Source organism: Anser anser (genome assembly GCF_964211835.1).
Source record: "Anser anser genome assembly, chromosome: 2".
NCBI lineage: Eukaryota > Metazoa > Chordata > Aves > Anseriformes > Anatidae > Anser > Anser anser.
This window is the reverse complement of record NC_139721.1, coordinates 12,122,934-12,249,599: the sequence shown is the minus strand read 5'-3', so window position 1 is coordinate 12,249,599 and position 126,666 is coordinate 12,122,934. Positions and strand designations below refer to the sequence as shown.

The following is a 126,666-nucleotide window of genomic DNA, read 5'->3' as shown; positions in this document are numbered from 1 at the left end:
TCTACAATTGCTTATTTGCTGTTTTTTTCCCCCTGCAGAGGACATAGGGAAAAACTTTTTCACCATTAAGACAGTCAGACAGTGGAGCAGGTTGCCCAGAGGTGTTGTGTGGCTTCCAGCTGTGGAGGTTTTCAGAAAAGACTGGGTGGAGCCCTGAGCAACTTGATCTGAGCTCACGGCCCACAGCACTCCTGGAGTCCTGTTCAACCTCAACCTGTGCTCCTGGTTAGAAATCCAGGAAGCAATCTTACATGCTTGGTTTTAAGCAGGACAGAGTTGAACACCACACAAAATTCAAGCTGTGTGTTGGGAGATGGCTGGCCCAGGGGAGCATCCAGCCAGTTTTACAGCAGGTAAGTAACGCAGCACAACACAGCTTTGTAAAGCTGCCTGGATCATTGGTACTCCACTGCCAGCATGAGAGTGGTTTTATCGACGTGGCCGTAGTGCGAACAGGTGGCCCTGCGGCGCTACCCGAGCTGGTGGCAAGGAAACTTGATGGCAACACCAAGACTGGGGCTGGAGCCCAGGGCAGCAGCAAGGTGCTGAGGCCAGAGACCTTGGAGGACAACAGGGTAGAGCTGGTGGTGACTTCAGTGTGTCTTCTGAATTGCACCACTTGAGACCAGCGGTTTCTTTGTTTGCCTCATCTCAGCCTGTTTGCTATTTTGTTCGTAAAAGCTATGAGTTCAGTTCTATGGTTTTGACAGGACTTAAACTTATTTTTCCTGGGCTGCAGCTTTTGTTTGTTTTTCTCCTGTAGACCAAGCCTGGCACGGTTTCTGCTATGCCCACTTGCCTCTTGATGCTCTGTTTCCTGTGGGTTTTTGTGCTGCAGCGTCAGCTCTTTGCCTGCTGCCGGCCTGTGCGTTCCTCTGGGTTGCTTTGCGCTGCACTTGTCACATGCGTGTAACATCTGGCTTTGAATCTCTGCTTACGTCTCTATTGTTATTAAAAATCTGTGTTTTTTTGTTTTACGTTTTCTTTCCTAAAGCCTTTGTCAAGCTTAAGACTTTCTTTCACCGCAGTTACTGCATAAAACTCCGTATCGGGAGGGGGGAGCCTCCGTTGCTCTGTTTCCCATCGCAGTACCCATGGGCGTTCAGCCTAGTCATGCGTCTGCATTGCCCATCTTGACAACTCTTCGTGTCCCTGGGCTGCCTGGCCCTTGGCATCCAACTGCACGGAGCTCGGTTCCAGGTTCTCCTGGGATGATGCAGCAAGGTGCTCTTCTGTTGTTTCTTCAGCTTGTGTGCTGCTCCTGAAGCTACAGGAAGCTCCCGGCTCCTGCAAGGGGAGTGATTTAGAAACAACAGGAAGAAGGAAATCAGTTGCCTGCAATATAACAGTCTCTGTGACGAGCAGGGGGCTGGAAGTTTCTTCTGCAGCAATGTATATGCGAGCCTGCAGCACGCATGGTGAGCAGGTAAACCACAAGGTTTAAGTAGTTTTGGCCCAGTGTTGTTGACTGAAAAGAGTCGTAATAGAAGGAATATATTCAGCCTAGGAACAGAAATAGAGGTGAGATGAAGCCAATGATGAGAAAAGGGAAGGAACAAGTTGAGAAGAAACACTGAGAGAAGGGGAAGAGTATGGGTACTGACATGCTGTGTCCTAGAGCTCACTTGTACAGTACAGAGAACTGGAAATGGGCTTCTTAAATACCCACCATAATGTGCCATTCCTGCCCCAAAAATCTGGGGAAGAAGTTAGGCACTGAAACGAGAGGTGCCTAGGGTGTGAGCAGTCTGGGAAACCAGCAGGAGGAGAACTGTAAAGGCACCCCCATGGCTTATCTTCCAGCTCTTTGAACTCCTCCAGCCATCACCGTGCGTTAACTGGATTGCTTTTACACCCAAGGTATAAAAACAAAGCACGTGTCAAAAAGGAGTGATAGGGTGTTCCTCCAATTGCTTCTAAAATTAAATGAAGTAGCTGTAAATACTCTGAAATCATACGTGTGTTTGCCTGGACCTTACAGTGGGAACACTACAGTAGGACTCAGCAGGTTGAAGTTTCTACACACGTCCTGTAGGTGCCAGCACTTCTCCTTGTGTTGTCTTGACTTCGAGAGACAGGATTAAACAATAGTTTTTTTTTTTTTTAATTAAAAGTATTCCTATATTCTTAAGGTGGCTGTTCTTGGCTGGAGAACGTTTCTGACCTGAGGCAGTTTTATGTAGTTGTCAGGCAGAGCTCTGCCTGCCGGATCAAGACATTCCAGAAAACAGACTTGGTTAAAATGTTACTTGCAGAATATCGTGTAGCTGGTTATAAAACTGGCTAAATAGTAGGACTAAGCCTTTGTCAAATATTGATTTGATGAGTGACACTCGTCACGCAACCTGATGCACTGTTCCCATTAACTGTGCTGTATACCAGAGTGGACCTTAGTTTAAGCCTTAGCTTAACCTTGCATTGCCATGGCAGTCTCCGAGCTTTGCTCAGCTTCATGGCATTGCGTGCAGGCCCAGCTCAGTTCCTGGGAAAGTGCAGCTCCTGAACCACCACAAAATACAGCCTGGTTTTTAAATACTGCTCTTTTTTAAGTTTACCTTAGTTTATCAGTTTTTGGTCTTTTGAAATAGAGCCAGGAACGTCTGAGAAAAGGATGGGGTACAGGACTTTGTTAGTCCTCACCTGCAGCTGATTGACATTCACGTTTATTTGATGCTGTAACCCCAAAAGGGCAGGCTTACCTACGTGGCTCCGTGCTGAGAACCTGTGTGGGACACAGGTGTCTGAGCAGCCCGGACAACCCGAGTCTGAGAGACCTTAAAAACAAGAGGAACGTGGCTTTAGCCCCGCTCTGTTTACGTGCTATTTTTGATAATAGTGATTGGGAGGGTGAAATAGTGAATTTCATAGAATCATTAAGGCTGGAAAAGCCCTCCAAGATCCAAGAGGTCCAACCACCCCCCTACCACCAATGTCACCCACTGAACCATGTCCCCAAGCACCACGTCCAACCTCTCCTTGAACACCCCCAGGGACGGTGACGATTTGAAGTGTGTTTGTAATGTACAGGCAGAAAATCGATGTGGAGCATCCCCTCGGACCTGGTATTCCCTCAGATGCCCGTAGGCACTTCAAGGGGCACGTCTGACAGGGCTAGCGTGGCCATTTCATTCAGAAATAGTTTGGGGATTTGCTTTTGGAAGAAAAGCTGTTGAAGCTCAGTTTTGTAGCATTCCTTGCGCTTCTTCCTCTGCATTGATCCTGACTAGCTATTTGTCTAAGCCGTCCCTGTAATTCCAACCTTGTGAATTACTAAGGAGAGCTCTTCCCCTTAGCAGTTACCGGTAAGGCAGTCCAACACAGTATTAGCTGAACTTCTATAGGGATTTTTATAAAAATATCCGTTTCTTTAGCTGAAAAGTCTGATAACGTTGGTGAATGTTCTTCTTTGGTCCAGTATTTCTTGCTTTCTTCCTAGAGAGCTGAGTTTACAGCTGTGGCCTGAGGGGACTGAACAGATGTCGGTGATGAACCTGAAGGTTTATGCACAGTGACAGGCAGATGATAACGTTTCAGAAGGTGGGGGGGAGATACTGTTTTCATTTCCACTCGTCAGAGCAGATACATGTCAAATCCATTATTAAGCAGAGGGCAGGATCTAAAATTGTGGTGCCCTGTGGGTTTGTCTTCAGGCTAGCTGTACAGGGGGTGCAGATGCTGGGGGGAATGAGTGAAGCAAGATGAAATAAAATATATATTTATATATACATAAAAATTAGCGTCCCATTTAGAAGACTTGTTTCCAGTCCTTGCTTGAGTTGGACAGAACAACTGCTTCACTTATCAAGGGAAAAATCTGGATACTGCCTTCTCGTGACACAGGACAAATTGTTATTTTTATCATAAACTGATTTTTAAGTCCCTGCCAATGGCACCACTGTCCTGCTGCTACTGGAAAAATACGGCTTGCTGCCTGACAGGGTTTTAACAGGATGCAAACAGCAGGCAGGGCTTCCCCAGACCAACAGAGAGCAGTCTTGCATCAAAATATGAGAGACTGATCTGTTGTAGGGAAATGTGTCTGCTCCTCACAGGCTAGGAGTGAGAGCAGTAACCCAGAAACTCTTGTTTTTAGGAAAAGGTACTTTTTTTTTTTTTTAAAGCAAGAGGCCCTTTCCCCTCCTGTTCCTGGCTGAATCGCATCTGCAGAGAGTGGAGGGGCTTGTTGGGAAGGCGTTGAGTTCCTGGCTTGCCTTGTCACTTTTACTTGGCCTTTGCAAGTGCTAAGGGCAGAAGTGGCTTCTCCCTGTGCTTGGTGCAGTGCCTGGTCCCCATCGCTGCCTTTGCACTTGAAAGGGTCCCCAAAAGCAGTGTCAACCCCATGTCCAACCCCTTTGGACTATCCCACGTGAGCAAAATGAGGCTGGGTTCCTCTCAGCGTGGCGGTTTCAGCTGGCTCATTGCACACCCCAGCTGGGGGCACACTGAGACAGGTTGGCCCACGTCGTTTGAGGACTGGTGTTTCCCTGGGTGCTGGGTTACGGGTTCTTCTGGGCTGTCTTGGTGCCAGGATGTGGTCAGGTAATATTTTGTGGGAGGAGAGAAGAGGAGAAAGGAAGAAATCATTCTTGGTGTTTAGGTCTTATTAGATCCTACTAAAAAGACCTTAAGAGTTTTTGATGCTCTCCACATATTTACATTTCCTCGGGTAGAGAAGAGTTCAGGTGGATTTCTTAAAATACGTAAGGATCGGTTTAGTTCGATTAAACACTGTGTTTTCTTAACTGAAGAAAGTTACCATGATGAAATAATCTGCCTTTCTGGGATCGGTTATTCTGTGCTGACCGCTGTGCCGGAGAGGTGAGGTTCGAAGGAAGGGGCCTGACAGAGGAAGAACAGTAAAAATAGGTAGGACCATGCAGCTGGCTACCACTCACAGGAATGCTATTGCTATGTGTATCGGCTCCTGGCTGTGCTGCAGTGCTGGACGAGAAGGGGTGGAGATGAAACCTGTCCCAACCGCTCCTGAGCATCCCAGGGTCCTCCGAGCAGAGGTGGCCTCAGGAAGGTCTGGGGTTGGAAAGGACGTCTAGGCCAGCAGGTATTCAACCAGCAGATGAGCAGAGAGGACTCTGACAGAGCAGTGCTGTCTTTGAGAAGAAACCACATTGCTTGGAGGCATGCACCAGCAACTGCACCTTTTAACTCGTGTTTAACTGTTATGCCACCAAAATAAAATCTCTCTGGTTATAACCACTACAAAGTTTAATTTTTCGGTTGCAGGGAATTGGAGGGCATCTCTGGAAGAAGGTAATTCCTCATCAAAGCTGAGTCATTCTTCTGGAACAGGGTTGTTCTTCATATGGGATTAGGTGCTCACAGGGGGATTTACAGTGGCATACCTGAGCTGCCCACCGCTCTGCTGGGACATCACCTGCCCGTTCTTCTGTCCTCACATGGTCTCATGGTATTCCTCTGCCTGAAGTATGCTCTGTCCTAAACTATGGCCCCAAGGTCCAAAATTAAAAGATAATTTAATAGCACGCTTCAAACTGCCTATCAAATCTTACACCTGAAGTTAAAATGACAGAAAATCTCTAAATGCATCTCGAATGAATTCATTCATTATCTCAAATTAAAATGAATTCAAATGAAATTTTGAAATGCTTCGGAGAAATCATTTGAGCTTAACTGTCAAATAACAAGTCTTGTTTTGTGTGCATGTGTTTTTGTGTTTAAATCATCATGTACATCTGGTGAAGACTAGCCATCCTCCGGCATCAGGCTTAGCTTGAAAAAAAGACTTCGCAGAACTGGGCTCCTACCTCCAAACAAGTCTTGGCTTTTGGGGATAAGTTTATTGACAGATTGGATGCAGCTGGCTCTCTCTGCCTGCCATTCCCTGCTCCTCAGCAGATTTCTGCCCTGGGAATCTTTGCTGGGCTTGCTGGCTGCATAAACCTGCTCTGCAGTGACCCATTTCTGTGCAGGGGCTGGTACAGCTCATTTCAAACTGCCTTAATGTATTATTAAGAAGAAGTTTTCTGCTCCTGAGTAATGCTTATAACTGCTAAATGCATCTCCTGGGTAAAATCACATCTGTGTCTGAAGCAGGGGCCAGATGAGTCTTGCTGGTGGTGACTTTGGGGCTGACGAAGCCACGGGTGGTGGCAGCAGGTTGGGATATGCAGGGGCCACGCAGGGGAAGAGGGATGGGGGCAGACCCAGCCACTGCTGCAGGCTGCTTAGTGATGCTCCTCTGCTGCCCGCCTCTGAGCTGCCTATCGTGTTTGTGCTCCTTTCTTTTTAAAAAATGTTTGAATCACAGAATCATTAAGGTTGGAAGAGCCCTCCAAGATCACCTGGTCCAACCATCCCCCTACCACCAATGTCACCCACTAAACCATGTCCCTAAGCCCCACGTCCAGCCTTTCCTTGAACACCCCCAGGGACGGTGACTCCACCACCTCCCTGGGCAACCCGTCCCAGTGCCTGACTGCTCTTTCTGAGAAGAAATGTCTCCTCATTTCCAACCTGAACCTCCCCTGGCACAACTTGAGGCCATTCCCTCTGGTCCTATCACTGGTTCCCTGTGAGAAGAGGCCGACCCCCAGCTCCCCACAGCTTCCTTTCAGGTGGTTGCAGAGAGCAATGAGGTCTCCTGGAGATGGCCTGTGATGCTGAAGTGTCCCCGGAGGTCACTTCCCACGTGGGAGTGTTACACAGAGGGTTTTTGCTTTTTCTAGCAGCTGCCATGAGGTGGTTTGCTGTTTCCATGTCTCAGGCACCCAATGTACGTGCAGCTGTGGGCTGAAAAGGTTCAGAACTGCTCGGTTGGAAGGGACCTACAAAGGTTTCACAGAAATCCTACCAGAAATTGTGAATCTTCTTGAGCAGGGTGTGTGTATGTGTGCATATGTGTGGGTATGTGTAAGTAATATATATATATTTTTAAATGCCTGCTGTGGGGATAGATGCCTCTTGTCTCCTGCGGTGGTCCTGTGGCCAGGCCTTGGTTCATCTCCCGCCTCAAAGGCCAGTGCTTTTCTGACTTACCGGGGGGTTTATTGAGCAGTTACAGCCTCAGCCCGTTTTACACCAACAAAACCGTCCATGTTTGCAGTTGGGGAGTGTGGTGTCAGTTTCTTGTGGCCCTGATGTGAATGATTAATACTGGCCTTTTGTGCAGGGAATGAATTTAATTCATTTGCTGGCTTACCACTTCGCAAAACAACAGACGACACGGTCCTGGGCAAACTGCTGTAGCTGTCCCTGCTTGATCAGGGGCTGGACCAGACTTCAGCAGTCTCTACCACCTTCAGCCATCCTGTGATTCTGTGAAAAGCATCGTCCCTGGAGCAGTTTGCTTTTCCACGTAGTGCCAGCAGCAGGGGAGGACAGGCTGTGCCCCACACCTTAGGAGCAACCAGAGGAAATGATCAAATGTCCTAGCAGCAGATCGGGTTGAAAATGCCATCCCCAAAACGTACAGTGAATTTGTTTAACTCGGTCTTTCTGGGGAAACTCTGCCAGGGTGTAAACAGCCTGGGACAGCTCGTCTGGGTGTGGATCCCTGTGTCCCAGAGACCTGGCAGCTTCCTCTCAGCAGGGAGCAGGCCCTGGTCTTCCTGGGGGCCCTCATGTCTGTTGTTAGGGATTGAACCGTGAACAGCCGAGAGACACCACCTGGTGCAAGGGGGACATGGAGACCCCTTTTCAGACCCCCTTGTGTCCCACTGTGTTCACAGGTGAAGAAACAATAGGTTGAATTGGGCGCAGGATCTCCATCGGTGATGTTGGCCCAGCTGCTGGCTCCCGGGCCCGCTTTGGCACGGACGGGGCCTGCGTGGCCAGGAGGGCCGAGCTCCCTTCAGCCAGGGTGAAGCTGTGAGAAAGCTGCTGGCTTCAAACAGCCTGGCCTCAGCTCTTTGATGTCTCCTGCAGGTTCAGCTTCTGTGCCAGCCTTCGGTGGCTCAGCAAAGTCCCCGAGGACCCTGACGTATTTAATAAACCCATCTCACACTCTTGAATCTTGCAGCAGGGAAGGCCACCTACAGGTCTGTACCCAGCCCTCATCTAGATGCTGAACTTTCTTTTGGTAATGAATGTGATCACCAGGATACCAGGAGGCTTTTTTTTTTTCTCTCCTCTAAACAAATAAAAATTCTCATGTAATGATGAATCCATCTTGCTAATTACAGCTCTGGGGAAAGGTTTGCCCTGTCTGCCAACAGCTCATTCAGATTGCTGAGGCACAGATCAGATTTTTTTCTGCTGCAGATCTGTGTTTAATCCCAGGAGCAGTTCTAGGCTTTGTTATTATAATAGCACAGGCATTCTCAGTTAATTCATATGTTTGTCTCCATGTGTGTCACTTATGGGCCTGGGACTTCAGTGCTCAGAAGCTTGGGCTGCATGAGGCTACTTATGGATAGATGATGGGGGGAGCAGTCTCACTTTTTTGGAGAGGAAAGAATTATTGAACATGAAAATAAAAATAAAGTTGAAAATGAATGAAGTTCTGGGGTTTGGGACATCCTATTAATACCTAAAATAGAGTTCCTATCTCTGAAAATTACTGAATCATACTCTGTATTAAGTCATTTTGCTGCAGGCTCATCTTTGCTCTAACTAGGACAGAAGAGAATGACTGCGACTGCATTATGCCATTTTATTTTTCTAAGTAAAAATAGCAAAGTTGTCATCTACCTATAAGTAGTACAGATACCCCCTTAAAAAATACTTTGCCCCTGCAGGATGCCTTATAATAGGATCAGAAAGGTCTTGCAGCTATCACCGTGATGTGTGCAGGATACCTGCAGAATACAGCACTGATGCTCTAGAGGTGATGGAGACGTCCTCCACTCCATTTCCTCCTTCTCTGGGTTGCTGCCAGGGCTTGCAAGTCAGAGCTCCTGCCAGGGCTCAAGTCAGCAGAAGGTCAAATGCAAGCGAACGTGAGGGAAACGTCTCAGGAGATGCCCCAGCTTTGTGCTGTCTTTACTGGGCTCTGTCTAAAAGGCGCAGAGCCCTGAAGGGATGAATTTGCCATAGATTTACAAGCTTGACTGAACTTACAATTTTAATTGCCTAGAAAGTTGTTTTGCATCCTGCATAGCAGAGACAGCCCTGCCCTTGCTGTGAAGAGTGCTGCAGAGCATTGCCCACTGCTGATGAAACCCAGGGGTCTAACATCAGTTTGTATGAAGCTGGTAGGGATGTGTGCATGCATAATGTCATATACGTGTTCCTTTCTTCCATGCCCCCTTTCCCTGCGCTGTAATAGGTACCCTGTCAAATGTCCCTGGAGGAGATGCTCTGACTAACGAGTTCTGAGTGTGTGAAATGCAAAAAACCATCCAACCCCATAACCCTGTAGTCTAAAAGTGTCAGAGACCCTCCCTGGGGGACTTACATCATCCAATTCTTTCAGGAGCTTTAAGAGACAGATCTTAAATATATAAATTCATAGAGGAAAAAAAAATCTTATTTGTCCAATCACTAAGCTGATTAAAACTTCTATCCTGAGATACCGAAGAGCAAAGAACAACCCAGAGGTGTTAATGAATAGCTTGGAGTTAATTAAAATGATGGCATCACTGAACACAGGTCACCCCTTCCAGATACGAAGCTGTCTGCCTGTGGTTCTATGTAAATGTTGTGAATAAAACGCTGCCGGTCTGATTTCTGTTTGGTTTAGGGTCTTTCTCCTCTATCAAAGATCATTTTGATAAACGAGAGCTTGAGGCTGAAGGAGAGGAACCGTGCTGCTGGGTACGGCAATATGGACGCCTGTGCCCCAGAATCCTTCTGCACAGCAGAGCCCTGAGTGCCTTCAATTGCAGATATCAAAGTTACAGCCCCTGGTGCGGTCTGCTCTTGGCTTTACCGATGGTGTAATCCAAACAACTTGTGCAAACGCAAGCAGAAGATCCAGTATCGGGCATGCTGTGAACACTACGGGGGCCGTGCTTCTCCAGTGCAGCAATGAGTGAGTACAGAGGTAGCAGTAATATTCTCAGAGATGTGTGTTTTGTGGTTGTCTAAGACTTGCACGCGGTGATGTCTCTGGATCAGGTTGTAGATTTTACCCTCATCCATGCTGTAGCTGTAGTGGTAAAGAAGGGCTGACATGTGACGTTCCTTAAAGACAGAGATGAGGTGGCTGAATTTCAGGAGGATGAGGGAAGAAATGGGTGGAAAGATGCAAAGAAATTGGTGTGACGTTCTTAAAATGGCATGTAAGGGAGATGGCATTGGAGCTTTTGTATGGATTTGCCTTGAAAGTACTCAGGAAGGCAGGAAGGAGGTTATCAAAGCGGAGCTGATGTTCTCTAGGCTGGACAGCAGTGGGGTTGCTCAAAGCATGAGGCTCTGTGGGTCTGAAACACTCTCCTGAACATGGGACAAAAGATGCCAGAGAGATTCATGGACAATATTTTGCCACGGTGATTTTATGTTTTCTCATAGTCTCCACAGACTTTGGCTGAGAACCATGGCCTTTTGTTGTCATTTTTAATATTTGCTTTTTTACTGTCAATATTTAACTTCCCAGTGTGATTTTGTAAACTGGCCACCCTAGACTCAAGTTGACATTTTCATCAGACCATTCTGATGGCAAACTAATGGGCACTAAAACCCCAAACAAATATATAATACATAGTCATATTGTACCAATTTATGTCTTTAAAGCCTGTTAAAACAATGTAAGCAGAGGGGTTTAGCATGGTTTGAATGTTGCCTTTACAGACACGAACATTAACCGACATTGTGTGTTAGCAGCTTCTGGATGGCATTGCACTTTTGAGACTGGGAAGGGTAATGCAGAAAGGATTGGAGGGTTTAGTATTCGCCTGCAGAAAGAGTGATATTTAAGTGACTGTCTTCCCCATGGTTTTTAATCCCCATCTAACACCTGCTGTCTGCGAAGCTTTTGTTTTGACGCTGTAGTTGTTCTCTACAAACTATTCAAGAGCTTTATAGGGTGCTGGTATTTCTGTAAGTGGATTGTAGTTATCTGCTTTGAAGAGGTGGAAAAGTCTCTGAATTAAACTCTGGAGAGGCTGTTGCTGGTTTTACGTATCATTTAAGCATGACACTCGCTTTTTCCAGGAAGAGATCCATATCAGATGAAAATTTTAAGAGCCAAGCAGTTTTTGTATTTTTGCTTTTTCTTAATTAGGCACAAAATTTCTCAACTCAATTTGTTTTGTTGCAGTTGCAAATCATACCATCAGCTTTCTTATGTGATCGGAGCAGGTATTTCTACATTTTAGCACTGGATATGTTTGGGAACCTGAGCTACTGCCGCCGATCTGTTGGCAATAGTGATAATATTATATTTCCTTCCCCTGTGTACTGAGGTGAGGATGACAGTTTTCAGCACGGAGAGTTTCTGATGTATATTGACCTACCTGAATGTCACATCTTGAGTGGTGGTATGGGAAAGAAGAGCCAGGAAGACAGCACTGTTACACCATGTTGACAGCTTGGGCTGAGCTAGCAACAGCGAGCACACACATACAGGGACGTCAGCCCTGGGAATTGGTAATTAAAATGTCCCCATGCAGGACCACCTGTCCGACATCAAGTATCTCCTATCGACCATTGTCAGGGCCTGAGAGGAAAGCACACAGCCCTGGTTGTGTCCAGAGTTTCAGGGCTTCCTAACAAGGCTAACGTTGAAAATAAATTGGTGTGGTTTTGGTGTGATGGACCTGCAGAACCAAGTCAAGGAGAAGGTAGATACATGATGGTCTTCAGTGTGGGCTCCTACGAGGACTAAGAACATGGGGTCACTAACTGGTGACAGGCAGGAGAGCAGGCAAGAACATCAAAATGGGTCTAAATCTGGAGAATCACGGTGCCAATCCCAGCTGCTGTCTTTTTTGAATGTGAGGACCGCATTGCAGGTGCAGGCACTGGGAGATTATTGTCTTCATCCGCATGCAATGAATGTGGTGCTGTGTTTCTCCCGAAATTTCAGAAAGAGCTTCTCCTATAATTTTCCCTGTAGTTTTCAGAAGGAGATTCAAAAATCCATCTTTAACCATTGCATATGGAGCATCTGGACGATGACATTGAATGGGGGGAAGTAAGTCCAGGCTGACGCTTGGTGCTGGCACTGGCCCACTGCAGGCAGGACTGATCCTGCACCTCTGTAAGAGGCAATATTCACTATTTTCTGCTCTTCCCACTGAGGTGCCATGCAGCATTTCTTGATTTTTCACTTTGGGCTTGATGCAAACCTGCACCTGGCACGAGCCTGGGCTACTCTCTGCATTCGGGCAAAGCCAAGGAGTTCTCCGGAGTTTTTTTTGTGTGGTTTTAGTATTTTTTATAGTTTATTGGCCAAGACACGTGCATGGCCTCTCCCTAGTTTTACATTAAATGCCCTTTAGATGTTTTTAGTGTCCTTGCTTTGGAAAGAAGCTCTGGGTGATGCAGCACTGTGTAAGTGTATTCTGTAGCCTGGCTTTAATTGTGTTTTCTTCCTCCCTGACGTTTTGCTATGGGAGTTATGGCTGAAAAGGTGTTACAAGGGAAATACAGTCTAGACAATTTGTGCCTATCAAATATTTCATTTCAGGATGTCACAAGCCCTTCTTCTGAAATAAAAATCACTTAAAGGTCTTCCTTTGATCGTATTTGATTTATTCCAGAGTAGGTTGAATTTCACTCCCACAGCCTGCCACTTCAAATTCTGAAGACTAAAATGTTTTATACATCTGCACGACTGGTTACAAAGGAAGACATTTGGCTTTCATGCCATGCTCCTCTTGCTGTGCATGTACCTCTCGCAGGTATGCTCCACAGGCTGTGCTTCTGTCAGTTCTTCCTTAGGATGAACGTAGACAGGAATTAAAAATGAATTGTCTGTGTTCTACTGCTCAGATTTATCTAAAGATTTCACTCTCACTTGTTTAAGTTTGCAAACCAATCTGCAGTCCTGTGCAAGGAGCGAGATGGCAAAAAGATTCATGCCTGCACCAAACCCTTAATTTGCTTTTTTCCCACTCACTTCAAAGAGTGTACAGCTAAGTGGCATTTTCTAGAGAAATGGAGTTAATCTATTTCACATAAAACAAAATGAAACAGAAAATTGTTGAGTCAGTTTCATCTACAAAAGGGGAAAAATGCTCACACTAATATCAAAGTGCTTATTTACACAGGCATGTTATAGGTTATGATCATCCCTGTAAGAATCATCATAATGTTTTTTAAAAATTCAGGTTGCAGTGTCATCCTGTTTCCTTCCTGATGCAAATAATAAATTTAATAAATTTAAAGCTGGAGCTGAGGCACTTTGTTTGAATGATATTTTTTGGATAAATAGTTTATATGTTGAAAAAATGCAAATGAAATAGCTGCTTTTTTTTATTTTAATTGCTGAATTGACTATTTGCTGATTTCATCTGAACAGTGTTTCCATTGTTGAAGCACTTTGCCTTTAAAGCTGGAAAGTAAAAAATAATTTTAAAACTTAGGACAAAATAAGTGTTTGTTTCAGTCCCAGCCTAACCGAGGTTATGTTCTTCACTTCACCAGCAGAGCTGAGCTGATCCTCTCCTCTCCATCAGTGACAGAAGACATGAGATGGCTGCGCGTCCCCAGGGGCTGTGGCACCCGATGCCTTCAATGCTGGCTGCTGCTCCGGGGTGAGTCCTGCCAGGTCTGGAGGCATGAGTGCATGTTCCCACGTGTACCTACAGAAGCTGTTTTCACGATCTCTCAAGAGAAGGGGAACTGCATTAAATTGGTGGGGCAAGCTTCCTCTTCTCCTAACTCTTTTTGTTCAAATGCCACCACGGAAACGTCCTTGTGGAAGGGCAGGGACAGCTGGCTGGGGCTGCTGCCATCCCCTGACACCCCCGTGGTGCCCACGCCAGGATCTGCTGGTGGCAGCTGGTCGGGGATGCAAAGGGCTGAAGTGAGACGGTAACAAGCTATGTCAATAGGCTTTTCTGCAAGAGAGATGTAAAAATCAAAAAGGTTTTAACTCTGGGTAATCCCTCAATTTTCTTGTCTCGCTGAATAGCAGTGCAGTGGCTGTGTGTCATCTGGCTGATCCCTGGAACAACGATGCTTCTGAATAAGATGTAAAGACAGAATCACAAACCGGTTGAGGTTGGCACGGCCCTCTGGGGTCCATCTGGTCCAACCCTCCTGTTAAAGCAGGGACACCCAGAGCAGGGTGCCCAGGGTCACATCCAGGTGGCTTTTGAAGATCTCCAAGAAGGGAGAATCTGCAACCGCCCTGGGCAACTTGTGCCAGTGCTCTGTCACCCCCACAGTACAGAAGTGCTTCTGGTGTTCAGATAGGACCTCCTGTGTTCCAGTGTGTGCCCGTTGCCTCTTGTCCTGGTACTGGGCACTACTGAAAAGAGCCGGGCTCCATCCTCATTGCATCCTACTGAGACCTGAATGAAAGTAGAAGGACAGAAGCGAAGGGCTTCCCTAATTACAGCAGTCTGTACCAGCCTCTTGGGACTGACTTGTTCATCAGCCTCACCTTTATATCAGTTTTAGACATGGCATCATGGTTGTCAAATAATTCTTTTTATTTTAGAGGGAAAGAATGGAGATCCCATCACACTTAAATGAATGAATGTTTATTCCCAAATTGTACTGACTGCAATACTGCTGAAATGTGGCAAAGCCAGGGAGATACCTGCAATAGTATGTCCGCCAGAGCAAACCAGGCAATGCAATATGTAACAGTAACAGAGGCCAAAAGGTCTTTTCCAATGCACCAGATCGATTCCTAATATAACCTGCAAATTTTTGTGGTTTCAAACACAGTACTGGGCTCACTGCTAACAGTTTCAACTGTGTGGGCATGGTATAGTTAGAAATGGCTACTTTGCAGAGAGCAAGCATATACATATATATATAAAGACATATCAGATGCACCATGGCCTTTCTTTCTGACAAGCCTTTGGTTAAACAGTTGTTGTGAATGTGCCCTGCTCACATGCTGCTGACACTAAGGATTTGGTGTAGTGAGGAAGAGGACAAAGCAGTTTGATGTTTCCAAAGACTGGAGAAAAAAATTCACGTACCTGTCCCCGAGTGCTGGTTGTAGGAGGCTTTTATCTCACTGCCAGCCAAAATGAGAATTTTACCCCTGCTGTGTACTTGAACCACGGTAAAACAACAGAACTGTTGTTAAACTTGGTGCTGCAGTCATTGCAGTGCGGTGAGACAGATGCATAAATACAAAGGGCAGCTTCAGCAGCACTAATCTGAATTTACAGGGACACTGCAGACCTGATTTATTCAGGCAACTGCTTGCAAAATTGAAGGCTGAATTTATCTCCATGTCATAAATCCACTGGCGTTTTTAAAAACACGGGGCAGCAGGGAACACTGGCCTCCATCCTGCCATGCCACCTCTGCTCTGACGAGGAGATGACTATTGTTTTTTCTGGTTTTGGAGGCAGAGAGGCGGCAGGCAGTCTGGGTAGGCAATGGTTCAAGGTTTCCCAAGCTATGGATTTTACTTCACCAGAAGGCCCTGGGGATAAATTAAACTAACACAGGTTAGATAAGTGTTCAAGAACACTCTTAGTATTAGGTAAGATGCCTTCAAGAACCAGCTCAAGAGGGAATGAAGTACAGTGGGAATGCTCTGGCATCCTGGGAATTGCCATCAGAAAAAAATAAAGATGGTTGGATCTTTCTTTTAGGCAAATTGGTTTTGGAAGTTGTCTGACCTGGCATTTCCCACATTTTGTAGAAATACCTTAGCAGATGTTGAGTGTCAAGACTTTATCACGGCTTCAATTTCTGTACAGGTGCTTTAAGAGAAATGCCTAGGGTTTTTGGAAATAAATTTCACTGCGGATTCTTAACTGGCTTTATCCAGCTTCTGATATGCAGATCTTTGGCTCCTGACGATGCACGTTACGGTTTAGGACAGCGTGTTGTTTGCAGCATGTGGTCAGAGCTCTGGGCATGGTTCTGATGCTGCAGCTGAGGTTTCCGTGGCCGCGGTGGAGCTGGATCTGTATGATTTGAGGTGGGGGTCCTGCCGCTGATATCGGGGCTGAGCACAGCCCAGCCACTCTCTGCTGGTAAAAGTCCCTTTCCTCTACTTGGAAAGGAAAGCAATTAAACAACAAAGGATTTTTGTTATCCTTTGCAAAAAAAGCAGCAAGCTTTCTTCCCTCACATTCTATGCTGTGTTTGTGTGGAAACATAGTGACAGTTAAATGAGCTTTGTTAAATCTTTCATCAAACACGCTAGCTGTGAAGAAGGCAGAGGAGGTAAAAGGCAGTCTAGTGTTTTCCCTGCAGACTTTCTCGCAGAGGCTGCTACCAGTTCTGAGGTCTGCAAATCTGCGGTTCCTACGTGCAGTTGCTCATTTTTGCAGACAATTTCCTGTAAGTGGCTGTTTTGAGAGAGAAATTGCATAGATCCCGAATTTCTATTCTATCTGAAGTCATTTTTCTCCCATTCCCAAGTGAGAGAAAAATTGGGTGTAAATGTGACTGTTTCTAAATCCACTCTTTTTTCATGAAGGATCAGCTAATTATTTTAGAAGGATCTGTACAGAGAAGGGAAGATGCAGGCTGGGGGGGTCAGCTGCAAAGTTCTTAGATCATCCCGGCTCCTGGGTACAGGATGTCTGATAAGCTACTCCTGGATATGAAACCCGGTCTGAGAACAATCCAGGTCTGTATTTGACAGAGATTTTGGAAAAAGTGAAGGCTCTGTGTGCTCAAATGCGGAGGTAATGCAAGTTATATCACAGGTGACTCAGCTGCATTTCCAATTTCAATGATTATTGCAGAGCTGCTTTGGCTTCAGTCTTGCACTCATTAAGTTTTAGCATGCCTCAACTTTGTGTTAGTATCTTTTTTTTTTTCTTTTGAACTGATATCTAAGTTCAAACTGAAAAAAAAAACCATATGGCTACACAATACCTTTCACAAAACAAATATGAATGTCTTAAAAATTAAGATAAATGTGAATTTAAATCTATAACTGACTCAAAACTTCAGTCCCTCTCTCTTTTCCTCTTCCATGTTTATATTCTTAAGTGCCTATTTTATCTGGCTTCCAAGTCTCTAACGCAGTGGATTTTTGCTGCTTAAAAGGAATCAATTGCTTTGCAAGCCAACAAATGGGCTTCCAGGTAAGGGAGAAAAATATTTGGCCCCCGTGCCCCACTCCCCTGTGCTGCTGCCCCGTGGAGATGGGTTGTGTCTGCGTCAGTGCTGGTGCATTCAGTAACTTGACATCTCCACTTTGGCTCCTGGTAGTTCAGAAGAGCAAATATTATTGCTAACTTCATTTTGTGCAGAGCAACCGACATGAAGCAGCAAAGCTTTTGCGCGCCTTCTTGGTTAGTAAGGGCTATAATTCGTGCAGCTTGTGTTTGGTGTGGAATGACAAGTTAATGGAAGTGAATTTCCTCCCATTTACAAATCAAACCCTCCGAATAAACAATGAGTCAAATCACAGGAGGCTTGAAATGTTTCCTCTCTCCTGTGCTCTCTCCTTTCCTGGATGGTGGGTGCTTCGTGGCAGCAGCTACATTTCCCCATCTCTCTCTGATAATCCAGACAGTGCTCAGTAGGCTGCTGGCTTTGACATCTAGAAGAGTATTATAAAAGGAGCATAGAAATGGCTTGTATAAAAAAAAAAATCACCTCCTTTTCTTTCCCCCCTGCCTTACATGGTTACATGCATGGTTACTGCATTTTTCAGCAGGGACAAGATGCTGCTGCAGAGAGTGCAGGGACCCGTGTCGGGTCACAGCTACAGACCCAAGCCCAGGGACCCAGGGACTCCGGTTATTTTACAGTTCTCTCTATTAAGGGTGAGAGTATTGGGGTCAGATTCGTTTGGGTTTGGTACTCCTTTGGTTTTGGGTACTGCAAAGCAGAGGGCACTCTGCCCCACACACCTGCAGTCCATGGATCACGGCCCAGGCTGACTGTTCCCTTTCTGGCATCTCTGAGGGCTTTAGCTGTGACTGGTTGTGGGAAAGAGCTGGTGGTTTTGGTGTTTCTGCTTCATATTGTTCTGTTTCATGATTCAGTATGCACTTGTGGGGTGCCCCGTATAGGCTGCTTAGTGAAACGCACCCTTAATTTGCTTAGGTTTTTAAGCTTTTTGAGACAGGAGCTCTCTCTTCTACACAGGGCTGAATGAGTACTGAGATTGTGGGACCCAAATTTTGTGTGTGCTCCTTAAGTAGCAATCATTCTTCCTAAAACAGACGCTCACAAGCACCCAGCAGTTAATCAGGCCATTCAGAGAGATGTATAATATTTGTGTGACATGGTGCCAAGAGGTACACACCACGGCAAGACTGATGGCACCCACAGAGATGACCCAGCCAGGTCAGTGCACCAGCTCTGCCGTCTCCTCCCTGCCCTGACATGGGAAGCGAGCTCCAAGAGCCAAAGGAACCACAGCCCTGGCCTCACGTGCTCTGGAGCTGCACCTGAAACCATGACCGTGCAAATAAACCTTTGCCAGTGGCACAAGGAACATTCTCATGGCTGTGGCACTGAAATAATGAGGGACTTCCTCAAATTTAGCTGCGTGTTTGTTGTTGACTTAAGCTGGTCTGAACACACGATGAACAGAGGTGTTGACACACCAGCCTGCTTGGCAGAAGCTCCGTGTCATAGTTTGATTTTAGATTTGTACCCGGCCTGCCATTTGACACTTGCTGTTAAATCTCCACCACATAATGAACTCAGTGGGCTGCCAATCGAAGGGAAGTCAAGAACTGAAAAACAGCCATTGCAAGGGGAAAAACTGAGTACTGCTGGCAGAATAAAGGTGGGAGTTTGCATTATATCTCCATCCTCTTCTCCATACTATGCCTGAATCAAATCCATCTCTTAGGAATGATTTGGGCAATATGTGGGAACATTAAAAACCACAAACCACCCAGAGGTAGAGTGCAGATAAGACCCTGGAGTTATCCCCCGATTTCTCAGCCTGTAGGTGCTTTTGTTCCACAAGTAGATAGGTTTCTCTTCAGCCAAAGCATGACTGAGAGCATCTCATGGAGCAGAGAGCTGCTCACGGGGGTGCCTTTGCCTCACAAGAAAGTCAAATGAGGGGCAGGGAAGTGGGACCTGGCAAGGCTTTATCACCTCTACAGGGAGTTATGTTACGGGCTCTGAATTACAGTGTTTAGAGGACTAGGCATTTTAGGGACTGCAATACCTATGTTAGAAGCTGAAGACAGACTGTCTGGATCTGGCCATCATTGTATTTTGGTTTCTGGTTTGCAGTGATATTAGGGCAGCAAGAAGAGAGATTGCTGCCTATTACTCACTCCTGTAGCCCCTTGCTTATGGCCTGCATGCAGCTTTGAAGCAGAGCCGTATGAAGACATCACCATTCTGGTCTCATTCTGGTTTGAGACATCAAGGAAGAAAATTAAATAAGGAGATGATACAAAAACTGCTTTGCAAATTATCCCACAGGTATTATGAAGGAGAAGCCCTGCAGATAAAATACACTGAGTAATTTCAAATCCATTAGCAGTGGGTGTGCATAGAAGTCCCTTGTCTGTTATGGAAATGTGTGGGCATCTGTCCATAAATTGATAAAATACTGAGAGAAATGCTAACGAAGCTGAGACTGGAACAGCAACGAGAAGCTGTGCAAGGCTTTGATGCTAAATACTCTCTGCAACTACACAGAAACAAAGACGAGGCTGGGAAAATCAGAATTAACAGCAATCCAATTTAATAAGAAGTGGTTGTTTCACGGGTGCTTATGGAAGGAATTAATCTGTTAGATGTGGAACTCAGGAGAAAGAAGGAAAATCATTATGTATTACTGGGGCCTCGGTCTGACTCACACCAAAATCAAAAGCATTTAACGGTGTAACTGTCTTTCCCTTATCAAGCCTATACCGTGGGATAGGGGCTGAACACATGAAGAAGCATGTTGTGTTATAGATGCAATAATTACCTGGTTGTGCAAAAGATGAGAAGGTAGAAAAATAATTCTGTGGGCAATGTTAACTTTAAAGTAACTTATTTCTAGAAAAGTGGGTTTAGGAGCATCAGAAGAGGGCAATGGGATGAATTTTGGAAAGGAGAATGAAAAAATTACTGCGGGTAATGCTGTTTGAGGTTTTAAAGCACAAAGCACTCCCTCATTCATACGACCAGGCAGCTGAGGCTTGGAAGCTTGCCTAGAGATGGGATTGTATTATGGGCACTGCTGAGAAAATTCTGTATAAATATGTTTCTGTTGAGGTTAAAAAAAGGCAAAATAGGCGGCTGCTGACATATGAACATAAAAATGTCTCCCACAGGATTTCAGGTTCAATTTTAATAAATAAACTTGTTGTAGATTAAATAAACCAACAGAGCATATCTATATGGGATTCCAAGAAGTGCAGTTGCTAAAAATTTTCTTTCCCTTTTCTAATACAACACAGCCAAGGAAGAAAGCAAACTGACTTTGTCATGCTTTTAGCTATAGTTGTGTAGACACGAGAGTTTGAATGGTTATACAGAATTTTATCACAGAAAGAAAACAAAACATCTATGGCTGAGCTGCGTGGGAAGCTATAAGGATGCAAATGAGAAGAAGAAATTTATTTGATTCAAACAGGAGGAATCTGGCTGCGTAAAATCCAGTCTTGTTGTACTGTGAGAAAGGGATGCATGTGAAGCAGGGACATCTCATTGTATAATTTCAAAACATTGAAGTACTCAGTAGCAGCAGTGGGCTCCAGATAAAAGCTTTTGCAAGCTACATTTGATTTTGTTCAGTAAAACAGGTGAAGGCTATGGTTGCAGTTTTGCAGGCAGATAAGGTGATCACACTGCAGGGCGATCGGTCTGGTGCATACTCACATGATGTCCTTCTCAACTGATGGTAAAATCAAACATTGTAGAGCTCTCGGGTAGTACCAGATAATATGGTATGGGGAGACTGCATTTTTAGCCAGGCTACTGGGGTCAGTTTTAAGCTTGGCAATAAAATGTGAACAGGAAGCTTGATGGAATTACGTGAACAGGAGCTACGCCTTCATGGTGTTAGCTATTAGATACATTTCTTATGCCAGTAAGTGTAATATGGGATCACAAGACCAGGAAATACCATAGGGTCTTTCATTCCCCTCTCTCTGATGGGGCATGGCCACAAATGTTACACCCAAACCTGCCTGGAGAGCTCAGGGTGTTCCTCTGGTAGGTGTCTACCCCTGCATCTGCTCTCTAGAAGGGTGTCAAGCCAAACTCGTAAAATGCTTTGTTATCTCCTGTTGACGAAGATGCTCCAGGTGACTAATTCACATGTGGACATTTAGTCCGAAGCAATCTGGAGTCAGGAGAGATGAACTGTCAGCCACACTGGGTGGATCGTGACCTAGCAACTTGTTTGAGGTACAAAGCAACTGCCCTCTCAGTAGAAAGAGGAGAGAAAACAGCCAAAGAGAGACAGGAATTTTCACTGCAAGCTCAAGTTCCTCCTCTTATGTGAGCGTTGGGTGGCATGTGGCTGTCTTCATTTTGCACTTTTTTGTTAGGTTTGTGGGTAGGAGGGGAAATGGATTGTGTTAAGATGGTGGTAAGCCGGTGAGATAAGTGAAGGGAAATGAAAGAGAGCCTTTGTTTCTGCAAAAACGACATTCTGGAGACTAATACCATGTGTACTTTCATGAGAATTACTAATGTTCCTGTTGTAAAATACCATGTGTACTTTCATCAGAATTACTAATGTTCCTGTTGTAAAAGCAGTCATGTAAGAGAAAAATCCGGTGCTGTAGGAGTTAGGGTATGGCCTACAGAGATAACAGATCTTCATCTTGTTTGTTTCTTGGTGCTTAAGCACAGCAAGTGAGGGGGAAAAACAACAAGCCAGAGCACTGAAGGCAGTCATGTCAGCAAGTCAGAAATGTGCCCTGAGCAGCATCATGACTGCATAGCACCCTTGTCTGCGGGTGTTCAGCACCCAGGTCTGCAAGGTGCTGAGCGCCCATGGTCCTGCTGTGTGCCATAGATGTTTCTGAGAAGGAGAAGGGGTTGTACCAATGTGCTCCAACGTGGTGCTCAGGGCTTCCTGTGGTGAGATAGGTGCTGCTGTGAGTGCTGGGGAGTGGGGCCATAGAGGGGGGGCAGGACCATGGTGGTCTCTCAGACCATGGTCTTCCACTCCAGATACAACTCAGAAACTGCAATCATGCGGTAGATACCTGAGCCTCTCTTTGCTGTGCATTTGGAAATGTAGGAGACATCTTCCCTTGTGGTAAGGCAGTGCTGGTGCTAATGAAAGGGCGTCCCTCTCCTAAAGCCCTTTATGCTGCTGAAAGACTTCTCTGAGAAGTCTGAACTGCTGGAGAATCCAAAGATAATAATCTGATAATCATACATTTAAAAAACTTTGCTTTAAAAGCCTCTGCTGGTTTGCTGCTGGAAGCACAAAACCTTCCCCTCTCAGAAGCCAATAGTGAAGCAAGAAGGGTTCAGAGAGGGTGACTCTGATGATCTGAAGGGTGGGAAATAGCTAGGATCAACAGAGCTTTGTCACTTTCTGAAGACAAAAAAGAGATAAGGGAGGGCATGGTAGAGGTCTATAAAACCTGGAGTGTTCATGTTCACTGCATTTTCTGAAGCAGGGACTCCAGGCCGCCAAATTTCGCTGAAGAGCAGTGTCAAAACAAATAAAAAATATTTGGTTTGTGACACCAGGTTTAGGCAAGCTGTTGAGCAGGTAGCAATGGGGAGCTGTAGTTATTAGAGGTGCTGGGGTGTAGTTCTATGGTTTTCTTTCTCTCCCCTCCCAATTCAGCTCTACAAACCAAGAAAAAACAGCTCCTGGGTTTCTTGCACTCCTCCCCCTGCTCTCTTTTGCCATAGTTGCTGCTGTCTCTGCTTTTCTTCCTTCCAGGTAGCTTTCTCTGGAAGGCTTGGACCTCCAGGAAGCCTCATGCCTGAATGACTTCTGGTCCAGACGTTTCCTGGACAGGGTGGCACTGACCGTGGCGGGGCAGAGACAGAGGCCACAGCCTCCCCGGTGTGCTCCAGACCCCACACCAGCTTTAATTAGGCAATGTAAGATGCTATCTGTGTGCCTCAGGGGATTCCAGTTCAGAAAGCAGAGAGAAAAGGGCCATCAAACTTTTATGGCAGGTTGTAGTTAATTTACATAAGAACTCTTCTTTCATTTCAGTGCATGGAAAATGTTTTTACAGTAGCTGTACGTGAAATCTATTCCAATCCTTTTGCATCAATAACCCCGTTTTCAGGATTGAATTTATGCATGAAAACCCAGTGACTTTCTCCAAGAAGTGTGAACTGCTGGAGAAGCCAAAGATAATAATCTGTTAATCATAAATCTAAAGAGCGTTGCTTTAAAAACTACTGCATTTAAGAATCTCGTCCTCTGTGCTCTGAAATGGAGTAGTTTTAGCTTGAGTCTGTTCTGGTATATCAACAGTATGCGATCCTTTGCTAAGCAGTGACAGCTGAACTAGTTCATCTGTTTAACACTGTAGTTATGTATCTTATGCAAAGAGAAACAGTGAGCAGGTGTTTCCTCTTCATCTTTGCCGTCCCGCTAAAGATTTACAAGCTTTTAATGAGTCTCACCCACTTGTCTTTGCCAAGGATCAGTGTCCTAATTTTTGTAGCCATTACTTGTCTGGAAACTGTTCCAAGTCCTTGGTCACCTCAGTCACCCTCCTACGTACCCTGCCATTTTCTACCGCCTTCTTCTGGGAGGACTGTACAGAATATTAAACTGCACAGAATATTAAAAACAGGTCTATAGAGGGGCATATTACTTCTTGTCACATAACACACAAATGGTGGATGCTTGGTCCACAAAAGAAGCTCTAACGCATGACCACAGCATAAATAAAATGCCCTCATGATAAAATCCCCAAGTGGATTTTCACTATAAGCCACTCTTTTTGTCATTCTTTCCCCTTTCCTTCTGGACTGTATGAAAAACTCTGCCAGCTTTGTGTCTGCCTGTGGGGGTCCCTCACTCTCTGTTTTCTCATTTCTGTCCACCAACGTGCTTTTCCCAGACCCTTGCAAGCGTGATGACACTGTTCAAACTAATTGAGATAACAATGTAATGAAAACTAGCCACACCTTTTGGCTACTCTCATCTACACTCTCTAATCTCCTTTCAGTCAGGGGCTGAGAAAATATTAGTGGGTAAACACTGGTGAGTCACAGCTATTTCTAGAAGCCACCTGCCCAGGAACCAGGAAAGTGCTCGGCTCACGTAACCCTCAGCCAGGAGCTCTCCCATATCAGCATTGTATCACTGGGGATGTGTTGCCCCACACGAACCTGCTTTTGCCTTTTTCCTCCATTATAGAAACACAACACCATTTTTCATGTTCGGAGAGACTATTCATGTGGTTTTGGTTTATTAGTGTCAATTAATACCAAATCCCACTGTTGATTTCCAATAGAGTCAATCATTATCACCTTGGAAAGCCTTATCAGCTCTGGTGAGGCCGTACCTTGAGTACTGTGTTCAGTTTTGGGCCCCTCAGTACCAGAAGGACATCGAGGCCCTGGAGCGTGCCCAGAGCAGGGCTACGAAGCTGGTGAAGGGCCTGGAGCACAAGTCCTGTGAGGAGCGGCTGAGGGAGCTGGGGGTGTTTGGTCTGGAGAAGAGGAGGCTCAGGGCAGACCTCATTGCTCTCTGCAACTGCCTGAAAGGAAGGTGTGGGGAGCTGGGGGTCGGCCTCTTCTCACAGGGAACCGGTGATAGGACCAGAGGGAATGGCCTCAAGTTGTGCCAGGGGAGGTTCAGGTTGGAAATGAGGAGACATTTCTTCTCAGAACGAGCAGTCGGGCATTGGGACGGGTTGCCCAGGGAGGTGGTGGCATCACCGTCCCTGGGGGTGTTCAAGGAAAGGTTGGACGTGGTGCTTGGGGACATGGTTTAGTGGGTGACATTGGTGGTAGGGGGATGGTTGGACCAGATGATCTTGAAGGTCTTTTCCAACCTTAATGATTCTGTGATTCTATGATTCTATGATTTATGTATAAAAATATCTTGCCATTTCTGTATTAACCCTAAGATACTGTCAGAGAGCCTGACATTGACACACGTTTCTTCATCCTTTCCTGCTTGCAGACAGCACACCAGCACTGCAGCCACCCCTTTTCAGCCCACAGTCAGTATGGTGCAGCCTCCCGTGCCCTTGGGGCTTTCAGGTGGATCAGCCAGGCCTCGCTGAGCTCCTGGCCAACCTCCCCCAGGGCACTGCAATGTCTCTCATTGCATTTTCATTTTTTTCACTTCTGAACTTAAGCAACCCAAATCAAATTGCTGTCACAGGAACTCTGAGCATGCATCTCTGCACAGAGATTAATGTGGCTGAATTTGCCCGCTTTAAAATTTAATTCAGATTAGCTCCCCTGGGCTCCTCTGTGCAGTAATGCCTTCAGTGGACTCCCACAGAGCTGGAGACTGGCCTCTTCCAGGGAATTAGAGAAATAAAAACACCTAAGGTGAACTTAATGTCACTTAATCTCATAAAGCCCCTTCCTTGTCCATGGAGAGCAGTGAAGCACAGCTCCGCAGGCCTCCTTTGGCCTGGTACATTAGGAAGTGCCCTGGTGTGGTGAACTGAGGGCAGCTGGACCCTGCTGGATGGCAGGCACCATGTGAGGTGATTCTCCCTCCTTAAGATGGATCAGTGTCCTAAATGTGAAAGAAACTGCATCAGCTCTGCAAAGTAATGATCCGTGGCGGTTATAATACCCCCTGAGCTAACTGAACTCCAGATAAAAAGCAGAGTGAGAGAGCTCAGGGTTGTGAGAGGCAAACTCCCTTGAATGTGAGAGCTGGACTGACTGAACTTCACCCAGAACAGCTTGGAATGACTTTCCAAAAGATTGACTTTCTGTCCTCTGTTTTATTTGAATCAATTTTCAGAACTCAGCCCTGAAGCACGGCCTACTGAAAGCTAGTGGGTCACTCTCAGTTCCCCTAATCTTCTGCGTGATGTGCAAGATGGAGCCGCATAGACACTGGTACCCAGTGCCATTCGAGATGCCAGGGATCTCAGCCACCCACAGGGGCTGGCATGCGTAGCACAGGATCCATGGGGCAGGCACACATTTCTGGAGCAGTGAAGGGAGATCACCTGTGAGGTCCTGAAGTACCACAGATGGCATTCATTGCCCCTGCTGAGGCAGTTGAATTGCTTCCTTTGCACCCTTATTTATGAAACAGGCTCCTCTTCTTTCTCCAGTTGCTGTCTTACTGAGCACAACCTAGACATACCTAGAACCCTTTCTCAGCTACTTTGTCAGGATAAATCTATCTTTGGGTGAAGGAAGGAAGAAATAGCAATCCTGGCACCTTCATGATTGGAGTTAAAATGAATAGTTAAAGCAGGCTTTTCACAAGCATCCAAGCCAACCTGATGGTTCCATCTTTCCTATTGCTCCCCACTGTGTGATGGCTCTCCCTCCTTTCCTCCTGCCTCCAGACTCCCTCATTCATCCTACAAACCAGTTCCAAATTGCCCATTTGTTTCTGGTGGTTTAGTGAGTTAAAGTGGCTCAGAGCAGCGTTGCTATAGTTGGCATAACGTAAGCAGGAGAGACGTGGCTGGGAGCAGAAGAGGGGATTGGTAAAGGCACTGGTGCCTCTGTCCTTTTTCAGCAGCAGTGAGCTGTTAAATTGGCTCAGATTGCACTGTGAAACCCCACCAGTGAAAAATGTCTAGACTAGATGGTATGAACGTGTCCCTTTGTGTTTTCCTTAGCATATACAACAAGTGGCCAAGTGCTAAAACAGTTATGCAACCTAAAACACAATAATAAAACATTCTAACAAATGTTGATGCTCTTTATTGTGTCCTTCCGACACAGCCTGTTTTTAGCCAAGCTGGAGAGCAGTTTCTGTTTGAAAAGATCCAAATTAACCTTCGTGATGTAAGGCACTGTTCTCACCAGGAGATCAGGCTTTTCTTTTCTTTCCCATTTGCTCCTCAACATGACTCTTCGGCAGCACTTGAACATGTGTTGCAAAGCTACTGAACTGAGTAGCAAAATGACTGCATAGGCAAAGCACTGCACAGTGAGCCAAGTCTCTTCTTTTTGTGCTAATTGTCTTAATTGTCTCTGTTTATACTCTTGTATAAATGGCATTTTTTAATACATGATATAGGTTTACCTTTGCAGAACTTTGCAGCACAGTGAAGCGTGTATCTATGTCTGATGTGAAAGAGAAAAGGATCAGCTAGTTACCACCCTCTGCATTTGGTCAGCATGTTCAGTTGGCCTCATTAGGTTGACCAAGATATTGCTAGAAATATGGCTATGCTTTGTCCCAAAGTTTACATCTGTATTGCTCCAGAGACTAATGGAAGTGCTGTATTTGCTGTGTTGCTATGATAGAGCATCATTGCGTGATAGAGCATCATTTGCTGTATGAATCATCTGAAAGTTTTATATTATGCTTGCAAATGCCCTAGGGAAACAAGGAACTGTTCCCATACTGCAGATGGGTTAAGCTGTAGTTCAGAGAGAATATATGACTTGTGTGGACACAATAACAGCAGTGTCACTACAGGGAGCAGATTTCATCCTCAACCCATGCTACGAATCCTGATACACCTGCCTACACCATTACCAGTATCAGAATATAGGATCATAAATAGGATCACGGGAGAACTGAGGTAGGGAGGGACCTCAGGTGGTCTGTAGCTCAACCTCCTGCTCAGAGCAGGGTCAGCCATGAACTCAGAACAGGTTGCTCGGGGCTTTGTCCAACCAGGTTTTGAAAAGATGCAAGAACAGAGACTGTGCAACCTCACTGAGCAGATTGTGCTAATGTTTGACCGTCCTCATCATGAAATTTGTTTTCTTTATATACAGGACATACAGGGGGTATCAGAGATATTCAGTATCTCTGAACCCCTGAGGGGACTGATCTCCTGAACCTGTGCCTATCTGCTCCACCAGCCTCTAACATCTTGGCTAAACTTCCATTGATTTTGTTGGGATCTTTGTACCCTGTGGAGAGCGGTCTGGATTGGTGAGTCTGGTGAGGGTCTGTGATTGTGGATGAGGAGCAGAAATTGTAGCAGTGCAGCAAATACCTGAACTGAATGAAACCCTGCAAATGGAAATGCATCCCCCATTTTGGCATAGTAGCACCTCAAAACATCAGGCTATTGTGTTTCTGGAGCTGTTTTATGAACCAAAATGCAGTCTGGGCCATGAGCTGGTCTTGCCTGACCATGGTGGCAAGGAGAACCCACTCACAGCAGGAGAAGGAAAAAACATGCCTGTAAAGAAGCTCCGTGAGCCAAAATTCCTGAGTTTTGAGAGGCTTCACTAAACAGTTAACTACATTGCATACTCCAGTGCTTTGGGAAACCTTATCTAGAATAAGAAAAGAGTCATGAATACAATTAAGTGTTTAAACAGCCTCTCCCTAGTGTGGTGGATATCTTGGTGAGTTAATCATAAACACAGGCAGAATCCCTATGGCAGCCAACGGAAGAAGAGAGGTATGTCTTGCAGGTGCTGGATGAGTTGCTGAAGGCCAGCTTGACACTAAAGCATAAGAGATGGAGGATAAAAAGGGAAGGTAATGTCTCTTCTATTTTTTTCCGTTATTTTTGACAGTGAAAATGCAAGACATCCTACAGGGAGATAAAAAAAAAAAGATGTTTAGAAATAACTAAAGACTCAGAATTTTAACATTCAGCTGCTTGTGTGAGGGTTTTATTTATGTCAGGAAGTTTTGTATTGGTACAGGTTTACGCTTTAAAAGTCTTTAAAGAAATAACATTAACTCCACTGAACTGCAAATGGGAGGAGATGAATGTCTCTGGCAAGCATATTTTATTGTGCCTTTGTTTTTTAAAATTATTGTTTAGTTTAGTTTAGTTTTGTTTCCTGTCCACTGTTTTTCAGAAGTGCAATATCTTTGGGATTGCCCTGGCTCACAGTTGGTGTGTATCAGCCCAGCAGTGCCAGTTAGAGAACAGAAATCACTTAGACTGCTCTGGTTTGGGACTTATTCAATGGGATAATTATATTTCTATTGAATAAAGGCAAAATTTCAACAGGATATTTTCAAAATTTTTCAATAAGATAATATATCCTATTGAATAAGGGCAAAATTTGACACTTTAATCTTTTAGTGCTTAGGTCAGCTGCTAGAAATAGCCTTGGATTCCTGAAATTAATCCAATTTATGAGCTGAGGATTTGCCCTAAATTGTGAAGTGCTTGTTTGTCATAAGCAAAGGATAATGGCTTTTTGCTGAAAGAAAAGAGAGAAATATATCAGTGTCTGTGCCTGTGAGTGTGTAAGTGTGCATATATCCAAGTTTATTTGCATCTTTCTGTATTTCTCTTCACAATTAGCTGATTTACATAGGATGGCCTGTTATTGGAGTATTTTCTTGTTTCTACCTTCTTTTGCAGTATTTCTGAATACGATACTAGCAATCAAATTCTGCCGTGGCTGTAGCAGACCAAACCCAGAACTTCTTCATGGATTTTGTAGAGTCACTAGGGGCTCAGAGATGTGGAACTGAGATCAAAGCTTGGCCAATGTGCTTAGATGATTTGCTTGAGAACCTACCATAAATTAAATTATATAAATAGCAAATGAAAGTTAGAGATTAAATAAATTTAGCCTAGTGACAAAATCTATTTTGTGCCTTCCTTAAACTTTGGGACAACTGTACAAGGTTTTGTGTGTGAAGAGAAATTTATGTTTTATTTCCCTATTTTGCCTCCTTCCTTGAAACAGCCAAAAAAATTACCGAAATAGCTCAGATTACATTTAGATCAACTTTCCTATTCCTACTGTTGAAAAAGATTTTTTTTTCCTGCTGAGAGAGTTACATGGTCCTGGAGCCTGAGTCATTTACTGCTCTGTGGGTCTGATCCTGCAGACAACAGAAATCTTTTCCACCAGTTGCTTGGGGTGTTGGATCTGCACCAGAGTTCCCAGGTTCAGGGATTTAATAATTGACTCTAAACAGCTTATTAACTTTTTTTTTTTCTTTTTTCTTTTCATGGGTACAATATATAATTACAGTGTTGTAGCTATTTTATTTTTTTTTAAAGAAACCACGGTCGCAACAGTGAAAAGCATTGTAAATAAGCAGTGCTAATGCACTTGGACATTTGAATAGTTCACAGGAAAATGTGAAATTGCATAGTGACGTGAATCCAATCCAAAAATATCAATACCAATTTCTAGCTTGCTGCAAGACAGTGGGCCCTGTGCTTAGGTCGCTCTGTCTGACATCAAGAGATGTTTACTTTGAGGATGCTGAAGTACCTGGTATTTTACTCTGCTCATGGTCTTGCTTTCTTATGCACTGCTATTGTAACTACTGAAGTGAAAGCAGTTTCTGTGGGAAGTAGGTAAAGTGGATAATAGCTGGCTTTCTACGTAGTGATATCGCAGATGCAGTTCTGGTATCGCTCTAGAGCAATAAGTAATTGTTTCAGGGTTTGCACTGGCATACCAGACAGCAGAATGTGATCCAGTAAGAATAAAAAAACCCAGAACTTCAGCTACCTGTGATGGCGTAAATGACTGATTTTTATTTGTTTATTCTTTTAATTGAACAATTATTACAAAGAGGACTCCAAATCTTCCAAATCCTTTTACAATGGAAAACAAAGCACAGTCATTCCCAGCTGGGTGTATCTCTTTGCCACGCCATAGTCAGACTGCTGTGCGGCTGCTGGCATGCAGCTGCGTTGTGTACTGCACTGGAAATGAAATTAAGAGGGCAGTTTTGGACTGAGGCAGGCATCGGGAGTTTTTCAGAGAACCCACACCAAACAGAGCAAGCAAGAAGCTGCACCTCCCTTGGCAAGTTCTGCATGGCTGCAAGAAGCATCTGACTATGCGGACACCCACCAGGCTGGGTTTCTCTGTAAGCACTCAGGGAATTGCCATCCCTCTGAGCTATGGCTTGTCATCTGCACTGCTGCTGAGGCAAAGGGAGGGGAGAGTCCCCTAGCAATGCAGTCATGCTGTGCACACGTAAGGGAAGTTTTGCTGAATCTGTTCTCACGCAGTTTTTCCCATTGTTCCCTTCTGTTATATTTTGTGCTATTTCCGTGGATGTTTACTCCTGCCTGAAACTCTCTATTAAAAGCCCATCAAATTAAAACGTTCAATAGATAGCAGGACTGTAGACATCTCCATTCCTGCAAAAACTTTCCTACTTACAGGGCACGACACAGCCCTTTTTACCCTCCAAGGCTGCCCATAATGACCATCAGGATTTCAAAGAAGGGCCACCAGGTGGCATTTGAGGACCAAAGCACTGGTGGCACAGGCAGGCCTTGTAATGTCACTTTCTCCTCTGTCAGGACAGGGTGATGGATAATCTCACGCTGGGTGGGGAGATTTGTCCTCTGTCTCTAACAAGGTTTGATGTAGTTTGTTGTTGCCGTTATACACTGTTGCTTAGGCTGTGCTTGCCACACAGGGGTGGTATTCACAGGGACAAATGTAGATGTCTCAAGTGTCTAGACTCCCTTTCCAGTTGATGAGGAGAAATGGATTCTTCTGGTGCCTGATGCATTTGGAAACATTTCTGACATCTGCTTGGTGCTGATTGGGGTGACTTCTTCTGGCTTGACTCGCTGGGATGTGGCAACCTACCTGTAGAAGTCAGGTGAGATCAATCTGTCATTGGTGTCTAGATATGTGGCAACAGATCACACTCAGATAAACCCCATGCTATGACTTTATGGGGCCTTCACAACTTTGTCTTCTCTGCTTTGTGATGAAATTGTTGGCCATGTGGCTGAGCTGCATCTACCTGGTGTAAGTGAGCAGGCTGTCAGAGGGGCTGTGCTGGCTGACACCAGCTGAACATCTGGCCTAATTTCTTTCTCAGTAGTAATCCATATTTCCTAAGTTATTTTCATATGAAAGTCACCTGGAAGTCTTGTTTCCTGGGGCGAATTGGGTATTTGTTTGTTTGCTTGATTTTTTTTTTGTTTTGTTTTCTAAGCTGCGCCTTTGCAAATGTCAACACAAAAGCCAGGTGTAGTTTTCTTCTAAGGTCTTGACTCTTGCTGCTTTCAGAGAAGATGAGGTGGGTTTTCTGGGCATCTTGCTAGAATTTCTGAAACATATAATACCCAGTTACAATGAGTATCTTTAACATTTGGTGTTTCTGGTTGTTCAGGCTGGAGCCATGCAAAAAGCCTGCAAATAAGCTATCCTTTTATCCAATCTGCATGTGCAGCCTGAGGCTGATGCACACGCTCTGCCTGATCGGCTGTAACTCCGGGCTTGCACACTCTTAGAAAACAGGAGGTAATTTGATTGAATTTAGCCTGCAATGACAGACATTTACGTTAAGTGAAATTACTTGGTGTTTCCTGCAGTTAATGGTCTGTTCTCATACAAAGCAACTCAGTTGTGTCTGATCCCTGTCCTCATGGACTGTGTGTCTCTTCCAAGCCGTAGCTCAAGGCTTTGGCTAGCATGAAAATGATGGCTTTCTAATTTTAGCCAACACCATCAGAAATGCTGCCCTCATAGAAGTGAGTTGAAAAAGGCACAGCTCTTAAAATAGACTCCAAATATGAAAAACCATGAGTCTTTCTTTGGTGTATTCCTGAGGAAAACAAAGGGGTCAAAAATTCTGCTGTGCACTTTGGTTTCCTCGAGGACAGAGATGTTGGAGGACGGTCTCACCACCAAGATCAAATGGCTGTGTTGTCTCTCTGCATCTCATACTGCTCCAGCTGACGTTCATTCTGACTGGGGATTTGTTGGTGGCACAGAATTCGAGGAGATAACAAAGAGACTTGCTATAATGAACTGATTGTGACAAAAATCATAGAATCACAGAATCACAGAATCATTAAGGCTGGGGAAGCCCTCCAAGATCACCTGCTCCAACCATCCCCCTACCACCAATGCCACCCACTGAACCGTGTCCCCAAGCCCCACGTCCAACCTTTTCTTGAACACCCCCGTGGACGGTGACTCCACCACCTCCCTGGGCAACCCGTCCCAGTGCCCGACTGCTCTTTCTGAGAAGAAATGTCTCCTCATTTCCAACCTGAACCTCCCCTGGCACAACTTGAGGCCATTCCCTCTGGTCCTATCACCAGTTCCCTGTGAGAAGAGGCCGACCCCCAGCTCCCCACACCTTCCTTTCAGGTAGTTGTAGGGAGCAATAAGGTCTCCCCTGAGCCTCCTCTTCTCCAGACTAAACAACCCCAGTTCCCTCAGCCGCCCCTCACAGAACGTGTGCTCCAGACGCCAGCATGGGTTCTTGAAAAGCAAGTCCTGCCTGACCAACCTCATCTCCTTCTGTGATCGGGTGACCCGCCTGGTGGGTGAGGGAAAGCCTGTTGATTTAGTTTACTGAGAGTTCAGCAAGGCCTTTGACACGGTCTCCCACAGTATTCTCCTGGAGAAGCTGGCAGCCCATGGCTTGGACACGTACACTCTCTGCTGAGTTAAAAACTGGCTGGACGGCTGGGCCCAGAGAGTGGTGGTGAACGGAGTGAAATCCAGCTGGTGACCGGTCACCAGTGGTGTCCCCAGTGGTTGGTGTTGGGGCCCATCTTCTTTGATACCTTTATTGATAACTTGGATGAGGGAATTGAGTGCATCCTCAGTAAGTTTGCAGATGACACCAAGCTGGGGGGAAGTGTCGATCTGCCGGAGGGTAGGAAGGCCCTGCAGAGGGACCTGGACAGGTTGGGTCAATGGGCAGAGGCCAACGGGATGAGGTTCAACACGGCTAAGTGCCGGGTCCTGCACTTTGGCCACAACAACCCCATGCAATGCTACAGGCTTGGGGCAGAGTGGCTGGAAAGCTGTGCAGAGGAAAAGGATTTGTGGGTGTTGGTTGACGCTTGCCTTGTGAGTGGTCAACCAGTGATGTATTGTTTCCTTCCGTGAGTAACATCAATAGGAGATTACTTATTTCTCTGTGTGCTTATACAGAAGGGAGTGTATTAGTCATTCCTCCAACAATCTTTCTTCATATAAGCCATACCTTACATCATGTTTGTTTGCTTTTCTTCTTTATTAAATAATTCCAGTAAAATATTAGTGAAATCTGAAGCACAGGGGCTACAGACCCAATCCTTTGCAAAGGGCTTCACTCCAGATCTTTTCAAGACAGGCACCTCGCCGGACTACACGGACAGCTATTTGTGACCAGCCATTTCCACCTCGGATACTACCAATGCTAGTGGCAACTGCTGGAGCTTGGCTGCTTCCAAACATCTAGAGAAATACCCCAGGAACCAAAAGGGCTCCATTCAACCAAATGTGCTCCCTTGTTGGCAAAGGGCGACTCGCATGCCATAACAGCAAGCTCCTTTGAGTTGCACCTTGTGAAGGCATGGTGCTTTCAGGGATGTTGATGGGAAGCACATACAGAGATATAAAAGCGTTTCTTTGAGGCACTAGTCCTCTAGAGATTTTATACAGCCTTTCTTTGAACAGCTTCCCTCCAACTCCAGTGAAATAAAAGATTAATACTGATGAATGATGTTATGTCGTTGGCTATGGTAAAAGTGGAGAGAGGAGATATTTGTCTGAGAAACCTTCAGGTTCTCTTATCTGCAAGATACAGTTGGCTTTGGATGAAAGGGTATTTTTTTTGAAAGTCCAGTTTCTTCTTGAACACTTTCTGTTTATAAGCTTGGATTTTCTGGCAGCAAATGGAAACTGAATTGCTGCAATACAAACGGAGACTGACTTTCTGGATTAAAGGGGTTTGAGAGCATCAGCATGAAGGACACGTACTTGTGGCTGACCATTGCCACCTCCCAGAAGGCCACCTGGGGCTGGGTGGCAGCTGTCCCATGTCCCCTTTGGAATTTCCCATGGATTTGGGTTTGGCAAAAACAAATAACTGCTCAAGGTGATGTTAGTTCTCTTTCTCTCTTGATTAGTTCAGGCCTAGATGAGGAAGGAGTTTTTTCAGTCTGTTATGTACAAACTACCCAGAGTCGAACTCAAATCACCCTGCGATGATTGTTATCTGAACCTGGACAGAATTACTGTGCCAGCCATTTCATAAAGAGCTCAGTTTAAACTTGGTATCTGTAGAATGGCTGAAGGCAGCAGCTGCTCTCCGACTTTCAAAAGATACAAATCTGTTAGGAAGATAACCCCCTAAAATCATACTGAAGATTAAAACAGTGCAAAATAAGAGGTTATTCTGGCATAACTGTTAAGCTCTAGCATTTCACAGCCCCACTGAACCAGAAATAAATGAATTCGTAGTGCTTTAAGAGAAGTGGGATATTTGTTCCACTTCAAGAAATGTCAGAAACACCTGCTACTAGCCTCTTATCTAGGAACATCTATTTTGTTATTATTCAGACTAGGACTGAAGTAGGCACCATAAATAGGTTTATGATGGAAAAACATATTTAAAAAGGAAAGAGATTCGGTGTCGGTGATGTAGGATTGCAGGGACATAGGAAATCAGGGAGTGTTGTGAGCATATTGGCAGTGCAAAAATTACAATGTCATACACATGCAGGTGCAATTGCAGAATTACGTGCTCCAGAATTGGCAGTTGCTTTTGGTGAAACTCTGGGAGGGTAACCTGCATCCCTAATCCTCCCTGCATGTGCCCAACACAGGGTCCTTCCATGTGCCCAACAGGTCTTTTGATGTTGGATCTTTATACGTGTTGTGGACTTGGTAAGGTGAACTACAACTTTCCTGCAGCTGAGAAAGAATGAAAACTAAAACAAAAACCCAACCTGACACAAAAAAAACAGGCTGTCTGCCAGACAGGCTGACTTCTGAGCTGCTTTGTGCTCAGACACGTTTTTGTTTGAAACCTTCTCAGCCTCCTGAACGGTGTTTAAATTTCATGCCTACTTGGTAGAGAATCTCTTCATGTATGTAGTGAGTTCAGATGCTGAGCACTTCCCACAGCAAACATTCTGGTTTTGTCCCTATGCCAGAAAGGATCTGTTTGGGATTAAGTCTTTGCTGCTGAACAGCTAATGATTGTGCTCCAGTGCTAACAATGTGCTGATGAAACAGAAGCATTTTTGCAAATGTCATTGCTTAACTGGCATTCCCAGGATATTTTGCAACATCACTGGAGAGGGACGAACCAGCCAGCAGTTTGTGGGTTGCAGTTTTGGGCAGTGAGTCCTAACAGCTGGATGCAGGGCCCTGTGCTGAGCAGAAGGCAGAGCTCATGGCTCTGCCTTTGGGACCGACAGCATTTGGTACAAAATAGGCCAGCCCTAAGGATGTTTTGTATCCATGTCCCAGGCAGCCTTCAACAACTGGGACCATGTGTGTGGGGAAAGGAGGGAGAGGAGTTAAATAGCCGTGGCTTAGTCCTCACCTTGTCAAGAGACTGATTTCTACCATGGGACAGACTCCACAGCCATGCCCAAAGCTTACATCTTACTGTGCACTAAGTCCTCCCAGATGGGACTTATTATTCATTTTCCCTTCTAGCTCCACAGTAATTTGCTGACAAATCTTGCCAACAGTCTTTGGAAAGTTGAAGATTAAATACATTTGGAGTACTGTAAAATAACAAGTCCCTAGGGGAGAGGTAGGATGTGCAGCTGAGCTGCAGAACACAAGCTTGAATGCTGAGACCCAGCACTGTCTGTGAGAAACAGCTTGATAAGGGATGTTTGTATTGCCTGGCCTCACGTGAGCAAAGGCTTGATTAGTTCCTGTCCAGGACTGAGACCCAGGCATGGTTTTACGTCCACAGGGTGCTAAGTGAGGTACCAGCGCTAATTATGGGCTGCTTATAGACCCCTCCAGGCTAACCTGGCATAAAACTGCTCTGCGCTTTGCCAGCTGAAGGAGTTTCTTGCAGCGCAGCCCCAAGCCTGTCACCGATGCTTCCTTACTTTTATAGAGACAGGAAATTTTTATGGCATGACAAAAGTGGAACAAATGGCATTAGCAGGGGTCTGAGTTATGCAGTTAGACCAAAACGTAGGAGCAGCTTTTGTACAGACAGGTAGGTGGGAGGGGAAAAAAGGTTGCAGGGACATAGAATCACATGCCAGCTGCTGCTCCCCTGCTCACTTTAACAAGGCTTTTGTTTTATTGTTCAAACCTGAAATCTTTTCCTTTACATCAAAGCCCCCATCAGTTCAATATTCAGTAAGAAATGCACTCACTGGGGGTAACCCAACAACATTGCCCCACACCAGCCAGGACTTGCAGTGGTCAGCAGGCTCTGGCTCTCCAAACCCGGCCACCCGCACTGCAACACCAAAGCTGCCCCAAAGCTCCTGCTCTGGTCCTGTATAGATGCTTCCGCATCTGTACTTCTCTTGGCCAGTGATCAGCTCTGCAGCATCACTTACAAAAGGCAAATTCTGCTTTTTATACTAGGCACCATCAGACCACTTTACTTACTTTCAGCTGGACCATGAGCTAGATGCTTCTGCCTAGATTTCAGCACATGGATTCCTCCATCGAAAATTGCAGTAATCTCAGCTTTGGGGCCAACCAGTCACTGAGATAACACGCCTGGTTAATACCTGCTGAGGAGATGGCCTATTTAAGCTTCTCATTTTTTTCTAACAAAGTATCACTTTCTCTCAAATAACGTTGTTCCAATACTTAGAGGACTCCCCAGAAGCAGATGATTTATGATTCAGGCACAACAGGCGTCAAACCCTGTTCTTAGCTCCTTGCATCTGGCAGCTATGTGCCCAGTTTGGGACCTCTTGGCTCAGTCCAGGTCCCACAGAGCAAGAGGCACCGAGTCCCCCAGAGTTTCAAAGACAATTGAGAACAATGTTCCGTACCCATTAGAGCAACCCAAACCAAAACATATTAATGGCTAAGTGCCTCCAGCAGTTGTGAGGAACCACTTTGTTCAGTGGGGTCTTTCTCTGGATGCACCAGCCCTTGCTATAAACCCTGTGGTTCAGATCACCCCACTTCTCAAGCAACATGGAAGCCTCCTGATGCTCTTCCCATGGGACAAGTAAATTTTTTACATCCATTAGCTGAACGGAGCACCCAAAGCTGCATAACTTAATGCATGTAGCAGGAGTGAGGCTGGAAATAGTCTGCACGTCTTGACTTTCTTCACTTCCACTTCACTTCCACTGGAGGCCTGGCTTAGCCCAGGACTGCACGGCTTGTTTATGAGAAGAGAGGCTGAGACGCTTTTAAAAACATACTGACTATTGAAAACCTGCCCTTATATAAGCTTTCTATTTACACTTCTAAATTTCCTGTGGCTTGGTGCTGGGCACAGCCCCCACCTCGATTTGTCAGGCAGCTCAGATAAACACCTCCTTTGTAAGTAAAAGCGAGTTTTCTGTTCAGCCTTAGATTCAGAAAACAATAAAAAAAAACCCAGCATTTTCTACAGCTTGCTGTGGTGGCAGTCATGACGTGGAACAGATCAGGGTTTTGTGGCAGGAGTGTTTGGTGAAGGCAAGGTGCCTTTGGGGCTGTTTTCTACCACTTCCCTGTGCTAACACCAGGGCTAGATCCAGGCCCCTTTATTTGGTACCAGTTCCAGTGTGACGATGCCAACCTCTGCTGAAGAAAACTCCAGGTTTGGCTATCATCTGCCTGAAGGCTGTTATCCCTTCACTGGACATAGTGCTTCTCAGGGAACATTTACTCTGTGACACAGCAATAGCTAGATTTATTCTGGTGACATTTTTCACTGCTCTTGATCGGATGGCAGGCAGGGGCTAGGAACCTACTGAGCTGGAAGAAAGGCAAATGGTGAGGGGAGAGGAATTATCAGTACAGTGGTCATGCAGGAAGGAAACATCATGTAGAGTGATTTAAATAATTCAGCATTTACCTTCTGGATAGCAGCTATCACTCTTTTAATCATCAATAATAAAAGAAAAGGATAGTTCCTAGGGTAGGCCTCCCAGTTGCACTATGTGCTCTGCAAATATAGGTTGATTCCAACATGTGTGCATGTACGGAGTCTGCTTCTGCCCTACTTGTTGCACGGTAGCTCTGGAAATGTAAAATTTGGGAAACGTGAGCAGGAGTTGCAGCTGGAATCATAATGATGTGGTCCTTCCTGGCAGGGAGAACAGGAGGTAACACCCTCGCAGCCTTTCCTTGATATTGCTGTGCTTAGATATCAAGCAGCCAGTGGTCCTCCCGCCCTGTGCCAGCTTGTGCTTGATGCGCAGGTAGGGCTTCACAGCCCAAAAGGGGGGCTGCTGCGGTCAAGGTTGGACGGGGCTCTGGGCAACGTGGTCTAGTGGAAGGTGTCCCTGCCCAGGGCGGGGGGGTTGGAAGTAGATGATCTTTAAGGTCCCTTCCAACTCAAAAAAATAATGATAATAATAATAATAATAAAAAAGGGCAGGTTAGTGAAACCATCCTATTGATAATAGATCATTTCTAAATTCAGCCCTCCAAGGGAAATGCAGTTGGAAGCTACGCAATGAAAAGTCTGTCTGGACTAGAGGAGCTACCAAATATTGTTGTACCCTTCATTAGTGCAGTTGATGGTTTATTTTTCTATTTATTTATTTATTTGTTTGTTTGTTTATTTTCAGAAAAAAATTATTAAGTCTCTTTAGATTTAGAATTAGGGACAGCTAAAGCAACAGTGGCCACCCAGGACATAGACACGCCATCACCCAAACTTAAGACATATGCTGCTGGTGATTTTTGTTATGCTTATTCTTGATGGTGGCTTGTTTGTGGTATAAACAGAAAGAATATGGGAGAAAGTGAGAAAATGAACTGATGAAAAATACCCTGATAAAAAGACAGAATAAGAACTTTAGCCTAAATGTAAACTTCAGAAGGAAGAATGAAAAAAAAAAAATCATTTTCTGCTCCACTGAGGAAAAAAGGATTTTGCGTGTGCTTTTTAGAGATAGAGGATTGTATGAGATATCTGATTTAATTAGCATTTCTCCTCCTAGCAGAGCTTTGCCCATCTGCTCAAGTCAAACGAGTGTGACTGGGGCTGGCACTGTAGGGCAGGGCAGCTTCCTGGCTGCAACCTTGTGCCCCATTGAAGCAAACAGAGCAGGTAGCAGGCCTGCAGAGGCAGCCATCTCCCAGAAGTCATCCAAGAGAAACAAAAGAATACAGAAATCTGAATCTGGCCAATCACTTGGGTTAAACTGCACAAAGCTCTGTCATTTCTCTGCTGCACTTCTCACTCCAGTAAAACTGCTGGTGCTTGACATGCTACGGGTGCTTCATCATAGCAGGAAACTTAAGTATGTATCTTGGGAAGAACGAATTTGCCCCAAAATTCAAATACGTAGTTTCAAAGATGTCCTTGGAGAGAATTTCAGCCTCATGCCTGTAGTCCTTCACCTCTATGGGTCAGCTCCCTCTTATTTGCATCAGGAAAGGTTAAGAACAGTGTGAAAAAGGTCTTATGGGAAGTGCAGAACAAAAGAGGTCCTGTGCATCCGTAACCTGTTCTCAGCGAGGACTGGAGGATGTCCAAGAGGAAATGTCAAGAAGTAGCTGTATATACAAGACAGGAGGCACGAGTTGTGAATAATTTGCAAGCTTAGTGGCTAAAAATGGCATGCTGTATTAACTGGGATGATGGGAGGAGAAGAAGGGGGAGACACAACCCAGAGCCCTGGGCTGCAATAGAGAAGAGAGTCAGGCAATCTATGGGTGGAAATAGAAAGAAAGTAGAGAAAATGAAACAAAATTCTAACTTAATAATAACTGAGCACAAGTACACAAATACTTAAAATAGGTGAAATGTCCCAGAGAGGGGTTGCTCACTCTGGAAGCCAACCCCCTCTAAGACGTCTCTTGGTGGTGTGAAGATCTTGGTGTCCTTCTGGCTCGGTGCTGTTGGAGGAGAGCAGCGTGTGGCTCCTGCAGATCTCCCCAGAGCAAGAGGAGTTAATGTTGGCACAGGGAGAAGTCTGTTCCGGTTCAGTGTTTACCAACTGGACTAACCAGGCACCAGGTTTGCTACCTGCTGCCTGCATATGGAAATACGAGCTTGGAGAGCCTGCTCGCAATGTAAAAGGCAGCGACTGGAAGGAAAACAGCAGGATGGAGCCCTCGGCAGTGGCACCTCAGGCCCACAGGTATGGCTGATGCCCTCAGGGAACTCTTCCGAGGGTTGATTTAAATTCAGCTGGTCATATTTGAAGACTTCTTCCTGAAGGAAAATACACAAATCCTCTACTGCATGTTTACTTGCTCATGGCAGGAGTGATTATTACTGCTTCTGTTTATCTCTTCCGTGCTGCCTTGTGCTTTCTGCAGTCACTTCTACCTGCATGAAGTCAAGGTAAGATATTCTTAGGCTGGATGGTGATGGCTCAAGCTCCCTGTGAGAGGGGAAATGACTCTAAGTGGTGCAGGAACAAGAGAAATAACCCCCCTGGGTGTATTACCTGCATTCTTTATTTTGTGGGTGTGTGATTGTGTTTAGTAGGTCTGTTAGCCAGTTTTTGTGCATTGACATAAGAACAGCTACAGAATATGACTCTTAATTTGCATATGTTCAAGATGTGGTTTCATTGCCGTTGTGACTCACCATGTACAAGAATGCTGGACATGTCAGTCGCAAGTCATTGCTCTCCTGCAGAAGGGGAAGGGTTGGGAAGAACAAGGGCTTTGTGTGCCTGGTAAATGGCCGGCATTTGCAGAGGGCCTGTGCTGCGGTGCTGCCATCTCTGAAGCCTCCTCAAAGTTTTGGAGTTTAAATCGTGGTGACGTTGTGTTCACAGTTCAAAAGTTTGAATTATACTTGTCCAGAGTGTGCTTGAATATACCTGGTATTTCCCCTGCTGGAACATCTTTCAGTCATTCTGTGTATAGCGGCATCTAGGTAAATACTTTTTAATTAAAGCACCAAGAACGTGGGAGCAACTGGATCAGATTGTAAGGTCTCCTTTGCTCCAGTTTCTGTTTCCCAAGAGGGGCTGAGGGTGAATACTTGGGAAATGAGTCTGGGAAACAGGTATGAGCCAGTAACCTGCCCTCAGCAGTTCATGCAGTTTGAGCTGGATGGGCATTAGACCCCCCACCAGCAAACTCCATAAATGTGTGTGAAACTTCTTAAATTCTTTGGTCTCTACAGCATTCGTTGCAACGAGTTGTATGATTTATGTGTCTTGCCGAGGAACACTTTTGCTCATTTGTTTTTAAACTTGTCACCTGATTGAGTGGTTTGAGGACTGAGAAACTCCTTTGCTCATTTCCTCCATGTCATCCCCTATTTTACAGCTCTCTTTGAAACACCCCTTCAGCCGCAGTACAGTAGATCCACGGACCTGATCAAGAGCACGGTAGTCACACGAGGCAGCACTAATTGGGGATAAACTCACGTTGCTGTTCAAATGTGCTCCAAGAATGGATTAGTTTTTCACTATCAGGCTTTCTGCCCGATTAGGCATAATTCTGGCAAAAGCTCGTACGCCGTGCTTTGATCATTTTGACAGAAGTGCTGTAATGAACCTATTCATGATTCAAATCCAGCGTGACTTCTGGTGTTTATGATTCCGTGTGGGTTCGCCAGTGCTTTAGAGGCAAAATGACACCTGACGGCTTGTTCCTAATGCCTGTCCTGATGACACCCAGCGTGGTGTTGGCTTTTCTGCCTGATGCTGGACACTGAGCTGTGGCTTCCAGAGACTCCAGGACCACCTCCGTGAAGTCGACTGCCAGTTCTGTGTTCAGTGCCACACAGGATTATTTTTTACCTTGGTGCACTACCTTAAAAACACAGCCTACCATCTCTTTTCCCAGCTGAACAGACTCTTCCAGGAGTTGTTGCCACCCTCTGATCACACTTAGCAGTGTTTTCTGCCCACTGCTGAGTTTTGTATCCCTTTTGAGAGGCGACATTTGGAGCAGCAAGCAGTAGCCAAAATACAATTATTTAGTGGTATATGTTGTTTTATCATATTTTTAATCTAATTTCCTACAGTTCCTAATGACCAATTTCACTTTTTGACTGCTGCAGTGCACTAAACCAAAGTTTTATATGGATTTATGGACATATAAAACAGCAGAACATAAACGACACATAAAGACAGCAGAATTTCCTTCCTGAATAGTAACAGCTAATGTAGAGCCTATTATTGTTTAGTTAAGAGTTAGTGTATAAATAACACAGACCGTGGTATTGTCGCCTTGCAATTTTGTTTCTGAATTGCTAATGATATATTATTAGTTCAGACAAGACATATAATGCCATAGTGTCACATCAATGTGAATCAGACATTTCAGAACTGATACCAGTATGTGTGCCACAGCTGATTCTTAAATAGCAGCGGGTCATGCAGGATTGTGTATCCACCTTCATGAAGCTGAAGTTTTTCATTTGCAAATCCTTGGACCTGTCAAGTGGGAAGTCGGGACGAATGGAAACAAGTTAAGACAGCTAGGGCGCTGGGCTGTGAAAGAGCAACAGCAGAAATAATGGATTTTGGGATAAAGGGAGTCTCATTACTGAATCAGGATAAAGTATCTGACAGTATGTTGTATGAAGCAATCCTGCACTGGCAAAAGAGATAAGGGAAGATATTTCCTGTTTGTTCATTTAATTTAACTTCTCTGTAATCCTGAGAAAAGAAGGCATGAAATGAATACACCATTAACTGTTCATTAAGGTGTTTCTTTCTGTTTGACCGAGTATATAAACGTTATTTTATTCATCCCTTTGTGACAATTAAATGCAATGCAATTAATTTCTTCCCATAAACTTCATTTATTATCAGAAATTAGATACTAGCTTAATAGAAGTTGTTGTTGATTTAACTAATTATGCTTGCATTATAGTTTTAGACTGATTAGCTTCTTATTCTGAGGCCCCATCGTTGTGTTGTAATTATGTTTTATTCTTTGAAATGAATGGTTTAAATGATGAGATAATGTACTTTTCCTATCAATTTCCTTGACTAGTACATATTGTGGAAGTGATAAAATGGGCCAAGAGCCTCTTATATTTTGACATTTATAAAGGAAAAAGAAAATATATGACCTAGAGAATTATTTGAGGAAAATAGAAGCTACTTGTGTGGAGATGAATATTCCCCTAATGTGATACTGTTTGATCTACTGCAAACTTATTTGGAAAACTAAGTTTTGTTGAAAGACACAGAGTTTTAAGGAGATACAAAAAAAATAAATAAAAACAAACAAACAAACAAAAAAAGAAAACTACCTAACAATATGCAACATGCAAATAACAAAATGCAAAGATGCAGACCTACCTAAGAAGCTTTATATTAATATGTGAGAAGGCTAGAGGTGTTTTTTTCCTCTTTCTTCAGTTTCTAACACTTTCCCAGTCCACGCAGTTACTGTATCCACAGCTCTGAAGTCCTTAGGCACTGGAGCTGGCTCAGATCTGAGCTGCATGAACCTTTGATCATTTCTGAACTAAATAATTTTGATGATGCCAAAAAATTGTGCTGAGGCTGCTGCTTCCAAGGAGGAAGGGGCTCTGGGGAGGAAGCAAGGCAGCTGTCCCACTCAGGATTTTCTGCTGCCAGAAGTGTGCTGGCAGCTCATTCACCCTGTCCCTGTGGGGACTTCTGGATGGTCTCTGGGGACGTAACAGATAAAATTGGGTTTGTTTCTGTGCCTGCCCTCTGTGTCTCCAAGGATCCCCTGTTGTCATTTCCTTGTTTCTGTTCCTCTGTGCCCACCAGGAGCACAGTTCATGTATCAGCATGACAGAAAGCCATCCCAGGGCTCAGGGCTGTGTATATTGGTCTTGACAAGCATCTGTCTGATGCAGTTTAAGTCCAGGACTGGGTTTTGCCTGGACAGCAGGTAGAAAGCTGCACAGAGAGGGAGGCCTTTTGGAAGGGACAGAAGGTTCCTCCTTAAGCTATGCACCCCTGCATTTAGACAGCTCAGGCTGGTTGTTCTCCTGACTATAATGGAGGAAAAAAGTGATTTCTTCAATCCTATACCAAATGTCTTGAGCGAGTTAGGTAACCTGCACCCTAGAAATGCCCGTTTGTTTCTGCTTGTGACAAAACCACCTAAGATGTCGGAGGCCAACACCAGATTTTGGTGAGATGAGTGCCTCCCCTGCTGCCGGGGATGAAGTCTGTTGCCCATGTCCTGATGTGAAGACTGAATGCATGACATGTGACCATTCGTGCAGAAAGAAGGTATTGTCCCCAAATGTTAACTCTCTACGAGCATGGACTTGTGGAAGTCTTTTGACTGAGAGGAAACTAAGCTTAAACTTAATGTTGAAAAACCCCAAGGAGATTCAGTGTGTACTAAGGTCACTTGTACTCTCATGCTGACAAGTCTGAAGTGCTTTCTTGTCAGCTTGCCCTTAAATTAGCCTGCAAATTGCAATTATTGGATATCTGAGGGAACATTATGCAGTGTAAGATGTCATCATGAAGCCTCTGTGATGACAGGACAGCTTAAATGAAAAAGAAAGGGCATCAAAGGATGTTTTGGAAAATTGACAAGTTGGAAATCTGGAAGCTGTCCGGGATAAATCTTGATGAGAGGAGAGTACAGTTAGTAAGTCTTTTTCAGGAAGGATGGTAATGAATTCAGAGACCTGTGGCACTGATAACTGGAAATGAAGCCTTGTGCTTATAGATTTCTGGTGCAATTCCAACACAGTCCAAGTATAACCAAATGTTGCTGTGTGGTTGGTATCCCGCTCTTATTCACTACTTCTGGGAAACCTCAATGGATCACAGTCAAATTAGGACTCACATCGTCACCGTACACATGCAGAAGAAAAAAGGTTGTCCTTACTCCAGACTTTTTACAGTTCTCATGCAGACAGAGCTGACAGATTTGGTTCTGTTTGTGTTTGGCAATTCTCATGATAAACTGAGATGGCCGATTGCTAATTCCTTCTAATCAAAGCAATTGCAATGGGAAACCTCTAAGGCAAGGATGTCCATGGTCTGCAGGGGATTTTTTCTCTACCTCCTCTTCGGATGTGAATTTGTTTCAGTGTCTCTTAAATGATCTTGTTGGCTCCAGAAAGGAACAAAATCCTCGTCTGTCTTAGTGAATCATCACAGAATCATTAAGGTTGGAAAAGACCTCGAAGATCATCTGGTCCAACCATCCATCATGTAGTATATGGGGACTGAATCTCCACCGAAGTTCATGAATACTACTACCAGCCTCACCACAGGTCAAAGATAGATGAAAGACTTTTCCTACACCTCAATCCGCATTCCAAATACCTCCTGATCTGCCAGATTCTTGCAGTGCCATACCTGTTCAACATACCTGGCAACATAATGGTGAAACTGCATGGAAGCCTGGAACTTTCCCTTCTTGGCAATATTTTCCTGTGAACGTTTCCACAATCTTGGGGAGAGGGGAAGGAGTAATTTTCCATTTTTCAGCAGCAGATTAGATTTGTGGCTTGAAGTTGAGTTAAACGGCATTACTTTTTGTGGAAATTTGAGGAGAGCTAACTTTTTTTTTCTTTCCAGAAGAACAAATCATCTAAAGAGAGTAATCACAGAATATATTTAAGGAGCCTAAATGGTTTTGTTAAACAGCATGGATGCAACCCATGTGCACAAGCTTTGGAGCTTGTACACTATCACTGGATGATGAACAATTTGTATATTAAAATGATGGAGTCTCTTTATTTTGAGGGATTTATACCTTCAATTTCTTTACAGTTTCATTTATTTGGCTTAGACCTTTACAGAGGGGATTCTCTGGCAAATGCCATGTGTAATGAATGCTACCCTGCCATCTTGGGAAATGGCCCTGTGCTCTCCTCCTTCCCCATAGCTGAGCCCTGCAAAGGCCTTGTGCTGGCTGCCTCTCTGATATTTTTGAAGGATGTTTCTCTGCATGGCCCCAGTTGCTTTTGGACAAGGTAACCAGTGGGGCCACACTGGGACTGAAATCTTTTTTGCTTCAAAGACAAATCTTTCCATTTTCCAATTTCCATCTTTTCTCAAGCTTGGCTCCTTCTGTTGCTCTTTGAGACTAAGGGACATGGTGTAGCAGTAGGTGAGGTTTGCAGTTGGACTTGATGATCTTGAAGGTCTTTTCCAACCTAAATGATTCTATGATTCCATAATCATACTGTCTTTAGTCTGTCTTGGTGTTACATAAAAATAAAAATCATAGATGTCCCAGTTTCCACATCAGGCTTTATTAATGGACATTGCCTACAGTTGCCCTCTAACTTCTGCTTTCCTTGGGTCATTAAAACAAAACAAAACAAAACAACTTTCTAAATGTATTCCTGTGGTGTTTTTACTCGGGTGGGCGGCCAAGCTCCACCACAACCGCTCTCTCACTCCCCCTCCTGAAAGAGGAATGGGGAGAAAATACGATGAAAGGGGCTCAAGGGTTGAGATAAGGACGAGGAGATCGCGCAGTAATTATTGTGACGGGCAAAACAGACTCAGCATAGGGAGATAGTAAGATTTATTGCCTATTACTAACAAGCTAGAGAAACGAGAAACAAAGGAAAAAAATCAAGAGCACCTTCCCCCCCATCCACCCTTTTCCACCTCCTTCCCCCGAGCGGTGCAGGGGAGCGGAGGATTGGGGGTTATGCTCAGTCTATAGCACTTCTTCACCGCTGCTCCTTCTCGGTCACTCTTGTCCCCTGTGCTGTGGGGTCCCTCCCACGGGATGCAGTCCTTGCTGAACTGATTCGGTGTGGGCTGCCCACAGGCAGCAGCTCTTCAAGAACTGCTCCAGATATGGGTCCGTACCACGGGGTCCATCCCTCAGGAGCGAACTGCTCCAACCTGGATCCCCCACGGGCGGCAGCTCCTGCCAGACCCCCTGCTCCTGCGTGGGCTCCTCTCCACGGGCTGCAGCTCCGGCCCGGAATCTGCTCCGGCAGGGGTCTTCCACAGGCCGCAGCCTCCGTCGGTGCAGGTCCACCTGCTCCACCGTGGTCTCCTCCACGGGCTGCAGTGCGGAACCCTGCTCCACCGTGGTACTCCACGGGCTGCAGGGGGACAGCCTGCTTCACCATGGTCCTCACCACAGGCCGCAGGGGACTTCTGCTCCGGCGCCTGGAGCACCTCTCCCCCTCCTTCTTCACTGACCTTGGCGCCTGCAAGGCTGTTCCTCACTCCTCTCGCTCTCCCAGCTGCTGTGTGTGGCGTAGCATTTTTTTTTTTCCCCTGTCTTAAATATGTTCTCACAGAGGCGCAAAACAACATCACTTATTGGCTCGGCTCTGGTCAGCAGTGGGGCCGTTATCTAACATGGGGCAGCTTCTAGATCCTTCTCACAGAAGCCAGCCCTCTGGCCCCCTGCTACCAAAACCTTGCCACGTAAACCCACTGCAATTCCACCAATACTGGTTGGGTTTTGGCATTGTTTGGGACATGGAAGTCGTGAATTTTTTGTGATTGGGCTCAGAATTGCTGATGTTCCTCTTGGGCCCGGCCAGTAAGCTTAACATGCTTGCTCTGAATATGAATTTTAAATATCAGCTTCCCTTTCTGGTTTGCAGTAACTTTTCCTTCATAAGTAAATGCACCTTGAGTTTGCAGCTGATTTCAGGTGTTTGAGCATTGATTGCTATTAGGTTTACTCAGTGGATGCATGCTTGATTGGCTAGCTGGACTGTGCACTTTCCCAGAAAACTTATTTTTATTGCTACACCAATACAGGCGAACAATTTCTCTGATGACAACGGGGAAAAATGTGCTGACTATTTACCACTGCATGCTTGTGGCCAACGGAAATCCTGAAAAAATATTGCCATTATCCTAAATGTTTTGTGTTTTCACTTTCCCCACCTGTATTTTTTGTTACTGGAGTTACTAGCACAACATTCTCAAGCACTACAGATTGTTTCCCCCTCTGAAATGCGAGGTATATTTGTTTCCTTGGAAAAACCATAGTATTAAATCCTGCCCACAGAGACCTCCTCTTGAATTAATGCTACCAACAATTGGGAAAATGATAGAGAGCAGTACCCTAATACAAGGGAAGTTCTAGGTGGGTTGAAATCCACCACTGCTCACAAATTTGTGTGGGTTTCAGTGAATGTCTCAGCTTTAAAAATAAGTTGTAAAGAAGTCTGTTTTCAAAATATAAAAGTATGTAATTTCAACATTTCAAAATGAAATGTTTCGGCTATGCTGATGTACGTTTTTGTGACATTTCAAATTGAAGAGGACCAAATTGCCTGCAAACAGAACCATTTATTTCACTGCTGTGTATACAGAATGTGAAATTTGAACTATGCTGACAACAATCAGGCGATATCTGCAACAATGTGAATTTTTCACCATGAAGTAAAGCAAAATGAATCCTGAGCAACGCCTTTGGATTTCTGAGTATAAGTCAGGGTGGTCTGGTTAATTCAAAATAAGTCCATGAGTTTTTATCTAATGAAAATATTTTCCAAAATAGTTTCTCTACTATTTTTTTCTCCATTTTTTTCTTTTTTTTTTTTTTGTCTTAGTTCAGGCATTCAAAGCCAAGAGACCATTAATGCCCACCCTTGTTCCAAGTGCTGCCCAGTTTATCATTAAGGAGGAACTTCTGTGTATGTCTCCTATGTTATTGTAACTGTTTACCAAACCTACTTTGGCAGCAAGAGATGACACATGCAGACTTTAAGGATCATTATTAACCACTGGTTCAATCCGTCAGAAACCTGGAAAAATTAAACTACACACTCCAGTGCTCAGTGATTCGATTTCCACTCCCCAGTCTCCTCTCAAATAATGAATCATGCAGCTTAAATCACACTTTGTTAAAGGAAGAAGAGATAAGAAAACTATGAATATAAACAAAAACCAGCCAGTCCTTTCCCAAAGTACAGCTGTGCTAAATTTCCCCACTTTAATCTCTCAGGGATGCAACTGCAGGACAGCAGCTGCTCCCCAACCTCTGTTCAAAATCTCGAGCTGAAAGGGGAAATCTGAGTGCAGCCTTAATGGAAAAATGGTGTTTCTCTTCCTTGTTGCTGAGAAGAGATGCTATGCTGAGCCCTCCTCAGGGACAGCGGGGAGAAGTCCCATCTTCCACCCCATGGCTTTTCCTTGCAGGGCATCAACTCGTGCCTTGGTTCTGGGACATGGAGGAGCAGAGTTTGGAGCAGCAGGTCATGTCTGAACTGAAGACTGATAAATTTATTACTCTTGTAGTCATACTTTTGTTCTGCACTTGTGAAATGTCAGAACAGCATCAGTGTCCTATTCCAGGATTGCTGCTGCTGGACCCCATCAGAGGGCAAAGAAAGGTTTGGTGGGATGCTGGCTGGCAGCCAAGAAGGAGGGACTCATGGCTCTTCTCTTGCCTTCTTTGGATGGGCTATGGAAAGAAAAAGACTCTCCGTTGAGGGCAAAATACTGTATGACTTTTATAGAGATGTTTCCTTTTCCCCCTCTCTGTAAAACCAACTCTACAAAATACAACTGCTCTTTCTCTCTACTCACAAAAGAGCTGAAGGACCAATGGGAGATTAAAATAGGAAAAGGCAAAACAGCACAAAGCTCTGAATAGCCAGTCTGGCTCTGTGCTGTCACTGGGAGAGATGTTTTAGCTTATCTCAGCATTGAACTGCCTGCTGCTGCAGGGCATTTTGCCATTGGTTTCTCAGGAAGCAGGACTGTGTAGGTCCCCGATGAGTGTCTTGTCATGTCTTATACGTGATGGCAGCCAGCCCAGGGCCATGCCGGACCTCACCCCATGAACACTTGCTGCTCCTGAATGACGGTGGTAGGCTCCTGGCAAGGGGCTGTGGCTAAAACAGAATGAATGCAAGAAGTAAGAAAGCCTTACTGGGGCCACAGAGTGACTTTAACCAGGCATGGTCTGAGAAATGATGTGCCTAAAACCCCACTGAGCTCTAGTAGGCTTAGTTTTAAACCAGATTAATCCCCTAGTTCAGAATAAGAAGGAGTGGGAGCAGAAAAGCCACATGCAGTGGTAGCTGGGGTAGATGCTGGTCTGAAGCACCCCTGCAACACAGCTTGGGGAGAAACTCTTGTCCAGCTCTGCTTGTGGCTTTGCTGCTGGAAGGGAGTGAGAACTAAATAAATAAATGGCAAGAGCTGTTGTGGCGGATGTGCCGCCAGCACAGTGCACATCCTTACCAATAACGTTTAAACAAATGCTTTTATGTTTACCTTATTCACTGCAAAACTGCTTTTGACCTGGAACCTATAATTTGTCAGAAGTTTTTATCTCTGGTCTCATCACAGGCATAAGAATTATGTGTGGAGAAATCAGTAGAACTGGAAACTTGGATTTCCTTTTTTAACTCTTCCTGCTGTCTTGGTTTGAAATGAAGCTCTGGCTCTGCTCTCGTCATGTTTGTCTGTACACTGCCAAATTTTAAAAATAAACAAAATTAGATGAAGTAAGAATCCAGATCATTTCCCTGTATTCTTTCAATAGAAGGGAAATCATAATATAATGATCTCACATGGAAATCAGATCTCTCTCTCAACAGGTCTTTAAACCAGAGTCCAGCACAGAGAAGGGCTGGAAGCTATTACAATGATTGCTTTTCCTTAATTTTTCAGAAAGGGGCTGTTTGCTGGCATGAAGCTGAAGAAGAAGAAAAAAGGCGAGAAAGGGTTGACTATTGCAAACAAAGATGCACTAGGTAAGGCCCTGTAAATAAATACTGCAACTAACGAGAGCAAGTTGGGGATTATACTATACCTAATTTCATGTGAACTCATTTGAATTGTGTCTTAATATTGATAAAATGGGCAGTAAACTCTTTATAGCTCTTAAGTAAACAGAGAGATTATTCTTTTTATATTAACTGTTCTGTTAAATCCACCTTCAGATCCTGCAAGTTCAGACTGCTGTATCTGATAGAGTAAAACAAAAATGTTAGCCTGATTCTTTCCATAGACAGATGGCATGTTTTTAAAAGTTTTTTTTTAAATTTATTATTATTTTTATATTTATAGTCTAGAGATAGATACATCATTGTATGATTCTTTCAGAAGATATGCTTGTTCTAAAAACTGCAGAACATAACTTTAGTAGTCTGTTATGGCTGGATAGGCTGGCTAAATAAAGCTGGGAGCTTTATCTAGTAACAGTTCTCCTCTTAAATGTATGGCAGAGTGTTTTTTTTTAATTTTAACAGATGTAGGTACATCTGTAAGACATGCAGAGTCTTTTATTTCTTACCCCCTAACACTCTGTTGGTTCTCAAGCTAAGGAGGCATTCTCTAGAACACCGTACCACTGCCATTTTCCTCCTATCCCCACAGACCTCCCATTCACCTTCACCAAAACTCATATTTCAGCCACAACAAATTGTTTGCTTTTTTGTGCTTTTTTGCAGTCTCATGCTTGAAATTTAATGGGATCTTTAAAACATGGACTCCTAAGGGTTTAGTGCAGCCTGTGAATTACACTGCTGCAATAAACCAGCCATGTGTATCTTGACTCACTGCTGGGTAGAAACAGGAATACTTATTTTGTGTCATAAACGCTGTTTAGCTAAAGGGCACTACCTTAAACAAAAAGATTTTCCTCTGGTCCTTACAGCAAGGGATCTTGGCTTTTAGAGAAAGAGAAAACCAAACACTATTGAGCTTCTTAGTAATTACAGTTATGTTTGAGTTTATTTATCTTATTTATCTTTATTTATCTTATGCTTTATAAATATTCCATGCTCTACAAGAAATACTACGCTATAATTTGCTTCTGTTTTCCATGTAAGCATTCAGTTCTCTGTAACTGATTTTTCAAATACTGCCTTTGAGTCTTTGCATGGATTAGAGTCCTTATGCTGCATCTTATGCTTGCAGCTGCTGACTCCGTCGAGGGTGGTGAGGCCTTGCAGAGAGATCTGGACAAGTCAGAGAGCAGGGCAATCACCAACAATATGAAGTTTAACAAGAGCAAGTGTCAGATTCTGCACCTGGGAAGGGGCAAACCTGGCTGTATGTACAGACTGGGGGACGAGATGCTGGAGAGCAGCCCCACAGAGAGGGATCTGGGGGTTTTGGTCAACAGCAAGCTGAATATGAGCCAGCAGTGTGCCCTGGCAGCCAGGAGGGCCAACCGTACCCTGGAGTGCATCAAGCACGGCATTGCTGGTCGGTCGAGGGAAGTGATTGTCCTGCACTACTCTGCGCTGTGCGGCCTCACCTCGAGCACTGTGTGCAGTTTGGGGCACTACAGTATAAGAAAGTCATAAAGCTGTTAGAGAAAGTCCAAAGTGGGGATACAAGGATGGTGAAAGGCCTAGAGGGAAAGACTTAAAAGGAGCGGCAGAGGTCCCTTGGTTTGTTCAGCCCAGAGCAGAGCAGGCTGAGGGGAGGCCTCATGGCGGCCTGCAGCTCCCTCACGAGGGGAGCGGAGGGGCAGGCGCTGAGCTCTGCTCTCTGGGGACAGCGACAGGACCCGAGGGAACGGCATGGAGCTGGGACAGTGAAGGTGTTAGGAAAAGGTTCTTCACCCAGAGGGTGCTTGGGCACTGGGACAGGCTCCCCAGGGCAGTGGTCGCGGCACTGAGCTGCTGGAGTTCAATAAGCGTTTGGACAATGCTCTCAGACACATGGTCCTATTTATTTATTTACTTATTTATTGGGTGGTCCTTTGGGGACCCAGGATTTGGATTCAATGATCCTTGTGGATCCCTTCCAACGTGGATATTCTATGATTCTGTGATCTTCACACATTTCATTAATGCCTTCTTGCTGAGGGGTCTGAACTCGTAAAGATACAGAAATTACCTGCTCTGTCTTGGTTGACTGGGGATTTGGATTTAGGAGACCCAAAGGAAGTGTGCAGTGAGGAAGTTTGGTCACTCTTTGAACCATTTGATGGATCCACATGAGGGAATAATTCCTGATGATCAGTTATGTGCAGCATACACATGGTTATTGAGTAAAAAAGGATATTGATTCAGATATTAAAATGTCAGGAGAATGGATCTGTAAAACAAAAGAGGCATTGCAAAGAGTTTACATCACAACAGAAACAACATGTAAAAACCTTGTAAAGGGTGGTCTAGGCAGGACGTCACAGTGGCACAAGCCTGTTCCCAGCTGAGGAGAGGAAAGTTTTATCTGTTTTAGCTTACATAGCAAACAGTACAGAGTACTACAAGCCCATAATCAAACAGCATGCTCTAGAGTAAATAGGATATGGGGGTTGTCATGGGAGCTTAGTGCTACAGGTGCAAAACTGTTAATAGACACCTTTCCCTCAAGGGGTGCAAAGCAAACCATGTCTACACAGAGGCAATTCCCCCTCCCTGTGTTCTGGGGACATCAGACAAGAGCCAGAGGGGCAGACAGAGAGCATGTATGTTATATGAGACTTACAGTGGAGGAACCTTCATTAAAAAGTATGTCAGCTCGAACACAGAGCTGCACTAACAGGGCAGTAGGGCACCCAGGCTGGAGCTGGCTCATGCAGTTATGCTTTGCAGCAATAGCAAAAGTCCCATCTGTCTGTACCTGTCTGGTGGTTTGCTTGGAGTAGGGGCTTGTGGAATCCAGCTGCCAAAGCTGCATTCAAACCTGATGAGTGCTAAAATTAGAAATCCAAGTAAGATTTACTGTATGGTGGATGGTCCTTTGCTACCATCAGCAGTTTCTAAGTACTCCTCGAGGAACTATACCGTTGCAGAGAGACAGGGAAGCACTATTAAAACCCTTTGTCTAGTTTTGTAGTTGGAACACAGTGCCATAGAGCACTTGCAAAAAATACACTTGAATGTATTTTCTTTCATTTGATGTAGAGCTGTCTCCATAAAGTCATGTAAGCCACTGAGTGTTGCTGAGCAACTCATCAATAGTTTTGTGGGTGCCACTTGGCAGCTTCTAGACCAGAAATAGCTCAAGTCCAGAGTCAATGAACATTTCGTGCTTATATGTATGTATCAGAATCAATTGCAGGCAACCAATTTCTAAACTTTCACCCAAAACACAGAAGTCCCTTCCCAAGGCAGGTGTTGAACATAAACACACTCAACAAGGGGCAGAAATGCTGGTAGTGCTTCCCTTGGACTAGGAGGACAAAGCAGAGCAGTGTGGGAAGGGCTTCTCTGTCCAAATGTAGATGTGTACCTCTGAGCTACTGGCTGAGACTCTCTTTGGTGAGGAACTAAAATAGACACTACTGGAAGCAATTTGTCTCATCTGAGCATAGCTGTCTACAAGAGATCCCATGAATCGTGTTCTTCAACTCTCTTTTTCTGTTCTTGATCTCCAGTTCATCATCTCTGCATTGTGGAAGTGATTTGAAATTTTGAGAAATGATTTCAAATTTAGGCTCCACTTCAGTCACTTGGAAGGAACCGGAGGGTGCCACACTATTAAAACAAACCATGAATGGCAGACTCGCTCCTGCAAATACATGCAAAAAACTCACAGTCTGTCCCACCATCTTTCTAGCAGATGAGAGATAAGGCAATCAGATGCCACTGGCGCATATGTGCCTGAATGCACATGGGGTGAAGAGAGGGGCATTTACATGCAGTATATGGTTTTGCACAGAAGGGGAGCTGCTGCTCATCCGTGCTGCTCCATACAAGTCCTAATTGTGATCTTTAATTATGATACATAAATAAACAAAATAGTCAGCTCATGTTGATGAATTCATTGCTGCTAACTGCTCCAAGTTATCTTTTTCTCACAAATATCAGAGGCATAAAGATTTCTTATTTGTTTTACTCACCAGGTGATCATGATGGAAGTGAGAATCTTCACTATGACACTCTTGGAAGACAAGAAGAGGAAGAGGAAGACCTGATGAACAGCAATGCATTGTCCAGTGTTTTTGCATCCTTAAGCCCAAAGAGGAAAAGGTTGTCCTTGGCATATCTTATCTAACATCCCCCAAAATACTTTTTCCATCCTTCTTGGGAATGGCATTGCCATACAGCAATACACCTGCTGACAGAAAATCCATCTGCTGACAGCAGTGATCCCTTCACTCCTTCCACATGACAGAGTGGGATGTACTTCTTGGCAAAATATTATCAGCTCAAGACAGATTGTCACCAGGTGCTATCCAGTGCAGAGAGAGATTGAAATTGGTGCCGAGAGGGCCTGAACTCTGCTGCTAATGAAAATGAGCCAAAGGGGACAGCAACTTCTATAACCAAGTGTTTGTGTAGTTGTTTTTTCATATGGGGGAGGAACGGAGTCAGGTTTGACAGCATCAATGGGTGAAATCATTCCCATGCATGGCAGGTAGCTGCTCTGGGTTGTGCAGATGCAAAGCATTTCCCTATTGGCAAATACATGACAGACAGAGACATGCCATACATATCCAGGTATGAAATTCTATAGTACCCAAGGAATGATTACACTGAATTCTGCCATGTATGAAAACCTGTCATCCTCTTCACGCTTCATGAGAAGCAATAGGAAAAGGTAAAAGAATAACTGGGCACCATTCTGCATGGGAGGTGGAATTGCTCAGGTACAAACTGTGGCACTTACCAAATTGCCAGTTACAAAGCTGAGCAACTGTCCTTGAGTGTGCTCTGAGCTCCTGAGAGATACAAGCAGACCAGTGCTTGTAGCCAAATTCCAACAGAAGAGGAGGGAGGTATTTTGCTTTCTGTGTGCATGGGCTTTGCCCAAGGAGAGCTACCGTGGTTCACCTCGCTACGCAGCCCTCATCTGATCACAGGTCTGAGCCCTTGGGCTACTCCTGTCTACCACGCATGTCCCTCTGATGGTGTTTGAGTGACTGCTGGGGAAAGCAAGCCTAACAGCTCGTGACAAAGCCACCTGCCACAAACAATGCTAGCTTAGTGACAGTCTTTCCAAAACATGTCCAAGTAGTAGTGCTTGCCTAGAGATGCCTAATGAACTATTTTGTGATTGACACAGGGCAAAGCTGGTGCCCAGGATTCATGAAGAGGAGATGAAATCCCAGAACTACCAGGTGAGCAGGGGGTGACAGCCCTTATGTGCCTGTGAAATCCCAGGGTGGGCTGGAGGTGAGCCTGGGAGAGTACATGGTGTCCTTGCACCCTGCAGATTGCCATCACCATCATCGAGGCCAGGCAGCTGGTGGGTGAGAACATTGACCCGGTGGTGATCATCGAGATTGGTGATGAGAAGAAGCAAACAACAGTGAAGGAAGGCACAAATGCCCCCTTCTACAATGAGGTTGGTGCTCTCTCCTGGGGAAGGCACTTTCTTCAGTTGTTCTGGGTGTTCTTCACTGGCTGGTAGCTTGAACAGGGATGGGCAAAGTTGGTAGCATCTGCCTGTTTGTGTAGGGATGTCTGCCCAGGAGCTGTTTGAGTTTCAAGCTTGGAAAAGCACTGGCAGTGGCTCTCTTGAGTTTGGCTCTCTTTGCTCTTTCTCTTCTGAAGCTCTGTCCATCCTGATCTCCCTATCACATCCTGCCTCACCCCACTACTGCTGCCTCATCATTTTTCCATATGATCCATTTGGGAGATTTGTCTAAACTACCCCATCCTCCCTTGTCTACCATTTCCCTGCTTTAACCCTTCCTTGATGTATGTTTTTCCCAGCTGGTGACAAATCACATGAAAACAACTCCCAGAACAAATACTCCTTTGGGTTTCCTCATGCTTCTTGTCCCTTTTGACAATAACCTCTGATGCAGAGTGCCATGGGCCGTGCTATGCAGCCATGCAAGGAGAGAGGGCCAACTGGAGAGAGGGCAAATCGGTCTGGGTTACAGAAATGGTGATCCAGGGAGCAGAGGAAGGGCTTTGCTGTGCCCACCACCACCTTCCCACACCCCCAGATTCTCACGATTCTCACCAGGACACATTGCTGACAGTGCTGCTACCATCACAAGGATGATTCTGATCTGCTGTCCTTTTTTTTTCCACAGTACTTTGTGTTTGATTTCGTTGGACCACAGGTGTTTCTGTTCGACAAAATAATCAACATCTCTGTAAGTACCTAGGAAAGCCCAGTACAGTAAGTAAAGGTCATTGTTGTTTATGTCATTTTGGCTCTAAATGTTTCTTTCTTCTTAGTGGAATTAAAAGGAGAAATTATTTTAGGTACCAAGAGTGCTATGAAGGCAGCATGAAGAGTAGGAAGGAGGAAGGAGAGGGAGAGGAAAAGGAAGAAAGGCAGCTGACAATGATTTGAAGGAATGTAAAGCTCGATGTAATGGAAGATTAGGTGTGTATTTTCAGGGACACATGTTGCTGTCTTGGCAGTCTGTGAGGTAGAAGGAGAAATTTCACCTTAGTTAACAGTTGTCAGCATTGTCTTTGTCGTTTTAGTTTTCAAGCTTCACCTTGTATCAAATGGCTAATGAAACTTCTGGCTTATCTCAGTTCCTCAGATACAGCTGTTTTTAACTAAGATATCCAGGTACCTTATCCTCAGCAGCAGCTCTTGGGCTGTCCACAGCTCAAATACATGAAATTTGTACTTCTGCAGGGTATCTGCACACCTGACCTTCATGTATCCATGAGTACAGAGTTTACTACAGGCTGACACTGGCTCATTTTCTGAATGGGAATAGAAACTGTCTCACTGTTATGACTTACATCACAATGTATGGCCCCCATACGTTCCTCTGAGATGGTTAGTATCAGGATAACACTGACAGATCAACTTCTGTGAACTATTAGGGGTGTGTAGTTATTTTTCTCCAAGGTATGACCAGTCTTTTGGACCTGGAATTCTTTAGATAATGCTTCCATACATCCAGTGGAGGAGGGGAAATTGCCAGCTTTCTGAGGGTGTTGGGGTGTGTGGGAGAATGTGCCAGCATTTACTGGTATCAATCTGCTTAGTTTTGTCAGCCTCAGAAAACATTTTGATTTATACCTGCTGAAGGTGCAAGACCAAGAAATTAAAGAAGGCCTTTTAGATAAAAATGACATTTTAAAAGAAAACACTAACCTAGTGCAATGCTCCTGTATGCTGCTGAAAACAGAAAATCACTACCTTGCAATACAATTTTGGAGAAGGCAACGTATCAGAGGAATAGAAATAAATAAGAGAGGAAACACACTTTGGGAGAGGAGGAAACCCTGGGGTATGGAAATCTTCCCAGCACTTGCTTAGCATGAAACTCACCTGAGGAAAAGCAAAGATTGGCAGCCTCCATTATTAGCAATCACTCATGCACTGAATTCATTTAATCTGTGAAAATGAACTCATCTGCATCTGGAAGCTCAAGGAAATCAAAAAAGATTAGTGCTATTGCGCATCAGTTCAGCAGTTATTCTAGCTGCATTAAAACTCTACATTTGAGAAGAAAATGAGATTAGCTGGTTCTTAGCACCTGCTAAGGAATAGATATTTTTCTTAGTTAATATCTCCCAGTGCATTCCAGCAACCTTGTAGTAGATGCCTCTTCCACGCTAAGCCTATATCTTCAGTAGTGAAATGCTCCCTACGTGAACACTGCTCATTCTTGTCCGCACTCAGAAAATCCAAAGAAAAACATTCAGTCATCTATAGAGTCAATCAAGTTTGGAAAGCCACAAACCCTTAATGAGGTACCATGTAGATTAGGCACAATGCTCCCTCTCAGAGAAGATGAAGGCGTTCACTATAAACTTCATGTTTACCTTATTTGCTGCATTAGAAAAATATGCTTGAAAAAGTACTGGGAAAGATGCAGAGCACTTAATAGAAGCAGTGAGGTATTTCCTCAGCAGTTAGAAGTGCCATGTGTTCTACAAGGAGTGGAAACCCTCATTGTTTCAGTAGGAATAGAAGGCATTTCCAAGGACATCACAGTTCACGCAGCAAATCTCCTAAAGCTTAGAGTAGTGAGGGTTACACATCTAACACTGTCTGAACATCTTGTCATGCCCTGGAGAGAAAATAAAAGAGCATTGAGACAAGACCATAGGAATTTACCACATACCCTCCTCTTGTTTCTGCATCATAAAAGAACTTTTTTTTTTTTGGCCACAGAAAGCCTACAGCCGACTTCCCCCTTCCATCCATCCTGTGGTGGAAATAGTCAATTTGGACAAGCTCTTGTTTCCACGTAGTTCCTCCAAAAGTGTAATTTTGAAACTCTTCAGCTTTCATGGCTTCTTCCCCCATTGGTGCCCTAGTCCAGCTTCATCAGAGTAAGGCTCCAGTGCTATGATGGGACCTGGTGTCAGCAGGGACTGAGAGAAAGCAGCACCAGTGCGTGAAGCCATGGCTTCACTCTGGCTTCTCTTCCACACAAAGGTCACTTAATTTTTAAGCTTTAATCAAAGTGTTGAATTAAAAGTGCTTCTTTGTTCACACTACTTCAACACCTTCCATGTTGAAGTGAGGTTTTACCAAGGATAAGTGAGTATGATCCCTCAATCACAGTGGCACAGTGGAGAATAATGCACAAAATGAAGTCACATGAAATATCCAATGAAAAATTACAACAGGCATGTATCTCTACCAAGGATGTACAGGTCGAAATCCAGGGTAGGAAGTCTTCTACATCCCTAAAATACTCTCAGATACGTGGATATTTAGCCCCAACATTTAGATTTAGTTTCTGTGGACCCAGGGTTTTAGTTTCTTTTTGCAGTTCGGCCAACGTTTCCCAGATAAATCAGGCTGCCTTCAGAAACTTTTTCCCAAGCAAGGAATGGGTTTCATTCAGACTTTAAAACTATTCAGAACCAAGATGAGAATCTTATTGTTTCACAAATGCAGTTCCAGAGCCAATCTTCCTTTGGGATATGTTGCTAGCATCTGCCTTGTCTAAAAGATGGAGCGCACACACATATTTGAAAACCAGACACACAAGTACATAGATTCAGAAATTATCTGACAAAGGAATATTATTAATTAAATTTGAATTGAATTAAATTAAGTTCATTACTTGGCAGGAAGGATAAGGAGACAGACTCACTGGGGCCTGCCTGCCGTCTCATTTACATCTATATCACTTCTCTGACTTCATTAATATTGTGGGGGGTGAAGCAGAATCGAGTCTCTTGGTTTTGTTCACATTGACATGTTGCAAAGAAACACTTTAATTCTTTCTCCTGTGGGTGTACTCAGTTCATATGGCAACTCGGCTCTTTCACAGAAAGTGATACAATTTCTGCAGCCTAATGTGGAACCAGCTGTGCCCCATGTGTTTATATTTATTATGATTTATTTTAAACTGACAGGATAAGTAATATAAATGCATCTGCTGTGAAGATGCATCCATCTGATTCCTGACCTATTTAATCCTGGGAGCTGGGATGAACCTCTGTGATTCCACCTGGATGTGACTGCATTGGTTTCTAAATTGGCACAAGGCATGGAGGAAGAAGAGATTTCAAATGCTCACTGTATCTGCAGCTATGTGCAGCCATCTTTGGGTGGTGCCGAACATCACTGCTTGTTACCTCTGAACCGAATGTGATCTTTGGATTGCTCTTTCTTATGCTGAGAAGAGAGATAATGACATTCTTTAATCTGTCTTTTTCTAACAGGTTATGCACCATAAACTGATTGGGAGTGTGCTGATAGGCTCCTTTAAAGTAGATCTGGGGACAGTGTATAGTCAGCCAGGTAAGTGGTACGTTTTCTGTCTTTTTTTGTCTGTTAAATAAGATGAGAAGAGGGAAGAGGGAGGTGCACTGCTTTTCCACTAAGGTGTTTGAGGTATATGCCAAGGGATAAATTTAGCATTTTTTTTATTGTTTTCCTATATGGGTTCCAGAGAACCAGCTGAAGTTTTGGGAAAAAAAGTTCAACCTTGAAAACATCTTGACAATCTGCTCATTGGTGGATGCACTTATCAGAGCCAGCTTTTCTTTAGTGAGTCAGAGTGGGCACCTGAATGCTTACAAAACCTGAATCCACCTGCTTGTTGCAGAGCAGCTGAAGGTCCACCACATGTGTTGGGGTAGAATGGGTGGAGGTAGGGAGAGAGAAGGGAGCATAGAAGAAATTGTGAGGAGAGCTCAAGGTAAGAATAGAGGCTGACCAGAAAGGGGGAGAGAATGAAGGAAGTGATGAAGAGGTGACCATGGCTCCACCTGACCTGCCATCTTCAGAGATGTCCAGTTCTTTCTGAAATTTGAAGCTAAGAGAAGATTACCTATCTCCACCCCTCCCCCCCCCCCCCCCCCCCCCCTTTTTTTTGGTCTGTTTTTACAACCATCCACAGAACACATATCTTTCTTTCCTCCACAGTCACTCAAGGACCAGGTCTTGTCTCAGTCTTTAGGAATGGATGTATTTATGGCATCTATGGCATCAGCTATGGCATCTAAAGACAAAACAGCAGAATCATTCAGGCCATCCTCTCTCCAGGGCTCCTGAATTAATGAACGAAGAAAAATAGCCTGACTGAATAGTCACATAGGCTGCTCTAGTGTCTGAATTTTGCCCTGAACTTCTTACTCATAGCTTTATGGGACAGCTGTGTCTGAGGGTTGATCATAGCCCTGGGACCCCAGAGCATCCTAGCACACTCTGGTCTCCCCCTCTCACTCCTTTACATACCCAAGGTGATGGTCAATGACTTAATGTAAAGTTTTAGGACCTTGCATAAGGAGGGTTGATCAAGCACGGCTGAAACAAGGACTGTTGTGGGTGAATTTGCATGAATATTTGCATGTTTTGCACCCACCTCTAGCTGCGTGTTTGTTTGTCTATCTTACAGGTCATCATTTTTGTGACAAGTGGGCGCTTCTCACAGACCCTGCTGACATTAGGACGGGAGCCAAGGGATACCTGAAGTGTGACATCAGTGTGACTGGCAAAGGCGACACAATACAAGCCACACAGAAAACAGCTGATACTGAGGAGCAGATTGAAAAGTATTGCTATAGATTTTTTGTTTTGTTTTGTTGTATTTTAATGCATTCGTCTTTACTAAGTACCACAAAAGTCCTCTGCTCTATTTTCAGTCCTGGCCTTGCTAACGCGGGGTTAATAGCAGAAGTCACCGTATACCTGGCTGTTCTGATGTGCTCAAAGAGAGTTTTTTTTATAATCCTCTCATCTAAATTGAAAGGCACATAAGGGTCACTTCTCTGTAGCTGATAGACTTGACCATGCCCTGTGGCTAAGTGCCAGATTATCCCTGACAGAAGGTTCATTGATCTGAAACCAGCTGAAATATTTCTGAAAAGCAGTGAAGTAAGAAGAAAAAGCACGAGGAGATGCTATTCCTTCCCATCTATCAGATGTGTGTACATAGATGTTTTCTATATCCTTAGGTAAACTCAAGTGCATTCTCCACGTAAAATACAGAAATTCAAGTTGGTAATGAGCTGCCAGCATACTTCACATTTTACAAGAGCAATGTTTCTGGTCAGTACTGACATATGGGACAAAGTCCAAGGAGGGCCACCAAGATGACAGGGGGCTGGAACCCATGGCCTACAAGAGGGGGAGTGGGTTGGTTACTTGAGCCTTAAGAAATGCATTAAGGAGTGTCTTACTGCTGTCTTCAACTGTCTAATGAAGAGGACAGAGCTGGACTCTTTTCAAAGTAGAAGGATGAGAGGCTTTGGATGCACATTAAAATAAGGGAATTTCAGAGAATATATAAGGAAAAATGTTGTACCATAAAGGTGATCAAATGTAGCAGGGACAAAGAGAGAGCAGGAAATCTCCATCCTTGGAGACATTCAGAATTTACTGGACAAGGTCTTGAACAACCTGATCCAGCTGAACCTGCATTGAGCAGGGGGTTGGACCAGATGATGTCCAGAAGTCACCTCCAAACTATGTTTTCCGTACTTTTGTAGTTAGTTCTCTATCACATAGAAGTGTTTCCTGAATAATGCTGTACCACTTTCTCATGGTAACCAGAAAACATTTTAGTTTAGATGCAGAAACAAATTCGTACCCGTTTTTGTGCCTACTCAGAACACAAGCTAACTTGAGATGATAATTTTGGAGAAAAACATCACTTCATTGTCTGAGTTTTCTGTTTTAAGGATTTGGCTTCTTTCTGCTTTCAGGAACCTCTTGATCCCCAAAGGATTTCCATCTGAAAGACCATGGGCCAGATTTTATGTGAGAATTTACAAAGCAGAAGGGCTTCCGAAGATGAACTCTAGCATCATGGCCAATGTCACCAAAGCATTCATAGGTGACAGTAAGGACCTTGTGGATCCCTATGTGGTGGTCATGTTTGCAGGTCAAATGGTAATTGGGATCCTCTTGATCACAAATGTAGGCCTTCTTTCCTGCTAGCTGTGTTATAGGCAGGCAATAGAGATGATGTCCTTCATATTGTTGTTATGTAAATCAGGGAAGGCATATTTCTTTCATCAGAAGGAAAATTTTAAATTCTTAAATTATGCAGGAACAAAGTGAAGGAAATACTTAATGCCAGTGGAAGAACTGGTATCAGCCTCACAGCTGTAGGTTAGAGTTGTGCAGCAGGAGGGGAAAGTGAATTCTGCAGAAGTTACTGAAACATCCAGTTACAAGACAGTGAATCACCCAGTGTAGTATTACGTCAGTCCTATATTCTGGTCTCCTTAAAGTGAAGAAAGAAAACAGGACTGAAATCAGTAAGGTAGGTGCAATCTGGATTTTAGGGATGTGTATTCACTGGGGAATTATTCTGCTGTAATTCAGCAGAAAACCTTGCAAGTTTTCTGGGGGTAGCAACAGAAGAAGCATTCAAGTAGACTCTCAGCGATGCCTGGCTTCATTACTCCTGCAGCTCCTGCAATATTTAAAACGGTGCTACAGAGAGCTGCCTTCTGACTTGATGGTGGAAGAGGACCAGAGCCCAGGGATTTGGTTCCTCTGTTAAGTCCGTGAAGCACCGTGTCAGGGAGCTTGTCTTCATTATTGACCTCACAAGGAAAGAATCTGACTGGAAAAGGTTTTAAACCAGCAATGCTTTCGGTGTGCATGGAAGCTGTGGAGTGAACTCCAGTTCATGCTTTACAGATGTTTTGGGCATGAGAATGATGCCTGTGGTGCTGATTTCATCTTTTGTTGTGAACCCAAATTGCAAAGTGTTACATCTGAAACTAGTATGGGTTAAAATGTTTCGTCAAATGTGTGCAGCAACTTCAGGCTTAATAGACATCTGAAGAAGACACAAGAATGGGTGACATGCGAGTTTGCAGGCTGGCATGTAAAATATGGGTTTAGAGGTATTGTTCGTGGGCATTTTCACTTGTTTGTCTTCACCAAACGTGAAAGTAGAAGGCTCGCAGCTGCACTGACTGTGTTATGGTCCTGCCCTCTCCTCCAGGCTAGGAGGAGCTCCAGTCTACCTCCCTAGCACACAGGCGTGTGCCCAGAACACGAGCCACAGTAATCATATTTTATACTAGATAAATTGCCTCGATTAAGGTAATTCCATTGGTACCTACAGCCTGGCAGCTATAATGAATTTCATCTTACGAGACAAATTGCACTGCATTAGTACTACCAAGGTATTTCAAAAGCCATTTGAAGATGTGCAGTTTGTAGCAGAAACACCAAAGTCTGGCTTCCTAGACATGTGTTGTGCATAAAGGCCCTGAAGAATTAGATTTTATTCCAAGCTCCACCATATGCAGGTGAGAATTCTTAAGCCATAATGTGGTCTTTTATTAGATACAGAGGGGAAAATAAACAATCTTATAGATAAACTTTCAGGATAGGATATTTGTGCTTAAAAATTGACTGGAGAGATGTTGCTGAGTGCAATTTCTGCTATACTCACTGCTGTTCTCCAGAGTCTGATCCCTCTAGGGTTAAATATGCTGGACTTTCATTTCAGGGTCGGACAACAGTGCAAAAGAACTGTGCAGATCCTGTATGGCACGAACAGATTATCTTCAAGGAAATGTTCCCTCCACTCTGCCGAAGAGTCAAAATCCAGGTCTGGGATGAAGGCAGCATGAATGACGTGGCCTTAGCCACCCATTTCATCGATTTGAAGAAAATATCAAATGAACAAGATGGTGACAAAGGTAAAAGGAAAAATGCAGTTTCCAAAATATGTCCCTACAGTAAAATCTACTTGCTTGAGATCTGGGCATTGATTAATCCCATTTCAGGGATTCCCAGAGCTCAAGTAAATCCAAGTTTTTTGTTGGTTCTGAAAGCTATTCTCTTGCTTAATCTGAAGTTACATCTCGTTGTGCTTGTTGTATGGTGGTGTGCCACTGATTTTCTTGTTACGGGGCTGCTACGTAATTTGGTGCCTTTTTTGTGACTGTGGCAATAACTTGTTCTAGCTCATTAGGAATGACTGATGTAAGTTTGTAGTTTGTGCTAGTTTCTGTCTGCCAATGAAAGCACAAAGTGCAAATTACAGGCATAATGGGCTTGTGTTTCTGACCTATCCAGGAAGAGCAAAGTGCCATCACAGCTCAAGGAGGTAACATAGACTAGTGTGTAAGCCCTCATGTATGTGAAGTTCACTACCTGGAATCTTTTCACTGATGTTTGAGCATACCTCTATAGCCTTATTTATGCTGTGTTATCCTAGTGTGGAACATGGTCAGTTATCACAGCTCAGCAAACCCCTGGTACCTCCTTAAACTTCGCAATTTAAATCTGTAGCTGAGGCCTTCAACAACAACAACAAAAAGATAAATCATATAAGGTGGGCAGTGGCATGGGCTTGTGAACAGTCTTGGCAAGGCGAGAAAGCCTCTCCCACTGTGTCCCAGTCCTCAGTCTGTAGTAGCAAGCTCTGTTTTTTTCCAAGAGGTGCAATAGGCTCCATGCACCCAGCACATGTAGTATGAATAGCTTCTGAGAAAGAGTTTCAGGTTGGCAGAGTCCCTGGCTGGATATTGACAGAGGCTCCTTGGTGCCTAAGAATTGCCCTGAAAAATAGTGAATTGGTCTCCACTGGTATAAAAATGGGTCCAGGTTTGGCTTTTGGTGTACAAGAGGCAAGCTTTCTTTGAGCAGACTGTCAGGAGAGCGCGCTAATGCCAAATGGAAATGCCATTAAATGTGCTTTATCTCCAGGGTTCTTGCCTACCTTTGGGCCTGCCTGGATCAATCTCTATGGCTCAGCCAGGAATCACAGCCTCATGGATGACCACCAGGAGCTTAATGAAGGTTTTGGAGAAGGGGCCTCCTTCAGGGGACGTCTCTTCATAGAGATTGCTGTGGAGATACTTTCAGGAGGAGCCCGTGAGTCAAAGTTTTCAAGGGTTATCAAGGATATCAAATTGCCATCTAAAGACAAAGACTCCAAAGCAGCCAAAGGAAAAGACAAAACTGACAAAGCAGGAGAGGATGGAAAGTCAGCTTCTCCTTCAGATAAGACAAACTCAACTGAAGTGGAAGTCGAGCCATTTGATGTGCCTTCAGAGGTCAGTATGATACTAAGAGACTGATTAACATGTGTCCCTGTACCTCTGAGGACGGCTCTGACTTGTGTATTTGGCTTCTGGTCATGCAATATTGCTTTTACGTCTTGGTTCCATAGTCTTGGTATCTTCCCATAATCAAGCAACACATTAATATTAGCATTTTAAAAAAGCATTAATATAAAATAAAGCATTAATATGTATCTGTAACTGACGGGAAGTATCGCTTAGGACTCAGTTTCCATAAAACTTATTCTTCTGCCCTATTGCCCTTTCTGCACTAGCTGCATCCATGTGTTCCTACTACAACCTTACAGGATGTAATACCTGCTAAATGGTAGAGAGCCAAGGGAATAAATTGTAATAATTAAGTCTGATTTCCTGCACTCATTTGAGAAAATTGGTAGTTGTCGATTGAAGTCAGTAGGGAAACACTGATGTAAAATTTCTGCAAGTACAGAGAGATTCAAGTGCAGCCTAGATGGCTGTGTCTAACTTTCTTCCTTTAGTCCTGCATTTTCAGTGCAGGTTTAGATTGGCTTAGCCTCAGCTGAAGTTAACCAATGTAAATTTACTACCTTCACCTGCTGTACGGATTTGCAACCTTGGAGGATCTGTGCTATGATGCTTTAATGAGGTTGTGCAGTTGTGGCAAACGTGGGCTCAGATGCTGAACCACTCTCTGATTCCTTGCTCCATCACATCACAGTCTGGGAGCAAAAGCTCTATTTTTTTACCAAATAATTGGGAAGAAAAAATATTTTTTAACCAGTTTTCTTCCCCCTTCAGTGCAGCATGCCACTGATCAAAATTTTGGCTTTTGTATTGGGAGTCTCACCTTAGTGCCTAAGGTAATTGTGTCCTTTAGTAGATCTGATTCTTGGTCTTCTGACTCCATCTCTACAAGTAAATAAAACACGAGAAATGGTTCTCTGATCTTGAGGTCTAGTCTTGTCAAGTGCTTTTTCTTAGACTGTGCCCCATCATTGCCTGCATGAGTGCTAGCTGGAACAGGTCAAGGAGTGTGTTAGCAGAGAAATGGTATGGGTAATTGTACGCCAGTGTGCAAGCCTGTGCCCTGGTCTTGCTTTATACGCTTATATAGCTGTAAATTGCCTTCGTCCCTCAGGTCTTCTCTGAAGATTGTAATAGACGTGACATGAAAAGTAATTTATTTTCATATAGATTTTCCTTTATATAGAGGAGATCCATTTTTATGAGGGCTTCAGACAATATGGTTTTAGGTACTAGCTAAATACTCCGGGCAGGGGAACAAACCCTGCTGAAGCACAAATAAATATTAATAATAGTAATAAGGATTCATTTTTGATAACTTTGCCTCAGTTTCAAATACTGAATGAGAAAAAGGCAACAACATAATGCAATGCTGCTTGATATTCTTTTGTTTTTGACATTCAGCAATATTTCTTGCTACAGTAGACACAGTAATTGCATTACGACTCTCTGAAAAGAAAAGCAGGAACGGGAGCCATTACAAATAAGGCAAAAAAAAGTTGCATAGTGCCTCTGAGACTACAGAGGCAAATTACCTGGCCCCAAAGCTCAACTTTATTGACTGAGTCAAACAGCAAAAAGACATTAAACATTTGTAATTTGCTTTCTTTATAATGTGTGGTGGATGTGTTGGTCATAAGCTCTGAGCCTCAGCTTTACTAGGCACACCACGCTCTAGGTTCGTGCTGAAAATAATCAAGGTGCAGAGAAGCTAACGCTACTCTGGAGCTGCAGTCTGCTTGTGGTGTTAACTTTGATCTGAGATGCTGCTAATCCTTTCGGTGAAGACCTATGCTCCTTTGCTGTATATAGCAAAGGGTTTTGTTTTTTTATTTAAAATGAAGAGGTCATGGGCTATGTCAAAAGCAGTTTCTGCTTTGCAAAAGGCAGGGAAACAAATATTCATGTACAGCTGATGTTTTATTCATTGCCTCACTGTTGCAAAAGACACTAGTTCTGATCTTGCCTAATGGGCTTCAGGAGACGGGTATTCATGCTGTGAAATCAGTAGTATTTGCATCAGGCAGATTGTGGCAGTCAGGATGTGAATTTGAGGAGAACTCAAACGAAAAAATTCAGCTCGCTTGAGCTTAGTCTTGTCTTGGGACTAATAGCTTGTTTTGTTAATAACCCGAGAGCACTGGAGGTCTCAGCTAGCTTTCCTTGGATGGGTCTCCAGTAGGTTTATAAAGAGCCAAACTGAGTCTCAAAACTCCACAGAAGGTCGTTACCCTTTTCAGGGTGTGCTTCTGTGTTGAGACTGCTTGGTTCCTGTGCTTCCACTGTCTGTGAAAAGCTGCAAACAAGGTTACCAGTTCCTATGCTGTGATGCCAGGTAAGGTAAACAGCAAAGGACTGCTCCACACACACGGAGAGCCCGCCTTTGTTCCTGTGGTTTAAAGCACAGAAGAATAAAAAAAAAAATCAATGGCTGCTTGGTTTCAGTAGGCTCTTGCACAGGGCTGGCATCTAATAAAATGTGGATGCCAGAAATCTTGGAGTCTTACTGGTCTCACTGAGCATCCCTGAGCAAGGCCAATGTCTTGACAGTACAAACACAAGGGCAGTAGGTTACAGTCGTCCCTGGGGAAGTAGAGCTGGACAAGCACTCCCTTGCCTGGATGCATTAGTGTGGTAGCATTTACTATCACAATGAAAATGCTACACTTACTGCAAAATAACTTCTCTCAGGATAGTGACATGTTGTTGCTGTTGCACTCAAGCCCTTGAACTGCCGTAGGTTGAATGATGGTATAAGAATATGTGGATATACTGAAACCATTTAATATGGACTACTGGTGAGGTGGAGTATGAAGCGAGAGGTGATGACTTTTATGTGACCATCTGACAGAGCTGGACACTATTGATAAGACCAAAGTCATACAGATTTTCTTTTTCTTTTTCTTTTTCTTTTTCTTTTTCTTTTTCTTTTTCTTTTTCTTTTTCTTTTTCTTTTTCTTTTTCTTTTTCTTTTTCTTTTTCTTTTTCTTTTTCTTTTTCTTTTTCTTTTTCTTTTTCTTTTTCTTTTTCTTTTTCTTTTTCTTTTTCTTTTTCTTTTTCTTTTTCTTTTCTTTTTCTTTTTCTTTTTTTATCTTTTTTCTTTTTCTTTTTCTTTTTCCAATCAGAGCAGATTGTTAGACTGATATTACTTCTCCCTACATATTGTCTCACTGAGCACCTCAGACTGATAGATATACAACAGTAACACAGCTACTAGAGACTTGTAAAGGCTCTGTGCTATAAAAGAAAGGAGAAGACAAAATAAATGTCTTTTTTTTTTTTTCTGCCTCCTTCTTCTCCAATAGATCTATGAAGAGAAAATTGAGGATTTCCTCCTCTTTGGGACATTTTTTGAAGCCACAATGATTGATAGAAAGGTTGGGGACAAGCCAATCACCTTTGAGGTTTCCGTTGGTAAGTGCGTTAAGCTCATCCCCAAAGCAGAGAGGAGGTCTTGACTGCAAGTGGACGCTATGTGCTATTGACAGCTCTGTCTCAGGGTTCAGGCATCACCTTCAGAGCAGGGATTACAGGTTTGTGTTAAACTCTGATCATCATTTCCCTGGGTAGCATCATGCTTACTCCAGTCACTTAGCTGTCTCTACTCCCAGGTGCTCTGTATTAATACAAATCCTCCCACTCAATACACAGCGACTCACCCAGTATTTAGCCTCCAAATCTCCTGGGAGATCCAACTGAAAAGGTTTATCTCAGGATGGCACTCATTCTGTAGTGCTCGTTGCAACTTGTCCCTGGCTGTGATGGAGCCTCTTTGCAGGGAGGATCTGTGTGGACCCTCTTGGTCAACCCTGCTGACCTACGTGTGGGTTTGTGAGTGTGGCACAGGTGTTATTGTATAGCCAAGCCTCAAAATGAATGCACCAGCTCGCCCTGTGAGATCCTCCTGATAAGTCCTGTTCGCTTTCTGGGTAAAGCAGGGCAGTACTGCATGAGCAGCATCCTCATTTTGGAGTTGAATTGTCCCCAGGAGCAGACTAAAGAAAAAATAAGACATTTTCATGAATGTTGTCTGGATATTTTCAAACCAGAAGAAATTTCCCCTGAGAGAGAGAAGCCAGAAATGGTCTTATTTCCCTTGCAGGGGTACGCTTATGTCTGTGTTGGAGTCCAAAAGCAGAGTAACACCCTGACACTTGCCATCTTAGTGCTTACATAAGTTGGTACACTCATTTGTAAGGGTATGTGTGCAGGGAGAGTTACTCTGACAAACAGAGAAATCAATGAGTGATATTGATTCATGCTGAAACTCAGCAGGAAGCAGAGCTAGGAATAACAAGAAACTCATGTACATAGTTGGGCAAGAAATGATACTGAGTCTTGTTGGAGTTAATACTAAAGATGAGTCTGGCTCTGAATTCTGGACCTGAACATCTGTCAGTTATCTGTGCAGTTGAAATTCAGATCCACATTTGGCAAATATCCATTATTTACATGATGAGACGAACCTAAAATCTAGATTGTGATGTTGTATGGGGTGACTCAGCACACCCTTTTCCGGCAGTGAATGTTTTCTATCTGTCTCTTATAAAATCTGTAATTACCACTCTGATGGATGCATCTCTTCCCCAGTGCTGATAACTGCCCTTTAAGGCAAAATCGTACCAGAGAAGATGGCTGTATTGTTAGCAGAGTTGTGTGGATTCAGGCATGAAGTTGGGGCCTCCAAGTATTGTTATTGCTGAAGGTTCCTCTGCAACCCTACTTCGCAAAATTTTCTTGGCTGAAAATGAGCTTTAGCACTTCTGAGATCAGACTTTGTGATGATCATACACATGTTGTAAAGAAGACATACAGTTGCTATTTAAATCAAACACACATAGAGGCTCCTGGGTCTAGAAATATCAACAACAGTATTGGTTTTGCTTCTGAATTTCTTTATCAAAAGCAGAAGTTCCTTTTGTTTTCCTAGGGTCCAGCAAACAGAAAATCACACCACTCTGTGATACCCTAGGTACCTAATAGGTAGGGCTGGCAAGAAAGCCCTGTCTTGGAGTCTGAAAAGACATTGTGATAGACTTAAATTATTAGGACCTTTATATGCTGGGGAATGGCCAGAACAACTAATGAACATGGGGGGGGGGACAAAGATTTTTTACTTTGAATATTCTTCCTCTTTTTAAAACCTCATTCCAATTTACCACCTCCAAGGCAGCCATCTCTTCACTTGTAATCCCGTGTCTCTAGGTAACTTTGGTAGAGTTACTGATGGAGTGTCAGTGGGAGCTGGAGGGAAAAAGAAGGCACATGGTGGAGAAGTGGAAGAAAGTCTGCTGCATGAGAAGGAGGATGAAATTTCTCATGACCTCGGGGTACCCTTGATATCCACCACACACCCTGAGAAGCCACTAATCACAGGTGGGAACAGGTGAGGATCCATGTTTTAACGCCTCATCATGCACAACTCTGGTTACTATTTTATAATCCTGTGGGACTCATTAATTAACCCTGGCAGCATTAAACCAATTGTGTGGATTTAAGGCTTTCAAAAGTGGATGTTGTGCATCTGCAATCACATCTTTCATAACGGTAAATTTTCCAGCCTCCACTGAAGTGGATGGGCTACATGCCATTTTTCACTATCTTCTGATTTTGGCTTCATGGGCTCTTTAACTTCTTGTTCTGATGTTTTTAAAAGGGCTGTCGTATGCTGCTTATCATTTGGAAAGCTGTAAGAAAGAGTAAAACTCCTTCAGTTCTGTCCCTGGTTGAGGGTCCTATACCCTGATCACAAGTAGCATCCATCCAGTGATCAGCTCCAGAAGCAGAAAAACACATCAAAAAAACATCTGGCCAAGACAGAGACGGTTTCCCTGAACACTTTCCAGAGCTAATAATTATAGATGTAGACTTGAAAAGCAAGTAGTAACAAAAGTAGGATGAAATAGTCCTCTTAAAATAAAGGATGGAGCAATGAATGAATACATGCAGAAGGCTTCTAAATGACCTTGCTTATAAACAAAGTGTAAAGGTTTATTTCATTTCAAAGATACCAATAAAAATAAATATTTTCTTTGTTGCTTTGTTGGGTAGAACAATCCCTAATATAGCCAAGTGGCAAGACTAGATGGTATCTTTTTCTGTAGAAGGCCAGGCATTGCCAAGCATTTTACAGATATAAGGGCCAGGTGAGAAATATGAACCTGTATCTGTTTGGTTTCTGGGCCTCCCTAAAGTTAAGAAGTACTTTCATCCTTTCCTGCAATTGGAGGTTCAGCCAGATTAAATAAGAGGCAGTGGAAAAAAAATGAAAATACCATAGCAGATTTCTTTTTTCTATAGCTAATAAATAAGTAAAAGGGGAAAAACAATATTTATCAGAAAGACAGTTGCCTCTCCTCATTACCAGGATTGCATATTTGGGTACATGCTAGGTTATTATCCTCCATGAGAGACTTTGAGATTTTCAGTTTTTCCCTTAACAGAAATTCAGATTTAAAGAACTGTTGTAAAAGAATGAATCATTCTTCAAATCTACTATTTACTTCTTGACTCTCTCCAATATTAGCCAAGTTTGCTCTCATTATGTGTCCCTGTTCCTCAAATTTATGTAAAATGCTGCACCTTTTCTTTTTTCCCTCTTGTGCTATCTAAAACAGTTTGGCCAGCCACAGATACCAAATAGTGACTTTAGTACTGTCACCTCATATTGGAATCTCACCGGTCTCATTGCTGGTTATATTCAGTATTAATCAGTACTTAATGGGATACCAATATTTTAAATAAACTCGGTGGTTTTGAATCATAAATGAACAGCAGAAAACAATAACAAGAGTCCATTTTGGAGATTAAACCACTAGCTAATTAAAAGAGCATGCAGACCAATGAGACCTCTAATGTGGACACCATGAAATTGCCAGGAATTTTCCACATTTATATCAAAATGTATGGCATGGATAAGCTAACATGGAAAAAGTGGTTCCCCAAAATTCTCATAGAAGGAGTAATAAACTTCAGAACTCAGTCTTCCGTTTGAGTTATTTCATGGCCATATAATTTTCTTAGCAAATCCCATGAAAGAACTCATGAGCTCTGTGAATTTCAGGTCAAGAAGTTCTGGCATTGAGAGATAGTTGAATTGTTCCTCCCTCTTATGAAAGCACCAAATTTTTGACTGTCCAAGACCTGTATAGCTCTGCTGCTCACCAAATTTGATGTGTAATGCTCAACTTGCTGTAGGTTATTGAGGAGCAAGTATATTGGAAATTCTGTTTGTCTTTTGATATTCCATAGGACAATCGAATGATCTTAATCTGTTTTTGAACAGAAAAACTCTTATAAAAACCTATTAGGGTGTACTGAGTTTATGTGACAAGGACGTGGTAGTGGGGGGCTGCAGGAGGAGCCCAGCAGCTGCCCCATGTCAGATCAAAGAGAGCTCCAGCTGCTCCAAAAGGGACCTGCTGCTGGCTAGTGCTGAGCCTGTAAGTGATGCTGTTTGCATCTCTGTGAGAGCAGATTCAAAAAACTGAAAAAACAAAACAACAACAACAACAAAAAAAAAAAAACTGCTGCACAACAGCAGCTGGGAGAGTGAGGAGTGAGAAGCAGCCCTGCAGCCCCCAAGGTGAGTGCAGAAGGAGGGCAGGAGGTGCTCCAGGTGCCGGAGCTTACGTACCACAGCCTCTCCCAGAGGAGAGGAAATGGAAAATGCAACCATTTTTTCTTCCAGCTGTGGGACACTGCGAAGAGTAGGAGGCTCAAGAACTTTTATTCTTTATTATCTGGAGAATCAGTTTCAGTGGAGAAGTACTGAACAGTCACAAGATCAGTACACACCAGAAAAAAACTCTGAGCTGCAGAGCATGTATTCGTGGCATTGGGTTGGAGCCATTCCCAGAAGAATGTAAAGCCGTTTATAGAGCTTGGTTTCCATTAGAAAGCTCTCCACCGTCCTGCTGTTACTAGCTGAAATGATGCAGCTTCTAGTGTTAAATCCAGTATGGCTAAGTGCGGTGTATCATAGCACTGTAGTATTATATAAAGGGAGGACATCAGGTGCTCATCAGATGCATGCTTTTTATGTCGTGGCTGCCACAACTCTGATGAAACCACCAGGCTCTGTGCCAAGTGTGCATTAAAGTTTGCAGAGCCTCTGGTTGGCTTGTGTCTTGCTCATTTTTTCAGTACAAGACCCTCTTTCAGTAAACACCAGAAGAAAGTAGCTCTGCAAAAAAAGTCAATATGACAACTTGGCCCTGAGATAGAAAGTGGGAAATGAGAGAGCAGCAGATGCATTTTATTGCTGAGTTGTTATGAGTTAGGTGTCACTTTTACTAAGCAGGGTCCTGTAGATCAGCTTCTGCCAAGACATGTCAATGTCTACTACCCACTGTTTTCAAAAAAATGTCCCATGAAATGAAAGTGTCAGTGAGACTCTGTCCTGCCAGGCAGTGCCGTGCACAAAGCCATTGCTCTTAAAAAGGTGGTCAGGTTTTAATCTTTGCTCATTTTTCTGCTATATGTTGTACTCCTATTGCTTCCCATCATTAACACAATATTTCAGAGCTTCTCGGCATGCCTCTTTGCGTAGCTTTTCTTCTACCCTGAAAAACATTGGAATTAGATCCACTGGCTTCAAGACTTTTCAGGGTTCTCATAGAAAGCATGTGATCTTGTAAGTAAGTGATGCTTCTGTTTTTTCTTCCCATGTATTCACTGGGTAGCACATATGAACACATTCTGTGGTGTCTTTGGTTTCTGTACTGTGAGAGAGCACCAAACATCTTTTCTTTCCATGGCCTCCCCCTGAACTCCTTTCTTACTTTTACGATCTGCTCTGCACTTTGTTTTCCTAGGAACTATCAGTACCTGCCGTATGATGAGAGGAAGCCCTGCATCTGTGTCAAAAGCTACTGGGGCAACCAGACCTTTCGTTTGTACTCCTCCAACACTCTTGAGAAAATGGCAGACCACCTGGTAAGTGGCAACCATACTCCCAGGCTCCGGCATTCAGCAGATCGTGGCAGTGAGAGGTAAGGTTCCCCAGAACAGGTCCCCACAGTTTCACCCAGATTTATTTCTTACCATTCAGCCCTTTATCTTAGCTCGTGAGGACAGACTCCAGCTCTCAATGGTGACTGTAGGTGTTGGGCTAGGCCTCCTGTGCATGCTGGGGTTTGAGAAGTTAACTCCAGCAGCTTGCTAAATGTAAGCAGTGGGGCTGCAAACAAAACCAAGGAGAATTATATAGCTTTTCCTCCCAGCTAGTGGAGAATGTTTCTTCTGACTGGTCTTCACCAAATTGAGGAAACAAAGCAGCTCCAAGCAATAGAAATGTGTTGGAAAGACGTTCATGCTGCTGGAGTCTTCTCTGTGCACATCAAGCTTAGTGGTATATCAAAGGTCCTGTTTTGTCACGTTGCAAACTCACCTGCCTCATTCTTGCTAGTCATATGGTGAATAATGGCATTACAGCACCGGCAGTATGACAAAGAACCCTTCTTTGCATAATAGCTTTTTCATGTGTTTTTCTTAGGAGGAATCATTAGAGCAAGTAAAGGATTTGATCAAGGTTTCAGAAATTGAATCTGAGGAGAAAATGAGGACGACCCTAAGTGATTTTATCAATCAGAGCAGGTAACTACGTTTACAAAAGGAATACAGAAAATCAACTTTATATGTTGGCCACAAATTCAAGACTAGACAAGGAAACTGGTGATAAAAATAATAATAAAATGTACAGTAAACTTACTGGGATGTATTTATTTTGCTATAAAAACAAAGGGTTTTCCAAATTGCAGTTTCTATTTACACAAAGAAAATATTTTATTGCTACTTTCAACATTCAATATTGACAGGAGACTACTGCCAATCATTTCCATATTGTTTTGGCTTTCTGGACTCTAAGAATAGAACATGTGGAAATAAATAGGGTTTAATACAGTGTGTGATAGGCATACTGAAGAAATATGCAAGGTTAACATAAAGCAAAGGATTCCACATGCTGGGATAAATGCTCCAATGGGCTCCATGTCAGACAACATGATTTGGCTCAAAATAGATATAAACCCTAACTTATTAATCCTGTTTTTATGAAGTATGGTCCAGAGATTCTGGACTCTATTCTTTGACTCCTATGGGTGCTCAGTATTTATTTTAGACAGAGAATTTCAGCCTGTCTTCTGGTTCATGTACTATAGCAGGCAGGGAGCATTTCATTTCAATGTATTTTAGCAACTCGCATAAAAACCAAACCATACCAAACAAACACACATTCAAAAAAACTGTTATTGTTGTTTCCTAGGGCCTTCATTGCCATTGCTGAAAAGAAGCCCAAAGGGTTGAACTACACTACTTTGGACAAAAAAAGACTCCTGCTGTTCAGGCAAGAACTGGTATGCATATTTTTTCTTTAAGCATTTATGCAATGATCTTAACTGAAAGCACACGGGTTGTATACATGTTAATTTATATTTGATTTCAACCACAGTGGAATGCTTTATAATTAATATGAATATATTATCCATGAGCACTTTTTTTTTGATAAAGCCTGCTTTGCTTAATAAAGAGTTGTAAGATATCCTGAAATCATTCAGAACATACTGCTTTTAAATAAAAATAAAACATAATAATAATGAGCCAATTTTTCTTTTCCATGCGTCTTAAAATGGGATGATGCTGAGTACTGTAGAATAATACCCAGTTAACATTGCTGTTCAGTAGAATAATACACAATTAACATTGCAATTTAATTATTGTGGTGGGGCTGAACTTCGACGCTAGTAGAGTCTGGCATTTGATATTCCTCGACACTTAGAAGCAGACACCAGAATCAGTGTGGTCTCACGTATTCTAGTTTGTTTTTATTCTTCATTTCTGCATTTTAAAGTTTCCTTTACGTTTACCCTCCCTCAAGTGCTAGAGGTCTGTTAGTATAAGACAGCATCTGGATTAGGCTGAACAAACCACAAGAATCACTTGCACTTTTTTTTTTTTTAAAGATTGTCTGTCTATTATCTATGAGGAGGTGTTTATGACCATCTTTTGGCAAAGTAGATATATAAAATAGGCCAGATGAGTCACTCCTTAAAAACATTTTTTTCTTCCTATTGTATATAAAGCAAGCTTTGAAATCCTACATTGCTGGGGTTTAAAAGTAGATAGGAGACCTGTTCCCAGTGAGGAAAGCCAGGATAGAGGATGCACCGTAGGATTCAGTTGGGTTTAAGCACCTACCTCCTCAGTGGGCAGTGAGACTTTATTCACCTCCTAACGGGAAGCAGTGAGAAAAAATTAAAAAAGTGTGCAGCTCATCGAAATGTTCATTAGCTTTATTTATGGTTTGTAGCACAGAATTAGGTGGTACCTTCTTTCAGGATCAAAGCATTATATTTCCAGCTGGTAATCATGTGTTTCCTGAGACTTCCATACATACAGTACACATACAGATAAGAGAGAAGGTAGAGAAGGTGGGGTACATTCACAATTCTGTTTTTCAGCTCAAAAGAGTTAATCTCTTTCTGTTGTTTCTCTTTTTTTTTTTTTTAACTTGCATGTAAGACTCTTACTGTCTTCTGTGTCCAGTTCAAGCTACTTGATAATGCATACGAAATATACGTTGTCTTTCCTGATTGCAGGAAGCATTGTCCAATGATGCCAAGGGAATTGTTCAGCAGCAGAAAAAGATGTCACTGGATGAAATGATACGTGAGACTCAGATATTTATAGATAAAATTCGATTCTTGATTGATGAGGTAATCCATACAGAAATTCAGATAAATTCACAATTTGATTTTCATAATGCAGTGTGAATAATAAGTCCTGACTTGGTTATCCAGGGTTCTCCTTTGGATATCTGGCCCCAATTGTTTTGCAGTTCATGGAGCTGTTAACACACTAGGGTAGGAAACAGTGGGCTTAGTGGTATGGAGTGGATGTGGTACAGAGTGTTGGTTGTTGTTGTTGTTTAAAAAAAAAGTCCTGCCCTGGTGGTTTGGAGACAGCCTGCTTTCTGATCTGAATTCATGTCCTTGCTTGTATGGGCATAGTGATTTGGACTAGTATGAGCTCAGGGATCTCTTTATTATACTTGACTGTGCAGACACTGTTTAGACATACTATTAAGCCTGAGAATAACAGAAGAACAACTGTATTTGGTCAGGCCAAAATCCAGCCAGTCAAGTGTTCTCTTTCTGCAAACTGTGCTAGCAAACCAAACAGGGCTATGGATATTCCTGGGCTCAGGGAGTGAGTGCCACAGACTGGCATGGTTTGCATCTTACAGCCAAATCGTCTTCCTTCTCAAAACCTAGTGCCTTCTGGACTCCTAGTGCCACCTGAGAACAGTCTCTGGGCTGTTTTTGGCTTTGAACCATACTTAGGCTTTGCTTGGGGAAATGCTCTTCAGGGCAGGGCAAGGCTCCATGGAGCAACATCACGAGCAGAATAGATGATGGGATACCAGTGCTTGAGTTTGGCCCTGGTCCTTTTTGTTTTTCTTGTAAAGGTGAAGTTGGTAACATTTCCATGGTGGATACTTTCAGCTTACACAGTTTGTGGGTAAGTGGCTTCCTGAGATGGTCATACCTGGATTTTTAGTTGTAATTTCCCCTGAAATGATCTGCAGAGTGGGTGCTCCTTAATCACAGCACAAAGCTCTTTACTTTCGTCTGTGCTTGGGAATGGAAGTTTGGATTGCAAAACATGAAGTGACAGCCTCTTTTATTCAGGGTATATATCTGCCACTTCACAAGAGAGGTGGGGAATCAGCTCTTGGTAGGCTGTTTTAACAAAAAAGATACGGTGGTGGCTTACAGAAAGAATCCAGTTTTAGTTCGGTATTCCTTGTTGTTTAAAGCCGCAGAATACAGTGCCCGATGTGTTCATCTGGATGCTCAGCAACAACAAGAGAGTTGCATATGCAAGAGTCCCGGCAAAACACATACTCTATTCCCCAGAGGAAGAGCAGAGAGGCAAGGACTGTGGGAAGATTAAAACCCATTTCCTGAAAGTAAGTTTGGGGCATTCTGTGAACACAGGTAATGACTGAGGAGCCCTTGGTATTCAAGTTTCACACAGGGATTGTATTTTACAAATTTATCTTTGTCATGTACTAAAAATGTGTACATGTTTATATATGCCATCTGGTAATGCTTACTTCTCCTATTTATGCCTTTCCTTCTTGAAGTACTGTATTATTGCCAGGCTTTTGGTGCCTGAGTGATTCATTCCTCTACGACTTGTTAGAGCAAGTTTATAGCATTGTTTATCTATAGCTGTATAACTAAACAGATAGCAGAGGTGCAGCCTCTTTGCTGGCAAAGACGTCAGAATGCAGCACATGGAAGACTGGGAGGAGACTGGTAAGAGCTCAGCATGCATGCAACTCAGATAGCAAAGGAACATAGATATTCAGAGCTAACATAGCAACTGACTATGTTTGCTATTTAAAATGTGCCTAGGTTTGTGCAATATTTATCTAAAATATTGTTCTGGGGTTATTCATCTTGAAGGAACATCTTAGTGAATATTATATGCCTACAAAGGCAGAGTGACCAGCAGTGGAATATTATGCAGTGGAATTGTTACTATGGCCAGAAAGAAAAGTCTGAACACACCAGGCAATAGCAATGTCTTTTAATGACTTTTTAGTGGTTTTTCACCTGGAGCGGCTGGGAGCACTCCCGTAAAGCATAGCTAAAGAGTGGACAGAAATATCTGAGCTTCTGATAGTTGCCATAGGTATTTGTTAAGCACAGTGCTATCTGCCTGCATAAACAAACAAACCAACTAAACAAACATAATTCATCCTGCAGGCCCTACAATATCAAGAATTACCTTATGAACAGGTAACTAAACACTGAGCTAAGTGGAACTAGATGTAGTGGGAGAGGAGAATAAGGAAATATTTGTATTGTTGTCAAGACCAGTAACGTTTTATACTGGAATATGTTTTCTGACCTACCTGATGAGGTAATATTTTTAGGAGTACATGGGACTAGCTATTGGAGACCAGCAAAACTGCATGAAATGTGAAGTGGGCTGAAGTCTAGGAAAAGTAGGATATCAGCTAGCACTGGCATGCTTACAGCTATCAGTTAGTCTGCACAAACACTATGCCATTTATGCAGACTTTCAACCAACTACTTATCTCCTCCCTAAGAATCACAGAATTTTCTTGTGCTGATTGGGTCCCAGGGCCACCCACTGTGGAGATGTTGGTGTATCAGTTCAGTGAATGCTCCTTTATTTTTGTAGTTTACTCTGCTTTCATAGGACTCAGCATCCAGCCAGCCCTCTTTCTAGAGCTTGTTGGTAATGGGTGGATTTTTTTTTTCTTCAGCTACCAGGCAAGCGCCCATTGGGCTGGACTGTGCAGGCAAAGGTGGACATTTACCTATGGCTTGGACCTGCCAGCTATGCCCGCAGCATCATGGAGAATTTGCCTGTAGGGTATGAAACTGAAATACCATCCAACACCAGCTCAGAGCACAGCATGGTGCCCTCACCTGCCTGCCTGCGGTATAAAAGTAAGGCACTGTTTCTTCTCCATAGTAGCAATGTAAGAGGGCTTGTAAGAGCCAGGCAGCCCCAAAAGCTCTAATTCAGAGGGTTGCAAGACCTCTGTTTAAAGTAGTTGCTATAAGAGAATCACAACTCAGCAAATTTTGATTAGCAAAAGTTCATTTTGTTGTCAAGTCCTCAATCCTGCTGCTGCCACTTTGCGGGTGACAGGGACAGGAAGCACCTGTTTTCTTACACTTTCACTTCCCTGTGCCATGGGTCTGTCTCCTTGTGCTGAGGAGAGATAAAAACTGCCAGTTAACAACCTTACAGTAAGGACATCAATTTTAAGTGAATCCAGAAATCTTACACAAACTTCTGAGTGTTTCAGGTGTTTCGTTAGTGAGACAGCACTAGCAACAGTTCCCTTTGTCAGATCTCAGTTGGACGGCAGGTGGTGGATCTTCCCCTCCTGTCCGTGTGCTGCATCATTTCTGTGAGTCTGACATTACTGTTTTCTTTGCAATGATGTAGCCACGCACCTCTTCCAGCTGAGAGCCCACATGTATCAGGCAAGGGGGCTCATTGCAGCTGACAGCACTGGACTTTCCGATCCTTTTGCAAAAGTTACTTTCACATCATACTGCCAGACCACAAAGGTAAGTTGCAAAATCCCTTGAAGTAAATGGAAACACAGTTTGGTTGGGTGTTTTTTGTTGAATTAAGCCATGAAAAGGAAAAATATTGTTTTTGCAAGGAGGTGCCTAGCACAAAAAGTTGGCCACCTGCTGTTAAAAGGCAACTCCTGACAGTCCACTGCAAGCAAAGCAAAAGTGTTGGTGTAGCCTACTACTCAACATGAGGTGCAGTAATACTTGTTTATTCTAGCTCTTTCAGACATTATATTCTCTGGGGCTTCTGGGCCTTTGCAGCAAGCGAATTACCTTTCTCTACTTATTTTTCTATATATTTTCAGTTTGGGCCATTTTCATCGCGTGTTGTGAGGATGAACCCTACGTTTCTCTTTCCTTATAGGCTGAGTGCAATGACTGAGCAACGAGTGAAGACCACCTTTATATAACTTCTGTAGCCATGCGAGTCAGCACGGCTCTTTGCAGCATAATTCAATTCTCAAGGATCACTTTAGAATGGCAAAGCTGAAATAAGCAGAAAGCAGAGGTGTGAGACCTTCTGCACCCCTTTGCACACTGCAAAAATGTGCCCATAGCAAGTGGTCCCACATCTTGTGGTGGTTTTACCCAGCTGGGCAGCTGAGCTCCACCACAACTGCTCTCTCACTCCCACTCCTGAAAGGGAAAGGGGGAGAAAATATGATGGAAAGGGCTCAAGGGTTGATATAAGGACAAGGAGATCACTCAGCAATTATCATCACAGGCAAAACAAACTCAACATAGGGAGATTAATAAAATTTGTTACCTATTACTAACAGACTAGAACAGCGAGAAACCAAAAAAACTCAAAACACCTTCCCCCCACTCACCCTCTTCCACCTCCTACCCCCGAGCGGCACAGGGGAACGGGGAATGGGGGCTGCGGTCAGTTTATAGCACTTTGTCTCTGCCGCTCCTTCATGGTCACTCTGCCGCTGCCAAACTGAGCCTGCGGGGGCTGCCCACAGGCAGCAGCTCTTCAACAACTGCTCCCACACGGCTCCGTCCCACGGGGTCCATCCCCCAGGAGCAAACTGCTCCAGCACGGGTCCCCCACGGGCGGCAGCTCCCCCCAGACCCCCTGCTCCTGCGTGGGCTTCTCTCCACGGGCTGCAGCTCCGGCCCGGGGCCTGCTCCTGCGGGGGCTCTCCATGGGCCGCAGCCTCCTCCAGGCCACATCCACCTGCTCCACCGGGGGCTCCTCCACGGGCTGCAGCGTGGAGATCTGCTCCGTGTGGGACCCGTGGGCTGCAGGGGGACAGCCTGCTCCACCAGGGGCCTCTGCACAGGCCGCAGGGGAATTGCTCCTGCGTGCCTGGAGCACCTCCTGCCCTCACCTTGGGGGCTGCAGGGCTGGTTCTCACTCCTCTCTCTCTCTCAGCTGCTGTTGTGCAGCAGTTTTTTTGTTTGTTTGTTTGTTTGTTTTGCATTTCTGAAGTCTGCTCTCCCAGAGGCACAAACATCACTTATTGGCTCAGCTCTGCCCAGCAACAGGTCCCTTTGGAGCTGGCCGGAGCTGGCTCTTATCTAACATGGAGCAGCTGCTGGGCTCTGCTCACAGAGGCCACCCCTGCAGCCCACTGCTACCAAAACCTTGCCACGTAAACCCAATACACATCTCCCTCAGATATTTTTGGAGGCAAGTGGTTGTCTGTGGGCATTGATGGTGCCTATAAAGAGAAAGGGGAACTTTTACCCATAACATGAAAACTGATTTTCAGAGGTTTTGAGCCTTCTACAACTGTCTTAGTGGGGCTTAGAGTTCTGAAACCTTGGACACAAGCAAACCATCATTTGGGATGTCACCAGCACATCCACACTTCCTGATGAAGCACTCCCAATCAAGCAATTTATAGTATATTAAACATTTCCTTTCTTTCATTAGATCATTTCTCAGACGTTGTCCCCCACCTGGAACCAGATGCTGCTCTTCAACGGCATTGTGCTTCATGGGGATGGACAGGAAATCGCTCAGTTTCCCCCAGAGATTGTCATCGAGCTGTATGATGATGATGCAGTGGTAAACTTGAAATCCTTCTTAGTAAAGGCTGTTGCATCTTTCTGTCAGTGTAAAGGCAAAGCTCTGTCACTGAGTAGGCATTAAAAGGAAAATTGTCAAGCAACATGGATAACCTTGGTGAATGGAGCTCAGTGCTACAACGATTTGCAGTTTAATGTCTGAAATCAGCCCTGAGACTTAACCTTTTGTCCTTGCAAAGCTGTGGCCCTGTTTTTCCCAAGTGAATACTGTCCCCAAAGACTGACTTAGAAGCATCTTCTCCCCCACCTTCCTTGCACACAACTGTCAATATTGTATCTCTGTGGAGACATGGGTTTATCTCTGGCCTTGCATTTTTCTTTGCTGTTTACTTCAGGAAAAGGGTGGGCTTTTTGTTTATTTGTTTGTTTGTTTTTCCACAAATATTCTAGGCTTTGCATCATCTTGACTTCATATGCATTCCACACCTGTGTTCTCCTTTATTTAGGGTAAAGCAGAATATATTGGGTCTACAGTGGCTGCCCCTGTGGTGAGGCTTGCTGACCAAAAATATGAACCACCTAAACTCTCTTACCACCCAGTGTATTGTGGAAATCTTTCTGGAGGAGATCTTCTTGCTGCATTTGAGCTTTTGGAGGTAAACTAGACCTTCTGGACCATTACTCTTTTACACCATGGGAATTAGTGTGAACTGCAACTGGATCAGGATTATTCTGCTGTTGTACCTCTTAGTCCCCATGCAGTCTGTGTCATTCGTAGTCACCATCATGCCAGGGGAAGAGGGGACACTGCTGATGTGCAAACAACAGCAAACGTCTCACATGCTCTGTGTGTCATTTACCCTTTACTTACCCTGCTCTAAATTGGGCTCTGGTTTAAGAAACAGTGATGAAACTACCATCGCCGTTGCAATGACCTACTCTTTGGACTTAAACAACTTCAAAAATCTCTCAATATTTCTCTGTCCCTTAGAAGAAGAGAGCTGTGAATAACATTAATTGGATAAGGAAAACCCGGTTTTAGATACCCGTAATGTATTAGGAGAAATATTACACTGGTTTTCCACTGAGAGACAAAAGGCAAATTTGGCATACCTCTGGGGCTAGCCGAGCAGATGCATGAGTAGAGTGTAAGGTGTCTGGGCTTTCAGGCCCCAGCAGTATTTGCAGAGCCACCACTTGTAGGAAACTTCTCTGCACTAAAAAACTATGACAATTTATTCTGAAATCAGAACTGGTAAAAATGTTGAGCTCTGTGACACATTTTACAGTTACTCCCAGGATAAAATAAGCTTTTAAGCATGATAGGCTAATTATGTTCTTGATGAAACCCTGCAATATGAAACCGTGGGGACACATAGGGGACCTCATTAGGGTGGATACCTAGGGGTAGAGTCTACTACCTTAGCCATAATTTTCCCTCTTTTTTATTGAAATCTTTGTGAACAAAAGGAGCAGTGTGTTTTGTTTTGCTGTCTTATGGGACTAGGGAAGCAGCACCACTATTGGGATATATCCAAATATACCCCTAAGACTTCTCCAGAGAGTTGAAAAGAATTGTAAGTAAAGACCCTGTAGTCCTCCTGTTCATCCTGTTCATACTGTATGTTATTCTTTACAGTGACAACACTCTAGAGCATCTCACATGGCAGATATTAGCAATGTGGACATGAAAGAAATTTTCATGAAAAAATGCATATAAACATCTGCAAGGTTTCAAAGCACTTCCAGAGCTGTTGTGCCAGTGGTTCCTTCCAATAATAGGGAATTTCTGAGGGTGGAAATGAATACCTCTAATGACTAATTAATTCATTCTCTTCTTCCAAGCCCATAACCCTTCCTGTGACAAACTGTGCTCAATAACTCTGAGCTGCAGGTACCGTTTGGTTCAGTTAAAGAAGCAGGGTGTGAAAAGTGAGCACTCCTTTCTCAAAATGAATGCTGTTATGCTGGGTCAGTGCTAGAGATCTAACCCAGTTCTTATAATGCAGTATCCTGGAATTTAGAAAAATATTAGACTAAAATAATATAGATTAATGGATACTAGAAGTCTTGATTTTGCTCAAGGTGGGCTCAAGATTTACTTCTCTCTCTCTTTTTTTTTTTTTTTAATCAAAAGAGAAAAGTCCCTTTGAAAATATACCTTGTAGGTATTCTCCTGTGCTTTTGTTTAATTGTGTTAGATCATTCTTCACCTCTTTTTCTGTGTAGTTTCACTGTGGCCACGAAGCAAAATCCTTGCTGAGTTACACCAAGCTAATTCCACTGAAATTAGTGGAATTTCATGGTGTAATACAGAAACACTCTATTTCACTAGAAGTTGTTAACTCTTGGAAAACTCCAATACATTGCAAGACATGTGTAACGTTTCCTGTGTAACACGTTCCAGGTGACCCTACTTGAGCAGGGGGGTTGAACTAGATGATCTCTGGAGTCTTCCTCTCCTAAGTCGTGTCTTTGGGCAATAAAGCTTTTCTCATAGCTAGTGGAGCAGTTTAGAAATTATTTTCAAAAGTCACTGTAGCCTGCAGATGAACATACTTTTCTTGGTCATCTGTCATCAGTCCTGAAGTCAGATAGCACAATAAAATTGGGTACCATGAGAGTCAAATTATATGTGGGGATGTGATATCTTGTATGTGATCTGGTTCAGATGGTCTTTGCCTCTTATCCATTTACTCTTTTATATTACTAGTTAAAGTTCTTTCATAGTACTAGTTAATCTATTATGGGGGTACATTTTTGGAGTGTCTAATGTCAATTAATACAAAGGGAGAAAATGTGAAGTGAATATAATTAAATCCAAACAACTGGCTTTTTAGACAGGCTGGTATCTTTCACAAAGTTATGTGTTTCTGTTTGGCTTTTTAAACAGCATCACAGAGGTGGCTGATAGAAACCACATACACTGAAAACTAGACCTAAATTTCTGGCCTTAATTTCCACGAAGTCTATTCAAAGAATTGCTTCAGATTCTTACTGATAAGAGGCCATAAACATGTTCCTGTGATTTATTGCCGTTAATTATGTTATTACTAGCATATGCTGCAGGTGCTATGCTAGAAGACACGTTTTCCACCCATCTCCTCATACGCCTACAAAATCCTCGGAACAAATCCCTTCTCCCTAATGCTAATGAAACTCCCACACAACAGTACACAGCTGTATGGGCAGATGGCCTAGTTAAAAGAAGTGGAAGAGTTCAAGTTTACAGGTCCGTTGAGAGCTGTCTCTCAATGCTTCACCTTGCAGCAGTGACAAGTTAGCTCGGGAACGATGAAGCTCTCCAGAAGGTGTGTTTCTTTTTCCCAGAACTGTATGTGCAGTGCACTTTAGGTGCTGTGCTTTGTGAGAAAGCCAAGGGGAACTTTGCCTGCAGGTTGTTAGTTTACCTGTGAAGCCAATGTTCCTACTGCTGTCTGCTAGCACAGCCCGAGCTTCTGGTAGGAGTGGTCATCAGGCCCCGACTTTAACTGCTGTATGTAGAAATGTACTAAATCAGGTCAGGCTTCAGATCTGCCCTGCAGATGGGATGAGAAGGTCATAAATGTACTGCAGAGAATTAGGAAGGGGTTGGGAAATATAAGCAGGGAGCTTTCCAACAGAAGGTGAACCAAACCAACAGCAGAGCCTGGAGTGTGACAAGAGGCGAAGAGCAGTGAGATGGTGAAGCCTCGGAGCTGTGGTGGAGCATGTTCTGCTCCCACCCACCTGGCACGGGGAGCTTGTGTGTACCCGAGTAAGCTCCTGAACGTGGGGCAGACTTATATGCCATCACACATGAAGAGCATAAGTGCCGCCTGCAGCAAGATTTTAGTAGCTGCACTGAGAAGATCCATCCCTGATGCTGGAGATGTGATTCACAAGTTCTCAAATGCTGACAGCATCCAGTGGTGCAGGACTGCTATTCCCAAATACAATGCAGCTGAAGAGCTCTGGCATGTCTGGCTGGCAAATGTACTATTTAACTCATGTGTACTGTCTGTTCACCAGCCTTATTTAACTAGAATCAGATCTAGAATTTGTCTGTGAAAGTCTCCTAAGCAGTTTTGTTCAGGATTTTTATTAAATAGAATTACCGTGCTTTCTGTTCTTCGTAAATTAAATTACCATGCTTCAATACGTGCATGTCTGTAGGGCAGACTACATCCTGCTGGGGCAACAGGGACTATTTTTTCAGCAAGGTACATAACCCCAATCTATTGAACACACTTCCTGCCAAGTGTATTAGCATCACAGCAGGGCAGACCACGGTCCAAGTCACATTACACCTGTCTGCTCTGTAATGTGTCTTGCGAAATTGCATTAAATTGGTGTTCAATACACCATTCACAGATACTTCTGATACAGTTTTTATTCTTCCAAAAACTGCCCTGATCCTTGACTGCTAAATTTTTCAGATTCCTGATTCTGATCCAGACAGACTTCCCCCAGTGGATCCACCAGATGTTTCGCAGATTTACCCGGTCCCAGCCAACATCCGACCTGTTTTAAGCAAGTACAGAGTGGAGGTGAGCTACCTAGAGTATTTCCATTTCCAAATCTCTGCTTCTTTTACTCTGTTACTGGACTATAAAGTTTTAATTATGTGTGATGATAATCTTAAAATTCTAATCCATAGGAATGATGTAAAAATAACATTTGGATCCCAAAATATACATGATAAGCTCAGATCAAAGTGATTCTCTAAGGCTGGGCAAGTGAGGCAGTGCTTCCACCTGAGACCAGCAGAGGCTACTTGTCAGTCCTGGCCTGCTAGGAAGGGACTGCTCCCATGGCAGAGTGAGGCTGAGGGACCTGCTTCCCTGCACTTGTTCTCAGTGCAGCCCAGGAAGATGGCTGCAGGAGATGGAGGCCTTCCCCTTGTAACTGACCTCACTGGAGGTGATGTTCGACATTGGCCATCTCCCAGGCTTTTTTTGGGGGGGTCCCAAATTTCATCCAACCAATGTCTCCTGCCTGCTTGCAAACGATTGCACTTTCTCTGCCCACTTTGTGCAACTGATGTTTCTCTGCCCACCACAGGTCCTGTTCTGGGGTGTTCGAGAGCTGAAGAAAGTCCAGCTTCTTTCTGTAGATCGCCCCCAGGTTTTCATTGAGTGTGCAGGGAAAGGAGTGAAATCCTCTGTCATCCAGAGCTACAAGAAAAATCCCAATTTCAATGTCCTTGCAGATTGGTTTGAAGTGGTATGTACAGTATACTACTTCTTGCCTATCCATTCTCTGTTTCGGCTAGGCAAGGTGCTAATTACTATTTTCCCTCTTTTTCTGTCAAATCATTTCTTCCGTGTCTTGTGTGAAGGCTATGGGACATCAGTTCTTATGTGAAAAGCTAATGGTTTGAAGATGTTCTAAAAGAATTCTGCTACAAATGCATGATAAAAGAAGGCGCGATGTTCCTCAAGCTATGTCCCAAATAGGCAAAGAAATATGTTGCAACCAGGTTTTTACTGATAGGTTGGAACTTGTTGCCAAATAACAGGGCTGTTTTTAGTATTCTTTTTTTCCTCATCTCCCATTTTGCAAGGTAAAGCTCAGTTTCCTTTATTTTCTTTCAATTCTCTGAATTTCCCCTAGAGTGTTACTGGTCTATTAAGAAGATCGATCATTTCTGGCTCATGATCTCTGGACCTTTTCACATTGTAACCCTTGCTGTTACAGACTGGTAATTTAATTATTACCTGTTTCTTGGGTTATGAGAGCTATTAGTTTCACTGAACAAAGGCCAACATCAGAAAAAAATATCGATCTGATTTGCTCTACTTGGCAACATTAACAGAGGTGAAATTTCATTTTCAAGTCAAAAGAATATCAAAGCCTTAACCTGGATACTGAGGCACAATAACTAGAGCATTTTAAAGTTCCATTGTACGTTACATGTCCAAAGGGCAGTTTTACGCTTTAAAGTCGTTCTATAAACATGAAACTACCCAGTATTCACCTCTCATGATTGGGCAAACTAAGGCAGGTAGGATTAATAGCCTTGGGTAAAGCAGCGGTGGCATTAATACTCACAGCCTCCAACACTGTGTTCATTCCCTCTAAATGTTCCTGATTCTCCCAGTTTGTCCTAATAAGATGGGCTTGCCTATGTCAGCATGGGACTCAACTCAGTTACACTGTCCCTATGGTCCATTCTGTATTCTTAAGGAAAAGGCTTTCTCCAGACTTTTCAGAAAACTGTGGCCAGAACTGTGTTGCCTGTGTATTCATTTTGCATTTGAGTCTGTAAATAGCTGGGGAGGAGAAGGGAGGGAAAATTATCAGTTTTATTGCTGCGCATGACAAAAATTCAAAATGTGATCTAAATTCTCTAGCAATTCTCATGCTGCTGTCTGCCCTCCCCCACTAGGAACTGCCTGAAAATGAACTCTTGCATCCACCACTAAGCATCTGCGTAGTCGACTGGAGAGCATTTGGGAGGAGCACTCTTGTTGGAACACACACCATCAATTGCCTTAAGCAATTCCTATGTAAGGAACAGTTGGGTCCTCAAGCTACACCAAGAAGACTAGACATTATAGAAACAGAGAAAGGTAATTGGGGAATCCTGACCCCAAATAGAAAGACAAAGCATTGTTTTTTGAAAACAGTGAAGCAACTGCTCAGAGGCTTCACACTAGGTACATGATTAGAAGATTTGTTTAAAAGCGTTGAGCATAGGGTCAAACCCTTAATGATATGATTGTCACCAAATATGATGGATGACAGCATTTCTGGTAAAATCTACCTAAGTTGCAAAGTTTTTATTTCAGCTTCACCTGAGTCATCCCAGCCTGCAGACCTATCCCAAGAAGAACCTATTTTAGTTGATCATGTCTACGCTGAGGTGGAGCAGGGTAAATGTACCGTGATAGAGCCGGAACCACTTCCCACCACACTTCCTGCTGCTGAACCAGAGCACTCCACCTCTGAACCACCGAAAGACAGAAAACAGAAGGTGGGCATAGCTGAAACTGCCAGCTAACTGTCTTGCAGTCTTGTAGACTCTAGCCCTTCCTTATAAAATGGTAATCTCTTATTTGCATGTTAGATGTTGTAGCAGTAAGAGGGCTATTTTCCAGATAACAACTTCCTGAAGGTTCTGGGTACTGGTGTTAATACCCACACTCTCGCTGGCCCTTTAGAGGGCTTGTTAGCAATACTGCTTTGATCCCACATAATTTCATTAATTGCGTTAATAAATAATGCTGTTTTTTCCTTCTGTGCTCGATGTTCATCCCATGGACAAGTGCTACTGATGTAGTAGACTTTTTGCTCCTCTTGGCTTTGAATGATCTACTTAATTACAAAACTATTACTATGTATGACTGCTTCAAAGTTCATGGCATTTAGGCATGGATGAAAGTCTCATTGTGTTAGATGCTCTATAAACATAGAGCAGAAAGTCTGTTTTCAAAAGATCTTACAGTTGAAGTATTAAACTGGTGTCAATGTGTGAGTATAAATAGACAGAAAAGCACAAGTAAACAAGGCAATCCTGGTCAGCATGGCACTTACTGTACAGTATCTGCTCTAGAATGTGCACATTATTTTTTTGGGGGTGCACACATTCTTCCTTTCTCTGTGGTTTCTGCCATCATGATCACTGTTTTATTAACAACAGTAAACACAAAGGAGGACACAGCACTGAATTTCATTTCAGAAGTTCTTTCTGCAATTGCATAAGGCAGGTTTCTTTAACTCTTGATGTTTCAACAGTTAGTTGTTTCCAGCATCCTTCTTATTTGGGGGGTAAAGGAAAATGCAGGGATATCTTATGCCTAGATGTACACACCCATTTGGATCTTTGATCTGTTATGGAACAATTTAAATATACGACTGCAAAGGGTAGTAAGAAAAGATTCCTAGAAAGAACCTTATAATTTAACTTTCTGTGTCATATTAATTATCATCCCCACTCCCTATTTCTCTCTGTGTTCCTATCTCCCCACCAAACAGACAACTCTGTGAGGGTGTAGGATGAAACATACTATTTAACAAGGGCCCAGACTTCTTAAACAAGAATAAAGCTAGTAACATTTGCTGCATGAGCAGGTCATTTTCTGGTTCAGATTTTAGTTTATGTTTTTGTTTTTGTTTGCTTGTTTGTTTAATGAAGAAAACTGCTGAATTGCAGCAACTCTTTCTTCTTCCAAAAGGCAATAAATAATAATGGGAGTTATAAAAAAATACCTATGAACTTGAATGGGAGAAATCAATTTGTACCTGGATGCTTATATCCCTTAAATCTACACAGAGAAATAGGTAATAATATTTTACCTATTTTATGGGTTGCTTCATGGTTGATGAAGTGTCTTGGAATAAAAGACAGAGACACTAATTTGTCTTGCAATTTATTTATCTCGTGGAGGTTGAGATTTTCTTCATATACATCTGGTCATGCTTGATGTCATGAGTAAGGTGATTAATTTGAATCAGTTCTAGAGTTCAAAAGTGTTTTCTTTATGCTTTGGTAGGATAGGAAAAAATCCATCCAACGGTCAACAAAGAGGAGAAAAAGAACGATTGCAGATGAATCAGCTGAAAATGTTATTGACTGGTGGTCAAAATACTATGCTTCTGTGCTCAAAATGCAAAAAGTAAGTCACCCAGTAGCCCCAAACTCACACTAATAAGAAATGTTGTAAATCTATATGTACTTCTGAATCATTCTTTTTTGGTGTTACATTCATATCATACTGAAGAGTTTGTCAATTACCTCGCCCCCCCTTTTTTTTTTAAAGGTGAAAGATCTTTTTCCCAGTGATGGAAAAGCTGAAGACTGTAAGTAAATTATTTGCATTTTTTATTATTTTGTATTACTAATACTTTTATTCTCTACTATTTTACTTTTAAACATTAATGTCTGAACAGAATTCTGCTGGCACAGGGAGTTCTTACCTCTACAACTGTTCAGATGTTGGGTAGGTTAAAATTTCACAGGCACTTTTGGGTTAGCATGAGTTTTTTGTCATTCCAGTCTCATGCACAAAGATTTTTAATGTCAAAATAATGATGATAGAAAGTGAAGATTATCCTCATCTCATGTTACTTTTGTAACAGGTCCAGAAAAATGAGCTTTTCTGAATTTTGAATCCAATTCAGAATCAATGACATAGGAACAGATTCTGCTGGAAGAGTTCATGATCATGTGTCTTATTTCCATAGCTGTTAAGCTTTGGTCCTTGATTAGGTTCAAGGGGAAAATATTTTGCAAAAAATTCCAATAAGAATTGGACAGAAACAGGCAGTGTGTATTTATGTGTATATATATATATATATATATAACAGAAAGAAAACAGTCCATGGCTTAACAAGTTCCCCCTTAGTCAAACAGCTCTAGAAATTATTTTTGACAAACGTGGCCGCTTGAGCAGACTGACAAAGAAAACAAATGCTCACTGTTTGCACAAAGCTGTTGTTCAAAATTAAAGTACAGCATCTTCCCATGCCAGGGCTGACTGCACTTCACCAGTGATTGAAGTGATCTCTGTTTTTAAGAGGGTGGTTTTTTACAGCAATCCAGATTGCTTGAGATTGATGACATGGCCTAAATGTCAGATGTTATCATTCTCGAAATAGCAGCTGACAGTGTTTCAGTGATCATCAGTGCTGCTGAGAAATGAGGCACAGATCAGTTTCTAAGTGGAATTCACTTTTCCAGATGGAAAAAATATTTGGATAGAAAACATTCCACAAAGATGTGATGTTCACTTACAATTAGATTTTTACTTGCTATGTTGACATGCATCTATCTGCTATCCAGGCAGTTGTGTGGCATATTGTTTTTTGACTGATGGCTCAAGACCTTATAAATTCTCTTCTGATAGTTCTTGTTACATATTTTAACCTATGATGAAAAGCATTATACATATAGGATAGCACTGATAGAATATGTACATATATATGTAGTTCTAACTATTGAGTAGCAGTGGTATCAGGCACATATGAATGTCTCAGAAACTGAAAGTAAAGTGAACTCAAAATCCAGACTTCAGCCCAAGAACTGAACCATCTCAGTGCCGTTTTTGAGGGCTCATCCTCTTTTTGTTCAGAAATCCCCCCTCATTATTTGGAGTCCTGCTCAAGGTTGGGCAGATGCCTCCTGCCATTTTTCATACTTCTGGTCTTTCCCAAGGTGAGATATACTCCATTTTGTGATGCCTTTAGGCAGAGAAAAGATTGGATCACTCATTATATGAAGTACCAGTCAGCCGAAATAGCAACTTCCAGTTTTAAATGTTACGTGAAAGGTGTTAAGATCTGTTGGTTCACATCTGGGAGGAGTGAGAGAGAAAGCAAAAGGACATTCTGGGAGGTGACAAGCAGGGAAAGAGTGATACAGGATGCCATCACACTTGGTCCACCAAGATCATCATGAAGACTATCAGCCACAGACAGGATGAAATGCCACCTCTCTGTCTGGGAGGAATGATGGGAAAAGAGGGGACCCTATGCTTGGTAGCAGAAGAATGAGTGGAGAAAGAGCAAGGGGTAATCTTTACAACGTATTTTGCATCCTTATCTGAAACACTTGATATGCATTGCTGACCAAAAACCTACATGATGTTGTGAAATCTCTGCAGATAAGCAGACTTCTGACCATATTGCATTGATCATAGAAGAGGAGCCAGACAAAAGGAAGGATAAGATATTTAAAAGGAAACTGCAGGAAACGACTCCAAATCTAGCAACACTGCAGGTAAGAAAGAAGTAAGTCTAAGAGGTAAGTCTGTTATTCAGTCTACTCAAAGCTTGACCTCAGGGGCTGAGTTTAGCAATACCCTCCTTCTATTTATTTTAAACACTTTGAAATTGATAATACACACATGATAATAGTGATTCTGCACATAAGCACATAGGTCCCAGAGAACATCCAGGGTCTTGTAGGATGGATGTGGCCCACTTGCCCTTAGACCTTCAGTTACCAATATAAATGCACATAGAGAGCCTTAAGTGAAAATTCAGTTTTGGTGTTCACCTGTAGATCATTGTATTGCTACCCTGAATTAATTTATTGTGACTATCAGCCTCCTTTCTTTCCCTTTCTTCTCTGTTTTAGTGGGGTTTTTTTGTTTGTTTTGTTTTTTGAGTTTAGCTAATCAAATGTATCTTTACAACATGAGGACACTTTAACTAGCCAATTCCTTTAACTCTGTTAATAGTTTGGCTTAAGAATATCTTTTTTGAAATGATATGATGCTCTGTCTATTAATGATGCTCTATTTATGCTCTTTTTTGAAATGATACCAGCACAAAAATGTGAATGATAAGAGGCGGGGGGGGGGGAATTAATGTCATGTTGGTAATGTTAAATCCTATTAAAAATGACTAAAAAGAGTATGGAAAATATTACTGTAATTGTCAGTGCATCCTACCTGCTAGGGAAGTAATATTCAGCTTGTGTTAGATTTGGCTGGGATAGAAGGAATTCAGAGAAAACATAATTGGTCATGCCAGAAGACTGGAGAGATGAGGAAGTCTGAAAAGATTAGGACTATTTGGGTTAGGTAGTAGCTGAATAAAGGGGAATTTGACACTGCTATTTCCAATTTTTAAGAGATGGCATTAAACTAGACCCTTTTCTTTCACACTGAATAAAACTTCATAAATTACAGGTGGAGAGTTCAGGGGGAAAAATGTCCTTTTAAAAAACGTTTTGGTCTTTTTTACCTGTCCTAAAGCTCCATCCCAAAAGCAGTTTACTGTTGTCTGCTTTGCTGTCTTGCCTTGATACATTAACATAGCTGTTAAAATGCATCAATACATCAAAGGCATGTTGCAGAGAGGAAGCAGTTGTAAAGAACAGCACATCCACACTGTTTTTCTCCCACACCAGTGCTTATAAATGTTCATTCTGGATCTTCAAGAGCCTCTTTTACCTATTGAATTAACGAGCTGTTCCAGTCCTTGGGAAGGACTTTTGTTAAGAACAAAGCTGTTCCTGTTTTGAGTTGGGAATTAACTTTTTTTCCCCCTCAAGGAGTTTTGCAAAACCTTGGTTTTATTAAAATCTGTATTTTGAGTCAAAATGGATTTCAAGTCATCCTGTAATAAAAAAGTTGCTATAAATATATTCACTGCACTACAAAAAAATAAGCATTCTCCTATTTTCAAAGATTTATGAAGGAGACTTGGAGAGTGAATTTAATAACTTTGAGGACTGGGTGAAAACTTTCCATCTCTTAAGAGGAAAATCTAATGATGAAGTTCATGGTGACTCTGAAGACAGAATAATAGGAAAATTTAAGGTGAGCTCTAATGTTTACATACAGTCTCTAAATTATTACCCACTTTTCATGCATATTTCAAGTATACCAAAGATGAAAGAAAAGGGCATTAACAGTTTGTTGTAAATAGAATTATCTCTTTTATTGGATCCAGTCATATTTTTCTTTTCCCATTACCCAATAGATGAAAGCAGCATCCAGCACCAGCTGTTCACTGTTGATTTGAAACAAGGAATTGGAAAAAAAAAAATCACGGAAGGGGAAGAAAAGTTATATTACGTTGTTCAGATTCCACTAATGCAACTTCCATTGCTATGCTATCAGTTACACCAACTTATATGTAATTTTGAGTAGTTTAACTGGAGGCCTTTATAGCTGCTCCATTTGGAAAAAAATGCACCATTAGGCAATCTGAAAATGCAGTTCAAAGCCTGAATAATATTAGTAGGATTTCAAGCACTTTGTACTTCAGAGAAACTGATTAAACTCATTGATACTTCTGTTAGTTTGCAATGCAAATTTCTGTTCAAATGACTTGCCGATTGCTTTCAGGCAGCATGAACTACTCAGCAGCATGAATCAATATTGGTTTATATGAGTTGTTCAGTGGCTTCAAAAACATACAGCAAGCTGGGTTCCAGTCACACTGCTGTGAAACTAGCTCACTGAAATTATCATTTTACAAATATGTAGTTAAGAGCAAAATACTATTTTCAGAATATTAATACCAAGAAAAGTAGATATATTAATACCAAGATATTAATAATAATAATTAATACCAAGAAAAGTAGAGTACCTGCAGGCGTTTGTCTTTAAATAATAAAATGGATAGCTGAGAGCATGCGAATATTTCTTGCAATCATCTAGATGACGTCCCTGGAGGTATTTAAGAGACACGTGGATGTGGCACTAAGGGACATGGCCTAGTCATGGGACTCAGTAGGTCAGGTTGATGGTTGGACGTGATGATCTTGAAGGTCTTTTCCAACCTAGAAGGTTCTGTGATTCTGTGGTTCTATGGTACCATGTTATAGACCAAAAACATTTAACAGATGATGTTTAACATGCTGAATCCTGTGTTCCCTTTGAGTGGTACCACAAAATGTGTTGTGTATATGTATGTGCTGCAGTGCAGGCTGTTTGAATGATGTTTTGCTTGCATTCAGAGGTTTGTTTCTGTATTGTACTTCATCTATTTTCGAGGGAAATAAAAGACAGTATATTACCAGGGCTCCTTCTGCATATACCCATGTCCTGAGGATGGCAGCTTGCTAGATGGAGGGCAGCCCCGCATCCTGCAAGGGATACCACCAAACCACTCTGTCAATGTCCTCATCAGGGTTTATATTGTGGCAGTAAGTACAAAGCTGCTTTTTTAACCTTGAAATAAGTGGGACACTGCTTTTCAACTTGGTTTACCTCCAGTATCTTTGCAGCGAAGCTTCTGAAAATCCTCATCCATGTAGTAGATTTTTTATTGTATTTCAGTTAGTGTTTCATGTTGTATAAAAGTGTGCTCTGAATAGAAAACATTACACATTCCTCATGATAAGCCACAAGACAGGATAATCACTTTACTTGTTAGGACTAAAGAGGCTAGAAATATAACTAACACATCATGGACAACCTCTTCCAGTCATATTATGCAAATGCAGTAAGTTTTAATCAGTAGAGTTGTTTCAAAATTACACATCAACACAGACTTCATACTGAGGGAGAAATGGGAGAATATTTTGTGAGGGCTGTGAATTGGGTGTGATGAAAGCAGTAGATGTGGATAAGGTATGGGGTTGACAAAGAGATAGAAATACAGAGGACAAGATAATGAGGGAATGCAATGTGAGAAGTGAAAGAGATACATGAAGCAGGTATTTCAGAGTTGCAGGAGATCTAAGAAGGAAAGAACGTCATACAAAGAGATAATGACAAACAAAACTGAAGAGAAGAGTAGGAGCAGGTTACTTTATTTCCTGACTATAAAAGCTTCCAAGCTGTTTCTTCTAAATATAATCTAAGGACCTGGTTTTCATTGTCCAAGGACCTGGTCCACTTTTTTAGGGAAACCTTTCCTGAATCCAGCATGTACTAGTGCAGACAGCTTCTTCCTCAGCATTGAACAGGCTGAGAGAGTTGGGGTTGTTCAGCCTGGAGAAGAGAAGGCTCTGGGGAGACCTTATGGCAGCCTTCCTGTACCTGAAAGGGCCTGCAGGAAAGCTGGGGAGGGACTCATTGTCATGGAGTGAAGTGATAGGGCAAGGGGTAATAGCTTTAAACTGAAAAACGGTAGATTTAGATTAGATATAAGGAAGAAATTCTTTACTCTGAGGGTGGTGAGGCATTGGCACAGGTTGCCCAGAGGAGCTGTGGATGCCCCATCCCTGGAGGTGTTCAAGGCCAGGTTGGATGGGGCTTTGGGCAACCTGGTCTGGTGGAAGGTGTCCCTGCCCATGGCAGGGGGGTTGGAACTGGGTGATTTTTAAGGTCCCTTCCAACCCAAACCATTCTGTGATTCCATGATTGCCTCTTCTGCTTATCTCTTTTCCCATCTTAGCAGTGGTGGGATGGTGCTTCCATCTGCTTCACCTTTGGAAATCCTCCTCTCCTCCAGACTGTCTTTTCCCAACAGCCTGTGAAGCCAAATGACAAATTTTGTATTACTCAAGGCAAGCAAAGCCCCTGACTTCCAGAACACCCAGGACCAGGCAGGGAACCCACAGACCTGTGCTGTGACCATACTACATTTAAGCAAGCTTCCTGAGGACACAGAAATCTTTCTTCCTAACAGGCATTTAACCTCAGCCCAGCTGATCCAGATGGCAAGTCAGATCCCTACATTGTACTGAGACTGGGCAACACAGAAATTAAAGACAGGGAAAACTACATTCCCAAGCAGCTAAACCCAGTATTTGGAAGGTCAGTAATGTCTTCTTTTTGTTTTCAGTGGTTTTTTTTTGTTTGTTTTGTTTTTTCCTGTTTTTTCCCTTGCCACCACTTTTGCTGTTACTATTACAAAGCGTTTGTTATATAGGCTGATGTCTGCCTACCCGGATGTTGTATGATTCTGTTGATTAAAATGTTAAAAATTGTTATCACCCTGTATGATTACAAATTATTTAATTTTCATACCAGTCAAAACACATCCTGAAATGCAATCTGTGAGAGGTTTTATGGAATGATGCATGAGAGGAAATGAAGCAATAAATGATCTTGTCTGCGCAAATTAGTACAACTGTCAAGTTTAAAGTGAAATAAACATTAGCACAGTAAAGTGCGATTTCAAAATCTGTTTCCATTTCAGGTTGAACAGAATGCCAAATAAATCTCATGGTTATCGGATTAAGCCAAAAAAATTTTAATATCCCCTCAGTCTTTTGAATGTGAGAGACAGATGCAAGCTCTCAGAAAACATCAATTTTGTGTTGTTAAGGTGTTAAATTTATTTAATGTTGTTAATTCTAATAACCATGTTTTATTTTCCAGTAACTTTCGCTGTTTTAAGATGCGTGAAAATGTTTTGAATTGGGATGGAATTGGTCTAGCAGAACAGTAAGACAGAGAAAGTATACTATATTGGACTGAAAACCCATTAGGAAAGAGTCTTGTCTGCAGCAGCAGAGACTTAAAAGAAAATAGTGTGAGGAGAAAAGACAGAGTAGAGCGGTCCCTCCATAGCACACCATCTCAATTTCTGTGATTGAAGCTCTTCTTTAGTAGAGGTTGCAACTGAGCTATCATTGTGATAAGCTCTGAAGATTAGAGATGCATATAGATGGAATGGGAAATTGCTGCTATATTTGATGTAGACAAGATAGGAATTGACTGTTCATTTGGATAGTCCCTGCAGCTGCTGCCAATGGCAACAGTGGGGTGACTGGCCCAGCAACTCTTTTCCAGCTTAGCATCAGTCATGGTAACCACCTTTCACCATCCTTGCAGCCCTGGTCAGCACAGTACCACCAACCCCACAGCAATGCCAGAGCTTTCCCAAATTTCTCTCTCCTCCAAAACCTGCTCTGCTCTTGCTACAAAATTAGGCTTTGGACATTTTGAGAAGGATAAAACTCTTTCAGAAGATGAAGATTGGTTTTGCCTGTACTTTGGAAAAACCTGGAGCCAGTGACGTGCTGATGAGGACGTTCTGTCTTCCATCAATTTATGAAATCCCTTTTAAGGTCACTTTTAGATTTTCAACTTCCCTAAACATCTCATGACAATGATTTTTATCCCTGAAAATAAGTACTACATGTACTGAGTGAAAAAGGATTTCTATTCTGTGGTTTGGTTTTTTTTGAAACTTGTTTTAAAGCTTTTGCCTGATGATTTTACTGGGTGCCTCCAAATTCCTATATTCAACATGTAATCTAGAGCCTTTGGAAGAAAACAGAAAAGTCTGTTTTGGAGGTTCTGAAAAGTGCACAAGAGCTCTCATACATACAATTTCATTAGCCTCGTAATTTCTATATGTTCACCTCTGGTGGGTTCAGGATAAACCATTGCAGCTGATCTACTCCTTCCCATTGCTCTGTCTACTATAGGTAGGAACAGCCTTAGAACTGTAGAGGAGGTGATACGGAAGCAGGAGGAAGAAATTATTTTTGCACTGTGTGTTTCTAGTATGTTCAGGCATTTTATTAAAACAAAAAACGCAAGCAAAAAAAGTCCCACACATTGTCTGCATGGTATTCATTAACTTAATTTTTAGGCTTCAAAACTGATTTGACTGTGCATACTTCCCAATTTTTGCTGTAGATCATTTGAAATCCAGGCTACATTTCCCAAGGATTCCTTGCTCACAGTCCTGATCTATGACCATGACTTCGTGGGAACTGATGATCTGATCGGGGAAACTAAAATTGATTTGGAAAACCGTTTCTACAGCAGGCATCGAGCTACCTGTGGGTTACAAAGTCAATACGAAATGTAAGTACCTCTTCAGACAGCCACAGAGAGCAGCACACTGTGAGTGAAGGTTTTGAAGGAGAAATTCCAGATGTGGCCAAATATTAAGCTTTCTGCAGCACAAAAGTCACAGGAGGTATTTTAATTAAATTTACCACAGAGCTTAGCAGTAGCTTTGGGTAGCTGCCAAATAGGAGGTAGATATTTTAAAATTAACAACATTGTTTGTTCACCAAGTGTTCTAAATAGTAAACAGCTTATAACATATCTGCTTGATAAACTGTCTTTGGACAGACATAAAGGGCGAATGGAAAATGGTCTGTCAGGGCACTTACAAAGGGGCTTGGCCCTTCTCCCCATTATTGAACTGGAGAAAGTATGGAGAAAGCCAAACTAAAATAACTCTTTGCCCTGGGGTGGAGAATTTACCTGGGAGGTGAGGATTTGGGGTTTTTGTCCTACACTTGTTTTGCTATTTTGTCTACAAACAAAGACTAGATAAAGTTAAAAAGTGATCCAATAGTGTGGACTGAAACCCAAGACTCTTTCCTTACCAGCTCCAGTATGAAGTATTTCTTTATGTCCTTGTTCCAGGTCCTGGACAATCTCAGCTTCTCCTCTGCATGTGGGAGCAGCAGAGTACTTCTCCCTTAAACATCATTCTGGAGGTAGAATGTGTAGACTTGAATCCTTAAGTTAGAACAGGGAATGAGCTCTGGTCCTTCTCCTCTTGGGGAGCATGCCAATGCCTGGGCCACTTTATCTAAGCTGTGGGTTAGGCTGCATCAACTTCTTTTGTGTTTTAAGAGAAAAGAGTGATTGGCCCTAGGGTCTGAGCACCTGAGAGGAGGTGTCTCCTCTCAGTGCTGGACAATTCAAAGGAATAATTGAGCTGAGCAGACACTGGGGCCACTGGCCATGATGTGAATCTCTGCATATGAAATCCTGTTTGACAGCACACTTTGCTGGAGGAAAACTTCACCCATTTCTCTCCACTCTGTTCCCTCCTTGCAGAGAAGGGTACAACGCGTGGCGAGATGCAACAAAGCCAAGTGAGATCCTCACTAAGCTGTGTAAGGACTACAGAATAAATGGGCCCTTCATGCGGCCAGGGGAGATACAAGTAGGAACGAAAGTCTTTAAGGGACAGACGGTCTTCATTGAAGACGAAAACGGTAATGCAGTAGTTCCTCATTCTTTGACTGTGTTATAGCAATACCAAGAGGCTGCCCCATCTGCAGCTGAAGGCCTGTTGTGCAGTGTACTCTAGGATCAGATTACTGGAACCTGTCTCTGCTATGAAATACTCATGGAACTGTGGTGATGAAGGCTGTGGCTGTATTACCTAGTAGTGTCTGTATTACCTAGTACTGTATCTTAACTGGAGAGAATCTGTAGGGCAAAACAGCCATTGATGAAGACCTAACATCCCTGTGGTAGGTGTTAGGGCGTACTTTGGGCTAGCTCCTGCCTGATCCCAAGGATGGGGTGCCCAGGAGCAATTAGAGTGCAGGTGATGCTCTTTGAACATGTCTTCCGGCTTAGTTTCACCTGAAAGTAGTGCAGCTTGCATGCTCTGAGACCCCTCCACACAGCAAACCAAGACATGAGAAGTCAGGATAACCATTAGTCCTTAAAAAATGTATTCCCTGTCTAAAGGAAGACACGTAGCGTAGACAGAACCAAGCAGGGAGAAAACGAAAGAGAAGTACATATGTACATATGTGAAGTGAGGTATTCAAGGTCAGGCAAGTCCTTGTTCAACCCCAGTTAGGTTCCAGGCCACTTACCTGCCAGACCTACCTGACCTGCTTGGCTTTCCTCCTCTCCATTGTTTGTTTGTTTTTTTGTTTTTTTTTTTTTTTCTCCCCACCTCTTGATTATTACTACTCTGACTGCTCTTCTGGAGCGCTAACACAATGCTGTGTAAATCCAGATATCTGGGAAGTTCATGAATCCAGAGGGCAGGACAGAACTTGTTTTCAGGGCTCCCAGATTAAAAAGAGGGCAAAACTACCAGGAAGCTGAGTGTCCATATCATATAAGGGTGGAGTGGGACAGAGCTATCAGTGATTCACTACTATCATTTGAGTAAGGAAAAGGGATGTGAGGATGGAGACGAGGAACAAAAGGAGCTGGTTTTGGAGGCAATGGACACTGTGGAGCAGGGAAACCTCTATTCACCTCTTTGTGTTTCAGAACATTCATCTTTGAGCAAATTCCCTTTGGCAGCTACAAAATACAGGTAACCCCTCCAGTGGAAGGCTGCTCAGGTAGCGTTGTTGGAGGGAGAAGAGTTGATCCATTTTTGGTTTGTTGGCCTGAGAGAGATTTATGTTTTCAGTATTGCTGCTTGTTTTCTTCACCAGCACACAAGCAAATGTGACTGCCAGATGTAGATCAAAATTCTGGTCCAGTAAAATGAGCTTCAGACCAACCAATGTCAAACGAGATGATGAAAGCTAAAAGCAAGGAAATATAGAACCAGATGGCAAAGTCCATCTCCTGAAAAGCTTACTTACACAAATTTTTTTGGCACGTTATAGAGAAAGTTTACAGCATGCAGTCTTTTGCATGCTCCTTATCCAGACTGCTGTTCTGACAAGGCAATCTGGTCCTTATTTCCTGCTGAGTTCCTGTGCTGTTCATCGTTTGGGTCTGTAAAACTAACAAGGGCCACAGATTTGAGCTCCAAGGGAGTACTGAAAATGGGCAACAGTAATATTTTTACTTTACAGGTGGTGAAACCGGTACTTGAAGGCCGTACATACAGCTTTAAATAGCAAGGAAAAGAGTAGTTCAACTTTGCTCTAGGAGTATGGAAGTTATATATCTACTCCAAGGTAGTCTAGGACTATCTGCAGCCAGTAGGAACAAACGGGCATCTTCAGAAGGTGTGCAAAATGTCTTTAGAAAGGTGCCTGAGACAGAGGGGATGGGTTATCAAGGGACAATCTGTCCTGCTTACCATTGAGGCTACTGGACTGAGTAGTTCAGGCTAAAAACCTTGCCTTTAGCTGGATAAAATTAGATGAAACGTATTGCATCTCAAACACACGGCAGCACAAAAAAGAGAGCCAGGACTCAGAACCACAGGGTCATTCTTCCTTCCTATCTGTGCCATTAGGAAGTGCTCAATACCTACTGATTAAATCCAAATGAAACCTTTTGTAATTTACCAGCAACTCTGAGATAGCAGCATTCTAGGAAAAGTTATAACTGCTGACAAAAATAGTTTTAACTTTCTTTTCACTTGGGTACTTCTCTCCTAATCTAGGAGACATCGGTCTTCAAATCTCCACGTTCCTTTTGTGTGGAACCCACATGAAAAGGGAGGAAAGAGAGACTCAGGTGCTCAAAAGGCTTTCTCTGCTTTTCAATATCCATGCCACCTGCACTATTAGCACTGTTCCTTCCTTAAAATGCCCTCCTCCAGGGTCTCCCTTACTTTTTCTCCAATGGCAAAGCAGAGCTGTTCAGAAGACATGTTCTTGCCCATAGACTTCAGCCCTCACATTACTGTTCTTCCCTTGAGGTGTGATTTTCTTCTCCAGGGTGATCTTTGCTGTTGCCATCACAAGGCAAAACGAGGCTGTAGGTGTAATTTCTAGTGCCTATTTGCTGGTAGCTCCATCAAAATCTTGTCTCCTTGTCTTTCATAGGCCACAAAAACCTCACATTTGCAATTTTCTATAGCAAGTGTAGTTCAAACATTGCTTCCATCTTCCTGTTAGAAACAGCTGCTGTAATAATAAAATGATTCACTGTATATATAGATGAACTGCTGTGTAAGTTCTACTTTTCTATTTATCCCAGTGGGTACGCTTATTTACAATGCACTTTAAGACCCTTCTCTTCTTAGCTGGGGTACATAAAATCATTCCTTTTAACTCAAGCAGGTTTTTAATGACCATTTTATATATTTAATGGAACATGTTACCAAGGGGGTTAGCATTCTAATTTATCTCTGTTTGTTCTTTTGTTTTACTCTTTCCTATAGAGGAGCCAGTTGAGTCGTATGAACATCTCTCCTTAAAGGTTTTACGTGCTTGGGAAGAAATCCCTGGGGTTGGATACAAGCTGGTCCCAGAGCACATTGAGACTCGGCCTCTCTACCATAAGGATAAGCCAGGCATGGAACAGGTAAGGCAGCTCAGTGATGGTGTAGTGATGGTAGACCCAAGAGAAGTTTTCCTTTCCTCCAGTTACGGTGCTTTCTAATCGTACCTGCAAACTTATAGAGACAGCGTCCAGGTGGTGTACCATACACAAGACTTTGTACAGTATCAACCTGCAAATTGTCATGCATGTGTGTATACAGTGAGTTACCTAAACACACAGTAGCCACTTAGGCTATAACTGCATATTTTCATTCTTTTAAATGCTCTCATTTATTAAGCTAACACAAACCCTATTTGTATGTGGACTTTGGCTCTTCTCAGTTTTCATCATGTACTATTTTTATACGGACTTTCACTTGGAAGTTGCCAGTATTTGAGCTCAATTCTAGCTTCACCAAACTACTGAGAGATTGATAGAATATGTGTATGAAAAAAATATATATTGTGTAGTTTGCTTATAGATCAACTTGTTACAGACTAATGAACTGCTTGGTGCTCAGAGGGGAAGCTGTGGTTTTGGAAGACAGAACTACATTTAAAACCTTTTTAAGTCTCACTAAAATAAGGTTACAGTGATGTTTATTCTTTTTTTCAAGGGTCGTGTACAGATGTGGGTTGACATATTTCCTAAAGATATGCCTCTGCCAGGACCCCCGGTGGACATTTCACCAAGAAAACCCAAAGGGTAATAATGCTGTATGCTTCCTCCCAGCACACTGGTGTCAATCTTCCAGACTGAGTCTTAAGTGTCTGGAAAGAACTATAAAAAGAAGTATCACAACAAACTTCTGTGATTCTGATACACATAAACTTAAGTCAAAGGAGAGCATCTGGTTTGGTTTCTTTCATTAAACAAGTCAAAGAACCACTAGTGATTTTTGCATCAAGAGCTACCACACATCTTCTAGAAATATATTCCTTTTTCAGAAAGAGATTTCAGTTGGCTAGATGCAAGAGTCCCATAACAGTTCTGATATTATCATCCATTTGTTGAGCTGAAAGAAATAATTCTGGTTTCAACCCCTTCTTCAGCTGCATAACACGCTTAACCCCTGGGTGAGATCTTTAATCTGATGCAGTGGTGTACCTTTTGGATTTCCCATACTTGGCTCAAAGACAAGATCAGAAACACACAAAGTAGCAGCAGAAAGAGACATGTTTGGGATAGCAGTCTCTCAAATTTCAGATGGATCCTTCTGCTTTATATGCAATGTTAGACATAGCTATTCAAGTTTATTTTATGTTTGTAAATAAAAAAGTCAAACAAGACAAACAGACTTCTCAGATTATCCTTTATCTGCTTTATTCCAATATTTTAGCAAGGCCTTTCTTTGGAATTTTACGTCTGAAGCAGCATCAGATACTATTCCTGCTTTATTTACATTTGAACAAGGAGCGATGTAACGCAGACTTGTTTATTTTCCTTTCTTTTTATAAAAGCCAAGATTTGACAAAAATAAGAGTCCATGTAACAAATACTTTCCTCAGATCAGAACTTTCTGTAATTTTCCTTAACAACAAATATTTTCCAAGCAAAAATATTTAAAACTAATAATATACACAAAAGCAAAATGTTGATGCCATTTTGCAGTCTACAAAACCAGGGAAAAATATTTACAAGTCATTAATTATGAAAAAGAAAGTCAGCATACAAACTGAGTTAAACATTTTGCCTAGAAACACCTATTTGCTGCAGCAAAAGAGACTCCAGGCTCCATATAACCTCAAACACTTTGTGAAAACTTTTCTTGTTGGTGATCTTTGAGTGAACCAGGGTTTGATGGAGATTTGTAGAGGAAAGTTTCTTTGTCTAGTGCAGACGCTTTGTTTTTAGGGTCCACATGTCCTGAAGGGCTCCATGACCTAAGATATCTGGTAACTTCAGGGTCAAAGAATTACACACATGAGATTGATATTATTTCCAAGACAGCATGTCATAATAGAAAAATCATTTGTTGGATTTCCCAAATATACTTTTTAAAAAATTTTGCAGTTAATACAATGACTCAAATTTTTTAATATCAAGTGTTTATGTCACCTACAATATCTGTATTTCAGTTCAAACTTCTAGTAAATATTTGTATATAGAGAGTGGAAAGGATGGGAAAGATTTATTTCTCTTTACTGTTGTTTCTGAAGATGATGATTGCACTTGCTTCAATGAAAATATCTCTAAACAGTATTTTTTTTCCCTCTTAATCCATTGGATTGCACCAAAGAAAATGGTTTCAAGCATTTCTTCAGAAAAGCACCTCCCAGGGAGCTCTGATTTTTATTAGCAAGCTGCTTTCTTTCAGCTTCGGAGGCTGCTCTGATGATGTTGCTCATATCAACGTCGCCTTGTTACACTGCAGCATTTTTGTGAAGTGAACTGAAAAGGAACAAGCACATAAAAAGCAAGGAATTTTCCATCTCTCTGAAGTTGGCCATGACCCTGCTGTCATTCGGCAAGCTCCAAGAGTGCAGAGGAGCCACCATCCCCATTCTATTGCTACATGCTCTTGTAAACAGAAGGGGCCTGAGGCTGATGCTATTTTAAGAGTTTTGCACAAATACAACATTTCTTGCTTTACAAAAGCATGATTTGGAAGAGGTTTACATTAGCTAGCATCTGACCTGAGCCTGAGTATACACACACCTACTAAAAAAATGACTATTTGTTAGCATGATCTTAACTATGAAAAATGTTTCTATTCTTTTTCAGCTATGAACTGAGGGTAATTATCTGGAATACAGAGGACGTAATTCTAGAAGATGAAAATATCTTTACAGGGCAAAAATCAAGTGATATTTATGTAAAAGGGTAAGTTCTTCAGGAACTGTCTTCAAGAGGACAAATAATATTCAGTCACAAAAATTATTTTGTGGGAACATCTGAGGAGGTATTTCTGTGACCTTGGTACTTTGCTGTAAATGCCTGTCCTAATTAGTCATGTATATTGAATACTGCTTCACCATTTTTCTCACTTAAAATCAGGTAACTAAAAAATGACTGAGGCAGAGATGGCATAAGAAGAGAATCAAACTCACAGTCCAGCAAACAGACAAAACACAAAATTTGAACAGTAAAGGCTCACATGGAAGTAGAGATGTATGAAATAACTACAGAAAAAGGAATTATGAGCACAATAGAGACAAAAAGCTGGTGTATGCCAGACAATTTCAATGGGAAATATTTTCTAACCTCATGTGGGAGTACATGTGTGTGAATGAGGTCCTGGAAAAATCTGAGTATCTAGGACACTAAGGATATAGAAAAATAAATTTAGATTTAGATTAGATATAAGGAAGAAATTCTTGACTCTGAAGGTGGTGAGGCACTGGCACAGGTTGCCCAGAGAAGCTGTGGATGCCCCATCCCTGGAGGTGCTCAAGGCCAGGTTGGATGGGGCTTTGAGCAACCTGGTCTAGCGGAAGGTGTCCCTGCCCATGGAAGGGGTGTGAGGGGGTGGAACTGGATGATCTTTAAGGTCCTGTCCAACCCAAACCATTCTATGATTCTCTGATTTTACCAAAGAAACTTGAGTTAGTTCTGACCATTCTGTATGGTAGCAATCCCTTGGAGAATGCGACATTAGCCTAGATAAGTGTACACCAACACAGCCACATGGTCCCCAGTGAGCAGTAGTGCAGTTATTGCACACGCTGGCTGAATAAACCTTCCCTTGCAGTTCCATGAGAGGAGCTGCTCTGAAATCCCTGGTGTTCACACATAGCATCTTAGCAACTAACTTAACATGTTCAGAGGAGTAGCAGAGTAACTCTGAGAGCATAAAATTCAGTGCAAACTAGAAACTAAGGGAATAAATAGGGAGCCAGCCTTTGTGCTGAGCTGTGTGGTAATGTGAGGACATCACTATCACTGCCAGAACTGCCTGACAGAGAAAGACAGGAGTAGATACCTGTTTGTTTCTGTGCCTTAATGACAAAGGCACACATCTCGTTATGTTCAGATAGTGCACTCAACACTGAATGTGTCACCAGGATTTGCACTGGAATTGTTGCTAGTTTTCCCCATTCCTCGTTGAATTAATGAAACTTGCAGGGAAAACACCACTCTTTGGGTGCAGTGCAAAAATGGTAACCTTTACTCAACCTGTGATCATCTTCAGAACTAAAATGCATAATGGTGGATCATTACCTTGGTGGAGCTCTTCAGAAGAGAAGATTATGTTTAGGAAAGCATAGTCCTCCTGTAACATAGCATTGCACTTCAGGTGATATGCACACTATAGCAGAAACCAAGAAAAAAAGACAAGAAAAGCTGGGGAGACTTCTTCAGCCATATTTATGCCATGTTTATACCCCCAGACTGCAACTGCAAATGCTACAGACTCTAGGACTAACCACTTAAGCCAGTTTTGGGACATTGACGTGGAATCTGTTAGCACGGCACATGGCTACAGGGTGATTAGTAAAGGTTAAACGAATGATGCTCTGTTTGCTCATCCAAAACATTGTTACTCAATGACAACACCTTCAATTCAAACTCCCCTGGTGATGGCAGTGTGTTCCACTATGTGCTTGCCATAGGTGGATAAAGGGCCTGGAAGAGGACAAACAGGAGACAGACGTACACTACAACTCCTTGACAGGAGAGGGCAACTTCAACTGGCGCTTTGTGTTCCCATTCCACTACCTCCCAGCTGAGAAACAAATGGTGGTTAGTAAAAGAGAAAACATATTTTCCTTGGAAAAGACAGAGCGCAAAATACCCGCTGAGCTGGTGCTTCAGGTGTGGGACTTTGAAAGACTCTCTTCAGATGATTTCCTGGGTAAGTATGCAGCGAAACTGTCTGAGCTTCATGTGAGGTGTCTCTATACCTGTATTTTATAAAGGTGTGTACAAGGAAGTGTCTGAGACCATAGTCTTTCACGTCTTTCTCCGAGGCACCACATTGCCACCTTATCTATTTCTTGCAGAGTGAATAATTAGGGACTTGGATGCGGCAATGCCAAGGCAATATAAATGAACTGCTGAAGGTACAGGGAGATTCTCAGCAATGAGGCTTGGGCTAAAATGCTGCATTGCTCCTTGTGTCTTACCTGAAAACTGCTGCTTGAATGCCTTTGTGTCTTTCTGGTCTCTGAGTGCTATCACATCACTTCGCTCTCCAGGCACTCTCGAATTGAACCTGAATGGCTTCCATCGAGCAGCAAAGTCAGCCAAGAGCTGTGACCTAGGCATGGCTGTGGCAATGAGTGAAGAAAACAAGATCTCCATCTTTCAGCAGAAGCGTGTCAGAGGCTGGTGGCCTTTCGTCAAGGCTGGGGAGCTCACGGTGGGTAGCTCACTACAGATGAACACATTTTCTCTGCGGCCAATAGACTCTGCTGCGATCCTGACAGAGACAGATGCTAATTTTAAATATGTTGCCTGAAGAACAGCCACCACTGGCAATCCACATAACTTCTACATGTGCTTCAGTGGTACCCCCATAATTTTTGTTCAGACAATCCCAGACAGACTGAGTTTTACCTTTTTTTCTGATTCTCTGCCCCACCCCCAGGGGCAGGCAGTGAGCGAAGGGCTGTGTGGGACTTAGCTGCGTGCTGGATTAAACTACTACAACTTTGTATTTTTTCTTTGCTTTCTTCCATGGCTTATCTTCCATCACACTGGGTGGGCGGAGTGAAAAATCGAGTGCTTCCATGAGTACAAGAGGAAAAGTGTTAACTCTTGTTTAGGAAGCTCTAACTTCTGTAGCCCAAGTTATGGCTGATACTAAGGATACAAGTTAACTTACCTATTTCTACTGCATGGTGTAGCAAACATGATCTTTTACTGGTGCTAATATTTTGTGGGTCACTTAAATTTTAATGGCTTGTTTCAATAGAAACAAGCAGTAGAACAGCAGAATTCTGAAAATTATTGGTAAATTGGTTCTGAACAAAGCTATCCTTTTGGCATACATCTGAGTATCATCTTCTGGCCATACATGAAGAAAATTGACTTTAAATCCACCTGCTGGGTTCTTTTAGCTTTTCTATCACCTGAACAGAGCTCTAGGAATTCATGACATGTTCTGCACACAGATCTCATTTCTAGCCATCCACTTTTGTGATGTATGACCCTAGTGAACAATCACTTGTGACGGACTGAATTTCCCCCTGTTGCTAGATTGCACCTTGTCCAGCCCAGCCACCCATCTCCCAGCTCAGCCATTCAGCTCTGCAGGGACACATGATAGTTGGAGTGAACAGGAAAAGATTTTGCAATGGGCCTTAATTGCACTATGATTTAGGAAGCAGAAAAGATATTTCTGGAGGAAAACCTCTCTTTATTTATGGTCTTTGGGTGTAAGTCAGGGATTTGGTGCCTAGGTTTTCCTTTCTGCTTTTTCTGTAGCTGCAAAGACTTTCTCTTATTTTCTTTAATCAATTTCATTTGCCCTCAGATGGTTCCATAATTTCTCCACAAGCCAATTCCTGCTGTGATTTAATTATAATAACCAAGTAATGGATGCTTACGTATGATCTCTCTGATTCAGGGCAAAGTGGAAGCTGAATTTCACTTAGTCACAGCAGAAGAAGCTGAGAAGAATCCAGTAGGCAAAGCTCGAAAGGAGCCAGAGCCCTTGGAAAAACCCAAGTGAGTAGGAGCATATTCATTAAAAAGCTGGGGCAGGGGTGTTCAGCAGCAGTCAGGGAAGAGGAGCTCTCCTTGCTCTTCTCATTCCTGCTATAAGCTTGAGCGAGCTGTTTGGCCATCTTGGCAATGCCGGGCTTCCTCGTGGCAGGGCTGGTTGATGGCACTCTTAGCTGGCAGCACCTTCCAGGTAAGCTGAAACATCTTCCTGTGGAAGGCAAAACAAATCACATTGCTGCCCGTCTGACCTCAGCTAGACTTCACACACACGCTCATTCCATAGCTGACCTGGTCCGTGATAACCTCTTCAACCACTGCGGCTTATGCACATACCCAACACTTTATTTTGGCCACCAGTAAATATCAGAGGGAAGATATTTGCTATATTAAGAGGATATATGTTAGCCATTAACATTTAAGTGCTTTAAAATTATTGTATGCCGTGTTTATGCTTTTTTTTTTTTTTAATGGAGTGTTGTTGTTAATCTGACCGTTAGGAGGCAGAGTCTTAGTATTAGGCAACAGGAATTACCCACACAAATTTGAAGGTATCTTAACTGCTACGTATCAGTGAAAAGCTGACCTCTGCATGCGTGTGGTTCTTCTTGCATAAATTAATCACATGCGGATAAAGGCACATAAAACATGAAAATCATGCCATACAGGAACCATATGACTTTAACATATGTCTCTAATTTCTTTGTATTTCATAATCAAAGAATGAAGATGCCTGTTTTTCATCATAATGCTCTTTAAACAGGACATTTTAAGTGGTTTAACAAAGGCAGATGATCTAAAAGGAGCATTTTATCTTTCAGTATTTACCACATTAAAAAAATATATTATCAATTGAGATTTTTGCATTCAGAAAAAAATGTATTTCTAATCTATTTTGGATCAAGTAATTTGTTCTACTAAAGTAAGGAGTTAGCCTGAAAAAAAAAGGAAATTGTATTTTATTTCCTGCTACCAAAGCTTCTAAAAATAAATTGCAAATCCTAAAGGTAATCATTGCACATTGTTTATTCTTCATTTGTTTGATATACAAACAAATGTCTCAGAATAAATATGAAAGAGGAGAAAACAGCATAAAGGTGGAATAGTTCTAAAAAGGATACGAATTTTGTCTGAAAATTGTAGTTAACAGAGACTTATTGAGAATTAGCCTTAGAAAAACTTTAATCAATCATATCATTGAACATCTTTCTTTACCCAAGGGCAGGATGAGCTATGCCTGACAGATGTCTAAAAGATGCCCAGTAATGGGAACTGCAGCACTTTTATTACATAGCAGAGAGGACTGAGACAGTTCTGAAATATGTGTGGTGGGAAGCAACCAACCTAGGCAGTTTTAAGAGGGATCATAGTGTGTAATAACAGAAAGATTACTTGTCCAAAGGCTGTCAAAAGGATGCACAAAGCCACGCTCATTTTCAAGCTCAAATCATCAAGCCCAGCCCATGCACCCCAGGCAGCCTGGGGCTCCAGGGCACCTTGAATTTTCACCTCAAGGACATTTTTGCTGGTAATGTGCTGTTGTGCTAAAATGTGGTCACTAGCCTCGTGCCCCTTCTCTGGTGCACAACCAGCCTGGAGGTGTTTTGACCCAGACGCAGCAAAACCAGAGTCTTCGGATCTTTTGCTGAGTAACCAGAGAGGCTCCACATTTAGGTTTTTATGATGAATTACACAGGCAACACATGGCTTGACCCAGATCTATGCTTAATTGAGATGTATACCTCAATTAAATTCAGGCTGGGACTAGTCCTACCTGACACTATCCATCTCAGAAGCAAGTCATTCGGGTTCCTGTCGTAGCTACTCATGTACAGATGGAGGCGTCATCCTATTTACGCAACACACATCTTAGTATGGGAGCAGTGACCATCAGGAAATTGGGGACAGAGGTCCTCTGCAAGGTCCTTCCTCTCCACGCTGACTGCACAATAACCCTACGTGAATGACCAGGCTGGACACCTGACTTTGAATGTTGGGCAGAACAAATCCTAAGGTTAAAAAGGTGGTATCAGCATGCAGATAGTAAATACATCAAGACCAGTTACTGGAAAGAAAATAAAATAATAGCTGAAGACATTGTATGCCTCAGTTCCATAAAGCTGGCATTAAAGTTTACCAACTCAGTGCCACATGTGTAGTATGGACTAAGTGGTTCACACATACACAATAGTCAAAATCAATGGAGAGATGGCAGATAACTGTTTCTGCACTTCAAATAAGCTCTCTTCAGGAAGAGGTGGGTCTTCATATCTTTGTGCCAGTACTCTAGGTTTGCACATTTGTTGACAATCATGTAGGTTCATACAGAGAGAAGCAGATACATTTTCAGACTGTTCATTTTAAAACTTAATCATGCAAAACAAAATATTTTTAAAAACTAAATTATATTCCAGGAGCTACTAGGCAGCGGCAGACTCCTTAAAGTACCAAAGAAAAGGTTGACAAAGTTTAAATGTCTGAGGACTAAAACAAATGAGAAAGGTGCATGGTTTTTAGCAGAGTGTAATTTCATACTGGTAAAACCACCGTGAGGTTATCCATCTCTTCATCTCCGCCAATCAAAACAGGACACTTTTCTAGTAGATGCTCTCTGTTGTTACAAATATACTGTTATAGCTGGTACTGAATTCTGTTGCCTATGTTGCACAGAAAACAAATTAGATGAGCCAGTGTCTGGCTTTTTTTCCCCTGTCCTTAAAGTTATGAAAAGCCCTTTAGGTGGAACATATGGAATAATGTTTTTGTTACTCAAGTCTGTGATTCAGTCAGCTTCACTCTTTATCACATCCACTTTTTTACAATTCCTTTCAACCTGGAGGGCTTATTTTTTATTTATTTCCAAGCCATTTCTACCCTAACTATAATAAGGTCTTTAATTAAAAAAATAGTCGTTTGACCTTTAGATTTCCTGAGTGTCTGTAAGATTGGCACTCCCTGTCATGTGCTGGATACTGAATTCTCCAGATAACCAACACATAATTTAAATTACTTAAACAGCTTTCTGACGTTAAACATGTCCATTACTTTTTGTCACCCTCAGTCTTAATTTCATTCTCCTTACTGCTGTACCATCTGCACAATTACAGTGATATTTGATAACAAAGAAAGCCGGCACCCAATTTTGCTGGTGTTAACGTTGCTTGGCATCGTTGCACTCTGCAGGTCATCCCATCACACACTGCTGACAGATGTTGGCTCAGCTCATTGCAGAGGTAGGGCTGTTGAAGTCAGAGGCATAATGACCTCCCAAGCTGCTTGGCATGCCAGAGGAGAGATTACCCCTACATTTTTCCTAAGGGGAATGTTGCTTTCCTCTTCGTGTGCAGCTTTACTGTACAGTGTGAAGAAATGGTTATGGAGAAGAATATGACATGGGACAACATTTGGAAGAAATACAGGATTGTGGAGTGCAGATATGCCCCACCAGAAGGTGGCCCTTCTTCCTTTTATGTACCCAGGCAATCTACCTAGATTTTGAGGTTCCTCTCATCTCCAGTTTTCAGGAGGCCCGTTTTAAAACCTCTTCTGACAATATATCATTTTGGGCTGTATGCTAGGCCTGAGCTGACTGCCTGTTATGGCACAGTGACTATCACCAAGCAATCACATTTTGTAGTGACTCAATTGCTCCTTTTGCAATGCTAAATTCTTTGCAATGAATATAAAGCTTTTGTACTCTAATTTAAGATGTCTGCATTTCTTCTTTAGGATTTATCACAATCTTTTCTATATTTTTGAACCCCTCATCTTGCCCTAAATTGGAGTAGTTGTGAAATGTGAACTGGAATTTCATTCCTAGCTGTGTGTGGAGCTAGGGCTTGGGGACAAGATGGATGACCTGAGAGTAGGTAAAACTCACAGAAGTTGTCTCTAAACCTTTTAGTGGGCTCCCAGGAGTTAAAGGTCATTTTTAGACTCAAATATATATTTTGCAGTGGGGTAGCTTTGGAAATAGATGGATCTACCTTTACAAAAATGTTTATTTCTTTTTTTCTTTCCTCCTCCTTAGCCGACCAGACACATCCTTCTCTTGGTTTGTAAATCCTTTCAAGTGTTTGTATCACCTGATCTGGAGAAATTACAAGAAGTACATCATCATTGGCATAATTCTGCTTATTCTTGTTGTCTTCTTGGTGCTCTTCATCTACACGATGCCAGGTGCAATCAGTAATAAAATAGTTGTAGGATGAGCATAAGATCATGGCTCTCATTGTAACCAATCATACACAAACAATTCAGTTAGAAATAAAAGTCAGGCATACAGAATTAATGAACCTGAAACACATCTCTTTTGTTGTAAAGAGAAAGCATAACTATTCCTATGAGAAATAGGAGCTGTCTTAGAACATTTTAATGTCTTACTTCTTTGGCTGCTCATTCAGACCCTGCCTTACTGTGTATTATCAGTAACATCCTGATGTAGCTTTAGTGGCAATGACAGCTTGATTCTACACCTAAAACTGAGTTTAAAAGTAAATTACTTAATGCGATGCAGAAACTGATTTGTCGATCAAGTATGTATTATTATAAACAAGTAATTAAATTTGGAGAGCAAAATCTGTACAAGCAAATGTACAGTTCAGTTGTTGCATAGTTTTGCAATTAATTATTTGATTTCATTTTCAATGATTTTATAATGTTATTATTATTTTGAGATAAAAGGTTTATTAAAAAATCAGAAGTTAAATTGCCTTGTTTGATGTCATAAGCAGAATTCATCCTGCGCCTCCCGGTAGGTGCTCTGTGCTCTGTAAACACTTGTGAGGTAAGTGGTGACGGGAGGAGGTAGAAGCACAGACAGAAAGAACTTTTTTCGGCTGCAATTTGAAAGTGCTGGAGGTTGCTGGAGGGGAGGGATCGGGAAGATGAAGACTCAGCTGCAGGTACTGCAGTAGCAAATGATCCTTGTAAAGGAGAGGGAACAGGGAGGATCCTGCTGCCTGAACAGAGGGAACAAGGAATGGAAAAGACAAAGGATGCAGAGTGGAACATGTTGTGAGGGATTAAAGAAAACAAGAAATAAAACCATACACAATAATCATTATGAAGATCTTCATCCTGCTTAGAAATACAGAAAATGCTGCAGCCTGTCATGCACAAGGAAAGGCCTGATAACGTAAGGTCTGTGTGGCCTTAAATAAGCAAATATGATTTCGAAGTAGGTACAAAAATCCCCTCTTGTCTCATCCATGGTCAGACACATTGTACTGATGGCCTTTGAGAAAATGCCTTCCATTGCTCCGCTCATACAAAGCGTGAGCGCTTTGGAAGGGCTTCACCTTTAGTAAATTTTAAAGTATCAAAAGAGAAGAAAAAGAAATCCCAGAAATGCTGATCATTCTGCCAAACTGAGGGTGCGGAAATAAAAATGCAACATTCATCATCGTTCTCAAAAGCCACTTCTGTGGAAAGTTTGTGTGGCATTGTTTGCACCTAGGCTGGCTTAAGGCTGTGCCAAGAGCCTCTGTGTTCTCCTCTGGCCAACAACACAGGTAGTAACTGCATTATTCAGAGAAACAGATGTCTAAGAAACTTCCACAGAGAAAATATTTTACATTTAAAGTGCATTTTAGTGGCTTATTTTGGATGGATTGAATGGCTCTAAAACTGCCTCCTCCTCTTTCCACTGATGACAGAGGCAGATGGCTAAATGCAGGCTGAAAGCATCCCACCCCACCCCATCCAGTAGATTGTGGCCCTCAGTGTTCCTTCTAAATCTCATGCTTATGTGTACAGTAAATATAACTGAATTATTTAGGTGAGTAATTACACTGCAATTAGACATGTGGGAAAGGACGACACTGGATGGGTTTTACCATTGGGCTATTTTGCTGTAGGTGTGTATTTAATATGACCAACAAATTAAAATGCAATTAGTTGAGTCTGCACTAGTTAAACGTAACAATACAAGACGGTGATGGTGAAATGTGCTGGGCACCCCTGAGTCTCTCTTCACCTCATATCTCTCTGCACTTGCCCCTTATCTGGTACAGTCTCCAGTTCCCCGTGTATGTGACACATTCCTCTGAAACCACTTGTTTTTCCTTTTTGTGCTATTTTGCACTTGACTTTGTATGAATCAGAAAAGGAAATCTTTTTTTCTCCCAGTACGTCTCACCATGCTATGAATTTTGGAATTGCAATTTGAAAGCTCCAATAAGAGCACATAAAGTTACTTTGATGCAAAATGTGGAAGATGAATCACAACAACTGGAATATATCGTGGCAGTCGTAAGGCAGTGCTGCTGATCTTTTTCTAGTGTGAAAGGAGGCCTGATCCTGCACGGCAGCTGCTGGGTCCAGCTGTCCTTACTCTGATTGTTTGCCCTGACTGCCATGGACTGGGTGAAGTGCTGGGCTGTGGCTGGAGTGCCCTGTCCTTGGCAGAGGGTCCTGCTGCGTGGCTCCAGGACCAAGCCTCGGCTCTGGACCCCAGCAGCCATCACACTGGCAGCGCTGTTATAAGACGGCTGAAGTGACATCTCCCTCCAAGTCCTGGTGTGATTCTGGACGAGCAGTGACTGTGCACATACCCTCTGCCCCTCTTCCCTCGCATCCCCTGGCTAGCAGCCACCTGCTTCACCCGTGCAGCCCCTTGGGTCTTCAGCCGCCTGCAGCGGGGCCATTCCTGACCCCTCGTACTGCTGAACACCAACGTCCCCATACCCCTGCAGAGCCCTGCAGCCAGGGCTAAAAGCAGCATCACTCACCCAAAATGCAAGCAAACCAACTCCTCCACAACTCTTAAACTGCTCAGGCCTATCATTACACTCAGCGCATGTAGGCTGAGCTAGAAAATGTTGTCCCAGGGGACAAAGCAAAATCAACTACCTTTTCATGATCTTCCAGATGGCTGCGAAGTAGCTGGAGAAGCAGGGCTGTCAGTAAGTATTAAAGAAACAAAATCCAGCAGTGCTCATCGCTGGACTGCTCGTACAGAAGCCAGATGTTAACAGTTTTGCATCTTAAATGACTTTATGGTGACATGGCTGTGAGGTTCGTACTGAGGATTGCCATTATTGTCAAGGGCTCCTATCTGTTTCATACGGAAAGAAGAGATCCTTGTCCCGAGCAGTTACTTCAATGTTGGTCTGCAGTTATGCTGGCTTAATTTTGAGGCCAGCTGGTACGACTTGGAGCTTTATCAACCAGTTTCTGACCAGAAATAGCTCATTAAATAGCTGAGTGCTACCGTTGGCAAATACAAGATCTGTGAATACAAGATCGTGCTCTTAGACCGAATCCTAAAATTATTTGGAAATAATAGCCTAGTGTTGCTGGTCTAAAAATGCACATCTTGCTTGGAGACATTTGGCTTGCAGCAATAAACACTGCTTTTTGCCTCCAGAAATTTTCTCAGGTAGGAGCAGATGTTGTCTTTCTGGCAGGCAAACCTGAAAGATGGAGAGACCTGTGCCTGTACTGTTGAAGACAGATTTCAGTTTGCATGTAATCATTTTTGAGTGCCCAATTTCAGGTACTTGAGTCTGATTTTTAGACACAAACTCACTTCCTGCTGACATTTGAGAAGTGGAGTAGGAGCAGAGTCCTACGATTAAGTATTTGGGGAGCAAGCTGGCTACTGGTTCAACTCTTTTGTCTCTAGGCTCCAGTCCGTAAGTAATCAAATCTTTACATCAAAAGAAACTGTACAGGTTTACAAACGGTACCATCGGGTGTCCAACAGCACAGTGACAGAAACAGAGCAAGAGAGGAAGACAGACCTCTGGATGGATCACTTGTGCTGGCAATACAGCTGAAAGCATCCAGGGAAAGGAAATGGAAAGTCTGATTTTAAGGAGGAAAAACAAAGCAGAACCTAATCAGGATATAACGCAAACCACTAAAAGATGAATGGTTCTCTGTGGGGAAAAGAAAAAGAAAGGAAAGAAAAAAAAAAGCAGCTCAGCTCCAGGCATATTCACAGGCACACACTAAAATGAAACCTTTATAAAACATCATTATTACCTGAGTCAGAAGGAAGATGCATTGTTGCCATCGCAGAGCAGAGACGTGGAACCACTCACTTTAGCAGAGCAGGAGGAAAGTGATAGAAAATCGCTATCAGATCTTTGCCATCAGGGCCTCGTATAAGAGGGAGCAATACTGGAAAAGAAACCTCAACTGCTCGCTGAATTGTGAGGCCTCAAGGGAAATACCTATTCATTTACACCTCTGTCATTCCTGTTGCCTCAGTTTGGGAACAGATGGTGGCACGGTGATGCTACAGGCAAACGAGCGCCTGAAACACTTAAGAAGCAGTAGAAGTTTTGAGCTTGGCCACCAAAAACAGAGGGTTACCAGCAGTACCACCACGGTGGGGTTTGCCACAATCTTGCCTGATTTCTAACTGTAAGAGGGAAGAAGAGCAGCTAGCACTGATGTACAGGCTGGGACAGACATTGCCCACACGGGCTAAACTCACCCCTGCAGCTTAGCGCTCTCTCAGGTGCTCTGCCCTGGAGATCTTTTTTTCCTTTCTTTGTCCTGCTGGCCTCTTGGCAGCACGTATGTCCCTGTGCCATCTCTGTGTGCCCTTGGCCAAGGGCTGATTTGCTTCTGCTTGTGAATGGGGCAGCACATCTGCCTCCCTTCCCAAATAAACGGAATTCGGGGGGACTCCTCTGACAACCCAGCTGCCGGACAAGTGTCTCCAGGTCCTGTGCTGGGACCCATTGAGCTCTGAGCAACGTGTGTTCTCATCTCTTCCCCCACACCAACACCAGGCATCTCAAAAGAGTCTCTGCAGCTACAGAAGTGCATGCATTTTCTGGCTGCCCCAACCTATTAGCCTATTAGCACCTAGCATCTAATTTGCTGCTGGTGCTGCAGTTGCTCATGTTGAACTCTCCAGTGCACCACTCAGCAGCTGTGGTTGCACAGCCGTGGCTGAGGGTAGCACCTGGCACCTCCAAAGTGCTCCAAAATGCCAGAACCATGGCAAAACAGTCGGTTTGACAGTATATGACATAGCCATGTCTCAAGCCAGTCACTGGAGTTTGAATTCTCTGTGCATAAAAGCAGCACAAATGGATCTGCCACCAGTTCCTGGCTCTGCCGTGGGCTCCCTCTCTGCCTTTTGAGAGGGTAGAGTCAGGTTTTCATGCAAGCCAAGAAAAGCATCAAGAACTGATTAAATCTGTAAAATTCCCATGTTAGAGACACCTAACTATTGATGAAATTATGAGAAAGGTAAGATAACTTCTGAAAATGCCTCCACCAATTTTCCTACGCATTTCAGTCTACAAGGAAGAGTTTTTTCTGAAAGCCTGGTCTTCTTATTTTCTGCTTGCAATCATTTTAAAAAGACCAGACCACAATGTAACTGGCAAAAATATGAATAGCTTACTTGATTAATTTTGGTAGGATTACCATGCTGAGAGTGGCCATTCATAGCTAGGCTTCATTAATGTAATGAATATTGAATTCATGGTTTGGCAGAACAATTTATCCTACAAAGTAAAGCAAGGGGTACAAACTAAGCTCCCAAACAGACCATATACATCTTTATCCTGCAGTTATCGTTCTTCTGAGACAAATTCAAAAACTCTTGCTCCTCTTGGCAGGGCTGATGTTTCACAGTTTTTAAGTCCAATAAGAAATAGCCTGAGAACTCAAGACCTCCTGAATTTGGGGGGCAGGTGTTTTTTCTTTACTTTTTGGATTTTTTTTTTTTGCCTGAACTGCCCTGAAAGCTGAAATTCTGAACAAATTGAAGAGAATTTTCTCCTGTAAAGAAATTTCTTTCCTAGTCAAAAGAGGTTTAAAGGCACTATGATTGGTGCTCATGTGGCCATAGCTCCAGAGGCCAGTTTATCTGCAGGCTCAACACGTGGGCATCGCCCTAGCATTACACCTGCTCCCTGGAGGTCTCACACCATTTTACACTCCCTGTATTGCATTGGCTCAGGACAGTCCTGGCACCTTGCAGCAAGTGCAAAATGTCTTCCACTTCCACTCATTTTTCACTAAAGATGGGTCACCACCTCCCAGTACGTTAAGGACATATGGAAAACAGTGTTACCCAGACCTTCAAATCTCATCCCACACCGAAAGGTACCCTACAAGCCTTTCATGTTTAACTATCACCACTCTTCCTTCCGTTTAGATAAGAGACAGCTGGATCCATCCTGCAAGGAATATTTTAAATCCAATCTCAATCCTGTGGTTTGTAGCCACATTTTTTTTTTTCCATAAAGCCCAGAAGTATCTTTGCAATATTGCAGTTGCTGCTGTTTCTGCGGTGTGCCAGCGAGAGGCTGTTGGAAGGGTGCTTTGGTTGGGGTCATGAAGCCAACGGGATCAGAGGGAGCTTGCAGAGGGTTTGTCCTGCTCTGCATTCTGCAGAATACTCTGTTTCCACCAGTGCACTGCACCAGGCACATCTCTGTAGTGACTAATGACTACATTAAAATGACTTTTACATTTGGAAGAAACAAATCCCTTGATGAGATGGTATAAAAATTTGTTTCCTCCACATGTTAGTCACAGAAACAACTCTCAGTTGGCAGGAGAAGCTGCTCATTGTGCTGTGTGCTAGCTCTGAGCTCCAAAAGGGATATTTATGACCTTGGCTGAGCAGCCTATTTTGCCTTCAGCTCCAAAGTGCGGGGTGCTGTCTCCTTCCACACAAATTTATACATTTTCTATCGGTTATTTTTGACTGGGGAAAAGCTCAACCCAAGATCTGGTTCCAGACTCCCAGACAGTTGGTATATGACAACCACCTCTCCCTTCCACTTTCTAATTGAGTCCCCACCACAAAAGCAAGCAAACAACAACTTTTCATGTCTTTCTGCTAGAGAAAACACGATCTATAATAGTCTTCCAGGCTGTGTCTTTTTCAAGGACTTCTGCAAGCAGTTATGGAGGCCTATCAGCGCTACAGTAATTAGTGGGACTGTGCGTGTGCTTCCTGCGTGCCTCTCTGCTGTGGCCCCGAGACTCTGCATCAGCAACAGCGGCCACCTTCATTAAGAGCAAGCTGGAAAGCTCTCAGACTATTCCCCTTCCTCCCGCTGTTCAGCCAGCCCTGGCTGAGCTCTCTGTGACGACACTGAGAGCCAATTAACGAGCTAATTCCAGCACCTGCTCTTTCGGAGTCACCTGCTCATTGCAGTGCAGGCCATTTCCATATTGCAGCTCCTTGAAAGGGCTGTGCTTGACCTGTTGGCACAGGAAGACGCCACTACCACCTGTTTCCGTGTTTGCCCCCAGCCTGCATTTTCTCTTCATAACTGGGCACTGCAAGCATGGCAGATTTGCAGGGCTATCTGCAGTGTTAGGACACCTTCCCCAAATGGCTTTTGGGAAAGGCACATGCAGAAATTTCACATCCATGTATAGGCAAAACTGAGCGATATTGGGGATTGGGAGCCACAATAATAAGGAAAATATTAAAACTAAAGACGAAGAACACTTCAGATATCTACATTACTGTGTGGGATGGTTGAACAACACAGTTACACTGCCACCACCTTCCACCAGTTGTTTCCTTGTTGCCCCAGTTCTTTGCCATTTAGAATCACAGAATCACTGAGGTTGGAAAAAACCTCCAAGATCACCTGGTCCAACCACCCCCCTACCACCAACGTCACCCACTAAACCATGTCCCCAAGCACCACGTCCAGCCTTTCCTTGAACACCCCCAGGGACGGTGACTCCACCGCCTCCCTGGGCAACCCATCCCAATGCCTGACTACTCTTTCTGAGAAGAAATGTCTCCTCATTTCCAACCTGAACCTCCCCTGGCACAACTTGAGGCCATTCCCTCTGGTCCTATCACTGGTTCCCTGTGAGAAGAGGCCGACCCCCAGCTCCCCACACCTTCCTTTCAGGCGGTTGCAGAGAGCAATGAGGTCTCCCCTGAGCCTCCTCTTCCCCAGACCAAACACCCCCAGCTCCCTCAGCCGCTCCTCACAGGACTTGTGTCCCAGGCCCTTCACCAGCTTCGTAGCCCTGCTCTGGGCACGCTCCAGGGCCTCGATGTCCTTCTGGTACTGAGGGGCCCAAAACTGAACACAGCACTCGAGATGCGGCCTCACCATTCACTGCAATTTGTGTTAAATCCTCATCCTGCAGGCTCTCTGTGTGCCCTCGCTCCCTGAACCTGGGCGCTCGGCCCCCTGGGGTATCACACCTCAGGCAGGATTTCTTCACCCGCTTTTGCTACCCGTGGCTGAAGTGGCTTTGGCCAGTTCAGCTGCCTCCACGGGAGGCCCTGCCTCTCCAACCTTCCTCCCTGGCCAAAGCACTCACACACACGGCAGTGGTTCTCCGGCCCAAGGAAGCCCGTGGAGGTTCGCTGTGCCCACAGCACGCTGCTCCTGGCTGCTGCAGCTCTGCACTTAGGTGCCAGATTTCAGGAAAAAGTGATTTCAGATTTCAGCTGAAGTGCCCGATGCAAGAGGAACTCTAAAGATTGTTGGCATATTGTGAGAGACAGGGATTTTGTTTGGCTGTTTACATATTTGTTAGTGATGTTTCTTTTTCCTGACAGATAAGCGATAGTTAATCTACTCCAGAAACAAGCACGCAGCTCTAATATACTGACAAAGCGTTTGCCTGTCAATATTACTATAAGAAGTCAAAGAAATGCTGGCTGCGTTTGGTGCACATGATGAACTTTTAATTAGCCATTGCAATAAAGCCTCCCCAAAACCCTACGCAAAGCACTTTTCAAAAGCTTGAAGCTTGTTGGCACCATCACCGTGCTCCTGGCTCGTGGTGTGTCCATAGGTCCACCCAAGAGAGCAGCGCTGCCGTTATCTGATGGCTCTCCGGAGCTGACACCCTCACTGCAGCCGGCTGCACACAGCTCCCGCACAAGAGCTGTGCCACAGCAGCTTCGAAGGCTGTTTTGGAGCTGTGGAGCATAACTGCAGCACCTCTCATAGGCGGTGCTCACTGCCCACCTGGAGCGACCTTTGCAGGGTGAGGCCAACTCAAGAAATAGGAATTTGTCGGTCCCTCCTCTTGCTTGAGCTTTGGATATGCCTGAAAAAATCCCACCCTGAAAAGCGGGATGCTTTGTCGGCACTGTATTTTCATTTCTGCAATGTCTGTGATGGAGAGAGGAAAGGTAGAAAGACTGAACCCCTACTCCACAGGTTTTGATCATGACCTTTGGGGTTTGTAAGAACAAAGATTGTGCAGACAGCTAAAAGGGATATGTCCCATGAAGTTTGGGACTAACTATGTTTGTGGTCCAAATCCCATTACAGCCCCTAAAATTCCAGTGACTGCAGAGCCCAGGTCCTCAGGTATGTCCCCAAACTTCTTTATTTCTAAGTACATGGTTTTCCCCCAAATTACCTCTGATTTGGGGGCTGAAACTTTACTACACCAAGCAAATAATTTCCCAGCAAGTGTTTGGTTATCCAAGGGTCTCTTCCTATTGAGCCAAAGGGGTAGGTGGCACCTATAAACCACCTGCACCCGTAATCACCAGCTGCAGACTCAATTTGCTGGGACTTCAGGCATACGCCAGACCCCAGACACTCAATTGCTTCTGCCAGGAACAAAACCTTTTTTAGGTTATGGAGAATAAAAAAGGTCTGAGATCTGCTTTAAAGATTGTTCCACTTGGTTAGCATTCAACTATGCTAATTTATTCAGTGCAGGAAAACGATCTTGCTGCACAAAAAGCCCTGATGCTGCCATCACTTGCATTGCAGCAGCTTTGCACAAAGAGATAGTTTTGATTCTGAATTTATTCCCATTCATAATGGGGGACCAACATGTGGGGTGAGAAATACTGGTGTGCTGATTGAGTCTGGTCTCGGAAAAGCCTTAGTATTTAACAAGCCCTGCTGATTATGCCTTGCTTTGAGAATGACCCCTAAAAGCAGAGCTGAAGGATGAATGGATCGTGCAATATGAATCTCACCCACTGATTGCTTTTGGGTCACTCCCTGCTCTCTGGCCCCCACTCTGTGAGGGTACAAGGGATTCCCGTGAGCCCCTTACCACAAGACAACAAGGTTTCTAAATCAGCTTCCACTTGCTGCTAAAATTAAACACTCGCTACTGCCAAGCGATCTGTTAAAAACCCCGTCTCTCTTCCCCTGTGCAGCCATTTCCCTACGCTGCAAAAGCACACGGAGAATTTCCTCCTCTTTGGAAGAAAGCAGCCTTGCATGTTACTTCATTTTAAATACCGATGCAGCATGCTTATCTTACACCAGCAACGAAAAGCAGACGCACACCTGGCTCATCGTTGCTTTGTGTGGTGTAAAGTGCCGGCAGCATGCTCCTTAGTGAGCCTGTCTTACTGACTTTGGCTCAATTATTGGCTATAAATTAGAGGATAAACGCAGGTGGATCACATCTCTGCAGTCACTGGGACTGGGAAACATGCAGCCTGCCTGGAAATAAATGAAAAGGAGCTACATAAAAGTGCATTTTATGAGATGGTTTGGAAGCACAGATGAGAACCAGAACGTGAACCCAGTTCCTGCACATCCCAACCCACAGCAGGAGCTTGCAGTAGGATCCACCTCCAGATCACACAGAGGTCCTGCTGCCTCTGAGCTTCGGAGCATCTTGGGCATGACAGGAGTGGATGTAGCAGCTGGACCGAGGTGTCCTGTGGGATGTGTGGTGGAGGACGGGACCCAATGCTGCTGAGACCCCTCAGCACTGATCAACA

The 126,666-nt window shown here is 43.2% G+C and overlaps 1 protein-coding gene across 6 annotated transcripts; it reads left to right on the top strand.

The window, feature by feature from the left end:
* The first annotated feature begins 9,571 nt into the window (after positions 1 to 9,571).
* Positions 9,572 to 116,697, top strand: FER1L6 (fer-1 like family member 6). 6 transcript variants are annotated; one of them, XM_083827423.1, is made up of 42 exons: positions 9,572 to 9,949; positions 13,507 to 13,616; positions 51,378 to 51,460; positions 55,513 to 55,639; positions 56,676 to 56,730; positions 56,826 to 56,957; positions 57,658 to 57,720; positions 61,223 to 61,301; positions 62,401 to 62,557; positions 63,710 to 63,896; positions 65,479 to 65,671; positions 66,684 to 67,033; positions 70,351 to 70,459; positions 72,251 to 72,431; positions 75,862 to 75,982; positions 76,542 to 76,642; positions 77,310 to 77,400; positions 78,643 to 78,759; positions 79,863 to 80,015; positions 81,348 to 81,534; positions 82,043 to 82,167; positions 84,065 to 84,199; positions 84,666 to 84,815; positions 88,578 to 88,688; positions 89,203 to 89,364; positions 90,530 to 90,713; positions 90,933 to 91,117; positions 92,637 to 92,759; positions 92,904 to 92,943; positions 94,746 to 94,861; positions 96,279 to 96,410; positions 97,619 to 97,744; positions 99,175 to 99,302; positions 101,139 to 101,309; positions 102,303 to 102,463; positions 105,289 to 105,431; positions 106,006 to 106,094; positions 108,114 to 108,212; positions 109,943 to 110,184; positions 110,528 to 110,691; positions 111,901 to 112,001; positions 116,026 to 116,697. In XM_083827423.1, the coding sequence occupies exons 2-42, from the start codon at positions 13,555 to 13,557 to the stop codon at positions 116,204 to 116,206; spliced, it is 5,616 nt and encodes a 1,871-aa protein (XP_083683549.1). In that variant the 5' UTR covers positions 9,572 to 9,949; positions 13,507 to 13,554; the 3' UTR covers positions 116,207 to 116,697. The 6 variants fall into 6 exon arrangements, with proteins under 6 accessions (XP_083683549.1, XP_083683552.1, XP_083683550.1 ...); XM_083827426.1 differs by lacking the exons at positions 9,572 to 9,949; positions 13,507 to 13,616 and adding an exon at positions 18,694 to 18,760; XM_083827424.1 differs by lacking the exons at positions 9,572 to 9,949; positions 13,507 to 13,616 and adding an exon at positions 28,388 to 28,528.
* Positions 116,698 to 126,666: the final 9,969 nt, after the last annotated feature.

Excerpts from the sequence above, each read along its gene's own strand:
- FER1L6 (XM_083827422.1), top strand. The coding sequence starts at position 40,792 with ATGTTGGCACAGGGAGAAGTCTGTTCCGGTTCAGTGTTTACCAACTGG. Across the intron at positions 70,460-72,250 it reads CACCTTTGAGGTTTCCGTTG|GTAACTTTGGTAGAGTTACT; the intron begins GTAAGTGCGTTA and ends CCGTGTCTCTAG. Across the intron at positions 84,200-84,665 it reads TGTATGATGATGATGCAGTG|GGTAAAGCAGAATATATTGG; the intron begins GTAAACTTGAAA and ends TCCTTTATTTAG.